This window comes from Leptodactylus fuscus, chromosome 1, assembly GCF_031893055.1.
Source record: "Leptodactylus fuscus isolate aLepFus1 chromosome 1, aLepFus1.hap2, whole genome shotgun sequence".
Classification (NCBI taxonomy): domain Eukaryota; kingdom Metazoa; phylum Chordata; class Amphibia; order Anura; family Leptodactylidae; genus Leptodactylus; species Leptodactylus fuscus.
This window is the reverse complement of record NC_134265.1, coordinates 123,411,729-123,555,907: the sequence shown is the minus strand read 5'-3', so window position 1 is coordinate 123,555,907 and position 144,179 is coordinate 123,411,729. Positions and strand designations below refer to the sequence as shown.

General features: G+C 42.2%; 5 protein-coding genes across 6 annotated transcripts in view; 3 read left to right on the top strand and 2 right to left on the bottom strand.

Moving 5' to 3' along the window:
- The window catches only part of LHX5 (LIM homeobox 5), a 27,709-nt gene extending 25,756 nt beyond the window's left edge, over positions 1–1,953 (top strand). The window contains exon 5 of the mRNA XM_075262928.1: positions 581–1,953. Coding sequence (XP_075119029.1) covers positions 581–948 — 368 coding nt within the window. The 3' untranslated portion in view covers positions 949–1,953. The remainder of the gene's footprint in view (positions 1–580) is intronic.
- Positions 1,954–42,785: 40,832 nt separating this feature from the next.
- SDSL (serine dehydratase like) lies at positions 42,786–68,244 on the bottom strand. Of its 2 annotated transcripts, none has more exons than XM_075262909.1 (9): positions 68,139–68,244; positions 60,544–60,655; positions 55,101–55,283; positions 54,611–54,650; positions 54,281–54,420; positions 51,057–51,145; positions 49,025–49,255; positions 47,700–47,824; positions 42,786–43,692 (listed from the first exon to the last, which is right to left on the bottom strand). In XM_075262909.1, exons 3-9 carry the CDS (start codon positions 55,260–55,262, stop codon positions 43,499–43,501), a joined length of 981 nt encoding a protein of 326 aa, XP_075119010.1. In that variant the 5' UTR covers positions 55,263–55,283; positions 60,544–60,655; positions 68,139–68,244; the 3' UTR covers positions 42,786–43,498. The 2 variants fall into 2 exon arrangements, with proteins under 2 accessions (XP_075119010.1, XP_075119018.1); XM_075262917.1 differs by having other exon boundaries at positions 55,101–55,277.
- A 25,472-nt stretch (positions 68,245–93,716) lies between these two features.
- Positions 93,717–100,957, top strand: SDS (serine dehydratase). Its single transcript, XM_075276618.1, has 8 exons — positions 93,717–93,799; positions 96,337–96,495; positions 96,686–96,725; positions 97,117–97,256; positions 97,950–98,041; positions 98,223–98,450; positions 99,291–99,415; positions 100,262–100,957. Exons 2-8 carry the CDS (start codon positions 96,343–96,345, stop codon positions 100,468–100,470), a joined length of 987 nt encoding a protein of 328 aa, XP_075132719.1. The 5' UTR covers positions 93,717–93,799; positions 96,337–96,342; the 3' UTR covers positions 100,471–100,957.
- Positions 100,958–101,048: 91 nt separating this feature from the next.
- On the bottom strand, positions 101,049–116,856 carry PLBD2 (phospholipase B domain containing 2). Its single transcript, XM_075276601.1, has 12 exons — positions 116,642–116,856; positions 116,178–116,271; positions 112,898–113,056; positions 108,321–108,421; positions 107,681–107,895; positions 106,510–106,604; positions 104,504–104,664; positions 103,976–104,071; positions 103,483–103,554; positions 103,204–103,356; positions 102,922–103,084; positions 101,049–102,817 (listed from the first exon to the last, which is right to left on the bottom strand). Exons 1-12 carry the CDS (start codon positions 116,842–116,844, stop codon positions 102,650–102,652), a joined length of 1,680 nt encoding a protein of 559 aa, XP_075132702.1. The 5' UTR covers positions 116,845–116,856; the 3' UTR covers positions 101,049–102,649.
- Positions 116,857–117,141: 285 nt separating this feature from the next.
- On the top strand, positions 117,142–137,339 carry SLC8B1 (solute carrier family 8 member B1). Its single transcript, XM_075276626.1, has 17 exons — positions 117,142–117,214; positions 118,593–118,631; positions 122,734–122,860; positions 126,060–126,212; positions 126,964–127,016; positions 128,439–128,495; positions 128,914–129,020; positions 129,122–129,289; positions 129,476–129,583; positions 131,148–131,204; positions 131,745–131,875; positions 133,908–134,049; positions 134,166–134,287; positions 134,381–134,534; positions 134,753–134,833; positions 136,490–136,554; positions 137,030–137,339. The coding sequence occupies exons 3-17, from the start codon at positions 122,735–122,737 to the stop codon at positions 137,231–137,233; spliced, it is 1,728 nt and encodes a 575-aa protein (XP_075132727.1). The 5' UTR covers positions 117,142–117,214; positions 118,593–118,631; position 122,734; the 3' UTR covers positions 137,234–137,339.
- The last annotated feature ends 6,840 nt before the right edge of the window (positions 137,340–144,179 follow it).

Sequence of the window (144,179 nt, the reverse complement as noted above, 5' to 3'; positions counted from 1 at the left end):
TTCCACCTAAGTTAAAACTTGTGAGAAAAAAAATGAATTTCTCACCTTTCCTGTCTTGGTCTTAATTAATGCAAAGCAAGTTCTACTTTCACAGTGGCTTCTCTCTCCTTTCATTCTTTTTGTCTTTTCTTCCACTTGTAGTTTTCATATGCTTGTCATCTGCTTTTTAATCCTATGGCGGGTTTTATCTGCAGCACTCTCCTGCATTGACAGAATAAATTATATATTCACAAGAAAACACACAAAAGAGCTGCTTTCTGGTGCTATCTCGTGTACCACAGCCACCAAGACGAGCTTTCCATTCTTCATGTTAGGCTCTTGTGCTGTACTAACATGCATAAAAGGCCAAATGTAGACCTACTAGAAACAAAATAGGTTATAAAGCCAGGCCTACACATCTTGGACGAGTCTATGACATTCTACTCAGATGTTGTCTTTTTTTTTTTTTTTTTACTAACATTACCATAGACATTTAGAAATGAGGGTTAACAATAGATCATTATTAGAAATGACTGCACTGTCTTTAGAAATGTAAGCTTCTTTTCTTATATTCTCACTCAATTTTACTCTATTTTTTCAGATTACCAAGGAGATTATTACGGAAGTGGAAACTATGATTTTTTCCCTCATGGTCCTCCATCCTCCCAGACACAATCCCCAGCAGATTCCAGCTACTTACAGAATTCAGGGCCTGGTTCTACCCCTCTTGGTTCTCTAGAACCACCACTAGCTGGCCACCACCCTTCAGAAAACCAAAGATATGCGGACATGATATCTCACCCTGATACACCCAGTCCAGAGCCTGGTATGACAGGCTCACTTCATCCAATATCTGGGGAAGTCTTCGGCAGTGGTCCAAGTCCACCATTTTCTATGTCTAGCAATAGCGGCTTTAATGGTCCTATACCCCATCAAAACCCTGACATTAATGAGGCCACAGTGTGGTAATAAATGGAAGCTTGGGGGGATAAACTTACTCTTGTCATTGACCACTCATCAAGCATTTGTTTTTTAGTTCATCCTTTCAAAGTGATAGGACAAAGACTTGATCCTGCATAAAGTAGAGAATAAGATGTCCTGGAGTACCTCCTACTCTACAATACAATGCCCCATGCTGAGCTCGAAATGAACACTCCTCTGACAAAAGGGACAACATAAAAACCAAAATGAATGAGTACAGACACAACCAAAAGCCAACTTCCTGACAGTAGACCTCCAGCCTGTCTCCTTGTATCTCATCCTGAAATACCGGACCATTATATCAGGATAAGATTCTTCATTGGGACCAAGATGGCACTGAAACCAAAATTCACCTCCATGGCTGTTGAATAGACTGCCTCCTCCCTCTTATTGGAAAGCCAGTGAAGCTACTAGTTTACCACATGGATTGGGACCAATTTTCCTACTATAACTTTCTATTACTAGTGTCAATTCCAAAAGATGATGAAAAGAGGAAATCATTTAGCTTTCAGATCGTCGGCAAAAGCTTATATTCCAAATAGTTTATTTCATTTGTGTTTTGCAATCCTTTATAGAATTTTCTATTGACAACAATACAACGACCGAATTGGGCACCAAACCTCACTGTCACTAATGGGTCATTTGTAATAAAAAAGTTCCTTTTATTTCTTATGCATCAGCTGTCACGCTGGGCAGTACTTGCAGCAATAAGAAATGTTAGCAGACCTGAACATGCTAATGTGATGGATTGGATTTAGATATTGCTCCCACTCTAAGTTTTTACATTGATTAAATTCTTAGCTGGAATTAACCCAGTGTGCTTAAGAAATGGTTGTCAAATATATAACCCTTATGTTCTTACAATCGGATGAAAAAATGCATTGAAGAAAGAAAAAAACCTTTAAAGATAGTTCTAGAGGCTTAAATTGATCTGTTTGATGTATACCAACAATGTGGTGTTAGGATGTCCTCTAGTGGCAAGTTTGTAGGATTTGTCTTTCACTGATATTAGGCAAAAAGTCACCTTTACCTATTACTCATGGACCTCCAAGAAATTGTGCACAAATGTTTTTTTTTTTAAATAACCTCCCAGCCCCCCAAAAAAATAATTTATGGGAGACGAGAGGAGGGGGCAGTAAGGAAGCCCCTTTTGCTGTACTATAATTTGAGAAGCTTCTGAGCTTACTTATTTTGTATAAAGAAATGAAAAAATAAAGTACGTTTTGTGTTTCCTTATTTATTGTACAATGTTCACAAGCCTTTTCCTTTCTGACATCTTTGTAGTTAAGAAATCTGTATCTGCCACACACATTGGGACACATTTATTAAGATTGCGGCTTCATACTCCAGTCTTAATAAAGGCGCAAGGAATGAGTGATTTATGAATCTCTGCACCAGAATAGAGATCTATGGCAGTTAGCAACTGGCATAGATTTCCATTATAACGTATGCCAGAGAATTGGTGTAAGTTATAATGAATATGTCGAGCCAAGGCGTCCCCGTCCCTGCTCACATTTGCGCACAATGTGGTGAGCTAGGTGAAAAATGGGGTTGTGGCTCAAGTTTGGTGCAAGAAAGGGTCTTGAACCAAATGACCACCACAATAACATCCTTCTACTCCAGAAAACTGCTGGAGACAGATGGATAAATCTCCCCTATTGTGTGTCCATCTTTTTTGTCTCTTATGCGTAATAAAGAATTTTCATGGCAGGAATTCTTTGCCTTTTGCCAAACAGATCAATCTATGTCTTTTGAATATTGTTCCCATCATACAAAAAAATGTCCGTCCTTCCAATCCTAATTTGTACTCTACAGTAGTTTCCAATTATTTATTGATATCAAATCTTGTTAAAATCCAATGTAATTAAAGAAAAATGAAATTTGTTCTAAAAAGAGCTGCCTTCCAAAGCTTACTCCTGAGCTGCTTACAAAGCTATACTTTCTTGGGATCCAAAGTAAGGATCCGTTCACATGGAGAAAAATGGCGCTGAATTTGGTGCTGAATTTCAGCGCTGAAAAAAAAGCCTCCCATTGAATTCAATGGGTTTCTTTTTCTGCTAGCAGAATTTTCTGCTAGCAGAAAAAGGAGCCCATTGAAATCAGTGGGAGGCTATTATTTCAGCGCTGAAATTCAGCACCATTTTCCTTTGTGTGAATGGACCCTAAAGAAGATCAGAGAAAATAAATAACATAAAGCCACTGTTTGTCCAAAAGCTTGTGGATACCTGACCCTCACACCTACAGTATATTGGCTGGTTGGACATCCCATACCAAAACCAGCATTGATATGGCCCCCTGTTACTGCCATATCAGTCTCTATTCTTCTTGGAAGGCTTTCTACCAGACTATAAGAATTTAGTTTCATTTAGCCAAATGGGCTTTTCTGAGGTCAGGCATTGATTGTGGCTGACAAATAGCATACCAGTTCATTCCAATGGGGTTGAATTCTGGGGGTTGGGTAGGACACTTGTGTTCATCTACCAAGAAACCAAACCATGGAAGGAATTTATCATGGACTTTGCATAAGTGTTCTGGTATATAAAAAAGACTTTTGCACAAAAATGTGCAATTTTTTTTTATCCTGTATGGTTGCTTGACACTTTTTTAAAAGTATTGAGAAAAGTAGGTGGGTTTACAGGGATGAATGTGGCCTCCCATGGCCCAACAGGTTTACTATAATATATAGAGATGAGCAAATTGAAGCTAATGAAGTGGAATTCATTCCGTATTTCAAGAAATATTCGATTTGCGTCGGATACAGATTTCTTCACGCTTTTCCTAAAATGGCTGCTGCACGTTAGGACTTGGGGCAAGGCACTCTGGAAACGCAGAAGCACCCAAAATGCCATGCATGCAGCCAATCAGCAGATAGCCAGCCCTGTGATGACAGCCCTATAAATACCTTCCGCCATCTTGGATTCAAGTACAGGCCTAAATGTTTCTGGCTCAGGCACAAGTCACAGAAGAGTAAGAGGGTGTGGCATCAGGGGTCATTTCCAGAAGCCTGAGCTCCTAGTGTCAGCTAGCAGTTGTGTCTTGACCAGCAACCAAGCAACCAAGCGGTTCTAGAATGGTTGACTTGGTCTTCTACTTCATCTCAAGTCACACCAGACACCCCCTCCAGCCAAGAGTCGGTGGGTTCGTCAAACACAACCCTTAGTCATGTCCCAGGAGCAGGCCTTGTGCCCTCACCTGTCCTCGACCTGTCTCTGTCTTTTTCTGTTCCCTCAGCTAGAGAAGTACTCTATTCTGTGGGCTCAGCTCCACTATACAGCAAGGACAAGCTACTAGAGGACAGTTAGCAACTATTGCCTAGCCAAGATCTGGAGGAGACATCTGCCACTTCCTCCGGTAGGTGGGCAAGTATTAATGAGGAGAGTGGCATGGGAGCTGGTGTTGTGAGCTGTCAGGCTCCTTGTTCAGGGACCGTTGATGAGGACATCAGTGACGTGTAGACAGTACTCAATGATGATGTAGCCAATCGCAATTGTGAGCTGGATGACGAAGGTGCTTTATCATCATTGGGAGAAGAGGCATGAGGCAGCAGCAAAGCCAGCAATTCGGTAGCGTGGCAAGAAGTCAGCAGGGTGGTAGCAGTGGAAGGTCGGGAGCCAAACGTGCCCGTAGTGGCGGTAGAAGTCAGTCAGTGTGGAGTTTTGGGGGTAAAATCACCTCCTCGGCGATGTGACAGTTTTTTGTTAAGCTTCTGGGGGAGTTGAACATGGCCATATGTCGAATCTGTGAGCAGAAGATGAAGCATAGCCAGGGTGCCAATGTTGATACCACAGCCCTGCGTCAACATATGCAGCGTCACCATTAAGTGGCAAGGGAGAACCATGGCTCCAATGTGGTGGTCCAGCCTGCCACAGCAAGCGCTGCATCACCCAGTGGCACGCAAACAATTTCGGGCAGTCAAGGCTCCACCAACTCAGCCGAAGGAAGCTGTGTGTCCTTCCCATCATCTGCTGGTCCTGATGCACCTGCTCCTCCTCCTCCCAGTCAGTCACTGTGTCAGCAATCGATCACCAAAACGATTTTGAAGAGACAACAGTATGTGTGTCCTCATCCAACAGTGATGAAACTGAATATCATACCTCCCAACTTTCGAGGAGACAAAAGAGGGACAAAATATGTGGCGCATGCGCGTCGCAGCAAACTTAGCTCCACCCACTTTTATGTTGACTCCGCCCATTCTCATTCATTTTTCATGTGCTCCCTCACAGTATAATCCTGCTACAGTCACCTGTAAATTATATTCCCCCCTCCATCTCTCCCCCAGTTTCATGTCCCCCATCTCTGCCCATAGTTTCATGTCCCCCCTCCATCTCTGCCCCCAGTTTCATGTCCCCCTATCTCTGACCACAGTTTAATGCTGTCCCCCCCCTCATGAGCCCCAGTGTCATGCCGTTCCCCCTTCATCTGCCCCAGTGTCATGCTGTTCTCCCCCCTTCATCTGCCGCAATGTCATGCAGTTCCCCCCCCCGCCCTTCATCTGCCCCCTGTTTCATAGGCCTCCTACATTATGTTCCCCTCAATGTTTAACACAAACAAATACTTATACTCACCTTCCAATGCTCCCCCACCACTCTCTCAATCCACTAACATAGTTGTAGGCCCGATGTGACGTCATCACATCGCGCCTACACATGCAGGAGCCGGAGCACAGCATTAAAGCAGGAGCTGAGCTGTGACAGCTCCTGCTTTAATTGCCTATGTATTCAACTCATCGGCTTCCTTTGGACGACGATGAGTTGAAATCGGGACATAACTCCCGCCGACCAGGACCGCAGGACAGGACACCGAATCCGTGAATATCCCACGGAAATCAGGGCGGTTGGGACATGCCCCTGTCCAAGTAGCTGGTGCACAGTGAAAAATTAGCTAATCTCTAATAATATACACCAGCTATGAGTATATATTATAGCATAACCTATGCCAGCTCATAGATTCTTAATAAATTTGGTGACTCTCTCCTGTACTCTTCAGAGTATGAAACAACTATCTTAACATACTCCCTCATGTCTTTGTGGACCTTGTTTCGTGCACTGGTAGTAGACACTACACATTCCGTCCAACCCAGATTCATCCATGATAAAGCCAGATATTGCAACATAATTCATCATTCCAAAGAACACACTGCTCCAGAGTACAGTGGTGGCATGTTTAGCATTGAATATGGTGAGATTTAGTGTATTTCAAGCTACTCAACCATAACAACTCATTTCATGAAGCCATGAATACATAGTTCTGTTGGTGATGTTACTTCTATCCCAAAATATTATTAACGATAATACCTTATAACGTGCCCAATTGTGAAAAACAAAAATTAAGCATAGGTAGGTAACTATCTAGGGACGTTTAAACATAGCCTTTATTGATATTCTTAAAAAGCATATAAAATTAAAAAGACCTAAATCTTGTAATCAGCCAAAAAAGTATTTCTTGGGGAATATCAAAAATATATATATACTAAAGGAACAAATATTGTCAAAGTATCCCTTATAATCCACAGCTAAATAGCCAAAATATTTCCCCTACTTATAACTTCAGAAACAAGACCCACCCCCAAGATAGAGGATCGAGGTACAAACACTGCCTTAAATTAGCTTAGTGTAGTGCGGCTGTTCGAATCGGATTTCGAACTTCGGACATCTTAGTGTTCGCTCATTTCTAACTATGATTACTACTCTCTTGTTGTAATGAAGGTCAGTTTCACCATGGGATGAATAGACATGATGAGACAGAGGATGGAGACTGGCTACATGGCACTATGACTAGTATTGCAGGTGGAGAAAACTCACTTTGCTGTATCCTTAGGTCAGGTCTTAATGTTTGCTCTCACTCATATGTCTGAGGACCATGTTTAATCTCTACAATACTTCTCGCACTATTATTCTCCATTTCTGGTGACAGCAGCTGCATTTCTTCTGTTGCGCCCAGGCTAGGAAGTACTTGCTATACAGATTATTTCTGCCTAACAGAAGGCCGGTGTTCACCCATTTACTGTGACACAAAAACTCTCAATTACTCCAGCAGTATTAGCTATGCGCCACCTAACACTGTGAGGCAGTGACCTTATGACACTGGATCCAGGTGTCACTTTCTTAACACAGTGACTCAGTGGCTATCAGTCAGGTAACTGCTGTGACATAAGTGCGTTTCAGTCAGCAAAGCTATTGCAATATCACAAATGTGTTTTTATTGGGTATATTCAGTGACATCACAAAGAGGTTTGAGGGCGGGTTCACATCTGCGCCCGTGTGTGCTTTAATCAATCCAGCTGGGTTTCAGTCTTCTGCCCCGATTAACTGGACAGGGGACGGAAAACCTACAGTCAGTTTTCAAACCCATTCAAGTGAATGGTTTTGAAAAGTGAGCGCTCGTGAGCATTTTGTACCTTTCTGTGGTGACTGCATGTCCGACTTTATGTCCAGTTAAAAAAAACTGGTTTGCCATGGACAGGTACAAAACGCTCACAGGCGCTCACTTTTCAAACCCATTCACTTGAAGTTCACAAGTGTGTATAAGTCAGGAAAATCACTGTGAAATATAAATCATAGTTTATTCAGGACAATTATTGTGACATCACAAGTGTGTTTGAGCCACAAAAGCTACTGTGACGTTGCTAATATATTTTCATCAAAATAGTTACTGTGACATTACAAGTGTGTATCAGCAATAACGCTACATTCACACAATTGCAGAAAAAATAGCTGTGAAAAACAACTGAATGGTCTATTTTTTTAATGGCTGCTTTGCATCTGTGAGGCATCTGTTTTCACAGATCCCTCATGGACTTGAGTCTATTGAGGGATCAATGGCAATGGACAAAAATAGGACCATTAAAACAGACTGATACAAAAAAAGGCTGTGCGACTAAACTCATTAATATCAATGTGTTCAAAAAATCAATGGCAATTTTTGACATTCGTGTGAATAAAACTTTACTGTGAAATTACAAGTGTGTTTCAGTCAGGGCAAGATCATAAGTGATCTCTTATCAGCTAACTTCTGTGACATCACAAGTGATACCTTATCAGCTAACTACTGTGACATCACAAATGTTTTTAAGACATGAAAACTGCTGTAACATTGCAAGTGGGATTCTGTAAGGGAATTGCCAGTTGAGTAATTCCCTAGTGCTGCTGAAACCTGGAAAAAGGAAAGACAGAGACAGTGAGTCCTGAACTTGACCCAGCCCTTGTTCCTGCCTACTTACCACAGCTGTCCTAATGACAGGGACAACTGGGTGACAGTCTCTTCTCTAAATAAGTGTAAACACTAAATGTGGACAAGACAACACAACACAGAGGAGTCAGCAAGCCAAAGGTCAAAGCCAGAGAGACAAAGCGATACCAAATCATAATTCAAAAGAGTAGTAGAAAGAAAAGTCAAAGGGCAGAAGTCATAAAATACAATAAAATAGCAAAGAGAACCGCTAGCAAGGCCAGAGTCACAATAACCAGCAAACCTGTGTGGGCTAATGACCTGTTTATAGGAAGAACCCGCCTCAGACTTGATTGGCAGATAGGTTGTCAATCACACAGGTAAGGCCAAGATTAACTATTATAGGAGCAGAGGGAAACCAACATGGGTGTGGTGTAAAATCAATTACAGAGGTGAGGGAATTGGACGGTGTTCAGACAATACAAGAAGAACCTAAAGCAAAGAATAATATCTGAACACACCTCCTGAGCTGCAGCGCACAAGCGGAAGGCGGCACAGAGGACTGAGCAGATAGAGACATTACCATAACCCCCTTTTATGACCCTGAATCCTTTAGAAGGATTCAGTATTTTCTCTCCGATACTTTTGGGTTTTAAGACTAGAGGGGTATTCCCAACCTTTAGTAGCTGAGACCATCTCTTCACTGGCACAATATAAGGTGTGCAAAGCATTACAGTGGGATGAGCACTGATCTCCATATTTTACCAAACAACCTTTTACCTCATTCAAAAATAGGGTTATGGAGGTTCAACCAGGGGAGCCCCAAAATAATATCAGAACACAGATGCTCCTTATAGAAAAAACTTATGACCTCAGAATGTGCTGAGCCAACTTGCAAAGTGATTAAGGGGGTCTTGAATCAGAACTTACCCCTGGCCAGTGGGGCATAATCCGCCCCAGTAACCAACAGAGTAGTATCGAGTGGCAAAAGTTCAATGCCTAATGATGCGACAAACAAAAATTTAACAAAGTTTGACGCAGCCTCAGGGTCAACTAGGGCCTGGAAAGAAACAGATCTATCCCCTGAGAACAGCATCTTATTGCTATTTACGGAAAATACCTGGTTGCCTGAGTGGTTCTTCCAACTACCACTCAGGCACTTAAGTTTTTCCACTGGTGTGCGGGGTCTGACTGAGCAGTCTCGGATGATATGAACTGAAATAACACAGTACAGGCACAGGTTATTCCGGAGACAATGCTCTCATCAAATCTTGGCATCCACAGCTCCCAGTTGCGGGTTCCTCACCAGGAGTGATGGGAGAAAAAGTAGGTTTTTCAGGAGAGAAGGAAAAAGAGACAGAAAACTTGCAGGAAACAGGCCCTACTCGCTTTATAAAATGTTCCCGAATTCTATAGTCAATACAGATGGCTAAAGTCATGGCCTGCTCAAGAGTAGGTGGATCTGGGTGCGCAAACCAGACCTCCTTAACACGATCACACAGGCCTTGTTTAAAGTGAGCTTTTAGAGCTGACTCACACCAACCTGCAATTATACTGCACTTGTGGAACTCAGCAATACCACTCAGCAGAGCGTTTGCCCTGCCACATGGTGAGGAGTTGAGATGCCGCAAGCGCAATGTGGTCTAGCTCAACATAAATAGATCCCAGGGATCCTACAGACTTTGTGGATCCCCCTGTAGGAAAGATATAGACTACTCCCACCATTTGAGCTTGGGATGCATGTGGATTAATATGGAAATACAGATGGAAAGTCTCAAATTTTTCTCGGTCCCCTCGGTCCGGGAGTAACACCTTAACCCTGGGAAGGGAAAAAACAGCAGGGGATGATACAGCAGCCTCAGCTTGGTTCTTTATACGGTATGAACCTGTTTAGCTAGCTCAACTACCTGGCTTGCCAGACTGTCCAGACTGCAAGATCTGGAATAGGATCCACGCTGATCCGGAAGGGAAACAATGCAGAAGGTTATTTGGGCTGGCAGAGACAGTGAGTCTTTAACTTGACCCAGCCCCTGTCCCTACCTACTTGCCACAAATTTCCTAATAACAGGGACAACTGGGTGACAGTCCCTTCTCTAAATAACACAGAATGCGAACAAGACTACACAGAAGAGGAGTCAGAAAGCCAAGGGTCAAAGCCAATCCAAAAGAATAGTCACAAGAAAAGCCAAAGGTCATAAGTCATAAAATACAATAACAAAGAGAACAGCTAGCAAAGACAGAGTCACAATAGCCAGCAAACCTGTGTGGGCTAAAGACCTGTGCATAGGAAGTCCAGAACCCTACCCAGACTTTATTAGCAGAAAGGTTGTCAATCACACAGGTAAGGCAAAGATTAACTATTATAGGTGCAGAGGGAAACCAAGGAGAGGTAGATGGGTGTGGTGGAAAATCAATCACAGAGGTGAGGGAATAAGACAATGTTCAGACAATACAAGAAGAACCTAAAGCAAGGAATAACTGAACACGCCTCCTGCAGAGACATTACAGTTTCAGTAAGTTAAGATGTTAAGTGACAATACCTGTAGTTAGGGCCTACATTAATTACAATGCACATCTCAGTTGCTTGTGAATTCATCCCACCACGAGGAATTATCTACACAGCTGTATACAGTATATAAGACAAGGCAATGGAGAGTTCAGACGGTTTCACCAATTATATTATTCAACGCATGACATACACAGTAGTATGACTTGTTCAATCACAAGTTGTGCAACATTTATCCAAGTTGTCCAAGGTACCATTTTATGCATATCCCAAAGTCCAAACATAGTCCATTTTAGGGTTTGTCCAAAATTATAATATTAATTACCAATACTTGAGATAGATTATCAATATCAGATCAGTGTGGGTTGGACGCCAGCTAATTGACTAGGCCGCTGGGACAAGTGCTGCTTCCTCTTCTCAAGATGTAATACCATGTTCATGAGTCACATGGTCTGTTTCAATTAAATGGGAAGTAAAATATCAGGCATGTAGGCAAAACCCCTTTAACACATAGGAATACATCTACTACATCAATTGTTTTCATGGCATTTGAAGTGGTTATACCGTGAAAACTCTTTACTCCCAACTATATCTATTTATAGGATAAGGGATAAATTGCCGATCGTTGAGGGTGTAACTGCTTAACTGCTGAGACTCCAATCAAACCGGAGAAAAGGTTTTTTTTAGCCACCATTGTGAATGTAGCAGTGGATGAAGGTGCCTATATTTTGTCTATTTCTGGCACTCCAATTGAAGTGAATGGAGCAGAGGCAGACAAATAGCCCTGTTAAGCATATCAATAAATTTATTTGTGTAATCCATAAAATACTGTTTTATTGGGACTTCATATCCCTTTATTGGATGTTTGATTGTGTCACCGTTAATTATTGATGTTCAATTTTGTCTCTGTTTGGCTACATTCACATTTGTACTGAATGTACCATTAGGAGTCTTCATTGTAGATTTTGTTTATTATTGTGGTTGAAAAAGTCCTGTGCTTAATATCATTAAAGGGATCCTATCTTTCAAACACTTTTTTTTTCTGAGTAACACGTCGGAATAGCCTTAAGAAAGGCTATTCTTCTTCTACCTTTTGTTGTCTTCTCCGCACCGCTGCAGACTGCGCATGCCCACAGGCCACGGGAAAATGGCCGCTTACAATACTGTGTGAGTGGCCATTTTCTCGTGGACTTTGGGCATGCGCAGTCTGCTCTGAAGTATGAAACCTGCACCAGAAGAAGAGGGTGAAGAGGATGCTGCTGACGAAGATGGAGGTGGCGCTGGAGAGAGTTCTCTCGCAGCATTGGGGACGCCCCCAGTGCTGTTTGAGCGCTGGGGCCTGCCCCCAGTGCTACGACAGAACTCATTTGCATACCGACAAAAAACGGGATTCCTAAGGAACAGGGGCACGGAGAACACAACGAAAGGTAGAAGAACAATAGCCTTTCTTAAGGCTATTCCGATGTATTACTTAACTTCAAAGGAGAATTACAAGAAGTTATGCTAGCTATTAAAAACTGTTCTAGGTCTTCTCTGCTAACTTGCCATAAAAGAATAATATCCACCACATACCAAAGCTAGAGATTGATGTTACTGGCATACTGGCTTCCAATAATAAATGTCACTCATCTACACTAAAAATTGGCAATGGTGGGATAATGAATTTTCCCCATTACACCTTCCTCAAAATGCCATGTGTTCACTATGATCCTAATGCACAAGTACTTAGGGTTTTAATAGATCCCACTAGTAAGCAAAATCCCACTCATTTTCAGGTCCAGCAAAGCCCGAAAGGGCAGTTCTGGAGTATTCAGCCACTGACCCTAAATACATTTCATTTAAGATACCGTATATACTCGAGTATAAGCCGACCTGAATATAAGCCCTTAATTTTACTACAAAAAAATGGGAAAACGTATTGACTCGAGTATAAGTCGAGGGGGGGAGTGCAGCAGCTACTGGAAAATTTCAAAAATTAAAATGGTCGGAGTTTTTGGGTGCAGTAGATGCTGGGTGCTGGGGAAGGGGAGGGGGTGTTTTGGTTGTCTGTCTGCCCCTTCCCTGAGCTTGAGGACTGAGGTTTTTTTTCCCCCACTTGGAATTCAGCCTGGCTGAATATAGGGTATCTGCAGTGCTCCTATTAACCCCTGCAGATCCCCTATATTCAGTAGACCGGGCACTTTCAGACACAGAGATACCTAATGTCTATGTGTTTCACAGTAATTTTCTACTTTTATATGTATTCTAGAGAAAGGAGTGATTTAGAACTTTTATTTATTTTACTTTTTTATTATATTTTTTTTTAAGGTTTTTTTTTTCACTATTTTATGGGAGATTCTATACACTATTATTGTGGCTGGTCATAGACACCCCCAACCCCCCCAATTTTTTTTTTTTTTTTTTTTTTGCTTGACTCGAGTATAAGCCGAGGAGGGCTTTTTCAGCACAAAAACTGTTCTGAAAAGCTCGGCTTATACTCGAGTATATACGGTACATACCCAATTCCCATATGATAATGTTATTTAATTTACATATAAGTTCCTGTTTCATAGATGGGGCAAATTGTATCCAGCTACCTGCAGGAGACTTGATATAACACACATCTCCCACATTGCAGTTTAAAAGTTCTAGCAGACAGATCTTATGTTCAGGAAACAGATTTACCCAAAATACCTTTTTTATTTAAGAGTAATAACAGTTTCCAAAAGTCTTCTGGGACAGTGCATTCCTATATTGTATGTAGCAATACATAGGGTGCCTACACACGGCGGGTTCAATGGGTTCCAATATACGCGCGCTACCCATTGAAATCAATAGGTAAAAAAGCCTCCGATTAATTTCAATGGGTAGCGAGCGTATATCAACACCCATTGAAATCAATGGGCTCTGTTTTGAAGCGCCGCGCTCAGACACGTGTATAAGTGTCTAAAAGAGCGGCGCACTACGCCGTGTGAAGGCACCCTTAGACATCCAGAGTCATGCCTGACTCCAATCCTGGGGAGATATCTGGGTGTCATTAGTATCTTTTAGGCAATAAGACAATCATCTTATGACCTTTTGTGAAGAGCAACCACATAAATAACTAAACGATGTTCAGAATTACAGAATTAGTAAGGTGATCCCTTCTTTGGAGAAATGCACCTCCTGAGATGTTTGTATTACTCAACATGGCTGCTTTATTTTCTTAGTAAATGAAAGCTTATGGTTGGCCTTGGCACATGAAGTGCCACCATTATTTTCTCTGTACATTGCTTTACATGAGATCTAAGACAAATAGATCTATGCGTACAGCAATACTTCACCTGGGGCACCGTTTAGATCACTGTTCTTGTACTGTATCTAAACAGCCTGGCAAATCCAATGTTTGTTGACATCACCCCTCTCTCTAGTAACTAGGTCTCTCTCTAGGGCTCTCTAGTTGCAATCCTGGTTTGGTCGTGTACATGATTGATCTGGATGGTTGCACCTTATGTTTTCTTTCAAGTCACTACGTAACTATAACTAATAGATGTTCTGATATCTATGCAGCATTTTTTGTTGTTGTTTTTTCAATGAAAAGGTGTCCAAAAACATTTCTAGTTCTAAAAACAGTAAATGTATATGAGATCCAGAACATAACACAAATCATTCTACTGGTTATTTGTAGCAGTCAAACATCAGGCGATGTACAATCCCGATCTAGCCTGCTTCTGGTGGCTTTACTAGATAACACCAAAAATGTGAGATGCACACATAATTCTATCTTCACAATCAGTTAGCCAATGACAATCATAATGTAAATTCTTGTCACCGGTGTGCTTTGGAGTATCTGTTGTAAGCAGATAGTCCGCTCTGCCAAGTCCAAAACAGCTGCATAATAAGACGAGTGTTAAGTAATGTCAACCAAGGATCCCCTTGATACAAGCAGCATCCACTTTATCTGATTTTCCTCCTGCCTCCTCAGTGAAGTATCATGTAATGTGACTTATTTTTGTCCATAGATTTTCTTCATTTTTCTAATGGCAAAGTTTGTCAAAATATCACGTGTAATTTTTTCCTTGGGATTGTCGAGCAACACGTTCTCATTTACGTTTTTGAAACCTCAATAAGAAAGACATTATAAAGTTCTCATAAATTCTAATTAGATTCAATGGGGCAGATTTATTAGGATTCACATATTGTATAAAGGCCACGACTGGCACAGGCAATGTTTAGAAGAGTAATAAATGTATAGAAAACTGGCATATAGGGATTGATGGATTCCTCTAAATATGCTGTCAATTTCAGATTAAAAACAATCAGGATTATGCAGTGAAATTCCTAGACAGTCAAGAAATATGATCATTCAGCCTTGTTTCCAGCACAGAACTAGAAGATAGGAGGGTTATTTGGGTTCTTCGTCCATGACCATCCCAGGAACAAGACTATTTAGTAATCTAACACCTATTCCCTTACATCCTACCAGCAGCACAATACTGGTAGGACAGATGGAACTTTTAATGAACAATAATACATTAATTAAATCATAAGTTAGTCCCCTTTAAGGCTAATGTCAGGATGTTGATCTCGGGAAAGTCTATGCTACCATCCCTAGGAGGCCTAGCACCTTCAAAGTAGACAAAGCCTTAATTAAAGCTATGATAACTAAATTGAATTCCCTAGAAAAGGGCATAGCTCTCATTAGGAGGTTCAAAAACCTCTCCCCAATCCAAGAAGAGCAGTTGGAGAAACAGGGTCCCCTGCCTAAGGTGGATATGGCAGTAGCCATATTATCACATTGTACAGTACTCCCAGCTGAAAATACATTGAATCTCCAATACCCAATGGATAGAAAAGCAGTTTACTCACTTAAGACAAATTATTCTGCTTCTGTAACGTCTCTACATGCAACCCTCCACTTGCACACTGCAGCGCAGGAGGTGTGTTAAGTTATGATTCCTTGCTTTTGGTTCTTGTTGCTCTGTCTGAACACTGCCCTATTCCTAATTTCTGTAATTGATTTTCTACCACAACCATCTCCTTCTCCTTGGTTTCAATCTGCTCCTCTAATAGTTAATCTTACCTGTGTGATTGACAGCCTGCCAGTTAAGTCTGAGGCGGGTTCTGGATTTCCTATAAACAAGTTATCAGCCCACACAGGTTTGCTGCCTATTGTGACTTTGCCCTTGCTAAGCTTACTACTTGCTTTTACTGTATTGTATTTACTGACTTCTGACCTCTGGCTTTTCTTGTGACAACTCTTTTGGATTGTGATTTGGTACTGCTTTGTCTCTCTGGCTTTGACCCTTGGCTTGCTGGCTCCTCTGTGTTGTGTTGCCTTGCCTTGTCAGAGAAGAGACTGTCGCCTAGTTGTTCCTGTCATTAGGACAGATGTGGCAAGTAGGTAGGCATAGGAGTTGGGTCGAGTTTAGGACTCACTGTCTCTGTCTTTCCATTACTCCCTGGTTTCAGTAGCAGCACTGAGGAATTGCTCAACTAGCAATTCCCTTCTTCTCCTTCAGTCTGATATTGAGGCTTGTGTACCTAGATAAGATCTTTCTTCATTCAAGCACACCGACCTCGCAGTGGATTTCTTGTGAGATGACTCCAACCAACAAGTTAAGTTGGCAGCTAAAATGATCATAGGATGTGGAGCTATTAGAGGTTCTTAACCCTCTACATCAGGAGCTGAAAGGCATTCTGGATTTCTTAGAAACAGCGATACCTCCTAATCCAGAAAACCAAACTTTTGATGCCACATTTTCTCAGCTGATTCCTTCAGTCTAACAGATTCCAGTAGCTTTCTTTCAAGTAGGTTGGTTGACAAACATATCAGACCCTTGGGTGTACAATATAATTTGCTAGGGTTATTCAATACAGTTCCTAAGAATCCCTGTGGACAAGTTTGTTCATATGAGACATCTCCCACACTTGAAGTAGGAAATACTAGAGGCCTCCATGTCAGAACTTCTGGAAAAGAGTTTTCAAGCAGAGGTTACTTTTTTCGAAAGGGGTCTCTGAAGTTATTTCCCGGTTTTCAGGGATTGCATGGCAACCTTAGATCTGAAGGACGTGTACCTTCACTTCTCAATTCATTGTTCTTTCTGTAAGAACTTGAGAATAGCAGTGACTCTCAAAAGGTATGTTCACCACTTACAGTTCACCGCACTCCTGTTCGAAATTTCCTCTGCCCCCATATACCTTTATAAAGGTAGTCTTCTGAACATGCACCTTGTTTGATCCAATGTTTACCTTTTGTTTTAATTGTTGCTAAAATTTAATAAATACCTTTGAAGCTATAAAGGTACTCTCAGCAGTTCCTGCAAAACGCAGACCCAGAGGAACTGCCAAAGTGCCATACCTAGATGACTGGCTCATAAAGATCCCTTCCAGAGACGCCCTTCTCCTACATTATCAGCATATGCTATGGTTTCTCCAGAAGTTAAGCTGGATAATAAACTGGAAGAAATACATTGTGATACCAGGGACTTGGAAGAAGTTCCTAGAGTTATCATATACTCCAAGGAGATGTTCCTCTATCTTCCTCCAGCCAGGAAGGAGAAGTCATAGTCTGCTGTGTGCTTCCTCTCTGTCCCTCACCAAGTGTCAGTTCAGACCCTAATGAAAACCCAGAGTCTTATGACTTCGGCAGTTTAGGCTGTTCCTTGAGTGTTTTAGCACCTTGGTCCCCTTCAAGCAGAGATCTTGAAGGTTTGGACAAGAAGTGTAGTATCCATATAGTAATCACATAGCACGGCTTGTAGTATGCATATAGTAAGAGTAAGAGCACAAAGGGATGTGGGCCTGTTAGTGATGCTTTTTTTGCTTTATTTTATTTTAATTAATTGGTTATATTGTTATTTATATTTTTACTCCGTGTGCTTATAAATTCATAACCTTTGGGGGCATTTTCATATTACATGGGCCCCAGTTACAAGAAGGATGCAGCCTGTTATACACCACAGAGCTGATCTGGGCTTAGGACTCAACAGCTGCTGGTCCCTGGCAGACCACATGGCCACCAAGCTGGGAGAAAGCCACATCCTTCTCTCTGGGATGTCTTGCTCCTGCAGCCTCACAATTCTATGCATCTGCTTATGTTAGATTCACACTAGCATCACCCCTCCATTGTTCAGGTCCATCAGGGAACCCAAACACTGGAGAGGTAGACCACAAAAACAGCTCGGTGGAAACCTTTGTATATAATGCAGACTGTCGGGTGTCCATTGCTTTTAAACTGAAAGTGTTAGGAGGAAAACTCCCTTATGCAGGTCCAACGAAGACTCTGGCAGAGATGTGAACGTAGCCTAAGCTCTGCATAATGTACAGGTACATCCTTACAAACTTCATTCCTGTCAGCCTGGATATACATAGTCAACGGTTGATCAGCAATCAATTGTTAATTTGCCAAAGAGTTTATTATTTACATGATTTACTTTAATTTGTCAAATTATTATTTTTTATTTATAATAATTTATAATTTTATATAGCTTTAATTTCAATTGAAATATTAATCCTCTATAGCTTAATAACCACTACAAACACTCTACACATATATAAAAGAACAGAGGTTGAGTCTGGTCCATTTGGTTTGTGAATAACCTTATCTCTGATTTTGTATTATTTTTTTAGAGAACTTCACAAATAAGTCATCAGAATGCAATCTTTGAAAAAAGTGGACTTCTTTTAATCTGTTATGAAGAGAAGTCTATGAGAGTAGAAGCAAACAAATAAATAGAAATACAAGCAATGCATCTTCAGATTTCCAAGGCTAAGATTTATTCTACAAGTGTAGGCAAGGTGTAATCATATTTATCTCTTCTACCATTGAGGTGCTCCCTCAGTGAAGTAGACACCAATGATGAAAATCTTAGAAAATAAAAAAATTACCTGAGCTAATGCAGAAAATTGAGGTACAAAAAAGAAACAAGGCCGCTCTCCAAAAGTGATGTAGCGAGAGGAGAAGAACTTTCCATATAAATCAGTGAAAAGGAGAAAAGCTGGAGACAAAGACAAAGTCAATGAAAAAGAGAGTAAAACAAACCCTAAAATATTCTTCCATTATATAAATAGTAAAAAGATAAGAACTAAAAGTATTTTCCCCTGAAAATGCAAAGTTACTAAAAACAAATCTTTTGTATTGACAGAGGAAAATAAAGTATCAGGTAAAATGTAAAGGCTAGATTAAATGTCACTACTTTACACAGGTAGACGTGTAGAAACACCTTAGAGGGATTAAAATCGACAAGCAACCAGGTTCAATGGTATACACTAGTGGTTTTTGACCTGCAGTACACATACCCAAGAGGTACACTCTGCAGGTTCACGTTCAGGGGGTATGTGCTGCACCTATAAGGAAACACTGACACTGATGCTCCCTGTTACCATCACCTGACCTCATTGTGTATCCACTGTAATGTGCATGCGCCTCAAGCTTTCTGTCATCTATCCAGCGTGGAGTTACAGGGCAGGGGAAAACAACACATATGCATTGGGTACAGAAAGGCACTGAGCGCTGATGAAGCAGCCATCACAGTCATAATTAATTGCCTTTCTCCTCATGTTGCTCTGCCCTCTGCACTGATGTCTTGGTCCTGTTATGGTACCTGACATCTGTCTCACCCATTAAGAGTGCTGCATTTGCCTCCTGCACCATCATAACCTCCAGCACTGCCTGTGCAAGCTATGTTTGTGTTTCAATCTATCTAAGATCAGGAGGTGGTTGGGGCACTGACAGCCAGACAGGTATGGTGGTCACCACGTTGTAATGTGGTGGTGTGATGATGCTGGTGACCTCCAAGGAAATCACAGAGGAACGGCAGGTTGCAGGGTCAGATAGCACTTTATTCCATGCTTTTCTCCATTGCACTGTCTGTAGCATCTGTCTCAACTTAGCCTGCTCTCCCAATCCACTGCAGAAGTTCAGTTAATGGGATCCAATCATTGGAATCAAATTTTTTCTCCATAACATGTAGGAACAGCCTTAAGAAAGGCTATTCTTCTCCTACCTTTAGATGTCTTCTTCTTGCTACCGTTCGGTAGAAATGCTGGTTTTCTTCTGTATGCAAATGAGTTCTCTCGCAGCACTGAGGGTGAGCACCAGCACTCACACAGCACTGGGGGTGTCCCCACTGCTGCGAGAGAACTCTCCAGCGACGCCTCTATTTTTACCTGGAACACCTCTCTTCATGTCTTCTTCCATCCTGGGTTTCAAACTTCTAGGCATGCGCAGTTATCTCTTTCATCAGGCCTCGGGCAGAGACAACTGCGCATGCCCACGGCCACTGCATTGGCACGCGGAGACTAGCCACGAGGCTAGCCACGCGGAGAAATCATATGGCGGAAAAAGTTTCCGCCGTGTGAACTAGCCGTATATCTGGCAGTAGCTTTCCTGTCAACAATTCATGTGAGCTGAGCAAGTGTGTGTGTGGGGGGGGGGAGTTGGGAGAGACAGTTGTCACCAAGTGTTCAGCCCATAGCTATCTTATGTATTTTTAGCTTTACAGTCTCTATTGAAACCAATTTTTCCAATGACTATGCAATGGTTTTTGATGTCTTCTGTGCTAAGATATCACACTGCAGCAGTTTAGTCAATTGCGGAAGTTCATGATAACTCTACTACATTTGTATATTTTAGATTTGATGTTTGTTTGCTTTAGAATTTATTTTAACCCATATCTGTTATACAGCTATGGTGAAATGTTACAAATATGCAGCATCCATACCACCTATGGGAATACTTCTCACAACACTGCCCTTAAAATGCTGACCTGATCATTCTATGTATTACTCTTCTGCTTTGGGGGACACAGGGTTAAAAATCTGCTAGACCAGTTGTCTTTGTGCTCTCAGGTAGAGCTCTGCACTCAGATGCTTTGTGATCGGTGGTAATCAGTTGAATGCAGGATACTGCAGAAGTTATTTTCTCCCAGACAACATTACAAAAAATGAGTCTCCAAGAAATTGCTTCTTAAATATACACCAGCTAGGAAAAATAAGGTGTTGAAACGAAGTCAAGAAGATGCAGCAAGGCATACCCAGAAACGGCAGAGAGATAATAGAGGCAGAAAGTGAAAGGACAGGACATTGTGAGATAGAGGGTCAGGGAATGAAGCAAAAATTCAGAAAAGATATTTAGGGATGGATAATCGCAGAATAAACCTATTAGATGGAAAATATATGATGTCCAATGAAAATGTAGTAGGGTCACAGGAACGCATTTGTGTAAAAGGATGAAATGCGCAAGTGACACTCTTGAACTTTTAGATCAAACATGCTAAAAGTCCACAGGATATACCTGGCGATGTCAACACGGTAGTGAGAGAGGCTACAGTTTCTTCTCATCCTCCTCATACTCTCGTATTGATTTTTTTCCCACTGATAAATTATGTCTGATGCAGGCGGAATCGACTAATATCGGGTTGATCACCTGGACCGATCACGCTCCTGTGTCCCTATCCTTACACGAAAGGTTTTCTACTGCTTTGCCCTCTCAATAGCGCCTAAATGAATATATACTGGACCACCCTTCCTATAGTGACCGCCTCCGTGCGGCTCTGGTAGAGTATTTTTCCCTTAATGCCCCCACTATGTCGGACCCTCATGTTCTTTGGAACGCTCATAAAGCTTATATGCGAGGGATTCTCATCCAGACCTGTGCAAGAGCGAAAAAAGAGCGGTCTAGGGATATTGATGCAGTGCTTAACTCCTTGTCTTCTCTCTCAATAAACTTAATCCCACCCCTTCTGTCTCTGCAGAGATTAGACAGTGTCAACTCCGCTTGCAGGGACTTTTGGCCTGTTGGCAGGATTTGGCTTTCAGGCGCTTTCAGTGTCAGGCTTATGGCCACAACAGTAGGGCTAGCACCTTTTTAGCCAGGAAACTTAAGCAATCCCAACCTAAATCTCGAATTGCCTACCTTGTAGACGATCAGGGTAATAAGATTGTTGACCCCTGCCTCATCGCGAATCAGTTCCGTTTGTACTATAAGTCTTTATACAACCTTAAGGAGGATTGTCAAACATACCAGCCCACTAAAGATTAAATTGATTGGTTTTTAGACTCGATGTCCCTTCCCCGTCTCTCTCCCGATCAGTCTAAATCTTTAGCCACTCCTATTAGTTTATTAGGGGTTAAGGAGGCCATAGCCTCGTTGAAGCCGTTAAAATCCCCCGGCCCTGATGGTTTCTCAGGGATTTACTGGATTTACTATAAAAAGTTCGTAGACGTTCTGTCCCCTCATCTTCCTGGGGTTTTCAGGAGGGCAGCGGAGGAACAATGCTTTCCAGATGAGATGTTGTCCACTACCATAGTAACTCTCCCGAAACCGGGTAAGCCTCTCACCGTTCCGGCTAATTTTAGGCCTATCTCGCTTTTGAATATTGATGTTAAGTTATACGCTAAAATCCTCGCTGAACGCCTCCTTCCCCAGCTGATCAAGCCTGACCAGGTAGGATTTGTGTTTGGCAGGCAGGCCTCGCATGACACACGGAGGTTTATAGACCTCATCCAGAAAGCCAAAAAAGACGGTGTACCTTCCTTGCTCTTGGCCCTGGATGCTGAAAAGGCTTATGACAGGGTCCACTGGAGCTACCTTGATAGCCTCTTGGATAAATTTGGAGTGGGCCCTGTCTTTAAGTCTGCTATATTAACTCTTTATTCCCATCCTTTGGCCCGTGTGCTTTCCTCCGGCTTCTTGTCGCTGCCTTCTGGATTTCGAATGGGACCCGTCAGGGCTGTCCTTTGTCTCTCATTATATTTGCTTTGGTAATGGAACCCCTGGTGGAGTCCAATCGAACAGACCGGAATATTGGAGGAATTACCGTGGGCCGTCAACAACACAAAATTGGTCTATATGCTGACGACGTTATATTGGCTTTGACCTCTCCTAGCTCTTCCTTAAGTGCGGCTACTGCTGCTCTTGATAATTTTTGCAGGATCTCCTATTATAAAGTTAACCCTTCCAAGTCCCAAATCTTACCTTTTGTAATCCCGCCTTCTATAAAACAAGATCGCAGTATCAAATTCCCCTATCAATGGAATGACTCTCGTATTACTTACCTTGGCATCTATCTGACGGCTCCGAGCTCTGACTTATTTACTGCTCATTATGTTCCTCTCCTGACTAGAGTTTCCTCTCTCCTCTCCACCTTCTCCCAACCACTGATGTCCTGGGCAAGTAGAATTGCCATTGTCAAAATGATGGCGTTACCCCTAATTTTATACATGTTCCGTACTGTAGTTATTCCCGTCCCTGACTCATACTTTCCAAAACTTCAAAATATACTTTCTAACTTCATATGGAAAGGCAAGATATCTAGAGTCCGACTTAAAGTGATGACCAGACCTTGGACCAGTGGGGGGGCAGGTGTACCTGACGTTAGGAAGTACTACATGACGTCTATCCTTGAGAAACTTAAGGTTGGATGGGATGAGACCTCTAAGTGGCGCTGGGCGGAGATTGAGGAGAGTTTGTTGGACGCCCCACTTTTGAGTATTCTACGCCCTAAAGATCTGGGCCCCACTACTGTATATCATCATTTGCTGAGTATTAAGGCCTCCACAGTTGCATGGCGATATGTCTTGTCCACTACTTCTTTGGAAGATTTATCTCCTTTGTCCAAACTGCCGTTGCTGTATGTGACCCCATTCCTTCCTCAGTTGAGACTTCGTAGCTGGGTGTCTAGGGGCCTCTATAAGATTGCCCAATTGTTTTCTGAAGAGGGACTTAAATCATTCTCTATGCTACAAGATGAATTTAATCTCCCTAAAACTGATTTTTTTCAAATTCCTACAATTTCGTCACCTTTTTCAGGCCCATGAACCCAGAGATTAGTCTTTCCCAGACTTGCTCTAAAACTGTGGAACTGAACCTCGCCTGTTAATGGTGGGACTTCTGTGTTTTAAAGCTTTCTTTCTGTTCCCTCTGAGCGGGTCAAGCCCTTTCATCTGCTTTGATGGGAATCAGATCTTCCCAGACCCATTCCTCTGACAGACTGGTATGAGGCTAGTGGGTTTGTCAAATATGTCTCTGCATTGCACTGCATTGCAGTGGGAGATGGCCTTGAGAATAATGTTGCGCTGGTACAGGACCCCTAGCTAGCTGGCACACATAGACCCCTCTTTTTCGAAACTCTGCTGGAGGGGATGTGGTCACGTAGGGTCTTTTATACATCTATGGTGGGAGTGCCCTCCGGTCTTAGCCTTTTGGGTGGCTGAATTTCACTTTAAGACTATAGCTGGTCGTACTATATGCCCCTCTCCTGGTCTAGCTCTCTGTTTCTTGGACGCTGGTCTTTTCCCCTCAGGCACACAGGTTGTGTTGGATCAGATAGTTCTGGCGGCTCGATCCATGATCGCTCGTCAGTGGAAATCCGCGCTTTGTCTGACCATTAGCTAACTAATTCACCATGTCGACCTAGCCTTCACTTCGGAGAGGATGCTGGCTAACGGGAACCATACCTTCCCCAGCTTCCGCTCCAAATGGTCTCTCTGGTCCTCCTATATGGAATCTAGGAAGACATCCTCCCCTCCCCAGCTCCAGCTCCAGCCTGATCCCACATTGATTCCCTAATTGGTGTATGGTACCGGGTGGCTACGTTTGCTTTCTATAATGAGACCTGGTGGCTGATGTGCATCTACCCTACGACTCTTTTACATCATACTTCGTATGCCTTTTATAGCGCTAGAATTTTGTCCAGGTGTGCTGTTCTGTGTATTTTGTTTTCTCTTCTTGTCTTTGTTTGGTTTCTTTACTCCCTTCCCTTCCTTGTTTCTCCCTTCCTCCCTTGGATTTCCCCCTTCCCCTACCTGTTCCTGTTCCTACCTGAACTCTCTAACATGGCCTAGATAGATGATGCCTGGGAAGCTCATGTGGGCCCTGCTCCTGGTTTTCCTGTACAATTTCTCTCTCCTTACATTGGCGAACTTCACATCCTGATTATTGTATGGAGCAATGTTCCTATGTTTGCATTGGTTTATGCACAGTTTCTCCATGTTTTTTTCCTGTTTCTTATATATTGTAAAATCTTTCTTTTTTCTTCTCAATGAAAATCAAATTTAAAATAAAATAAAAGTCCACAAGATGCCTTTCTGTGACACCTGTAGCTAGGTTAAAATTGCTTTGTCTGTCCTACATCATTTTCTACCAAGTAGATTGGCACTCATGGCGTTCCTGCAAAGGAGACAAATTATGTCGCTGAAACCTAGAAAACTAGCATGAGTTATAACTCACTGACTCACATTTCAATTGTGGTACACAGAACCCCTTAATAATTGTGTATCTCTCTTCGATGTACTCTGTATTAAGACAAGTGGATGGTGTTCTGGTCTTAATAATTCCTCATATATATTTTAGATACAGATTAGTCTTAAACTGTGCAAGATTTATGAAAACATCTTATCATGTTTGATAAATCTGGTGTATGTTTAGACTGTTTCATTGTCGAACTGTAGAATCCATACATTACAGGAGATTTATTAAGTAAAATATGCCAGAATTCCTGGATAATTTGTCTTAAAAAAACTTTCATGACTTATGAGAAAGTGTGCCACCACGTGCTTAAAGGGGTCAAACAATAATAAATATATTGGTCTGGTTAGACGTATGTCTTAAGAGTACCACTAAGGTACCCATAGTCTACTCCTTCAAAGAGGATAATACTTCAGGAAAATAGAAGCTGTTTAAAATACATTTACCAAATCTGTTCAAGGGGGTGTCAGAACTCTGTACTCCTCAACAGTACATCAAGAAAAAATTTCTTGCACCAGTGCATTAATTAGAACAGCCCCCTCCTCGCTTTCCCCAACCAAGGGCCGAGGCTTAGCTGAGCCAGAACGATAAACAATGACATTTTTTTTTAACTCAAAATTATTATTTTCTGTAAGAAAACTAGGCCCTCTTCCACTCCAGCAAGGTACATTGACCAGGCTTTTGTTTGCATCGCCAGGTTTTATCCATCAACTGTGCCTTATCTGGTCCCATCTAAACCAACACAGGCTTTCTTATCTCATGACTTTGGACTAGGAGTAATTGCTGGAAAATTGCTTGCATACAACTCCAACAAGGATCAATGACTAGACACTAGACGCTATGCCTGCCTGTGTGAAGGTTATAATCATGTAATTTATGGAAAACATTGTTATCCTTAAAAGCTGAATGCAAGATATAGTTGCTTATGCTTGAAACTTGTATAATGTTATATGATAAGATGGCACCTGCATCCAGGATGGGTGCAAGAAAACAAATGCTTGGCTTGCTGCCAGAAGACAGCGCCCCAAGGTTACCACGCAGGATCGGGAGTAGCTGGCTATATACAGTCCTATGAAAAAGTTTGGGCACCCCTATTAATCTTAATCATTTTTAGTTCTAAATATTTTGGTGTTTGCTACAGCCATTTCAGTTTGATATATCTAATAACTGATGGACACAGTAATATTTCAGGATTGAAATGAGGTTTATCATACTAACAGAAAATGTGCAATATGCATTAAACCAAAATTTGCGGCCGCAAAATCATGGCCGCAAAATAACGCAGTGTTTACAATCCACGCTCCCATTGAAATCAATGGGAGCGTACACGGCCCGCAAAATCTCACACGCCGTATACGTGCCAGGTCACGCAGCACGTTACTCCGTGTGAATGTGCTATGTCGGATCTGCTATATGTACTGAGTCCTACCATCCAGGACTCAGGAAATGTGGTTATTACCGCAACCTTTTTTGTTTTCTTATCTCTAACTCTCCTGATGAGCCTTGCGAAAAGCGTAGAGAGTGTTTGAATAGGGCTTATAATGCCATTAGCTCAGTCTACTCCAGTTTACTTGTGTGCTAACAATTAGCTTGTAATAGTGTAAGCGCAGCCTGTTATATCCGACCTATTAGAGGCAGTCTGCTATATCTGCACTTATTTAGATAAGAGGGTTACTATTGTTTTATCAAGTGACTATATCTGTTTAGACACCACTTTAACAAATAGTGACAGGAGCAATGACATTAGCCCTTGGAGATATAGGGGGGAATTGGTCATACGGGTGGGTGTATACCACACCGCGCTGCTAACTATTTTGGACCATTGCTGGTGGGGTGGGTTTCCCCGACTCTGGCCACCCCCCTTGCCCTATCCACAAAAGGATACAAGTGTGCAATACTTGTTGTTAACACTGTAACACAATAGCAGTGACGAGATACACAGAAATTTCGTTTTTAATCATATTTATTAAAAGCTACGTTTTATTTTCACTTGAGTATACCCCTGTGCTGAAAAACTCCGTGTGAATGTGCCCTTATTTCCCAAATTGATAAAATGAAAGGTGAGCTCTGGGTGCTCTAGGCAACAAAGATAGTATTAGTTTTATGCCAACCCATACAATGACATACATAACCCATGGATAAGAATAACAGTTCATAATAAAATAATGTAGTCCTCTTTTTTCAAATTCTGAACAACTCCCCAATAGATTGGAAATATTTTGTAAACTTGTAAAGCATGAAATCTGGCAATCTATAGAATGCCTAAAACTAGCCGGCAATGTATGAAATGATTCGTCATTTCACACATTGCCTAGGCATTCTATATGATCTCTGTCTGTCTCTCACTCTCTTGCGCGCGCATTGCGATACCCAACGGTCTTCTCTGCTCTGCTCTGCCGTTGCCTCAGGTGTTTTAGTTCGGTTGGGTGTTATTCGTGAAGGAAAATGTGGGAAGGGGGAGTATTATCTGCATTAACAAACTGTATAATGACCACTCAGTGCATTTTGGAGCTGAGCTGTCATGTGATTAGTATTACCTGTTAGGGCTAGTTCACATGGAGTTAACGCGCGCGCATTCTGGCACGTATACACATCTCAGAATGTGAGCACTCAAAACAGATCCCATTCATTTCAATGTCTTTACGGGTGTATAATGCGTGTAATTTTGTGGCTGAAAAATTACGCGCGCAACATTACGCGCGTTATACGCCCGTAACGATACATTGAAATGAATGGGATCTGTTTTGAGTGCTCACATTCTAACACGTGTATACGTGCCAGAATGCGCGTGCAACTCTGTGTGAACTAGCCCTACTTGGACTTAGCAATTTGGGGGTTAGGGATAAGATGTTTAATTCTTTCAATCAGTTCTGATCTCACATGTTATACATTGCATGGTTGGGTTTACTGCTGAGTCAGAGGCACCTAATCCTACCACACTGTGGATACCATAACTTAAAGGGGCTCTATCAGCAAAATCATGCTGATAGAGCCCCACATATGCGTGAATAGCCTTTAAAAAGGCTATTCAGGCACGGTAAATTTTATATTAAGCTACCCCCCAGTTTTAAAATAATACCCTAAAAAAGAATGTGATCTACTTACGCATCATGCACGGTGGGCGGGCATTCAGGGTACGATGTCTTCTTCATCCACGCCTCCTCTTCCTCCGATGTCCTCGGGTCCCGTCTTCTTCCGGCACTCGCGAACTGACATTGATAAAAAAAATGGCCTTGGCGCATGCGCTGTAGCCGTAGTAGAAGCCGCATGCTACTGCGCATGCGCCCAGGCCATTTTTTTTATCAATGTCAGTTCGTGAGCGCCGGAGGAGGACGGTACCCGAGGACATCAGAGGAAGAGGAGGTGTAGATGAAGAAGACGTCGCAACCTGAATGCCCACCCATCGTGCACGATGCGTAAGTAGATCACATTCTTTTTTAGAGTATTATTTTAAAACTGGGGGATAGTTTAATATAACATTTACGGTGCCTGAATAGCCTTTTTAAAGGCTATTCACGCATATGTGGGGCTCTATCAGCATGATTTTGCTGATAGAGCCCCTTTAAATCTTTTGGACCCGAATTGTACAGTAGTCAATAAGATCTATTGGGTACCTATAAATTTGGAGACCTATAAAGCAACAGAAAGACAGAAATTATTGTGCAGGTGTGAAAGTAGACTAGGGAAAAGATAAGGTGGAACCCAGGGACTATCGGTTACTGAATTGCTACTAGGTGATGATGATTGTAGGAAACAAAAGTCAACTCATTTCTCCTGTTAAAGAAGGCGTCAGTAACTACTAGCCAGTATGTCGTCACGGACTCCCAGTTATTCTTTCACGCCACTTCACGGAGCTCGTTTGGGGGGCTATTTCATACTTTGCCTAGGCAAAGTACGTAACGATTCTCTCATTTTATACATTGCCTAAAAAGGCCAGGCATTCTATAGAATGCCTGCATTTCATACATTGCCTGTAACATATAGATAGATAGATAGATAGATAGATAGATAGATAGATAGATAGATATATAAAACTCCAAGAAACTCACCGTGTACCAATCCCTACAAAGGGACTACACCATGGCCACCTACCTGGAGAGAATACGCCACCCCAAGCACAGACAGACCCTGAGCCGGTACAGACTGAGCGCCCACAACCTAGAGATAGAGACGCCCCGATACAGGCAGACGTACAAGCCACAGGAGAACAGACTGTGCCAGCACTGTGACCAGGGGGCCCTAGAAGACGAGAACCACTTCCTGCTACACTGCACCAAATACTCAGCTGTGAGGACCGTCTACTACCAAAGACACTCTGCCCACATCCCAGACTTCATATCTGCAGACGAGAAGAGGAAACTCTACATCCTACTGGGAGAAGAAGAGGCCACTGTGGAGATCGCTGCCCAATACGTGTCCAGCTGTCACCAAGCAAGAGGAAGATGAGACTCCACGGATTGTTATATTTATCCCAATACACCCGCCCCACCCCACCCCCATCTCCCCATATAGCAGTCACCAACGAAGAGTAAGATGAGACTCCACGGACTGTTATAACCCAAACCAACCGCCCCGCCCCCACCATACCCACCACTCACCCACCCGAGTCCAACTCCCCCCCGCCCCCCCCACTGTACTAGCTTTGGCAATGCCAAATATCTATTCAGACGTGCCAATAAAGCTTTTTTGATTTGATTTGATTATATATATATATATATATATATATATATATATATATATATATATATATATACTAGAGGGAGGACCCGGCTTCACACGGGTATATTACATTTTATGTCTGTGTAGTGGCCCTATAAGAATTGTCCAATTTTGCATTGGTGTATTGTGTATGTGGTTTGTGTGTATGTCCATAAGCGTCATGGGATTATGTGTATCTCATTTTGAATGTCAGTGCAAAACCTGTGATCAGTTATTATGAATACCTGGAGTAAAGCTGTATCTAATCCTTCCCCGTGTAGTACTGTGTTTAGATGCAAGTATCTAATCCTACGGCATGTGGTACTGTGTGCAGACGTGTGTATTTAATCCTATGGTGTGTACAACTGTGTGAAGACACGTGTATCTAATCCTCCCCTGTGTGGTATTGTATGAAGAGGCGCGTAGCTAATCCTACGGCGTGTGGAACTGTGTGTAGACGCGCGTATCCAATCACCCGGCATGTGGTACTGTGTGCAGATGCGCGTATCTAATCCTATGGCATGTGGTACTGTGTGTAGATGCGCATATCTAATCCTCCCCCCGTGTGGTACTGTGTGCAGACGCGGGTATCTAATCCTCCCCCGTGTGGTACTGTGTGCAGACGTGCGTATCTAATCCTCCCCCGTGTGGTACTGTGTGCAGACGCACGTATCTAATCCTCCCCCGTGTGGTACTGTGTGCGGAGACGTGTATCTAATTCTCTCACTTGTGGTAGTGTTTGCAGAGGCATGTATCTAATCCTCCAAAGTGTGGTACTGTGTGCACACACACTTATCTAATCCTCCCCTGTGTGGTATTGTGTGAAGAGCCGCGTATCTAATCCTTCGGCGTGTGGAACTATGTGTAGATGCGCGTATCTAATCCTTCGGCATGTGGAACGTGTGCAGACGCACATATCAAATCCTTCAGTGTGTGGAACTGTGTGCAGAAGTGCGTATTTAATCCTCTGGTGTGTGGGACTGTGTGCAGACCCGTGTATCTAATTCTACGGCATGTGGTACTGTGTGTAGACGCGCGTATCTAATCCTATGGCGTGTACAACTGTGTGAAGACACGTGTATCTAATCCTCCCCTTTATGGCATTGTGTGAAAAGGCACGTATCTAATCCTACGGCATGTGGTACTGTGTGCAGACGCGTGTATCTAATCCTATGGCGTGTACAACTGTGTGAAGACACATGTATCTAATCCTCCCCTGTGTGGTATTGTGTGAAGAGGCGCCTATCTAATCCTACGGCGTGTGAAACTGTGTGGTGACGCGTGTATCCAATCCCCCGGCATGTGGTACTGTGTGCAGACGCGCGTATCTAATCCTACGGCGTGTGGAACTGTGTGTAGACGCGCGTATCCAATCCCCCGGCATGTGGTACTGTGTGCAGATGCGCGTATCTAATCCTATGGCATGTGGTACTGTGTGCAGAGGCATGTATCTAATCCTCTAAAGTGTGGTACTGTGTGCACACACACGTATCTAATCCTCCCCTGTGTGGTATTGTGTGAAGAGGCGCGTATCTAATCCTACGGCGTGTGGAACTGTGTGTAGACGCGCGTATTCAATCCCCGGCATGTGGTACTGTGTGCAGACGCGCGTATCTAATCCTATGGCATGTGGTACTGTGTGCAGAGGCATGTATCTAATCCTCCAAAGTGTGGTACTGTGTGCACACACACGTATCTAATCCTCCCCTGTGTGGTATTGTGTGAAGAGGCGCGTATCTAATCCTACGGCATGTGGAACTGTGTGTAGACGCGCATATCTAATCCTACTGCATGTGGTACTATGTGCAGACGCGTGTATCTAATCCTATGGCGTGTACAACTGTGTGCAGACACGCGTATCTAATCCTCCTCTGTGTGGTATCGTGTGAAGAGGTGCGTATCTAATCCTACGGCATATGGTACTGTGTGCAGACGCGTGTATCTAATCCTAAGGCCTGTGGTACTGTGTGCAGATGTGTGTATCTAATCCTATGGCGTGTACAACTGTGTGCAGACGCGCGTATCTAATCCTATGGTGTGTACAACTGTGTGCAGACGCTCGTATCTAATCCTCTGGAGTGTGGAACTGTTTGTAGATGCGTGTATCTAATGCTATGGCGTGTACAACTGTGTGCAGACACGCGTATCTAATCCTCTGGAGTGTGGAACTGTGTGTAGACGCCTGTATCTAATCCTTCGGCATGTGGAACCGTGTGCAGACGCACGTATCTAATCCTATGGCGTGTACAACTGTGTGAAGACACGTGAATCTAATCCTCCTCTGTGTGGTATCGTGTGAAGAGGTGCTTATCTAATCCTACAGCATATGGTACTGTGTGCAGACGCGTGTATCTAATCCTATGGCGTGTACAACTGTGTGAAGACACGTGTATCTAATCCTCCCCTGTGTGGTATTGTGTGAAGAGGTGCGTATCTAATCCTACGGCATATGGTACTGTGTGCAGACGCGTGTATCTAATCCTATGGCATGTACAACTGTGTGAAGACACGTGTATCTAATCCTCCCCTGTGTGGTATTGTGTGAAGAGGTGCGTATCTAATCCTATGGCATGTGGTACTGTGTGCAGACGCGTGTATCTAATCCTATGGCGTGTACAACTGTGTGAAGACACGTGTATCTAATCCTCCCCTGTGTGGTATTGTGTGTAGACGCGTGTATCCAATCCCCCGGCATGTGATACTGTGTGCAGACGCGCGTATGTAATCCTATGGCATGTGGTACTGTGTGTAGACGCGCGTATCTAATCCTCTGGAGTGTGGAACTGTGTGTAGACATGTGTAGCTAATCCTACGGCATGTGGTACTCTGTGCAGATGCACGTATCTAATCCTCTGGAGTGTGGAACTGTGTGTAGACGCCTGTATCTAATCCTTCGGCATGTGGTACTGTGTGCAGACGCACGTATCAAATCCTTCAGTGCGTGGAACTGTGTGCAGAAGTGCGTATTTAATCCTCTGGTGTGTGGGACTGTGTGCAGACCCGTGTATCTAATCCTCTGGCGTGTGATACTGTGTGCTGATCTGTGTATCTAATCCTCTGATGCGTGTATCTCAGTTTGGATATCAGTGTTGTATTGTGCATGTGGAGTGACCGTGTGTATTGCAGTTGGAATATGAGTGAAAGTCTTGCAGGTTTGTATTGGCTAAGGGGGGGCACTGTGTTTGGAATGCTGTATCTCAGCAACGGTACGTCCGAGCGAGTTGGAGTCTCGTCTTAAACCTTCCCGGATACCTGAAGTGTCTCTGTACCAAATTTGGTGAACATCGGTCCAGTCGTTTGGTTCGCATTAGAGAACAGACAGACAGACAGAAATTCATTTTTTACTAGAGGGATGACCCGGCTTCGCACGGGTATATTACATGTTATGTTTGTGTAGTGGCCTCATAAGAATTGTCCAATTTTGTACTGATGTATTTTGTATGTGGTTTGTGTGTATGTCCATAAGCGTCATGTGATTATGTGTATCTCGTTTTGGATATCAGTGAAAAACCTGTGATCAGTTGTTATGGATACCTGGAGTAAAGCTGTATCTAATCCTTCCCCATGCAGTACTGTGTTTAGACGCAAGTATCTAATCCTTGTTGGTGTGGTACTGTGTACAGATGTGTGTATCTAATCCTCCCCCGTGTGGCATTGTGTGAAGAGGCACGTATCTAATCCTCCGGTAAATGAAACTGTGTGCAGACGTGCATATCTAATCTTACAGCATGTGGTACTATGTGCAGACGCGTGTATCTAATCATCTGGCGTGTGGTACTGTGTGCAGACAGGTGTATCTAATCCCTGGCGTGAGGTACTGTGTGCAGATGCGCGTATCTAATCCTCCCCCGTGTGGTACTGTGTGCTGAGATGCGTATCTAATTATCTGGCATGTGGTACTGTGTGCAGATGCATGTATCTAATCCTCCAAAGTGTGGTACTGTATTCAGACGCATGTATCTAATCCTCCCCTGTGTGGTATTGTGTGAAGAGGCGCGTATCTAATCCTTTGGCGTGTGGAACTGTGTGTAGACGCGCGTATCTAATCCTACAGCATGTGGTACTGTGTGCAGATGTGTGTATCTAATCTTATGGCGTGTATAACTGTGTGCAGACGTGCGTATCTAATCCTCTGGAGTGTGGAACTGTATGTAGATGCGTGTATCTAATCCTACGGCATGTGGTACTCTGTGCAGACGTGTGTATCTAATCCTATGGCGTGTACAACTGTGTGAAGACACGTGTATCTAATCCTCCCCTGTGTGGTATTGTGTGAAGAGGTGCGTATCTAATCCTATGGCGTGTGGAACAGTGTGTAGACGCGCGTATCCAATCCCCCGGCATGTGGTACTGTGTGCAGACGCGCGTATCTAATCCTATGGCATGTGGTACTGTGTGAAGACGCGCGTATCCAATCCCCCGGCATGTGGTACTGTGTGTAGACGCGCGTATCTAATCCTCCCCCGTGTGATACTGTGTGTGGAAACGCGTATCTAATTCTCTGGCTTGTGGTACTGTGTCCAGAGGCATGTATCTAATCTTCCAAAGTGTGGTACTGTGTGCACACACACGTATCTAATCCTCCCTTGTGTCGTATTGTGTGAAGAGGCGCATATCTAATCCTTCGGTGTGTGGAACTATGTGTAGACGCGTGTATCTAATCCTATGGCATGTGGTACTGTGTGTAGACGCGCGTATCTAATCCTCCCTCGTGTGATACTGTGTGCTGAGATGCGTATCTAATTCTCTGGCTTGTGGTACTGTGTGCAGAGGCATGTATCTAATCCTCCAAAGTGTGGTACTGTGTGCACACACACGTATCTAATCCTCCCTTGTGTGGTATTGTGTGAAGAGGCGCGTATCTAATCCTTCGGCGTGTGGAACTATGTGTAGACGCGCGTATGTAATCCTACTGCATGTGGTACTGTGTGCAGACACATGTATCTAATCCTATGGTGTGTACAACTGTGTGCAGACGCGCGTATCTAATCCTCTGGAGTGTGGAACTGTATGTAGACGCATGTATCTAATCCTACGGCATGTGGTACTCTGTGCAGACGTGTGTATCTAATCCTATGGCGTGTACAAATGTGTGCAGATGCGCGTATCTAATCCTCTGGAGTGTGGAACTGTGTGTAGATGCGCGTATCTAATCCTACGGCAAGTGGTACTGTGTGCAGACACGCGTATCTAATGCTACGACATGTGGTACTGTGTGTAGACGCGCGTATCTAATCCTACGGCATGTGTTACTGTGTGCAGATGCTTGTATCTAATCCTATGGTGTGTACAACTGTGTGAAGACACGTGTATCTAATCCTCCTCTGTGTGGTATTGTGTGCAGACGTGTGTATCTAATCCTCTGGAGTGTGACACCGTGTGCTGATCTGTGTATCTAATCCTCTGATGCATGTATCTCAGTTTGGATAGCTGTGTTGTATTGTGCATGTGGAGTGACCGTGTGTATTGCAGTTGGAATATGAGTGAAAGTCTTGCAGGTTTGTATTGGCTAAGGGGGGGGGGCACTGTGTTTGGAATGCTGTATCTCAGCAACGGTGCGTCCGAGCGAGTTGGAGTTTCGTCTTAAACCTTCCCGGATACCTGAAGTATCTCTGTACCAAATTTGGTGAAGATCGGTCCAGTCGTTTGGTTCGCATTAGAGCACAGACAGACAGACAGACAGACAGACAGAAATTCATTTTTATAATATAGGGAGATAATATAGGGAGATATCTCCCTATATTATAAAAATGAATTTCTGTCTGTCTGTCCGTCTGTCTGTCTGTCTGTGCTCTAATGCGAACCAAACGACTGGACCGATCTTCACCAGATTTGGTACAGAGATACTTCAGATATCCGGGAAGGTTTAAGACGAGACTCCAACTCGCTCGGACGTACCGTTGCTGAGATACAGCATTTCAAACACAGTGCCCCCCCCTTAGCCAATACAAACCTGTAAGACTTTCACTCATATTCCAACTGCAATGCACACGGTCACTCCACATGCACAATACAACACTGATATCCAAACTGAGATACACACATCAGAGGATTAGATACACAGATCAGCACACAGTATCACACACCAGAGGATTAGATACACAGGTCTGCACACAGTTCCACACACTGAAGGATTTGATACGTGCATCTGCACACGGTTCCACATACCGAAGGATTAGATACAGGTGTCTACAAACAGTTCCACACGCCAGAGGATTAGATACACGCGGCTGCACACAGTTGAACACGCCATAGGATTAGATACACACGTCTGCACAGAGTACCACATGCCGTAGGATTAGTTACACGCGTCTACATACAGTTCCACACTCCAGAGGATTAGATACGCGCGTCTGCACACAGTTGTACACGCCATAGGATTAGATACACGCGTCTGCACACAGTAACACATGCTGTAGGATTAGATACGCGCGTCTACACACAGTTCCACACGCCTTAGGATTAGATACACACCTCTTCACACAATACCACACAGGGGAGGATTAGATACATGCGTCTGCACACAGTACCACATGCTGTAGGATTAGATATGCGCTTCTACACACAGTTCCACACGCCTTAGGATTAGATATGCGCCTCTTCACACAATACCACACAGGGGAGGATTGGATACACGCGTCTGCACACAGTACCACATGCTGTAAGATTAGATACGCGCATCTACACATAGTTCCACACGCCGAATGATTAGATACGCGCCTCTTCACACAATACCACACAAGGGAGGATTAGATACGTGTGTGTGCACACAGTACCACACTTTGGAGGATTAGATACATGCCTCTGCACACTGTACCACAAGCCATAAAATTAGATACGCGTTTCCACACACAGTATCACACGGGGGAGGATTAGATACGCGCGTCTGCACACAATACCACACGGGGAGGATTAGATACGTGCGTCTACACACAGTACCACATGCCATAGGATTAGATACGCGCGTCTGCACACAGTGCCACATGCCGGGGGATTGGATACGTGCGTCTACACACAGTTCCACACGCCATAGGATTAGATACGCGCCTCTTCACACAATACCACACAGGGGAGGATTAGATACACGTGTCTTCACACAGTTGTACACGCCATAGGATTAGATACACACGTCTGCACAGAATACCACATGCCATAGGATTAAATACACACATCTACATACAGTTCTACACTGCAGAGGATTAGATACGCGCGTCTGCACACAGTTGTACACGCCATAGAATTAGATACACGCGTCTGCACACAGTACCACATGGTGTAGGATTAGATACGCGCGTCTACACACAGTTCCACACGCCGAAGGATTAGATCCGCGCCTCTTCACACAATACCACACAGGGGAGGATTAGATACATGTGTCTGAACACAGTACCACACTTTGGAGGATTAGATACATGCATCTGCACACAGTACCACATGCCAGATAATTAGATACGCGTCTCAGCACACAGTACCACACGGGGGAGGATTAGATACGTGCATCTGCACACAGTACCTCACACCAGGGATTAGATACACCTGTCTGCACACAGTACCACACGCCAGAGGATTAGATACACGCGTCTGCACATAGTCACATAGTACCACATGCCTTAAGATTAGATATGCATGTCTGCACACAGTTTCATTTACCGGAGGATTAGATACGTGCCTCTTCACACAATGCCACACGGGGGAGGATTAGATACACACATCTGTACACAGTACCACACCAACAAGGATTAGATACTTGCGTCTAAACACAGTACTGCATGGGGAAGGATTAGATACAGCTTTACTCCAGGTATCCATAACAACTGATCACAGGTTTTTCACTGATATCCAAAATGAGATACACATAATCACATGACCCTTATGGACATACACACAAACCACATACAAAATACACCAGTGCAAAACTGGACAATTCTTATGGGGCCACTACACAAACATAACATGTAATATACCCGTGCGAAGCCGGGTCCTCCCTCTAGTATGCGCATATTTATGCGCGCACATATATGCGCCCTACCCTGTACATGCGTGCACATATTTATGCGCGCACATATATGTGCCCAACCCTGTATATGCGCGCACATATTTATGCGCGCACATATTTATGCGCGCACATATTTATGCGCGCACATATTTATGCTCCCTACCCTGTATATGCGCGCACATATTTATGCGCGCACATATTTATGCGCCCTACGCTGTATATGCGTGCACATATTTTTGCGCGCACATATTTATGCGCCCTACCCTGTATATGCGCGCACATATTTATGCGCGCACATATTTATGTGCCCTACCCTGTATATGCACGCACATATTTTTGCGCGCACATATTTATGCGCCCTACCCTGTATATGCACGCACATATTTTTGCGCGCACATATTTATGCGCACTACCCTGTATATGCACACATATTTATGTGCCCTATGCTGTATATGCGCGCACATATTTTTGTGCGCACATATTTATGCGCCCTACCCTGTATATGCGCGCACCTATTTATGCGCCCTACCCTGTATATGCGCGTACATATTTATGCGCGCACATATTTATGCGCTCTACCCTGTATATGCGCGCACATATTTATGCGCCCTACCCTGTATATGCGCGCACATATTTATGCGCCCACACATTTATGTGCCCTACCCTGTATATGCACGCACATATTTTTGCGTGCACACATTTATGCGCACTACCCTGTATATGCGCACATATTTATGTGCCCTATGCTGTATATGCGCGCACATATTTATGTGCACACATATTTATGCGCGCACATATATATGCGCCCTACCCTGTATACGCGCACACATATTTATGCGCGCACATATATATATGCGCCCTACCCTGTATGCGCGCACATTTATATTTATGCGCGCACATATTTATGCGCCCTACTCTGTGTATGTGCGCACATTTTTATGCGCGCACATATATATGCGCCCTACCCTGAATATGCGCCCTACCCTGTACATGCGTGCACATATTTATGCGCGCACATATTTTTGTGCCCTACCCTGTATATGAGCGCACATATTTATGCACGCACATATTTATGCGTCCTACCCTGTATATGCGTGCACATATTTATCCGCGCACATATTTATCTGCGCACATATATGCGCCCTACCCTGTATATGCGTGCATATTTATGCATGCACATATTTATGCGCCCTACCCTGTATATGTGTGTGCATATTTATGCGCGCACAAATTTATGCGCACTACCCTGTATATGCGCGCACATATTTATGTGCGCACATATTTATGCGCCTTACCCTGTATATGCGCTTTACCCTGTATATGCGCGTACATATTTACGCGCGCACATATTTATGCGTACACATATTTATGCTCGCACATATTTATGCGCGCATATATGCGCCCTACCCTGAATACGCGCACACATATTTATGTGCGCACATATATATGCGCCCTAACCTGTATGCGCGCACATATATATTTATGCGTGCACATATTTATGCATGCACATATTTATGCGCCCTACCCTGTATATGCGCGCACATATTTATGCGCCCTACCCTGTATATGCACGCACATATTTATGCTCGCACATATTTATGCACCCTACTCTGTATATGTGCGCACATTTTTATGCGCGCACATATTTATGCGCGCACATATTTATGCGCCCTACCCTGTATATGCGCGTGCGTATTTATGCGCGCACATATTTATGCGCGCACATATTTTTGCGCCCTACCCTGTATATGCGCGTACATATTTATGTGCGCACATATTTATGCTCGCACATATTTATGCGCGCACATATATATGGGCCCTAACCTGTATGTGCGCACATATATATTTATGCGTGCACATATTTATGCATGCACATATTTATGCGCCCTACCCTGTATATGCGCGTGCGTATTTATGCGCGCACATATTTATGCGCGCACCTATTTATGCGCGCACATATTTTTGCGCCCTACCCTGTATATGCGCGTACATATTTATGTGCGCACATATTTATGCTCGCACATATTTATGCGCGCACATATATATGGGCCCTAACCTGTATGTGCGCACATATATATTTATGCGTGCACATATTTATGAATGCACATATTTATGCGCCCTACCCTGTATATGCGCGCACATATTTATGCGCGCACATATTTATGCGCCCTACCCTGTATATGCGCGCACATATTGATGCACGCACATATTTATGCGCCCTACCCTGTATATGCGCGCACATATTTATGGATTAGATACGAGTGTGTGAACACAGTACCACACTTTGGAGGATTAGATGCATGCCTCTTCACACAGTACCACAAGCCAGAGAATTAGATACGCGTCTCAGCACACAGTATCACACAGGGGAGGATCAGATACGCGCTTCTACACACAGTACCACATGCCATAGGATTAGATACGCCCATCTACACACAGTTCCACACGCCGAAGGATTAGATCCGCGCCTCTTCACACAATACCACACAGGGGAGGATTAGATACATGTGTCTGAACACAGTACCACACTTTGGAGGATTAGATACATGCATCTGCACACAGTACCACATGCCAGGGATTAGATACACCTGTCTGCACACAGTACCACACGCTAGAGGATTAGATACACACGTCTGCACATAGTACCACATGCCTTAAGATTAGATATGCACGTCTGCACACAGTTTCATTTACCGGAGGATTAGATACGTGCCTCTTCACACAATGCCACACGGAGGAGGATTAGATACACACATCTGCACACAGTACCACACCAACAAGGATTAGATACTTGCGCCTAACACAGTACTGCATGGGGAAGGATTAGATACAGCTTTACTCCAGGTATCCATAACAACTGATCACAGGTTTTTCACTGATATCCAAAATGAGATCGACATAATCACATGACGCTTATGGACATACACACAAACCACATACAAAATACACCAGTGCAAAACTGGACAATTCTTATGGGGCCACTACACAAACATAACATGTAATATACCCGTGCGAAGCCGGGTCCTCCCTCTAGTATATATATATATATATATATATATATATATATATATATATATATATATATATCTCTTCTCTCTATCTTATAAAAATGAATTCTTGTCTGTCTGTCTGTCTGTCTGTCCGTCTGTCTGTCTGTTCTCTAATGTGAACCAAACTACTGGACCGATCTTCACCAATTTTGGTACAGAGATACTTCAGGTATCCGGGAAGGTTTAATACGAGACACCAACTCGCTCGGACGTACCGTTGCTGAGATACAGCATTCCAAACACAGTGCCCCCCCCCCTTAGCCAATACAAACCTGTAAGACTTTCACTCATATTCCAACTGCAATACACACGGTCACTCCACATGCACAACCCAACACTGATATCCAAACTGAGATACATGCATCAGAGGATTAGATACACAGATCAGCACACAGTATCACACGCCAGAGGATTAGATACACACGTCTGCACACAGTCCCACAAACCAGAGGATTAAATACGCACTTCTACACACAGTTCCACACACTGAAGGATTTGATACGTGCATCTGCACACGGTTCGACATGCCGAAAGATTAGATACAGGCGTCTACACACAGTTCCACACTCCAGAGGATTAGATACGTGCATCTGCACACATTTGTACATGCCATAGGATTAGATACACGCGTCTGCACAGAGTACCACATGCCGTAGGATTAGATACACACGTCTACACATAGTTGCACATGCCGGGGGATTGGATACGCGCGTCTACACACAGTTCCACATGCCATAGGATTAGATACACGCCTCTTCACACAATACCACACAGGGGAGGATTAGATACACGTATCTTCACATAGTTGTACTCGCCATAGGATTAGATACACGCATCTGCACACAGTACCACATGCTGTAGGATTAGATACGCGCATCTACACACAGTACCACATGCTGTAGGATTAGATACGCGTGTCTGCACACAGTACCACTTGCCGTAGGATTAGATACGCGCATCTACACACAGTTCCACACTCCAGAGGATTAGATACACGCATCTGCACACATTTGTACATGCCATAGGATTAGATACACACGTCTGCACAGAGTACCATATGCCGTAGGATTAGATACACGCGTCTACATCCAGTTCCACACTCCAGAGGATTAGATACGCGCGTCTACACACAGTTCCACACAGAGTAGGATTAGATACGCGCCTCTTCACACAATACCACACAGGGGAGGATTAGATACACGTGTCTTCACACAGTTGTACACGTCATAGGATTAGATACACACGTCTGCACAGAGTACCACAAGCCGTAGGATTAGATACACGCGTCTACATACAGTTCCACACTCCAGAGGATTAGATATGCGCATCTGCACACAGTTGTACACGCCATAGGATTAGATACACGCGTCTGCACACAGTACCACATGCTGTAGGATTAGATACGCGCGTCTACACACAGTTCCACACGCCGAAGGATTAGATACGCGCCTCTTCACACAATACCACACTTTGGAGGATTAGATACATGCATCTGCACACAGTACCACATGCCAGATAATTAGATACGCGTCTCAGCACACAGTACCACACGGGGGAGGATTAGATACGTGCATCTGCACACAGTACCTCACGCCAGGGATTAGATACACCTGTCTGCACACAGTACCACACGCCAGAAGATTAGATACACGCGTCTGCACATAGTACCACATGCCGTAAGATTAGATATGCACGTCTGCACACAGTTTCATTTACCGGAGGATTAGATACGTGCCTCTTCACACAATGCCACATGGGGGAGGATTAGATACACACATCTGCACATAGTACCACACCAACAAGGATTAGATACTTGCGTCTAAACACAGTACTGCACGGGGAAGGATTAGATACAGCTTTACTACAGGTATCCATAACAACTGATCACAGGTTTTGCACTGATATTCAAAGTGAGATACACATAATCACAAGACGCTTATGGACATACACACAAACCACATACACAATACACCAGGGCAAAACTGGACAATTCTTATGGGGCCACTACACAAACATAGCATGTAATATACCCGTGCGAAGCCGGGTCCTCCCTCTAGTATATATATATATACTGCTCCTATTTTTTTTTTTTTTTAAATCCTAGACAGCCCCTTTAAGGTTAATTACCCCTGTTTTGTGACCAATACAGTCAGTAAATAATTTAATTATTCCATTTTTCTTATTATTATGCAGTTTACTGTAAAAGCTGATTTTACCCAACAAGACGTTAGCCCCAAGTGATATGTACACAGACAGTAATATAAACACAGATAGATAGATAGATAGATAGATGATAGATAGATAGATAGATAGATAGATAGATAGATAGATAGATAGATAGATACTGCATATTGGTGACTTAAATATTGATTTCTTCAAAACATTTTCTGCATCCCCTCCAGCCATTTCAGTGGGAAGGCCACTGCCTGGGCTAAAGGGGCTGTAGATAACATATTACAGCTGGAGGCAAAGCTGACTTGCAATAATTAATGGTGCTTCTGGTAATAGGATTTCCCAGCCCCGAGGTACCTTTTTACATAAGATATTGGCTGGAGAGTTATGATTTATAGAGGTCTGATCCCAAAGAGAATCTGTAAGAGGACTCATGCTATAAGGAAATTCATCAGTAGAGGCGAGAGTAGACAGAAGCAGAGAGCTAGGAAACCGGCAAGTCAGGAAGGAGAAAAATGAAAAGACCAGGAGGTATAGAGAAAATGCTAGAGTGTTGTATTGATCAATAGCTAGAACTGAGGTCAAAGGTTAATAGAAATCTTGCAAACATTCTGTTCTCATCAATGTAGAAGGTAATAGTCGGTCTCCAGACTCCCTCCAGTGGAAAGACCATGTATTCTCAGTTAGCTGAATCACTGCCAGTCTCATATACTGTAGTCATATGCTTTTATTCAGGTAGATTACAGCATTCCAAGCTGGGATTTGAACTTTTGAAGTTCAGATAAACTTATTGCACTTCCTCCACAAACTATCATTATCAATGGCCCCAGTAACGGTTCCAGCTTGCCTTCCTTTTGCAAGCGCTGGATGTGTCCCGAATATACTGCAGCAAGGGCAGCTCCACATGAAGCTTCTACTAGCATCAGTTCATCCTCTGTAAGAAATATAAAAGAGAGAGTGAGAAGAAAATGCAACGTGGGCTCCCCGATAAAGGATGTTCCACAATGTTACACAATGAATGAAAACATAAAAGGTAGAGTATAATGAAAGACTACTGCTACTCAAGCACCAACATATTATAGCTGGCCCTGACTACATGAGCTTGATATCAAATTGCAAAGAGAGCAATAGACAGACGAGACTGGTGGTTTGGGACTTGTCTAATTGTAATGAGGGGTTGGGATTGAAATGAAGATGGATTGGCAATTTTGAAGAGGTGGGATCTCAGAGATTGTGTAAAGAGTGGAAAGGCAGGGGCGAGTCTATCAGAATGAATAATAGCATACCAGAGGACAGGAGCAGCAGGAAAGAAGGGAAGGGGATCATTTATTTTACTATTATAGAATTATTTACATTTATATAAATGTAATTTCACAAAAATAAATGTGCAAGAACAGAATAGAATTGTCTCAAGAAGATAACCACTGTCAACATGCCCTATGAAAGGGATTTACCAGGACTTTAAAGGGGCTCTATCAGCAAAATTTTGCTGTATGAGCCCCACATATGCGTGAATAGCCTTTAAAAATCCAGTGCGTGCATTCAAATCCCATGCATGTGCAGTAGCGCTACCTCCGGAGCGCTACTGTGCACATGCTGGCGCCATTTTTGTTGTAGTTCTAAGTATCCATTAGAACTACGCGAGTATGCGCAGTACGCTTGCGAACGTCTTCACTCCAGAAGAACAGAAGACGAAGGTGGAGAAGAGCCAGGACAGGAGGACGTCGCTAGAAGAAGAAAGAAGAGGAAGGCAGGACCGAAGATGACGTCGGATTGTGCACGACCGCCCCCTGTGCATGAAAAGGTATGATTTACATATATGTTTTTATAGTTTTATTTTAAAACGGGAGCAGGGTTTAAAATAAGATTAGTGGTGCCTGAATAGGCTTTTTAAAGGCTATTCACGCATATGTGGGGCTCATACTGGGGCTCATACAGCAAAATTTTGCTGATAGAGCCCCTTTAAAATTAATGATGTATCCTTAGCATACCTGTAGGTCATCAACTGAACATTCATTTGAGCCATCTGGGACCCCCATGGATCAACTATTTGAAGTGGCAGTGGTGGTGCATGAGTTCTGCTTCACATGCAATCAAATCCATTGGTCACATGGCCTGATCACAGGGCAGTCCCATTCAAGTGAACGAATGGAGTTGTGACACCAAGCTTAACCACTAAACAATTCTGCACCCACACAAACACGGCTGCCTCTTCAAACATCTGATCAGCCTGGGTGTCAGACCCCTACCAATCTTTAATAGAAGACCTTTAATTAATACACTCAGGAAAATCCCTTTAGACTAAAGCATTTTCATTGCATTTTCGCAAAGAATTTCTCTGCTGACTTTATGCCTTTAATATATCTATAGGGAGAACGCCATAGTTTCTGCAGATATAATTGACATGCTGCGATTTTCAAAAACGCGGGCGGCTAGTCATTTTTGGGACCGTATTCTGAGGCTGCCGCCGCCTCAAAGTCCGATTCAAAAAACCTGTGTGAATCCGGCCTTAGGGAACCCACCAGCATTTCTGTGGGTATAATTTGACATGCTGCGATTTCCAAAAACATGACATTTGGTATTTTTCTTCAATATGTGGGTGGGATTCGCTAGTCCACCAAACTGGCGTTTACACCATGTGGGATCCCGACCTAAAACTGTTTTTCTATTACCTATTAAAAAATATTAAGGCTTCGTTTATCATGATTTCTTTCCCAGTCAGCAAAAACAATGCAATAAGAAGTTGTAACAAAATACTGAAGTACATTAAATGGTTTTCTTGGGCTAGATTACAGATGGCTTGCCCATAATATATAGTGTCAAATTCAGATCAATGGGAGTCTGACACCAGGGAGACCCGCTGATGAGAATTGTGATCAATTATGTGTATCAATAACTTCACATTCATCAGTCATATAATACAGCATCAGCTCAGTCCCATTCAAATGAATGAAGCTGAACAGCCGGTATGCAATGTACTGAGCTGTGCTTGTTATTCAGTGATAATCTATAATCTCCAATATCTATAAGCAGCTGACCATAAGGATAGGACATCGATAATTAAAGGGAGTATGTCAGCAGTAAAATCTGTATCAAACTAATGATAGCACCTTGCAGTCTTCCTTCTACACTTTGCAAAAGATGCCTTTATTACTCTGCATTACAACTCCATTTACATGAAAATGAGCTTTTTATCTTAATGCAACTTTGCTGAAAAGGGCTCTAGGGGCAGGGCCGGCGTCAGCGCACGGCATAGTCGGGCAAGTGCCGGGGCCCACAGAGCCTCTGGGGGCCCCCCGGCACTTGCCTGTCACGATTTCAGCTCATCGGCGTCCATCCGCCGATGAGCTGGAATACATACGCGATTAAAGCAGGAGCTGTGAGCTCAGCTCCTACTTTAAAGCTCCGGCCCGGCTTGCGTGTGTAGGCGCGATGACGTCATCACGCCTACACACGCAAGCCGGGCCGCAGCTAAGCAGGAGCTGAACTCACAGCTCCTGCTTTAATCGCGTATGTGACTGGAGAGAGGAGCGTCGGGGGATCGATGGAAGGTGAGTGTAAGTGTTTGTTTTGTATTAAATATAAAGGTGGAACATAATGAAGGGGGCCCAATGAAACTGGGGGGCAAATGAAGGGGAGGGGGGAACGCATGACACTGGGGAAGATGAAGGGGGTGGGGAGAGAACAGCATGACACTGGGGCAGATGAAGGGGGTGGGGAGAGAAGAGCATGACACTGGGGCAGAGACGGGGGACATGAAACTGTGGGCAGATGAAGGGGGAGAACGTGATGAAACTGGGGACAGAGATGGAGGGGGGACATGAAACTGGGGGCAAAGGAAGGGTGTATATGAAACTGGGGGAGAGATGGAGGGGGGGCATATAATTTACGGTGACTGTAGGAGGATTGTACTGTGTGGGAGCACATGATAAATGAATGAGAATGGGCGGAGTCAACAAAAGTGGGTGGAGCCAAATTTGCCGCGGCGTGCAGAGCGCGCCGCACATTTTGCTCCTCTTTCTTCTCTTTAAAAATTGGGAGGTATGGCGTTGGTGACGCCACACTCCTGCATGACGTCACTCGCTTCATCTGCGACGCACAGTGTCTTGACTCCCCCGCCTCCTTTACAAGGGGGCCCACTGAGGCTCTGTCGCCCAAGGGCCCATAAAAACCTGGAGCCGGCCCTGTCTAGGGGCATGTCTTCTTCTACCGTGGCACTCTCCATACCAAATAACCGATCCTAACTGCAAACAAAGTGTGAGATGTCACACAAGCAATGGGGGGAAGAGTTGGGTAGCAGTAGGGCCATTATCCAGAGAAGTGAGTGAACCCCAGAGAAGAAACTCCCCTAATACCCTTTCAGCTAGTTTGCATAAGAATACACACTGATTTCCATGAAAATGAAGCTGCAGTGCAGAATAAGAAAGACATCTTTGGAAAATGTAGAAGTAGTCCTACAAGGTACTATCATTGGTTTGATACCCATTTGCCTCCTGACAGACTCCTTTAAACTCTCGGAAAAGTACACACAGGAGGAAACAGCACTCCAAGTAATCAAAAATCCAAGAAATATTTTTATTCACCCAGTGTACAACAATGTTTCGATACCTCTAGACAACTATTACAAGCACTTGAAAATAATTCCATAGAGGAAACTTTGCTGTATACTGGATGAATACAAATCTGGCCGTGAATTTGCTTTACATTGGAGTGCTGCTTCCTGCTTTGTGCACCTGGTACTGTATAGAGGACTGGTCTAACCTCAGAAGCTTGCACCCATATACACGTGACATCTTGGTTGTGCTTCTATATCCCTAAGAATGTCCCTAAGAATGTAGTTACAGTTCAGATAAATAAATATATTAGACATGGAGAAGTGAACAAAATATTGTAAGCTTAATAATAGACAGCCATAAAATAGACAGCAATGCTTCTACCTACCTAAGAACCTCTCCACTGCTTGCACTGCATCTCTGTCATCCACAGTCACAGAGATGACTTTGTATTTTCTTGCATACTCCAGTGCTCTGTCACATACTGTTTTTGCACCCAAACACTTTGCAATGCTGTAAGGGACAGACAGGTTAAACACTATTATAAGGGGAATAATAGAGACCACTACACAAACCTATGGACAGGAGAGCGCAGCTGACTGCCTCTGACCTACTCATGTGTGAGTGTCGGGGATAAAGGGACAGTTCTCACTTCAGAAGTGTCAGATTGTCACAGTTAATTGGACGGTCCCATGTGATTGTGAGCGGGAGCTGTCAGGCACAGGCTGGGTCTTAATAACCCTAGTAAATTGCAGCTTGAAGAGCGACTGTAATTACAGGTACTTTTCTTCTCAGTGAAAGACAGGTGAGCTTGCTATTCATTGCTTAGTGTCCATTTGGTCAGTCGAATGGGAATTAAAGTAAAATTCTACAAACCACCATTATTTGCTTGTATCTTCAGAATATACTCGTCAACAGGAATCTATTTCCGGTACACACCCCACTGACCGTTATTATCATTTTGCTTTAAAATTACATAGGTTTCTCTCTCAATGCTCTCGTAGTCTCTATATCCAAAGGTCAAACGTTATTTTTTGCCATTGCCCCTAAGAGATTTTAGCATGGAAGAGCCCTGGTCACTGTATTTTCTGATCTTGAAAGGAGTTGACTAGGCAAAAATTAACAACTCATTTAATGTTTAAAGCAAAAAATAAAACGAAAAAAAAAAAAACATACTCACTTTTCCACAGTGCTCCGGTGCCTCCCAGCGCGGTCCAGTATTCTCGGTTAAGTGATGACGTGTGTCCCAGCCACACATGACTGCTGAGACTAATCATAAGCTTCAGCGGAACTCAGGAAGAGACCCATGAGAAGACGCCGGAGCAGAAGAACCAGACCACGCCTGGGAGGACACCGGAGCACTGGGAACAGCTGAGAATGATTTTTTTATTATTTTTTTCACCTTCCCAGCAAATTTTTTTTTAAAAATGCTTGGATCAGCTGGATCATATAGGACATTATAGAGATGCTGTGACTTGTATTAATGTAAATAAAGGTCTTACAGTGAGATACCAAGTATACTGATAATTTCAGCAGTCTCTGCCTTGCTCCTCTAACCAGGCTCCTATTCACTTCCCTCACCATAGACTTCTTTTTTAAGCTGTAATATGATATGTTTGTGACCTTCTATTCAACTTCCTCTTGCAATGAAGAATTCAGCAAATATGAATTCTCAGTGGAGAATTTGTATCAGAATGAATGCAAGACTCTTACCTAGTAATGTCAGGTAATGTTACTGATTTTCCCGCTTGGATGGCTGCATTCAGGCAATGGGCACCCACTGTTTCCATGGCAATAATAGGTACATCAGACCAGCCCACTTTAATAAGTCCTTCAACCAAACCAGCCAGAAGGCCTCCTCCACCAACTGCAACCACAAGAGCTCCTGGTTTTTGATTCCCCAGAGAAGCTTTTAGTTCAAATATAAGACTGGAGTGCCCTTCCCTAGAAAAAAGGAGAAAATGCAACAAAACGATAAAATAACTTATTTCGGGGCCTATTTTTTTCCTTATCTTTATTAAAGTGTTTTGGAAATGTAAAAGCAAAATATTGAGTTTAATATAACAAATAAATATTGAAAATCTATATCAGAAAGACACAATAATGTATTATCCATCTGCTGAGAGTACAGTACAGACCAAAAGTTTGGACACACCTTCTCATTCAAAGAGTTTTCTGTATTTTCATGACTATGAAAATTGTAGATTCACACTGAAGGCATCAAAACTATGCTATGAACAACAACTGAAAATATGTCTTATATTCTAGGTTCTTCAAAGTAGCCACCTTTTGCTTTGACTACTGCTTTGCACACTCTTGGCTTTCTCTTGATGATATTCAAGAAGTAGTCACCTGAAATGGTCATCCAACAGTCTTGAAGGAGTTCCCAGAGATGCTTAGCACTTGTTGGCCTTTTTGCCTTCACTCTGCGGTCAAGCTCACCCCAAACCATCTCGATTGGGTTCAGGTTTGGTGACTGTGGAGGCCAGGTCATCTGGGTATAGCACCCCATCACTCTCCTTCTTGGTCAAATAGCCCTTACACAGCCTGGAGGTGTGTTTGGGGTCATTGTCCTGTTGAAAAATAAATGTTGATCCAACTAAACGCAAACCGGATGGAATAGCATGCCACTGCAAGATGCTGTGGTAGTCATACTGGTTCAGTATGCCTTCAATTTTGTATACATCCCCAACAGTGTCACCAGCAAAGTACCCCCACACCATCACACCTCTTCCTCCATGCTTCACAGTGGGAACCAGGCATGTGGAGTCCATCCATACACCTTTTCTGCGTCGCACAAAGACACGGTGGTTGGAACCAAAGATCTTAAATTCGGACTCATCAGACCAAAGCACAGATTTCCACTGGTCTAATGTCCATTCCTTGTGTTCTTTAGCCCAAACAAGTCTCTTCTGCTTGTTGCCTGTCCTTAGCAGTGGTTTTCTAGCAGCTATTTTACCATGAAGGCCTGCTGCACAAAGTCTCCTCTTAACAGTTGTTGTAGAGATGTGTCTGCTGCTAGAACTCTGTGTGGCATTGACCTGGTCTCTAATCTGAGCTGCTGTTAACCTGCGATTTCTGAGGCTGGTGACTCGGATGAACATATCCTCCGCAGCAGAGAAGACTCCTGGTCTTCCTTTCCTGGGGCGATCCTCATGTGAGCCAGTTTCTCTGTAGTGCTTGATGGTTTTTGCAACTGCACTTGGGGACACTTTCAAAGCTTTCCCAATTTTTCAGACTGACTGACCTTCATTTCTTAATGTAATGATGGCCACTCGTTTTTCTTTACTTAGTTGCTTTTCTTGCCATAATACAAATTCTAACAGTCTGTTCAGTAGGACTATCAACTGTGTATCCACCTGACTTCTACACAACACAACTGATGATCCCAACCCCATTTATAAGGCAAGAAATCCCACTTATTAAACCTGTGAAATGAAAACCATTTCAGGTGACTACCTCTTGAAGCTCATCAAGAGAATGCCAAGAGTGTGCAAAGCAGGAATAAAAGGAAAAGGTGGCTACTTTGAAGAACCTAGAATATAAGATATATTATGTTATTTCACACTTTTTTGTTAAGTATATAATTCCACATGTGATAATTCATAGTTTTGATGCCTTCAGTGTGAATCTACAATTTTCATAGTCATGAAAATACAGAAAACTCTTTGAATGAGAAGGTGTGTCCAAACTTTTGGTCTGTACTATATATCAGAGCACACTTGTTTTTTTTAACTATACTCACCAAACGAGTGGATGGTTAAATGGAGAGACATATGCAGAGCCAGGTTCTTCAGTCAAGCGATGAGCATACGCATCAGCATCATCCCAAACCTATTGAAGAGCCATTTTATTATACAAACTATAGCGGTTGTGTATATATTTAGGTGAATATACACTCACCGGCCACTTTATTAGGTACACCATGCTAGTAACGGGTTGGACCCCCTTTTGCCTTCAGAACTGCCTCAATTCTTCGTGGCATAGATTCAACAAGGTGCTGGAAGCATTCCTCAGAGATTTTGGTCCATATTGACATGATGGCATCACACAGTTGCCGCAGATTTGTCGGCTGCACATCCATGATGCGAATCTCCAGTTCCACCACATCCCAAAGATGCTCTATTGGATTGAGATCTGGTGACTGTGGAGGCCATTGGAGTACGGTGAACTCATTGTCATGTTCAAGAAACCAGTCTGAGATTATTCCAGCTTTATGACATGGCGCATTATCCTGCTGAAAGTAGCCATCAGATGTTGGGTACATTGTGGTCATAAAGGGATGGACATGGTCAGCAACAATACTCAGGTAGGCTTTGGCGTTGCAACGATGCTCAATTGGTACCAAGGGGCCCAAAGAGTGCCAAGAAAATATTCCCCACACCATGACACCACCACCACCAGCCTGAACCGTTGATACAAGGCAGGATGGATCCATGCTTTCATGTTGTTGACGCCAAATTCTGACCCTACCATCCGAATGTCGCAGCAGAAATCGAGACTCATCAGACCAGGCAACGTTTTTCCCATCTTCAATTGTCCAATTTCGATGAGCTTGTGCAAATTGTAGCCTCAGTTTCCTGTTCTTAGCTGAAAGGAGTGGCACCCGGTGTGGTCTTCTGCTGCTGTAGCCCATCTGCCTCAAAGTTCGACGTACTGTGCGTTCAGAGATGCTCTTCTGGCTACCTTGGTTGTAACGGGTGGCTATTTGAGTCACTGTTGCCTTTCTATCAGCTCGAACCAGTCTGGCCATTCTCCTCTGACCTCTGGCATCAACAACGCATTTCCGCCCACAGAACTGCTGCTCACTGGATGTTTTTTCTTTTTCGGACCATTCTCTGTAAACCCTAGAGATGGTTGTGCGTGAAAATCCCAGTAGATCAGCAGTTTCTGAAATACTCAGACCAGCCCTTCTGGCACCAACAACCATGCCACGTTCAAAGGCACTCAAATCACCTTTCTTCCCCATACTGATGCTCGGTTTGAACTGCAGGAGATTGTCTTGAACATGTCTACATGCCTAAATGCACTGAGTTGCCGCCATGTGATTGGCTGATTAGAAATTAAGTGTTAACGAGCAGTTGGACAGGTGTACCTAATAAAGTGGCCAGTGAGTGTATACCATCTGTATAGCATGTACAATATTATCAATGTGGATGAAAGTTATACATTTCACATGCTGCTCAAAATACAGCAGTGCAATTTGACCTGTGGTGAGGTTTTAAAGCCACAACACATCAATTTAGGGAATTCTGCCACAATACCATGTGTGAATGCTAACCAGGTGATGCCACAATAGCTCAGTAATTTATCACTTTTATCACATTGCACATTCCCATACCTAATTCCCTTCTCCTCTTAGGGGAGCGTTCACACTACCGTCGGTGTCCGACAGGTAGTGTCTGCTCCTAGTGTCCGCTCAAAATCTGTCACGGACATTAGGAGCGGACACTAGCTGTGTCCGTGACACCTGTCATTCATTTCAATGGGCATCGGGTGCGTTCTTTTGCACTCCGTGCCCGTCCTTCCCTGTCCGCAAGTGAAGATGTCCGACTTCTCAAGCGGACAGAAAAACCCTGCATGCCAGGGATTAGTACCCCATATATCTCACACATCAGTAACCCTTATGGTGAGGCACACAGGGGTTAATGTGAGGGACATTATGGGGTTAGTTGCTATTAATATGAGGCACGTGGAGTTACCAAAACTAAATGAATAACTCCAAATGCCTGACATTAATAGGCAGAGTAACCCCCTCCCCCCTCCAGCCTGTACCTGCGTGTTCTGTCTTTACTTTCACTTTGCTGAACTTCTCCCTCTCATGTGTAAGATGCAGGATGGCAGGGTCCATCTTCTGTAGAGCGATAAGCTCCGCCTCCTCGGCTCTCCTCACCCTCTCATTGGTTGACAGAGGGCAGCCAGAGAAGGGGGGTGAGGAGGGAGCGTCCTCTATCCATAGCTGCAGCTCCCTGGCTGGCTGCTGTCTATCAGCCGATGCTGCAGGTACACAGTGTGCTTCCTAATAGGGAAAGTATATGTGTGAAGCACACTGTGTGCAGGAGCTGCAGCTACTGATAGAGGACCGACAGGGGGCCCCTGCAAGTGCTGGGGCCCTCGGCAATTGCCCTGCCGACCGACCTGAGTTTTTGTTACGTACGGGCCCTGCTCGCCCGGCCCTGGATCCGCCCCTGCATACTGCTAAGAATCATACTTGTAGTAGCTGCCTTTCAGAATACTACAGCATTATCACATTTACTTGTATGGGACAAAGCCAAGGATAGTCCATTCTTTTAAATGGCTGCATAGTTCCTTTAAATTACCATATACTGGTATAGAGTCTGGAGTCATATGATAGGAATGTAGCTATTTCCATTAAATTTTTGGTATATTATACAGTACCATCTTATATTATCCAAGACTGGACTGTAACCCATAGCAGAAACCTACTACAAAAACAGTGCTGCTTTGGTGGGTTGATGTGTACACGCATGAAATAGTGGGCATGAACTTACTATATACATTTTCACATGCAACCTCCCCTGGTTTTCATCTAGTCAATAGAATTTGAAGTCAGACCTGTGAGAACTGACAAATCAGCTTCATCTTTAAAAGGATTGGTAAAGTCACATCAAATCCTTTACATTTTAGAGCTACAATACTTGTTTATATGATAGTCAGATTTGCAACATTTTTAACTCCACAATATTTAATACAACTGCTATTCTTCGGTGCTTTCTGAAAACGGAGAATGTTGAGGGCATGCTGTGGAAAGGGCTATCAGCTCCACCAGATTCATCCTCACTTGTTCCAGTTTTCTGTTGTAAATGATGCCTGAAATATACACAAGCTCTGATCTAGCTTAGATTTGAATGTAGTTTCATGGCTCCACGAAGAATGCGTCTGACTTGAGATGAAGACTCTGATTCATCATTTCTCCCTTTACTAGATACCTTTCTATTTTTTGCTCACCTTTCCAGTTATCACTACTTCTGCTCCTAACTCTTGCAGTTTATGAATGATTGGTTTAGTGGTACTCTCTGGAACAACAATAATGGCTGGAACCCCTAGTTTACTACATGCATAGGATGCTGCTAATCCAGCATTTCCACCTAGGAAAAGGGAGAAATAAAAGAAAACATTGGCAGTATACAAATATTTGCAAAACATGTAAGACTTTGTACATTAAATAGTTAACCATATTGGATATAATAGGTGTTATCTTACATAGAATATTGCAAATGTATCAGTTACATTATAGATTACTTAATATATGCATGTAGAAATATTTTTATTCGGTACCTGAAGAGCAGACAAATTTATTGAATCCCTCCTTGGCCAACTGTAGAAGAAAAAGATTTTCAAGTTTTATTTCCAGTTGAATATATATATATATATATATATATATATATATATATATACTGTATATATATATATATATATATATATATATATATATATATATATATATATCCCTGCTCTGTATACATAAATGCCTCTGGTTTGGCTGGTATGACTGTCGCATGTACAGCTCCATTCATTTTAATAGGAGTTCCGTAGATATTCAAAGTACAACTTTTGGCTATTTCTGGCACCCCTATTGAAATGAATGGAGCAGTGCATGTGCTGACCCAATCACTGCTCTATAGACCACGTCTAAAGTTAGGAGACGAATAGCCTTTCTTAAGGCTATTCCGACGTGTTCATTAGAAAAAAAGGTAGTTTAATAGTAGAATCCCTTTAATACAACAGCACACCGGAACAAGCATGTGACATTTATCTATCATCTCACCTTCTGACACAAGTGTCCGATTCCACGTATCTTGAAAGACCCCACTGGTTGAATGTTTTCCAGTTTCATTAGGACCTGGATACCAGCCAGCTTAGAAAGAGCTAAGCTTTCTTTCAGTGGACTGACAATGTGAAGAGGGATTCCATCTTGGGGATCCATCATAAACGTAAATAATATCTGTTGCTATAAAAGATACAGAGCAATTTGTAACATTTACCTGAATCTGTTTAATACATCTACTACAACTGGAAATACCATAGCAAATCGGGTATTTGTTTCCTCCTTGCCCCACTAAGCTGGGACCAAACAGGTAGTATTGGAAGCTGGTTAGCTGCCTCAAACTCACCAGCAACTAACTCACTGTAATATGCAATAGCAGCATAATGGATAGGAATTAAAGGTAGACTACTACCTCCCCAAAACATATTCAACTGCATTCCAGGGCACATTACAGTAATAATCAACATACATTAGTTATGTCTGTCACTTTTTAAGATTTAGAGAAAAACAAGTTTTAAGTCTTATGAAAATAATGCAGTTGTTGCACTGGGGGCAGACCCTCAGCATCCTGGGACACTTCTATGTAGCCTGTAATAGACTTCTATGGATTTTACAATACATTGCAATGCATTAGCATTGCAGTGTATTGTATTAGTGATCAGACCCCTAGACAGTCTAAAAATAAAACTTTAAATAAAGAAAAAAGAGGAAAAAATATAACATTTAAAAATAATTAATAAAAGTTTAAATCACTCCCTTTCCCTAGTTCAGATATATAAAGTAAACACACAAACACATTAGTATCATTGCATCTGAAACTGCCCAATATACAAACTTCTAAAAATATTTTCCCATATGGTGAATTGGGGGAAAAAAAAGCTGAACAGCTGTTTTTTTCACTGTTTTACCTCCCATAAAAATTTGAATAAAAAGGGATCAAAATATCAGGCATTCCCCATAATGGTGTAAATAAAAAGTAAATCTGGCCAGCAAAAAAAGAGTCCTTATTCAAGGGTGTCAGAATATAACAAAATTTTGGTAAAGATAAAAAAGCTATTGGTTTAAAACTTTTAAAATGGCTGCAATGAGTTAAACTGCAGTATGTCAATATTGCAAATATTTCTCATTACTGACTGTGAAGTTATGCTGCTAACAATGCCCATAATGCGAAAGCCTGGAATTGGAAAGAATCTGTGACCCCAGAACTGAATGCAGGCATAACTACATCCAGAGACATCCCATAGTAATGATAAATAGTCTGGAATTATTCTGTGTGTCACTTACTTATAAGGGAAAGCACCTGTGACCCCATAACTGACTGCAGCTATAACCAGGGCCACCACTAAAGGAGACCAATTGCCCTGGACCCCAGGATCCAGAGCAGATGACTCCAATCCGGGAGCTCCACAGCTATATCAGCGTGCTGTGCTATGCACACCAATGCTGTTTAATCCTGTGACAGAGCAGAAAGGTCCCTGCTCCGCCATAGACTAAAATGTAATGCACAGGGAAAAGGGACCTGATAAGGAGGGGCTGTTATAATGGGTTAACTATTATTTATAAGGGGGAGAAACTGTTATAAGGAGGGGAAACTATTATATACAAGAGGGCTATTATTTTTAGTGGAGGAACTATTAAATATAAGGGGGGCTATTGTATATAATTGTTCCTCCTTATAATAGTCATCGTATATATTATAGTTACTTCCTTATAAATAACAGCACCTTTATAAATAATAGTTCCCCTTACAATAACCCGATCTTAAATAATTGTTCCCCCTTATAAAGGGGTAAACTATTGGGTTATTATATTGGGGAACTATTATATATAAGGCAGGAACTGTTTATAAGCGGTGATATTATAAGGGGAAGTTATTAAATATAAGGGGGCTATTATTTATAATGGAGGAACTATTATATATAAAGGGGCTATTAAAAAGGGGAGTCTGTAATATATAAGGGGTCAATTATTTATAAGGGAGAAGCTATTATACGGGGGAGACTGTTATATATAAGAGGAGCTATTAAAAGGGGGAGATTGTTACGGGGGGATTATTATATAAAGGGGGCAATTATAAGGGAAAGAATGTTATATATAAGGGGGATATTGTTATAAATAAGAGGGCTATATAAGGGGAAATTATTATATGTAAAGAGGGTTATTATAAGGGGGAAACTTATTTAGAAGGTGGGCTATTATTTATGAAGGAGGATAAGAGGCCTATTATAAGGGGGAAATTATATATAAGGGAGCAGGAAACTTTATAAAGGGGATATTGTTAAAGAGGCTATTATTTATACAGGAGGCTGTTACAGATAACGGGGACTATTATTTATAAGGGGAACTATTATTTATGAAAAGGACATTATTAATAAGGGGGAACTATTTATAAAGGAGCACAAAAAATCTATTAGGCAGCACAAAGGTGGTCAGGGGGCATTATTAAAGGGGCTGCCACTGGAAGTGTCGCAACTGCCTTCTGAATTCGCTGAATATGATAGCATTGTTGGTATATCAGCATTTGGGGCCCATGGACACAGTTTGGCTATAAACGGCCCTTGCTATAATTTGGTATGTAGTGTGTCACCCCTCTTAGAGTGCGGCTCTTACTCAGAATTAATTACTCAGGGGAGTAATGATTGTGGCCATAGTGGGTGCAACTGCAATTGAGCCTAAAGAAATAGGGAGCTTGTAGCCAGATGGAGATGGCTGCGACCCTGCAGCATCATGACAGCAATTGGGGAAAGCCTAATAACCTGTATCTCTTGTAAGGAAAACACATAACCAGCAGCAGAGACCAGCACTCATCTCCGGTGCTTATGTACTGTAGAGGTCACTGTACTGACCTTTCTACACAGATTAGTGCCGATCTTGGCTTTTCTTCTTTTGTGATAGCAAATAGATTTCCAGTTGATCTGATCTTATGTATGAATATTAACCTACATTATGTTGAAATATGAAAGTTAACAAAGTATCAGCTATCTCCTGGACAACTGATACCAATTCTCCCTATTATAACATATAAAAGTCACAGAGAGAGGTTCCTCTGTATTAGCCAGTGCAGGAGACACTCTATTCAGGAGAAGATCAGATCTGTCAGAATGTTGTCCAGCCAATGTAGCCTGACAGCCATACAGAGGGTATGGTAAAGGGGCACATCATTGCATGGTCTCTGTATTGTGTCTCCAGAGATATAAAATGTGTATTAGGCCTAAAATTGAGATGAGATAATCAATTAGAAATCTCAGGATATTAACTATTAATACTCCATTCTGGGCCATCATTCATAATCCTCTTATAAACAGTATATAGTTTTATATACTTTTTTAATTGCTGTGCATTAATCCAAAATATTTCGTAATCCAGGTTCGCAAACTGCCAGATTATAAGAATTAGACTACACTATTAATACAAGAATCATATGATTCAAGATCATCTCACAAGTATTGATATTTTCAGACCTGTATCTCTTATATATATAAAAATGAGCTTCTTTTTGTCTGTCTGCTTTTGTTTTTTGTGCACGACGAAACGACTGGACCGATCTTCACCAAATTTGGCACACAGATCCATCAGGTGTCTGGGAACGTTTTATACCGGGCCTCTACCACTGATATCCAACCATCGATGGATTATATACACAGCTTATCACACAGTTTCACACATCAGAGTATTAGCTACACAGCTCAGCACACAGTATCACACATCGGAGGATTAGATATAAAGGTCAGCACATAGTATCACGTGTTGGAGGATTAGATACATAGGTCAGCACACATAGAGGATTAGATACACAGCTCAGCACACATTATCACACATTAGAGGATTAGATGCACAGCTCAGCACACAGTACCACACGTCGGAGGATTAGATACACAGCTCAGCACATAGTATCACGTGTCGGAGGATTAGATATATAGATTAGCACACATAGAGGATTAGATACACAGCTCAGCACACATTATCACACATCAGAGGATTAGAAACAGAGCTCAGCACAGGTATCACATGTCGGAGGATTAGATACACAGCTCAGCACACAGTATCACACATCAGAGGATTAGATACACAGCTCAGAACACAGTATCACACATCAGAGAATTAGATACACAGCTCAGCACACATGAGAGGATTAGATACACAGCTCAGCACACATAATGCCATGAATAAGGAGCCAATGCTTTGAAACGCATAGGCTTTGGTCTACCAACCCCACCGCCACTAATGTAATTTTAACCAGCTGTATGCTAAAAAATAATAAAAGCTAAGTTTTATTAAGAACAACTTCGGAGTCTGTACTCCTGCTGGGAGACACCATTTGCAGTTTTCCATTGAGGACAAGTTATCTAAGGGGATAACATCCCTTGCATCAGCGACTCCTGGGTGACGCTCACCGTTTCAAGACTACGGGGCATGTAAGTGTTTTTTGTCTCATTTTGGATTGCAAGCACTGCATTCATATTTTTGGGCTGTTTGTCCTTGTTTTGTATTGTGGATATCAGCACACATGATCACACATTTTACTCCAGGTATCCATAACAACCGATCGCAGGTTTTTTACTGATATCCAAACTGAGATACACATGATCACATGATGCTTATGGACACACCCAAAAACAACATACAAAATAGACCAGTGGAAAACTGTGCAACTCTTAAGGGGCCACTACACAAACAAAAAATGAAATATACCCATGCAAAGCTGGGTCCTCCTGCTAGTATCCTATAAACAGAATAAGCTACAGATCTCACAAGCGTGGCATCATCATTATTTTGTGCATTTGATAAAGTGTGAGATTAAATGCATGTTAACCTAAAGTACTATGAAGTTGTTCCAAACTACAGACTCAGTTTTACTACATCTATGACAAGAAATGTAGTTTTATTATACTTTTTTTACTGGCTGATTAGATTGAGATTACAATCTAAGTTTAGAGTAGATACAGACACAAGACCCTCTTCCTTGGGTATTGTGAACATATTATGAAGAGTAGTCCTAAAATGTCACAAAGATGTGCATCTATAGTCTATTCAGCTAGTCAATAAAAAAAGGTATTATACAACTACAATCCCTTTCTTTTAGGATACATCTGTATATCACATTGTATTATATACTATTTAACCACTAGTCATTATCCCTCTCTCCAGGATAGTATGTCTTTGAGTTAAATCAAATATTTCTCATGCATTATCTATGTGAAAACTAAACCCAACACCCTATGATCAGTACATACTGTAATTCGCAGTATATTGTTGAATGTCAATGTCGAGTATGAACATTAAGGTATTTTAACTTCACTAACGACATGACAGAATGTTTAGTTGGATAAAAAAACAATTTTCTCACCTTTGTGAATTATGGCTTTGAATGATTGAGTTAGTATGAATTAAGTATGAAGAACCTATAACCAGACACTTAAACCCAAGTTCACATTAACCATACCTTAGTTATTCACTGCTATCTGTACGACAAGCTTCTTACTTCTTACTCTGGTCAAGGTCCTGAGGGTGTGTTAACACGAGGAAGGAGGGCGCCTCTAGATCACCAAAGTCTCCTTGTCACAAACAGAGGATTTGTTTTAGATTACTCCTGATAACATGTATCATAGCTACAAGATACATACATATGTCCATATAAGTCTTACAATGGGGCTCTCCATTTCATCATTTGTAACCACAGCTAAGTATTACCTCTTTTTATTTATTAAACACCTATTATTTTATTACATCATGGTATGCTTATAGTTATTCTTTGGCCATCATTGAGTCAACCTGTTATAAAAGCTTGTTTGCCCGCACCATATGGAATAAATATTTTTTTATGTATGTAGTCCAGGCCATTATAGACACTGGGATACCTGATGTTTTTGTTTATTTATATTTGAGATTTAGGGAACCGGGGGTAATTTGAAATTTTCTACCTTTGTATACATTTTTTTTTTAAAAAACTTTTTCTTTATTATCTTTACTTTCATTTTTGGACTCAGGGGATTTCAGCCCTAGGGTCCTGATCACCAATACAACGTACTGAAATAAATTGCCTACAACAGTCTGTAATAGAGTGGATTCAAAGACAGGCTTGGGAGCCTTCAATATACTCCCGGCTATCATGGCTACAGGTTACCACCCATGGATCTCATTGCAAGGGATGTCCTGTTAAAGGGGTATTCCCACGTCGCATACTCACCACTCTTCGCTGCTGTAAAATCTTCTTTCTTCCTGCTTTGTTGCGTCATTGGTGGGCGGGGTTACATATGCAAAGTCAGAGGCGAGATAACGTCACTTCTATGCCGCTGGCCCTGCATACGAGCTCCCGATGCAGCTAGGCATCGGACGTACAGCGAATAGTGAGACCAGTCAGTTCCCCAGCCTTCACAATGCCAATACAGACCCGGCATCTGCTGTAATAGAGAGGCGGATGCCGGGGAGCGTTAGACGCCAGCACAGGTGCCAGGGCCTGTGACATCACTACGCTCCTGCCCTGCATGAAGCCAGCAGTGGCAGGAGCAATGCTGCTATTCCGCTCCTCCCCCCCCCCATCCGGAATAGCATCATCGCTCCTACCTCTGCTGGCTTCATGCAGGGCAGGAGCGTAGCGATGTCACAGGCCCCAGCACCTGTGCTGGCGTTTCACCCTCCCCGGCATCTGCCTCTCTATTACAGCGGATGCCGGGTCTGTATTGGCGGCCCCTTCCCCTCAAAGTGTAAACTACCCCCCCCCCCCCCCTCCAGGCTCACTCCCATGAACTTAGCCCCTCCCACCTGAGAGCAGGCAGATACATCACTTGACTTTTGAGCAGATAAGTCAAGAAATGTGTAAACAATGAAGTGAATAAAGTAAGATAGTGGACAAACAAAGCAGTTTTGCTGAAGCAATGTATTTAGGAAAAGTCTTACATCCACATTAACAAGCAGTATAGATAGGATCCTTGTGATGGGACAACCCCTTTAAATATAGCATCTTCCACATGTCGCTAGAAATCTGATTCCCAATTGTTACGGCATCCTGAGCAGATGCAGTCTTTAAAGCAGGGGTCCTCAAACTGCGGCCCGAGGGCCACATGCAGCCCGCCAAGCACTTCTGTCTGGCCCGCCGGCACCACCAGCAGGCGTGCATTTATAATGAAGCTCCTGGGGAGCTCGGGCCAGGCCATGGAGCGCACTTCACTTTACCTATTGGAGGGCACCGCTCCCGATGTCTGTGCGACCTGCTCTGTCTCCGGCCCACTGTTTAAAAAGTTTGAGGACCCCTGCTTTAAAGTGATGATATCTGTAGTAATAATACAGTGGATGTCAGCAAGGGGTTAAAATGCATCACATATATCACAGTATGTAATGCTGGATGATAAATCTGCCACATTATTAGACAGTCTAGTGTAACTTTACACCTCCTATTCGTTGGATTAGTTTATGCCATACATAAGTATAATTAACATGCTGCGATTTACAAAAACGCATTTTTCTGCAATACGTGGATGGAATTAGCCAGAATCCCACCCACTTTGCAGGTACTGTAAAATGCTGCTGCCAAATCGCGTTGTTTTCTCAATGTGCGGCCTACCACGGTCTTTATGTGTAGACAGAGAGTCAGTCTCTCTATTCAATTCTATGAGACTTACATAGAGGGTCGCAAGGAATGAATAGAGAAACTGACATACAGGAGTGTTATGGCTGGTCATGGTTATGGAAGATAAGAACAAAGTGGATAAGGCTGCATTTACATGGTGCTTTATTCTGGAAAAAAATTAAACAAAAAGCATGCATGCTTTTTTATATAAGTGTGAGTGCTCCATTAATACTTTATACAATTATAACAAATCCGATTCCTTGATGGCTAAAAAGAAATGACTCACTACAACATAACACATTGAGCAATTCTTGTGGACAACTTCGCTTTCGCAGGTCAAGCAGGTTGTTGATGTTATTGGGTTCTATGAGCTCCCTACGATCTCCTAAAAGAGCTGTATTGGCATTCTGTCCTACCATAGCTGTTGATGCAGCAAGTATGACATTATTGCTGTGTCATTCAGCCTGCATGGACTTGTGTGCTCATTTTCTCTGAAAGCTGAGTACTTATCTCGATTCTGCAGTCAGTCACAATTAGCAGAATATACTGGAATATACTCTCAGTATAAAATACATGTTACAGAGTAATGCTAAGTTCACACTAGCATTCGCGTCCCTGTCCTTCGGGTCCACATGAGATACCTGAAAGACAGAGGCTCTGTCTGTTTAAAAAGTGGTTATGAGCAGAAACCCGCAGACCCCATAGACCAGGGGTAGGTAATAGAGATGAGCGAACAGTGTTCTATCGAACACATGTTCGATCGGATATCAGGGTGTTCGCCATGTTCGAATCGAATCGAACACCACGTGGTAAAGTGCGCCAAAATTCGATTCCCCTCCCACCTTCCCTGGCGCCTTTTTTGCACCAATAACAGCGCAGGGGAGGTGGGACAGGAACTACGACACTGGGGGCATTGAAAAAAATTGGAAAAAGTCATTGGCTGCCGAAATCAGGTGACCTCCATTTTAGACGAATAGTGGATTTCAAATCCGGGTCATATGAGAATGTGAACTTTGTGACTATGAGACAGGGATAGCTGTACAGGCAGGGATAGCTAGGGATAACCTTTATTTAGGGGGGAATGTTATTAAAAATAACTTTTTGGGGCTCTATCGGGTGTGTAATTGTGATTTTTGTGAGATAAACTTTTTCCCATAGGGATGCATTGGCCAGCGCTGATTGGCCGAATTCCGTACTCTGGCCAATCAGTGCTGGCCAATGCATTCTATTAGCTTGATGAAGCAGAGTGTGCACAAGGGTTCAAGCGCACCCTCGGCTCTGATGTAGCAGAGCCGAGGCTGCACAAGGGTTCAAGCGCACCCTCGGCTCTGATGTAGGAGAGCCGAGGGTGCACTTGAACCCTTGTGCACCCTCAGCTCTGCTACATCAGAGCCGAGGGTGCGCTTGAACCCTTGTGCACACTCTGCTTCATCAAGCTAATAGAATGCATTGGCCAGCGCTGATTGGCCAATGTATTCTATTAGCCTGATGAAGTAGAGCTGAATGTGTGTGCTAAGCACACACATTCAGCTCTACTTCATCGGGCTAATAGAATGCATTGGCCAGCGCTGATTGGCCAGAGTACGGAACTCGACCAATCAGCGCTGGCTCTGCTGGAGGAGGCGGAGTCTAAGATCGCTCCACACCAGTCTCCATTCAGGTCCGACCTTAGACTCCGCCTCCTCCGGCAGAGCCAGCGCTGATTGGCCGAAGGCTGGCCAATGCATTCCTATGCGAATGCAGAGACTTAGCAGTGCTGAGTCAGTTTTGCTCAACTACACATCTGATGCACACTCGGCACTGCTACATCAGATGTAGCAATCTGATGTAGCAGAGCCGAGGGTGCACTAGAACCCCTGTGCAAACTCAGTTCACGCTAATAGAATGCATTGGCCAGCGCTGATTGGCCAATGCATTCTATTAGCCCGATGAAGTAGAGCTGAATGTGTGTGCTAAGCACACACATTCAGCACTGCTTCATCACGCCAATACAATGCATTAGCCAGTGCTGATTGGCCAGAGTACGGAATTCGGCCAATCAGCGCTGGCTCTGCTGGAGGAGGCGGAGTCTAAGGTCGGACCTGAATGGAGACTGGTGTGGAGCGATCTTAGACTCCGCCTCCTCCAGCAGAGCCAGCGCTGATTGGTCGAGTTCCGTACTCTGGCCAATCAGCGCTGGCCAATGCATTCTATTAGCCCGATGAAGTAGAGCTGAATGTGTGTGCTTAGCACACACATTCAGCTCTACTTCATCAGGCTAATAGAATACATTGGCCAATCAGCGCTGGCCAATGCATTCTATTAGCTTGATGAAGCAGAGTGTGCACAAGGGTTCAAGCGCACCCTCGGCTCTGATGTAGCAGAGCCGAGGCTGCACAAGGGTTCAAGTGCACCCTCGGCTCTCCTACATCAGAGCCGAGGGTGCGCTTGAACCCTTGTGCAGCCTCGGCTCTGCTACATCAGAGCCGAGGGTGCGCTTGAACCCTTGTGCACACTCTGCTTCATCAAGCTAATAGAATGCATTGGCCAGCACTGATTGGCCAGAGTACGGAATTCGGCCAATCAGCGCTGGCCAATGCATTCTATTAGCCCGATGAAGTAGAGCTGAATGTGTGTGCTAAGCACACACATTCAGCACTGCTTCATCACGCCAATACAATGCATTAGCCAGTGCTGATTGGCCAGAGTACGGAATTCGGCCAATCAGCGCTGGCTCTGCTGGAGGAGGCGGAGTCTAAGATCGCTCCACACCAGTCTCCATTCAGGTCCGACCTTAGACTCCGCCTCCTCCAGCAGAGCCAGCGCTGATTGGCCGAATTCCGTACTCTGGCCAATCAGCACTGGCTAATGCATTGTATTGGCTTGATGAAGCAGTGCTGAATGTGTGTGCTTAGCACACACATTCAGCTCTACTTCATCGGGCTAATAGAATGCATTGGCCAGCGCTGATTGGCCGAATTCCGTACTCTGGCCAATCAGCACTGGCTAATGCATTGTATTGGCTTGATGAAGCAGTGCTGAATGTGTGTGCTTAGCACACACATTCAGCTCTACTTCATCGGGCTAATAGAATGCATTGGCCAATCAGCGCTGGCCAATGCATTCTATTAGCGTGAACTGAGTTTGCACAGGGGTTCTAGTGCACCCTCGGCTCTGCTACATCAGATTGCTACATCTGATGTAGCAGTGCCGAGTGTGCATCAGATGTGTAGTTGAGCAAAACTGACTCAGCACTGCTAAGTCTGCATTCGCATAGGAATGCATTGGCCAGCCTTCGGCCAATCAGCGCTGGCTCTGCCGGAGGAGGCGGAGTCTAAGGTCGGACCTGAATGGAGACTGGTGTGGAGCGATCTTAGACTCCGCCTCCTCCAGCAGAGCCAGCGCTGATTGGCCGAATTCCGTACTCTGGCCAATCAGCACTGGCTAATGCATTGTATTGGCTTGATGAAGCAGTGCTGAATGTGTGTGCTTAGCACACACATTCAGCTCTACTTCATCGGGCTAATAGAATGCATTGGCCAGCGCTGATTGGCCGAATTCCGTACTCTGGCCAATCAGCACTGGCTAATGCATTGTATTGGCTTGATGAAGCAGTGCTGAATGTGTGTGCTTAGCACACACATTCAGCTCTACTTCATCGGGCTAATAGAATGCATTGGCCAATCAGCGCTGGCCAATGCATTCTATTAGCGTGAACTGAGTTTGCACAGGGGTTCTAGTGCACCCTCGGCTCTGCTACATCAGATTGCTACATCTGATGTAGCAGTGCCGAGTGTGCATCAGATGTGTAGTTGAGCAAAACTGACTCAGCACTGCTAAGTCTGCATTCGCATAGGAATGCATTGGCCAGCCTTCGGCCAATCAGCGCTGGCTCTGCCGGAGGAGGCGGAGTCTAAGGTCGGACCTGAATGGAGACTGGTGTGGAGCGACCTTAGACTCCGCCTCCTCCAGCAGAGCCAGCGCTGATTGGCCGAATTCCGTACTCTGGCCAATCAGCACTGGCTAATGCATTGTATTGGCTTGATGAAGCAGTGCTGAATGTGTGTGCTTAGCACACACATTCAGCTCTACTTCATCGGGCTAATAGAATGCATTGGCCAGCGCTGATTGGCCGAATTCCGTACTCTGGCCAATCAGCACTGGCTAATGCATTGTATTGGCTTGATGAAGCAGTGCTGAATGTGTGTGCTTAGCACACACATTCAGCTCTACTTCATCGGGCTAATAGAATGCATTGGCCAATCAGCGCTGGCCAATGCATTCTATTAGCGTGAACTGAGTTTGCACAGGGGTTCTAGTGCACCCTCGGCTCTGCTACATCAGATTGCTACATCTGATGTAGCAGTGCCGAGTGTGCATCAGATGTGTAGTTGAGCAAAACTGACTCAGCACTGCTAAGTCTGCATTCGCATAGGAATGCATTGGCCAGCCTTCGGCCAATCAGCGCTGGCTCTGCCGGAGGAGGCGGAGTCTAAGGTCGGACCTGAATGGAGACTGGTGTGGAGCTATCTTAGACTCCGCCTCCTCCAGCAGAGCCAGCGCTGATTGGTCGAGTTCCGTACTCTGGCCAATCAGCACTGGCCAATGCATTTCTATGGGGAAAAGTTAGCTTGCGAAAATCGCAAACTGACAGAGATTTCCATGAAATAAAGTGACTTTTATGCCCCCAGACATGCTTCCCCTGCTGTCCCAGTGTCATTCCAGGGTGTTGGTATCATTTCCTGGGGTGTCATAGTGGACTTGGTGACCCTCCAGACACGAATTTGGGTTTCCCCCTTAACGAGTTTATGTTTCCCATAGACTATAATGGGGTTCGAAACCCATTCGAACACTCGAACAGTGAGCGGCTGTTCGAATCGAATTTCGAACCTCGAACATTTTAGTGTTCGCTCATCTCTAGTAGGTAACCTTCAGCACTTCAGCTATTGTAAAACTACAACTCCCAGCACGCATACTTGCTCTACTGTTCTTGGAACTCCTATGAAAGTGAATGTTGCATGAGAGTTGTAGTTTCATAGCAGCTGGAGTACTGAAGGTTGCTGATCCCTGCCATAGACTATAATAGGGTCCACCATGTTTCCGTCCAGTTTCAGTACCAAGACTCAAATGCAGTAGTGATTCCAACCTTACAGTTGACTTTACCTAGTTTTCAGGTATACAGAATATTATTTGTATGATCCATCCACTTAAGCAACACTGTACAATTAAGTACATTAAATTTCTGTTCCCATCTGGGGATTAAACAGCTATCTGTCAGATGTAGATTGACTGCACAACCATATTGTAAGGTAATGTAACCACAAGCTAGGTTATATCTGTGCACCAGTTAGCCATGTTTGTAATAAGCCTGTGAACTGCTGCACAGTTTCTCAGCTTTGTCAAATGTGTCTTGAAGGACTGAGTTAGTATGAAGAAAATATACAGATCCTATACTAGGAAGGTTAATAGAGCCCAGTTCACATTAACCATACCTTAGCTATTCACCGCTGTCTGTAAGATTAGTTCCTTGCCTTTACTCCGGTCAAGGTCCTGAAGCATGTGTCAGCATGATGACGGAGGGAGCCTTTAGATCACCAGAGAGTCCTTGTGACTATGGAAAATACAGGAATTGTTTTTAACTTACACTTGATAATATGTATCATAGCTAATGGATATATTACATATGTGCATATAAAACAGCTTCCAGATTTAATAACTGTCCTTGGCCCATAACATGTGAATAATAGTGAAGGCAAATCTTCTTACCAGCACTTGTACTTGTGCGTTATCCAGGTCCTTCTGGTCCTTTGCTGTGTCACGTGACCAGCAATTAAACTCTCAACCTGACACAATGGGGCAGAATAATTAATTCTGCCAGACGGTACAAAGTTAGACTAGACAATCTTAAAGTGCAGTTGGTACCAGGAATAATTTTTCATGGGTGCCAACTTTCAAGAGGGACCTACAAGACTTTAAGGTTCGACTATAAGACTCTGTATCCACTTTCTTTGTATGCTTGGATTATATTGAGACATGTGATGCATTCTATACAGTGGCAATTGTAACCCATAGGGTCCCATTATACTCACAGTGTACTTTTTTTTTTGCAGTGGCGTTCTGTATAGAAAAGTCAGTCTGCTGTGCTTTACTATACAGCTGAAAAGAAATGGTATGCCGGGACGCAAGGGCCAGGAGGCCAAAGGGACACCATTTTGGGTTCCAGTGAATAGGAGACTATAGAATTGTCAACATATAGTCTGGTAGCTTTTCTATGTATTCACAGATGCAAAGTCCATTTAGTCTAAAAGACACTGTTTGGGTCAAGTTCATAGCATGACATACATAAGCTGAAAGTGAGCAGAGGGAAAGCCTGAAGTTAGCACAGAGAAGCAAGATGTCTGAGAGATGCCTGTGAATAATTGCAATGCTCATGGTGACTAAAGACTTGACTAATTCCTCTAGCTCTCCTCCAGGGCTGCTGCAATTCGGGGGGGGGGGGGGGGGGGGGGCTGCAGGGTACCTGATGGTGGTGTCAGCGTTTCACCTTGATCAAGTACTAGAGGTTGTCAGCCTTCCTAAGACTGATGGGGATTTTTGCTGTCTGCTTCCTGTCTCCTTTCCATCACATTTCAGAGCTTGTATCTCCAGAAGCCGCAACGATCACATGATCACGTGAGATGAACCAGTGGCCTCAGCAGTTGCTGGTAAAAGAAACGGTGATGTGCACCGGCAGCTTTCCCGTAGATATAATGTTAAGAGAAAGTCCGCAGAGGAAAACTCTGTGAACGTTCTCTTAAAAGTGCTGCGGAAAGAACCACAATGCGTTCACGCCGTGGTTCTTTCCGCAGCGCTTTAGCACTGCGATTACGGCCCGTGGGGCCTTAGCCTTAAAGGGTTTTCCGGACCATTTTTTTTTTTTTTAATATCTATTAGTGCTATTAATGGGGTAATAGATCCACCCAAATATCTTTAGCAGTGTTTTGAGTGATTTCTGGGTTTCTCTGGGAGCTCCTACATTTGTTTACCTGCTTCTGCTTTCTGCTATGTAACTTCCTCACTAACCCTTCTCACATTACTCCCCCCTTCCTTCCTCACTCCCCCTCCTTCCTCTCTCCCTCCCATACACCCCCTTTCTGTATCTCTAGCTATCCCGCTCTTCCCTACCTACTCAGCCCAACCCCCGACCCATATTATATACTTACTTTCCACGCTTCTTCCTGTCAAACAACCCCTCTTCCTGTACTGATTTTGTCTGTCTGCGGTCTTCTCCTCCAGCGATGATCCACCTCTACTTCACATGCATGGCTGCACAGTAGAGGTGAATTATTGCAGCAGTGCAAGAGAAGAGCGAGCATCCTGCAGAATCAGTACAGAAGGAGTCTCACCGGAAGAAGCATGGAGGGTAAGTATAACTGGGGGGAGTAGTAGTGATGATCAGTTTCCGGAAATGGGGAAACGGATCGTCATCGAATAATCAGAGAATGTGAGAATATGGATAAATATACATTTTTGATTAATTATGTTATTTAGAAAGTAGGAGGGTGTTTAGATTAGTGTAGGGATTGCCAGTTATCCCGGACAACCCCTTTAAGACCAGTTGATCGCAGGCCAGCTGGAAAACCTGATCCATATATGGCTAAACACTGTAGTCCTTCAGTGAGGCAGTGACTCACAGCATCATCAGTATACTTGATGCCTATATCATGAAGCCAGTGGTGTAACTGTAAGGCTAAGGTCCTACGGGCTGGAAACGCGTGTTAAAGCGTTGCGGTAACGCATCGCAGTTCTTCCTGCAGCGCTTTGAACAGAAAGTTCACAGAGTTTTCCTTCACGGACTTTCTGTTACCATTATCTCTACAGGAAAGCCGCCGGCGTTTCCATAGATATAATTGACATGTTTGCACTGCGGATTTTAACGCAAAGTGAGCGTTACTGTATAATGCCTAAGGGTTGCTGAGGTAGCAATAGTTACTGCGACCAGAAGTTTCAGGGGGCTCAAAGGCCTCTTTATAGCATAAAAATTCAGCAGATTGCCAATAGCTATTGCTGCAGCAAGTATTATTCATCATTGCTGTGTTAGTCTCTTTGCTTGGACTTTTGTCCTCATTTCCTCCAGGAGCTGAGTACTTATCTCTGTTCTACAGAGTCACGATTTTATGATTAACAGAAGATTATAAAACATACCGACCTAAAAAAAATATATGAATATATGTTATAGAGTTATATTCTACTAATCTCATGTTCCAGATATGCAGAAAAAAAAAAAGAAGAATCCATCTACTCACAATATCACATAAAGTGTGATACATTTCATTTCTTGATCCTTAAACACATACTGTATATGTCATTGAATATGTCCTGCATAACAAACTGATTTTTTTTTTTTTATAAAGGGTTAAATCTTAAGCCATGAACTTAACCAAGAGTCAATTAGTTAAAAAGATTCCACCTGACAAAGCATTTTGTTGCACTACTAGGGCTATGCCTGCACGATAACTCACAGATATCAGTCTGCAATACATCCAGGCAGCAAAACCTGAAAACATGTGCCTTGTATCGATCCAGTAAGTACCATGTATCACTGCACACAGACACATTACAACTGTGTACAACTCCAAGTCATAGGACTATGGCTGTTATACAGAACTTATAGAAATGTAAGGGCCCATAGTTTATCTTCTGATTTCATGCAGAGTGCAGAGGCATAAAAAGTGTATTTTTAATGTGTCATATAAATACTCTGTGTATATATATATATATATATATATATATATATATATATATATATATATATATATATAGTGTTATACCAGAAAAGCCATATTGGATGTCAAATTCATATTCCAAAGTTGTTCTCTGATTGAAGCTTTGCAGCTCGGAGACATTGTCTCCATAATGGGTACACTTATTGTACCTGCTATTTTTAACACTGTATTAGTATTTATGTGTTAATGAAATCATGTCAACTTTTTTAACACGTGTATACATCTAGACGTCCACTAGGGTGTGCTGTAACATACGAGAGTTCTATAAAATTGCAGTTATATCTTTTTCTTTTTCATTTCCTTCTTTATCTTCCAGCCTTCCAGGAGCCTTACATATTTAATTTTTTCCATCAACACATGAGAGCATACTTTAAAGGTTCTTAATAATGAATTGCGCAAAATGTAAACAATTATTTGTGGAGTCGAAAAACGCCCCACAATTTTGAGGTTTTTTTTACAGTGTTCCCTGTGCAGTACAAGTTCCATATTAACTCGATTCTGCAGGTCAGTACAATTACAAAAACACATTTATATAGATTGCTTAAATATTTCTAATATTTCTAATCTTTAATATTACTTTTAACAAAAAATACCTTTTTTTTTTTAATAACTTTTTTTGTCACCCCATTCTGACACCACTAACTTTTTTTTAGTTTTCTGTTGATGGAGTTATTTGGAGATTGTTTTGTTTGTAGTTTGTTTTAATACAACTTTTTGATCTCTTTTTATTGTATTTTTATGGCAGGGCAAACAGACCAATAAAAAAGTGCAGGATAAATGACATGATAGTTTAATAGATGAGACTTTTTACGGATGCAGCAATTCCTAATACTTGAGTATTGTAGTGTATAATACTGAATAAGTGATCATCAGATCCCATAGTGGGAATAAAGGGAACAAGTAAAACAAAGTTTATAAAAGAAATAAATACACCAAAGAAATACACTATATAGAAATACTTTACTATATGAAAACAATACATATTTGGTATCACCCCATCCGTAACAACCTGTAGAATAAAATAAAAACACTATTTAACCCACAGTTATAAGGACAATGTCAGGTGTGCAGGAAGAAATCATTTCCTTTCCATTGGTGCCCTTTTGTAATATTTTTGCTGCAGTAAAGTGAAGTTATAAATGTTTGAAAACATACAAAGTCGTATGTAGTTTACCCTAAGCAGCCATGGTGGGGGAGGGGGGGCAGCATCTGTCTAGTCATGCTGTCCCCTTCCTAATTACGCCTCCTGGACGTGATTGTCATCTCCCCCAGAATCCCCTCACTCCTTGATGCCACAAGGAAGATGTGGGTCACGCCTAGAAGGCGCAATTAATAAGAGGATAGAGTGACTACAAAGAAGCTGCCCCCACCCCTGACCACCATGACTATTCTGGTTAATTTGTATATTACTTTTTATCTTTCAAACATTTATAACTTCACTTTTCTACAGCAGAAAGATTTGAGAGGGGCAACAATGGAAAGGGAATTACTTGATCCTGCAAATGATGCTAACAGAGAAATGCTGGAAAAAAAACACCATAAAAACACACACCACATACATAAAAACCCTCCATAAATGCTGAGTTTTGGTCATCTCATAAAATGATGGATTTAGTTTTTTCAGTGACTTTGGCTCTTGCTTTTCTGTGATAAGATATCACTCTGTGACAATGTATTCTGCTACAGAAATTCGGACAATAAAGATCACTACAAAAAAATGAACACAAATCCTGGCCTTTTGACCGCTAACTACACATAACATACAGCATGATTTAATATCTGGGTGTAGGTCTGTTGGGGAGGAAACTATGGCAGGAGCATTTAGCTGGGACATACCACATTATATCAGCTTCCCCATGGACAGTGTAGCCAGGTCCATGCTATTCTCTGCTTGTAGGAATAAAGCCAAAGAAAGCCCTCTCCGGGTATGTACACATCTTGAGGATTCCGTTCCCCATTCCACTTTAAGCATTTTTCGGACATAAATCGTGTTCTGCAGGTTTCCACGGATAACTCCTTATAAGTGGACCCGAGGAACGGAGAGCCAAGCGCAGGCGTGAACCTACCGCAACACTTCTGCAGTTTTGTTTATCACATGGTGGTTACTAACAGCAGTTAAACACTGAACCTTTTCAGCCTGATATCAGGGGTCCCAGGGCAACATACAGAGATTGTCCAGCACTCACAGGGGTTTATGCTCAGATCTAACTATACACTGTATGGAGCTGAAAGCAGATGTCTCAGTGAACTGAAATAATGGTCGGCTGCTGGTACTGTAGCTCAGCATCCATTGACTTTAAAGAGAGCTTAGATGCAGTAATGGCACTAATCTGCCTCTCACCCCCCTCCCCGACCATATATTTTTGGCTTATCCTTACACTAGGTCTTAAATAAAACTTCATAATTGCCACCTGAAATGTTTTGAGGACTTGACGTCATCAGGGGTCATGGTGCAAAATCATAAATGCCTGGAGTTGTTGAACTCTTTAGGGCTCGTTCACACGTGAACAAAGGGGTGGATTTTGACAGCGGATTTCGCTTCAAAATCTGCCCCTTTACAATGGTGGTCTATGCAGACCGCCGGGCTTCTTTTTTCCACTAGCGGCGGGCTGCTGCTAGCGGAGAAAAGAAGCGACATGTCCTTTCTTCAGGCGGAAGCCGCGGCGCGTTGGACCGCGGCTTCCGCCTAGCAGCAGCACCCTCCTGTGTCGGCTCATTCATTTGAGCCGACATAGGAGCGGAGGACGCGACCGCGATGGTCATGGCAGGCAGGTTCTGACCAGAGAGAGATGCGGCTCGCCGCGGCTCTCTCTGTGTCAAAACCCGCGCGGGCGCCCCACATGTGAACTAGCCCTAATATCTAGGGCCTAAATGTTGGCGAGAATATATTCCAACCAATGTGCTGTATTTGGACAAACCTCCAGAGGTCTCTTGTTTCAAACATCATAAGCCAGTAGTGAAGCGCAATGTCCCCCAGGAAAGAAACCAAATCCTCTAGTTACCGAGCAACTATGCCTAAGACTGACCAATAGTGCATTGTGCTAGACGCACGTCCAGTCAGATATCATCAGATTTAGGCTAGGTTCACAATTGCTTTGGAGTCTCTCCAATGCAGATTCCCTTAAAATCGGCAGAGAGAAAACCCCACAGTCTATAATGTCCGACTGTAAGCGGACCCTAATGATGGAGACCTGCACAATAGTGTGAACCTAGCACCAGTCTCTGAACCAGATGAAATATTTATTTATTTTGTCCTACATGGATATTAGATTGGTATTGAGAATTTGGAAAATATGTATTGGGTTTGGGCCCTCTTCATTTTCCACCACCGGAATCAACCGCAGAATCCACGGCAAGATCGAGCAGGCTGCTTCTTTTTTCCGCGTCCTGCTGTGATTTCTGCCTCCCATGAAAAACAGTGGGAGGCGGATTCCGGAAGGAATCTGCTCCGGATTCGAGGCAAAATCCGCCCCCAAATCCGAGGCAAATTCCTTCATGTGAACAGACCCTTATAAGTCTAGCAATGCCTTATTTATTTCCTACACTATAAAGTGACTCTATATTGGAGCTTTACATGAAGAATGCTGAGTAATTGAAGTGTGGACAGGTATGGGAGATTCCCTCATGTTTACACAGGTAATAGCAAGCTATGGGCATGCAGACAATTACCTAAACCTGCCTGTATAGAGTCAAGTATTTATATAGCTTGGCTAGTAGGAGCAGATTAGTATACTCACCAGCCACAAACGCAATTCATAAAGAATCCAAAAACCGTTCTTACCCTGACAAATATAGTGGATATATAACTATTCGGGATAAAAATAAGCAAAGTATTCACTACAGAAAACAGTCATCATACTGTATATAGTAAAGCTGCACTGTAAAGCACAAACAGCAGCCATTTCTCACTTATTCTTGTTTTGCACATTGAATTGCCTTCATTTCATGACATGCCAATTTTTTTTCTACTTCAGATGCAAAGAAAGAAGATGAAAGACCTGAGGCATCTTTGGTTACAGAATATCCAAGACTCTTGGCAATGGCAAAACCACTTAAGGGTGCGTTCACACGATGTAATGTGCCACGTGATCTGGCACGTATACGGCGTGTGAGAGTTTGCGCGCCGTAAACGCTCCCATTGATTTCAATGGGAGTTAGGATCGTATACGCCGCGTTATTTTGCGGCTGCAAAATAACGCGGCGTATACGATCCTAACTCCCATTGAAATCAATGGGAGTGTTTATGGCGTGTAAACTCTCACACACCGTATGCGTGCCAGATCACGCGGCACATTACATCGTGTGAACGCACCCTTTGGGGTCATTCACACAGAGTAACGCCGGGTGTGTGTCACAGCCGTACACGCCGGCGTTACGGCAGACTGCCGAACACTTCCCATTCACTTCAATGGGAGCGCTCGTAAACGCCGCTATTACGAGCGCTCCCATTGAAGTGAATGGGAAGTGTTCGGCAGTCTGCCGTAACGCCGGCGTGTATGGCTGTGACACACACCCGGCGTTACTCTGTGTGAATGCCCCTTAAGGGGGCATTCACACTACGTATACTGAAGCTTATTCTGAACGTAAAACACGTTCAGAATAAGCGGCGTATAAAGCAGCCCATTCATTTCTATGGGGAGCGCTCGTATGCCGGCTCCCATAGAAATGAATGGAGCTGCTTTATACGCCGCTTATTCTGAACGTGTTTTACGTTCAGAATGAGCTGCCGTAAACGTAGTGTGAATGCACCCTAAAGTGTGGAGATGGGCAGAACATTTCATAATTCTTAGTCAATGCTATGTTCTAGCTGAGACTTATTGCCTTCTTTGCCAGCTTCCTCACTAATAGCTTCCAGCGGGCAGAAATCCATTTACATCCTTTATCTGAGATACATTATTTCTTTATACATCACACAGATGTGATTACTATGGATGTCACCATAACCTTAAACTACAATTTCCCCACATGGGAAGTGACAGTCAAAACCACAACCCGAGTCTGCTCACCCGCAGTACTAAGCATCCTCAGAACTATACAGGTCATTTAGACAGTCATTTTACCACTATGTTCAATGTGAGGAAATGTTGGTCTAAACTGCCATGAAAACATACATCATGTCAGCTCGATTTGTACAAGAATAGTGGCACAACTGAATAAAACTATTTAGCCTTTGAGATGTATTTGTTCTTGAGCTTTGTTCTCTATTTTTAATGCAGGTAAAAGATGACATTTAGATGGAGATTTTGGGTGTACCATGCAGGCATATGCATCAGTACAAATCTGTGTATACACGTATATTATTTCATTAATAAAGGGCGAATAGGAAATGCCCTTTTAAAAAAAGACTTTCTGCAGCAGCTGAGGTTAATGTATCCCTCACTAAAAGTTAAGAATTTTTTATGACTTTTGTACAGGAATGGACATGCCGGCAACAATTAAAATCTTTCCATCGGCTCAGACTTGTAGCACAATGCATTTTCTTTAAGCAGTTAATCATGGCTGGTCTTGCTGACAGTCCTGGGGCATTGAAAAGGTCAGAGGTGAACTTAAAAAGGACCCATCTGTGCTCCTAACACACCTACTTTAGTAAATAATTGCATTCTCTGTAAATTAACAATTCTGGAGCATCTTTTCTTAGAATTCTGTACTGCGTCATTCCTCTGAGAACCATAGGAATTGCTTGTCAGCTGGGCGTTCCCAGGTGGGGGGTGTTCTTGCACACGTTCACACTGTCCAATAGGTGCAGAAAGTGTTAGAGTATGATGGAGCACACTCCCACATCCAATATCTCACTCAATTGCCCCAAAATACCGAAAGATATCAGGCGACGCGTATCCTGCTGCAGCTTACCCCTGTGTAAACCTGGCAAGGCTTGCTAAACCAAGAAAGATTTTGTATAATTTCTCACCCGCCGAAGTTTAAAACCAAATGCAAGGCCCAACATAAAACGCTTGACCCTAGTCCCAGACCAGTCCTCACCAGAGGCTTTATTTAAAAAATGGAGATGCGCACCGACTATATCCTCATCGCTTGACCCACAAACCGACTTTGCTCTCCCATCTTTGCCATGTACACAAAACAGACACATACATTGTACGTGTGGTATGGGCCAGAGGAGCATCCAGGAGATAAGCCGCTGAAATCAAACCAAGTCCCATATTTCCACCAGGCGCTCCAACCCCCGACACTGCCCTTGGAGCCAGCTGCTGGAAATAGTCCAACTGAAAACAAGAAAGAGGCAGAGGAAGCAGACATGTTATTAATTGACTCTGATCGCGAGCATTAACTCTGGGTCTCCTTGTACATTACAGCAAAGACCTAGTAGCTATGGCTACCACTCTGCAGCAGAGCCGCTGCCATTATCTATATGCTGGGATGTGTTCGCACTGCCAAGACACTTGTTTATACAAGCCCCGGGCCCGCAGCATCGCCCCACTCCTGCCACTGCTGGAAGCCCTGGAGTAGGGTGATGCATTTGGATTATAACACCCCCCCAGTTTCCTCTCAAATTTGGAGGAAACAAAGTGCGTCTTATACTCTGTAAAATATGGTAGATTTTTTTTTCCCACTAGTGTGTTCATTTTATGATGCTTGGATGCCTAATATGTTTGTGTTTATTTGTATTCTAAAGAAAGTGAGTGATCTGCAATTTTTCTAAACATTTTTCTCAAATACTTTAACACTTTTTATTTCCCTAGGAGGGCTGAACGGCTCCCATGATCTCTCCATGCAGAACTGTTCCGAGCGCCAGTGTGACAGTGAAAGTGATCACATTTGACCATGAGCTCAAGGACCAGAGCAGCTTGTGCTTTGCTATTGGCATGGTTATCCATACCACTAACTCTATAGATAAGTTGCATCTATTAATCTATTAAATTTGCTCTATAGACAAGGTTCAACAGAAGCCCCCACACAGTACAATGTGCTGCAAAGTGATCCCACACAGTATAATCTGTTCCACAAATGGACGCCCGCAAAGAGAGCTTTGAGTGCCACCTCTGACATGTGTGCCATAGATTTGCCACCACAGCCATAGACTATAATGGGGTCCGCTGGGTTTCCACCCGAAAAATTAGGAAAGTTCTTGCAGGACATTTCTCTTCGCATTTTTAAAGCAGAATGGGAAATGGAATCCTCATGCAGAAATCAGGAGAATCTAGCCTTACAATGCTAGGGTGTTACAGATCACCTATCCATAAAGTTGAAGCTGTTATTAGCTGACCAACAATGTTACATGTGGTTTCAGTGACATTTATGGCCATCAATAGAAATTGAAAAATTTAGCAGTTGTAAAAAAAAAAAGAAAAACAAACTCCTAAACATTATATAAATATACAGCATGTACATCCTTTTTCCACAGTTTTTTTTTAATGATCTCTTCAGTATGTACAGTCATAGTTCTACGCCATTGTGTGGTGTCCTGATTCATGTGTAGCTGATCCTTTGCTTCTTTGTCTCTGTGCATACAGTTCTATATTATATACGTGTAAACACTTACCATCATTATCTCTGGTAGAACAGATAATGATTAGTCTATGGAATGGATGAACGTAGATCCTGACAATTAGAAAGAAATGAAGAGTCCACAGAATAATCCCGGATTGGCAACGATTTCTAAAAGTATAAACTTGTTTTCTGGGTTAATCTATAACTTCCTGACACAAGGGGAGGCAAGGTCTATGTGACAAATGCAATGCTTACTCAACTAGTAGACAAATAGGTACTATTTTACTTTAGAGAAGTGCTACAGCAGCAGTTTCCAAATCTACAGTATATCTGTTAATGGAAGCACTTGATTTATAAGCAGAGACTATACAAAGCAGGAAAGTCAAATTCCCCACCATTGCTGTAGCTTTACTCCCTATGAAGCTATGGAAACAGTCTACCATAAAATATCCTCTATCAGGTAATAAGTTACAGGTTGTCCTCTATTATTGGATTTTTTCTTCTCATAAAAGATTCTATTACAGCAACAACCATATATTTGGGAATTGCTGCACACAAGGTAAAGCTGTTCTTTCAAGGGAAAAATCACAAGGCTGACCAATTATATTGGATAAACAATTGATGTTTGGGACAAAATTAAATTGAAGAGACAGGGCTAAGGGGATCTCACCTTACTTCAACTTCAATATATATATATATATATATATACAGTCCTATGAAAAAGTTTGGGCACCCCTATTAATCTTAATCATTTTTAGTTCTAAATATTTTGCAACATCCATTTCAGTTTGATATATCTAATAACTGATGGACACAGTAATGTTTCAGGGTTGAAATAAGGTTTATTGTACTAACAGAAAATGTGCAATATGCATTAAACCAAAATTTGACTGGTGCAAAAGTATGGGCACCTCAACAGAAAAGTGACATTAATATTTAGTAGATCCTCCTTTTGCCTCTAGTTGCTCCCTGTAGCTTTTAATCAGTTCATGGATCCTGGATGAAGGTATTTTGGACCATTCCTCTTTACAAAACAATTCAAGTTCAGTTAAGTTTGATGGTCGCCGAGCATGGACAGCCCGCTCTCAAATGATCTGATAACAACATAGTTGTTCAGGGGAAGGATACAAAAAGTTGTCTCTAGATTTAACCTGTCAGTTTCCACTGTGAGGAACATAGTAAGGAAATGGAAGACCACAGGTACAGTTCTTGTTAAGCCCAGAAGTGGCAGGCCAAGAAAAATATCAGAAAGGCAGAGAAGAAGAATGGTGAGAACAGTCAAGGACAATCCACAGACCACCTCCAAAGAGCTGCAGCATCATCTTGCTGCAGATGGTGTCACTGTGCATCGGTCAACAATACAGCGCACTTTTCACAAGGTGAAGCTGTATGGGAGAGTGATGAAAAAGAAGCCGTTTCTGAAAGCACGCCACAAACAGATTTGCCTGAGGTATGCAAAAGCACATGTGGACAAGCCAGCTTCATTTTGGAAGAAGGTCATGTGGACTGATGAAACAAAGATTGAGTTGTTTGGTCATACAAAAAGGCGTTATGCATGGCGTCCAAAAAAAAACAGCATTCTAAGAAAAACACTTGCTACCCACTGTAAAATTTGGTGGAGGTTCCATCATGCTTTGGGGCTGTGTGGCCAATGCCGACACCGGGAATCTTGTTATAGTTGAGGGTTGCATGGATTCCACTCAGTATCAGCAGATTCTTGAGAATAATGTTCAAGAATCAGTAACGAAGTTGAAGTTACATTGGGGATGGATATTTCAGCAAACAATGATCCAAAACACCGCTCCAAATCGACTCAGGCATTCATGCAGAGGAACAATTACAATGTTCTGGAATGGCCATCCCAGTCCCCAGACCTGAATATCATTGAACATCTGTGGGATGATTTGAGAGCGGGCTGTCCATGCTCAGCGACCATCAAACTTAACTGAACTTGAATTGTTTTGTAAAGAGGAATGGTCCAAAATACCTTCATCCAGGATCCATGAACTGATTAAAAGCTACAGGGAGCAACTAGAGGCAAAAGGAGGATCTACTAAATATTAATGTCACTTTTCTGTTGAGGTGCCCATACTTTTGCACCAGTCAAATTTTGGTTTAATGCATATTGCACATTTTCTGTTAGTACAATAAACCTCATTTCAATCCTGAAATATTACTGTGTCCATCAGTTATTAGATATATCAAACTGAAATGGCTGCTGCAAACACCAAAATATTTAGAAATAAAAATGATTAAAATTAATAGGGGTGCCCAAACTTTTTCATAGGACTGTATATAGTATATAGTTATAGTAGTAATGGATTTTCAACTTTATATATGCATTGGTACTGTGTGCAGAGAGCTACTGTATATTTTATATTTGTATTTGTATATTGATATATAATATATGTAGGGTTCTGCCTACACCGATGTAACTGATGCAAGTATAGGGGTCACAGTAGTTGCAGCCGCAACTGACCTCCCAGAAGTCAAGAGGGTCCACAGATCACCCTCAATACACTCATAAATGTCTTTGATCTCCTTTCTGATTTTCTTTTATGGCAGTCAGTCCAGTGCATCGTAAATTCATTAACCCTGATCTGGAGCACTGGAGAGAGAAGATTTATGATAAAAGGACATATTAACCCTTTGATTATAAAAAAAAATAAAAATAACACTTGGTCAGCAGCAAATAGTCAACTCTGGGGGAAGCACCTCATCAGCAAATTTTTAATATATGAGTATGAGTATATGAGTATGAAGTATATAAGTTTAGACTTCAAGCTAAAGAGTTCTAGAATTCTGGGGCAATACATTGTATAAAAAACTAGTTTGAAAACTTTCAGGCAAATTCATAGATTTCTTTAAACCATACCTTCAATTAATAAAAAAAAACAAAAAAAAAAACAACTACATGGAAATCTATGGAGAGAAGGCTACTAGAAAAGTCACACAAATAGTTGCAGCTGCTAAATTCTGCTGTACTGTATTATCAAGATAGGACTCTACCCCTGCACGGAATGAAGAAAATAAATACATAAATAAATAAATAAATAAATAAATAAATAAATATATAAATGGACTCCTCCTCTTTCTCACTCCTCCATAGACATCTTTGTCAGGATGAGTATAGAAATGGATTAAATATAAATAAAGAAATAAAAAGTTAAGATGAGGAGGAGAGCAGCCTAATAAGTGGACATGCGCAGGGGTTCTGTGTCTTCCAGGGTTGGCTACTATTGTAAATTTCTTTGGATGAATTTTGGTTATTATCTACAGTTAGGGCCAGAAATATTTGGACAGTGACACAAGTTTTGTTATTTTAGCTGTTTACTAAAACATGTTCAGAAATACAATTATATATATATAATATGGGCTGAAGGTACACACTCCCAGCTGCAATATGAGAGTTTCCACATCCAAATCGGAGAAAGGGTTTAGGAATCATAGCTCTGTAATGCATAGCCTCCTCTTTTTCAAGGGACCAAAAGTAATTGGACAATGGACTCTAAGGGCTGCAATTAACTCTGAAGGCGTCTCCCTCGTAAACCTGTAATCAATGAAGTAGTTAAAAGGTCTGGGGTTGATTCCAGGTGTGTGGTTTTGCATTTGGAAGCTGTTGCTGTGACCAGACAACATGCGGTCAAAGGAACTCTCAATTGAGGTGAAGCAGAACATCCTGAGGCTGAAAAAAAAGAAAAAATCCATCAGAGAGATAGCAGACATGCTTGGAGTAGCAAAATCAACAGTCGGGTACATTCTAAGAAAAGAGGAATTGACTGGTGAGCTTGGGAACTCAAAAAGGCCTGGGCGTCCACGGATGACAACAGTGGTGGATGATCGTTGCATACTTTCTTTGGTCAAGAAGAACCCGTTCACAACATCAACTGAAGTCCAGAACACACTCAGTGAAGTAGGTGTATCTGTCTCTAAGTCAACAGTAAAGAGAAGACTCCATGAAAGTAAATACAAAGGGTTCACATCTAGATGCAAACCATTCATCAATTCCAAAAATAGACAGGCCAGAGTTAAATTTGCTGAAAAACACCTCAAGAAGCCAGCTCAGTTCTGGAAAAGTATTCTATGGACAGATGAGACAAAGATCAACCTGTACCAGAATGATGGGAAGAAAAAAGTTTGGAGAAGAAAGGGAATGGCACATGATCCAAGGCACACCACATCCTCTGCAAAACATGGTGGAGGCAACGTGATGGCATGGGCATGCATGGCTTTCAATGGCACTGGGTCACTTGTGTTTATTGATGACATAACAGCAGACAAGAGTAGCCGGATGAATTCTGAAGTGTACCGGGATATACTTTCAGCCCAGATTCAGCCAAATGCTGCCAAGTTGATCGGACGGCGCTTCATAGTACAGATGGACAATGACCCCGAGCATACAGCTAAAGCTACCCAGGAGTTCATGAGTGCAAAAAGTGGAACATTCTGCAATGGCCAAGTCAATCACCAGATCTTAACCCAATTGAGCATGCATTTCACTTGCTCAAATCCAGACTTAAGGCGGAAAGATCCACAAACAAGCAAGACCTGAAGGCTGCGGCTGTAAAGGCCTGGCAAAGCATTAAGAAGGAGGAAACCCAGCGTTTGGTGATGTCCATGGGTTCCAGACTTAAGGCAGTGATTGCCTCCAAAGGATTCGCAACAAAATATTGAAAATAAAAATATTTTGTTTGGGTTATGTTTATTTGTCCAATTACTTTTGAGCTCCTAAAATGTGGAGTGTTTGTAAAGAAATGTGTACAATTCCTACATTTTCTATCAGATATTTTTGTTCAACCCTTCAAATTAAACGTTACAATCTGCACTTGAATTCTGTTGTAGAGGTTTCATTTCAAAACCAATGTGGTGGCATGCAGAGCCCAACTCGCGAAAATTGTGTCACTGTCCAAATATTTCTGGCCCTAACTGTATGTATGTACTATTCTGTCCTGCCTATGCATAACTTGTAGCACTTTGTCTCTGATGTCATTTGCACATATTGACAGGTTATACTAGATTTTTATTACCCTTTATGTCCTTTATGTATTTATCAGCCTATGACTCTATCCCTTTATTTCCTTCCTGGTCTAATTGTCTCGGTTATGTAGATGCCCAACAACCATGGTACTGAATGGTGCTTGCACTATTAGGGAAACTGGGCAGCTGCCCCTAGCGCTACGACGGCTGACTAGGCCCTGCCTGAGGGTGTTGGTCAGCAGTTCCCGAGCTAAGCTCTGCCCCAACAGCTACGTATCTCTAAACGCGAAGACCGTAGGTAGGATGAGAGCTGAAAGAGGCTAGGGACTGGGAAACTAGAGGCGGTCACCCCCTAGCAAAAGGATAAGTGCAGCAGCAAACAGTACAAGCTAGGATGGAACGTTCTGGAGAACTAACAGGTGCAACAAGACCACTAAATACACAATAATTGAGGAGAGGAGAAGTGGAGTAGTAAGGAAAGGGTATCACAGCACAGGGGCAAAACAAACCTGGAACCCAAAACAAAAACTCACAAATACCAAACAGTGACAGGCAGCCATTAATGCAGGACAGGGGTTGAGTACAGTGGCGTAACTACTGGGGTAGCATGGGTAGCAGCTGCCACAGGGCCCGGGACATTAGGGGCCCAGTGACAGCAACTACCCCTGCAGTTTTTTTTTTTTCTTAATAGGCCATTACCAGCTGGAGTTACTCCAGCCAGTAACGGGCCCTATTCACTTACCAATCCTGGCAGGATCGGTAAGTGGGGCCCGTGACAATTACACACACCTGAAGTTCACATCCACTGAGACACAAAGCAAGCTCAAGTATACACTGAGGCCGAGACCCAACCATTATCCCAACAGCTCAGTGGCAAAGAGAATCGACCAAAGAACCACAGGACACCGGCTCAAATCCCCAGATCAACACCACTCAAAAGCACAACAAAAGTCACAACCAGAGGCGTAACTACCGCGGAGGCAGCTGCCACAGGGCCCGGGCCATTAGGGGGCCTGGTGACAGCTGCTACCGATGCGTTTTTTTTTTGTTTTTTTTTATAGGCCGTTACGGGCCCTATTTGTGCTGTTTCATCTAGATATAGTCATACCGTTCACACATAGATTGTATTCTTTGTATTCCATGCTGCCACCTGCTGTCCTTTTTCTGTATGACAGCCTGTAGTTAATTCTGTACATGCCTTCACTTCCTGGTTCAAGGGTAACTGTTTCCTGTTTTCACTTATCATTAGTCTCCATTTTCTCTGGGAGAGAGACACACTTGGACTGAGCAGCAGAAGGCATCAGTTTTCGACCACACATACTCACACTCATCACAAACTTCACTTATGAGTAGTTGCTCAAACTTGCTGTACCATCCTGCTTGTTACACCTGTATTCCTGGAGAAGTGCTGCATTACCATCACATGCTGTATGTCCAGTCTTCCAAATAAACAAGCCTGAACTTCACCATTCCTGATGTGCATCATCTCTCCGGACGCTGAGCAACATGGTCCTGTCTGCCCTGCATTGAGGAAACGAAGGTAGGACCTCTCCCAGCCCCTATCCACCTGCCACATCTTCATTCGCCTCATGTGGGGACAGAACACTATTCACTTGCCGATCCTGGCTGGGCCAGGATCGGTAAGTGACACCGTGGGCCCCACAAATGCTATCATTATACTCGGGGGTCTTTGCAGACTTACCTCTCTACGATCCTACCAGGCCTCCTCCCTGACGTCTCTGACGTCACATGAACCCAGCCTGCGTCCCGGGTCATGTGACGTCTGACGTCATTTCAGAAGGACGGAACCGGAGAAGACAGCGTAGGAGCCGGGGGACAGGTAAGAAACAGTTATTTTTTTATGTTTTTATTCTGATTATTCTGAATAGACCCCAGAGTATAATAATTGTTTATGGGTGTCCACTATGGGCTATAATACTGTGTGCAGGGGACACTATTGGGGATGATACTGGGTGCAGGGGCCACTAAGGGACATAATATTGTGTGCAGGGGCCACTATGGGGCATAATACTGTGTGCAGGGGCCACTATGGAGCATAATAGAGTGAGGAGGAGGGGGCCGGTCGAGGTCTTTGGGGGGGGCGTGTCAAAAGTTCGCCACGGGGCCCCACCATTCCTAGTTACACCACTGGTCACAACCATTTTTATATATATCTCAGATCCTGACACTAATATCCCTAGTGGTATTTCCTGTAGTCGTATGTCTCCTACTGTGACTATGCTGTATGTTTATTTGTTATTTATTTAATAAACATTAATTGATTTTATTTATTCGTAGACATAAGTTTTTGGTTTGCCTTTTCCACTGGTCAAATACATCTACTCTTCTCTAACCTCCTAAAGGTATCCCCCATTCCCCAAATAAAACACAAAGACTTATTTTAGATTTAACTGGCCCCAGCAGCCAATTTATTGACAACAACAAACATGAAAATAAATATTTTATTGTAAATTGGTATCTATAACCAACATAAATAACCACATATATAAGTAACAAATGCGGGTGAGGGCCCTTGGAAATAAGCAATCACATAACCTTACCACCAGATATCATCACCACTTTGTGGCACCATAAAAACACTGTACATGACCATCTGTTTAAAGGGGTTTTCCCATCTCAGTGTCTCAGTACTCTGCCTGTCTTCTGCTCACTTACTGTATTTCTTTCCCCACTCCTCCCTCTTGCTGAACGGAACACACAATTCTTATGCAGGTCAGATAAGTTGCAGATGCTTGCACAGAATGTACTCAGTGTTATCTGTTTGTTCACATAGTGAGATAACAGACTCAGCTTTATCAGCAAACTGCAATTAGCTGAACGATTGTGCTGCCAGCAAGAGCAGTGAGTAAGTGATATCACTTGTCCTATAGGCCCATGGTTATAGCAAAACTGTTTAAAGAAAGGGAGAAATAAGTTCACATAACAGGCAAACAAAGCAGCATTTCTAGAGCAATATATTTAGAATATATTTAGTAAAAGTCTTAAATTTACATAAGCTACCACTGTAGATAGAATCCTTGAGATGGGACAACCCCTTTAATTTAGCATCTCACAAGGACACCACTATGTAAGCGTTCCAATGACGGACTGAATCAACATCCTCTAAACCCACATTTATCCATTAAGACAAGGGAGGAAGGAGGGAGGGACTGCTGTTGTTGTACACTTTCTTCTCATGACTTTTTTTGCTAGTCTATATGCCTCAGTCATGTCCCCTCCGCCTATGGCTTTTTTACTGTGCTCCGTTCCTTACTGCTGCATCCCCATCCCCATATTAATTTTTTGTTGATGCTATGTGAAGGGTTATCATGGAGGATTACCTGGAGAAGTTAAAAACTGTCACAGGGAAATATTACAATAATTGAATAGGTCATCTCCAAGAAACTATCAATGAAAAGAGGCATGGGAAATTGAGAAAAGATGTCTTTCTCCTTCAAGATAATGCTCCCATCCACACCTCCAAAATTACCATGTCTGTTATTTCCTGTTTTCAGCACTTCATTAGCACTGAACATTCTTCATCTGTTAATTTTCCAAGTGTCTGGGGTTGTTGCATGGCTATTGGAACGATCATGCTTGTTCATGTGTCTGGACCAACCAGAGTTCATTTCAGATGAGTGATAGTTGTCTAAAATCTAATGCCTATGGCCAACTTTACACTTCACTAAGTCTTATCCCAAGTGACTTTCATTTATTTAATTTATTTCCAAAAAACAGAGTGGGCTCCGTGGGCAATCTAAGACAAACCTGAAAGATATGTCCAACTCTTAAGATAAATAATAGATGTTAGCATCTGTAGCATGAGCTAAAATCTGCACAGATTCTTTCCACAACATGTGAATGAGGTTCTGTGAAACTTTGCACATGTGTGAAAATCTGCAATGACGTAGATTACATGTATCCAAATGAACAACCCGCAGTACTGCAAGGAGTTTCCAACTGTTTACACTTGCATAACTTATAGCTTTATAGCTGTTCCTTAAACACCAGTAGGCTAAATTTATAGTACAGGGGATAAGATTACAGAGTGCCCAGGTTTCCTTCATGTACAAGAAGTTGGGGCAGTGGTACTAGCACAGTATCTACTTACAGTACACTACGGAGCAATTCAAAGAATTTGTTCTGTATGTGAACCATATGCATTAGCATAGTGACAGCCATTTAATAGATCTCCATGTGCACAGTAGATCTATGCCAGGGAGCTGCAGCCCCTGCTCTGCATAATCACTACTTAGAAGATGATGAAGAACCATCACAGCAACAAGCCAATCACAGAGCAGTAGTGACATCATCACAGGTCCTGTGCCACTATCAGGGAAGGGACAGTTAGAGGTTGTGAATCAAAAGAAGGAGGAGGGACTTACATACAAGAACCAAGAGAGGAGGGCGTGAACAGAGGGGTGCATGGGAACACCCATAGTGCACGGAGATTAGAAGGACTTGAATAGCCTTTCTGCTACTTTTCTTTTTGTGTTTTATATTATTATTCAAAGCCGTCCTTGAAAGCCATTACTGGATGATAAGGACATGTATGAACATAGCCACAAAGAAACAAAAGTATTAGTTGGTAAAGGTATTTGGATAATTTCATGCCATTACAACACATCTGAATATATGTCAAAATCTCCGAGTCAGAATGCATACCTCCCAACTTTTGAAGAACCGAAAGAGGGACAAAATGTGCGGCGCGCATAGCGCGCCGCGGCAAATTTAGCCCCGCCCACTTTTGTGTTGACCCCGCCCACTCGTTAATTTTTCATGTGCCCGCACACAGTATAATCCTCCTACAGTCACCCGTAAATTATATGTCCCCCCTCTATCTCTCCCCCAGTTTCATATACACCCTTCATCTGCCCCAGTTTCATGTCCCTCTTCCATCTCTGCCCCCAGATTCATGTCCCTCTTCCATCTCTGCCCCCAGATTCATGTCCCTCTTCCATCTCTGCCCCCAGATTCATGTCCTCTCCATCTCTGCCCCCAGATTCATGTCCCACATCTCTGCCCCTAGATTCATGTCCCTCCATCTCTGCCCCCAGATTCATGTCCCTCCATCTCTGCCCCCAGATTCATGTCCTCTCCATCTCTGCCCTCAGATTCATGTCCTCTCCATCTCTGCCCCCAGATTCATGTCCCCCATCTCTGCCCCTAGATTCATGTCCCACATCTCTGCCCCTAGATTCATGTCCCACATCTCTGCCCCCAGATTCCTGTCCCTCCATCTCTGCCCCCAGATTTATGTCCCCCATCTCTGCCCCTTTGATTCATGTCCTCTCCATCTCTGCCCCCAGTGTCATGCCATCCTCTCCTTCATCTGCCCCCAGATTCACGTTCCACCTCCACATTAAACTTACCTTCTCCTCCGCTCCCTCGCCGCTCTCTGCCCGCCTCTCTCCCTGACACATGCGGCTGAAGCTGCTCGCGTGTTCGCTTCGCCGCTGCGTCTCTCTCTCGCTGACACATGCGGCTGAAGCGAGGGGCTGACCTGTGTCAGCTCCTCGCTTTGCTGCTGCCGCCGGCTCCTGGCTTGTACATCGCGTCTACAAGCCAGGAGCGGGCGGCAGCCGCGAAGCGAGGAGCTGACACAGGTCAGCTCCTCGCTTCAGCCGCATGTGTCAGCGAGAGAGAGACGCAGCGGCGAAGTGAGCACGCGAGCAGCTTCAGCCGCATGTGTCAGGGAGAGAGGCGAGGAGCTGACCTGTGTCAGCTCCTTGCTTCAGCCGCATATGTGTTCAACTCAGATCTGCGTCCTCTGGACGCAGATCTGAGTTGAAATCGGGACATACCTCCCTCCAACCGGGACCGCGGGACATGTCACCCAAATCGTGACTGTCCCGCGGAAATCGGGACGGTTGGGAGGTATGAGAATGTATCGTGTATGAAGCTGAAAATCTTACACATTGGGGGAAATTTATAATTCCATGGCATAAAGGGATGATATTGAGGTGCACGATTGAAGGAAAGGACCTTGTGACTCAAGCCCAGATCCGTTTTTCCGCTGCAGTTTTGTTTCTGAAATGTGTGGATGAGATTAGCCAGAATCCCATCCACCTTGCAAGAACTGTAAAATGCATTTTTTTTTTTTGCTGCAGCCAAAACGTTACATTTTTAAAATGTGGGGCCCCGGCCTTAATCTGCTTCAAATGACTATTGATATAACCTCTAAATAGACTTTTATTAAGAAAGGTACTCAAATGTTGAGCTAGTATCACAGAAAATTGATTTAAAGAAAAATACATAAAACATAACTTTTAATGAAAATTACTCAAATAAAATAGATAAACACAAGAGTGCATGAATAACCTCGCCGAATCAGAAACAAAGTTGCAATTTGGAGTCTAACAACCCAAAATCAGACCTATACCATAAACAGTACCTTACATTACAACATACTCCCCTGTCCAACACAATTCAGATAGAGCGGCTCAGGAAGTGCCTTTAATATACCCTGCTGAAAAAAATTAAGGGAACACTCAAATAACACATCCTAGATCTGAATTAATGAAATATTCTCGTTGAATACTTTGTTCTATACAAAGTTGAATGTGATGACAACAAAATCACTCAAAAATCTTCAATGGAATTCAAATTTATTAACCAATAGAGGCCTGGATTTGGAGTCACCTCCAAAATTAAAGTGGAAAAACACACTAAAGCTGATCCAACTTTGATGTAATGTCCTTAAAACATGTCACAATGAGGCTCAGTAGTGTGTGTGGCCTCCACGTGCCTGTGTGACCTCCCTACAACACCTGGGCATGTTCCTGATGAGGTTGCAGATGGTCTCCTGAGGATCTCCCCCTAGACCTGGACTAAAGCATCTGCCAACTCCAATGTGATGTTGGTGGATGGAGCAAGACATGATGTCTCAAATCTGCTCAATGGAATTCAGGTCTGGGGAACAGGCAGGCCAGTCCATAGTGTCAATGTCTTCATCTTGCAGGAACTGCTGACACACTCCAGCCACATGAGGTTTGGCATTGTTCTACATTAGGAGGAACCCAGGGCGAACCGCACCAGCATATGGTCTCATAAGAGGTCTGAGGATCTCATCTCGATACCTAATGGCAGTCAGGCTACCTCTGGCAAACAGGTAGAGGGCTGTGCGGCCCTCCAAAGAAATACCACCATACACCATTACTGACCCACTGCCAAACCAAACATGCTGAAGGATGTTGCAGGCAGCAGATTGCTCTCCGTGGCGTCTACAAACTGTCATGTGCTCAGTGTGAACCTGCTTTCATCTGTGAAGAGCACAGGGCGCCAGTGGCAAAGTTGCCAGCCTGTTGTTCTGTGGCAAATGCCAAGCCTCCTGCACGGTGTTGGGCTGTGAGCACAACCCCCATCTGTGGACGTTGGGCCTTCATACCATCCTCATGGAGTCAGTTTCTAGCCATTTGTGCAGACACATGCACATTTGTGGCCTGCTGGAGGTGATTTTGCAGGGCTCTGGCAGAGCTCCTCCTGTTCCTCCTTGCACAAATGCGGAGGTAGCGGCCCCCTCCATGTCTCCTGGTGTACTAGCCTGTCTCCTGGTAGCGCCTCCAGCCTCTGGACATTACGCTGACAGACACAGCAAACCTTATTGCCACAGCTCGTATTGATGTGCCATCCTGGATGAGCTGCACTACCTGAGCCACTTGTGTGGGTTGTAGAGTCCGTCCTCTGCTACCACAAGTGTGAAAACACAACCAACATTCAAAAGTGACCAAAACATCAGCTAGAAAGCATTGGTACTGAGATGTGGTCTGTGGTCCCCACCTGTAGGACCCCTCCTTTATTCAGTGTCTCGAGAATTGCCAATAATTTCCATCTGTTGTCTATTCCATTTGCACAACAGCATTGTGTTGCTTAAATGTTCCCTTTATTTTTTTGAGCAGTGTATTATGTTTGACCTGTTAGCAACATTAGCCAATACAACCTGAAGCTACTGGCCTTGTGCCACACCAACAGGTTCAGGAGCTAAAAAGGCTGGTACAAGCGCCTCAATGATCACTCCATACTGACTAGACTATAATACAACAAAGCTACTTGTTTCATTTTTTTCAATTCATCAGGGGTTAAAATGATTATTGCAGTAAAAAATGGTGGTAGTATAGCGTGACCACGCTGATGCTGGCAAGAGAGCAGTCACCACCAGTATATAGCGTGGTGAGTAATAAACAAAAATGCAAAAAGGTAAGAGGTGGCAGAGTTAATATTTGCATTGCCCTAACTGGATAAAGAAACAGTTCAGCATTTAAGAGCATTGGTTAGAACAAACCAGTGCATATTTATCAATCCATTATTAATATAATAAGGCATTGAACAGAAACATTTATGAAGCCTCCATGCCAGGTTTTATGGTGCACTCATTGAAAGTTTTAAATAAAATGGAACAACTGTCAAAATAATACTCATTTAACCAATTTTTTTGAAAAACAATGTGAGATCCAACCTACAGATGTTTCTCCTGTAGGCTAGATTCACCAACAGTCTTATCTGATTTTCCTGAATTGTTGTCTGCCCCTAGGCCCTAATTATTGATTGACTTGGCTAAATGATAAGGTTAGGGCTAGAAGGCAGTGACTCCGGTGGTGGGACCAAAGATTGCCATTTTGCCCTGCATTTTCTTCACTAATGTGAATGAAGTCGTATTGTGACTCTAAAGGTGCTGCAATTGCAACTCCTAGTCGCAAAAAAAATCCAGCACTGATTGAACTCTTTTGTAACTATTAGTCGCAGTCACAGAACCATCAGAGTCACAATGAGACTGCATTCACTTACATTGGTGAAGAAGTCAAAGGGCAACCTGGAGATATTTTTCGGTCAAGTGACAGGAGTCGTAAAGTCACCTTTTTAGCCCTAGCCTGAGATCTTACCATATCTGTGACAACCAATAAGTTGCAATATAGCATGTAGAGGTCATTTGTACATCTAAAAATGTGAATGTCAAAAAATCCACACAAACATAATAATATATGGTGCTGAGTTCACACTTGTTGCATCAAGATTATTTCAAGTCTATGTAAAACTGATGCATCAATCCATCTATAATGATTGAAAAATGCTAACAAAAGAAAAACAAAAAACATCATGACAGATGCTATAAAAAATAAAAATCGGTATGGAACTGATATACATATCATATGTATATGATATACATAACTGATATATGCACTATGGAGTCCATCAGCAGATCTTCATATAAAATGTATCCCCCAGTCTAATGATTTCTCTAGGAACAGAACATACATTGGCTTGCCACGCAGTGTTTTAATAACAGCAATGTATAGTAAGTACATAAACACATCGATGCAGCGTCAGCTCATGTTTAGGACTTGTTTTGAGAACATTTATTTCTATGTATCTTTATAAGCGCAACATTCCTGGGTGTTTATCTGCTGTATCCATTCTACAGAGAACATACCTGAATGTTTTTTGAAACTTTAACACCGTCCTTAAACCTTTCACACAGTAACCAGTTCTCTGCCCCCAGCCCCAGGAACTTACTAAAGTCTTTTATCTTCCATTTGACTCAGAGGCTGCTTCTCCCCCTCTTCATGTTTACTGTGTTCTCTAATAACCAGTCTGACCAGCTGGAGCCAGTCTCTGATGAAACAGCAATGCAACCAAGGAGGGGGTCTTTGACCTCCTTTTGGTCAATGAGCCTTAAAATAGCCAGCATTTCCTTTAGCTGCCTGTTACCTCCCACCACTGGACCCTTTTGGTATTGTCTAAAACTAACAACTCCTTTAGCTGTAAAATCTGACAGCTGTGCATGCAGATAGGAGGGTGGGTGGGGGTGGGGGTGGGTGTGCTGGGGGTGTGTTTCTAGCAGGGCTCTGATTGGTGCCTGGGAATGGTCCTGGTCCTATAAGTTTATCAGTGTGAAGCATCCTTCACTAACATTGAGCAGAGGGCAAATCATATTCAAGCTCCAGGACCCATCATCATTATCATCAGAGGTGAGTGCTCATACACCTTCAGCATCATGGCAGTCATTCTAGACTTCCTTTCCACTGCACACTTTTCTCTCAGGAATTGGTTGATATATACATTATACACATACACACACACACATATATATATATATATATATATATATATATACACACTTCTCTCTCAGGAATTGGTTAATATATACATTATACACACACACACATATATATATATATATATATATATATATATATATATATATATATATACACACACACACATACACACTATAATATATATATATATATATATATATATATATTATATATATATATATATATATATATATTGCAACATTATTTTCATATTTTACCAATATTCTAGCAAGTTTTGCCTTTCAGTATTTTTGTAAAGCTGGGTGATAAAAACATAAACCATGTGGGAGCTATGATACTTTTGAATTTTGGTTGTCACCAATATTTTTCTAGAAAAATGAGAGTTTTGGGGGGTTGCATGCATTTTTTTCTTTTATTTCAGTTGGGGGCAGAGCTGCAGTAACAGCGTGCAGCCACTGTACAGGGCACAGAACCATCTGCTTCTACCTCCATGCACTGTATAGTACAGGGGTTGGATGCACTTCTGAACAGCTGATCCATGCAGGGTTTAGCTATTGGCACCCTACCGATCAGATATCTATGGCCTATGTTTAAGTAGCTAGCTTTTGCACAATATAGGTGATAAACGTATCATTAATGGGGGGATCCCCCACCAATCACTAGAATGGAACTGCAATAAGGAGGAGTTGGAATGAAGTGGTGATTGAGCACATGACGTTCCATTCAAAGCCTAGGGGACTGATGGAGATCATGAAGTACAGTGCTATCTCTGTCACATGTATTTTAAAGGGGCTGTGCTATTAAAGACACTTATCCCCTATGCACAGGATAAGAAATAATTGTCAGATTGTTGGGGTCGAACAGTTGACTGGCACTCTATTCATATCTGTGCAACTACTGGAAATTACAGGATTAGAGTCCCGGCAACCACATAGAAGTGAAGGGAGTGCCTGTTGTGAAAGCACACTGGATCTTCATTCACAGGGAAACTTGTGTTCTCCTATCCTCCTGATCACTGGTGGTCCCAGCGATCTGACAGTGAAGATAGGGGATAAGTGTCTTTAATGGCACAACTGATCACATTCAAAATTGTCCTTGATGCAAAACCACAGTAAGGAGGATTGTAAATAAGTGGTCAAGCTCCAGCCCCCTGCTCACAGGTAAAGGTCCCCCAGCAACAAAACACCATCACCTACATTACCTTAATGTAGTTTTTGTCCACAATTGAGCATAATAATTATCATGAAAATACTGTGTGATTCCAATTATTATTACACTGTCCATTGGGTGGATCATTTTCTACATGAGTGAAGCATATTTGTAATAGTGGTTTTAACTCATAGAGGTGAAATATACACGCCTGACTTAGAAAGATGCCCTTTTCTTTTTTTGTAGTCTTTCATTGTTACAGCTTTGTGGGGTTATTTTGGCCTTACAATTCCCTTTTGGAGTCTTGCCTCTTGTTTTTAGCGTTTATTTTTTTCAAAATCCAACATATTCAATTTACTCTAAGCTAGGACCTGCATGCATGTAAACAAATCATCCGTGTGCTAAAATAACAAGTCTAGAGCATCTTTTCTCATAACTCTTTGGTGCACCATTCCTCTCTTATTTGCCCTGTACATATTTAATAAATTGACAATTGGAATGGACATTGAATCACGAATCCCATGTTGGTATTTTACAGGCCTAAACCTGTGTAACCTCTTATCTGATGAGCATAGTCGCAGAGATATTGACCTTAGATTGCAGACATTATATAGCTATCGGACACAATAAGCAACAACATTCTGGGACTTGTTAAATCCAGCCAAATTATTCTCATTTCCAATAGAATATACATTAAGAATGTATAATACAGTATCTCAAAGCTATTTTATATTGTAAAAAACAAACTGATAATTCATTGCACTCACTTGATGGGTTGTGTGAAGTCTTGAGCCTGAGGCTCTCTGAATACTGATGATTCCTATTGCCGTAAACACATGCTCAAGTGCATCATGGGAACTTTTTTCTAACAAGATTACTGATTCCTAGGAAACTTGAAATACAAAGAACAGGGAGTAGCTAGAATTTTCTGGTTCTGTGTCTAAAATGTTTTCACTGGGATTTATCGCATGGGTGGTATCAGTATCACACGTCAGTATACAATAATGAGATCATAGACCCCTTCTGGATTTCACTCTCAGTAAGCAATAGCTATGCACAGTGCTATAGAACATATGACATGGTAAACTCAGGATTATTTGTATTAGAATATAAAACCACAATGTATGCAAATATTGTTTCCATTTTCTATATCCCACCTACGTAACTCAACTTGAAGTTAACATCAAGATTCTCGTCAGAGTATTTTTTGCAACAAGACAATCCATAGAGCTATTTAAAAAATAAATAAATATGCAACTATAATAAACATGACTCATTATTTTCATATCGCTTTATAGATCAACATGCCAGAAATAAGCAGTCTTCATCTGGACACTCCACTAAGAGACAGTGTACCAATGTCCAAGCTAGCTGGTACCAAAGTTTATCTAAAACTTGACAATGCACAACCAACTGGCTCCTTCAAAATCCGTGGGATTGGACATCTTTGTAAAACCGTAAGTATAAAAAAAAAAAAAAAAAAAAAAAATGTACATCAAATAAGACCATATAGGAATTACTCCACCGAGTAGATCACCACAAAAGAGGTTTGATTTCTGTATGTTTTATCTATAGGGAAGTTATACATTGACATGGTTGCTATCAATACATTTTACAGAAATAATGTAATGTGTTTCTATGTTACAGTGGGCAGAACGTGGCTGTAAACATTTTGTGTGTTCTTCAGGTAGGTTTCTATGTGAATTCATCTTGTTACTACAATTTCTCTGTGGGCATTTCCACTGTAACATAAATCAGATTACCGTTTAGAATCATGCTCTATATTTTATATATAGCCATAGAAGGAAATGGTATTGTATTCTCCAACCAGTAAAGAGGACCTTTCATTATATGTACTGTCAGGGGCTGGGGGTGTACTTCACCGCCCCACAACGATGCTGAGCTTTAAAGCCAAACCCTCTGACTGTGCTGAAAATAACTTCAACAGGGGCAGATACCAGTTCTAAAACATGCAGCCAACATAGCATAGTGAACAATAAATGTTCAACTAGAAGTCATTGATGTAGAAATTATCAGCATACATGGTTAATCATGTGGTTTCGTGTATTCTTTTATAGGAGGTAACGCAGGGCTGGCAGCAGCTTATAGTGCCCGCATGCTATCCATCCCTGCCACTATTCTTGTGCCAGTAACAACTCCAAGCTTTACAATTCAGCGAGTGAAAGATGAAGGTGCTACAGTCTGTGTAGTAGGAGAGGTAGGTTTATTCTTCCTCAGAGATATTGAAAATTAAAAAAAAAATTCCTTCCTCATAGTGGAACAACAAGCTTTCAAAGAAAAATATTTTTAAAAATATGAAAGAACAGAAAAATTCTCAGCAGATTCATGCTGCCTAAACCATGGGCATCATAAAATGCAGACAGGTGTTCTATTCTGAAACACTGCTCCACTGTTTATCATGAAGGAATCTTTTTGGATTTTATGATGCTTATGGTTCATGCAAGTTGTCGATTCCTTTATACATCTCTGACCCAATATCCCAATACTTCCCTGTACTGAGTAACTTGCAACCTCAAACATCAGGCTGGGTTCACATCTGCGCCGGAGACTCTTTCACAGAAACCGCCAAAAATCAGAGGAGAGAGAGGTCCTCTATAGAGGACTTTTCTCCACTAATTTCAGTCTTGAAATGGCAGACATCCTGGCAGACCTGAACGAAGGAGACCATGGCACAAGTGTGAACCTAGCATCAGATCGACCCCCCACCTTTAAATGCACCATGAGATCCTACCTCTTCAGGCCTACATCCTGCAATAACCCAGCTGCTATTGCACCATTACATGAACAACTTCTATCCTCCAACTTTCTCCTTATTTTTGTAAGTTCTCACAAACCTTTTCTAGCACACGACTTTCCTTATAATTCTCCCAAAACCTGTTTGTCCTTGCAGATGCTTGATGATACTATTGAGCGTGCTAAAGAGCTAGTGAAGAATAACCCAGGATGGGTGTACATCCCTCCATTTGATGACCCCTTAATATGGTAAGATAGATTTGGAAAAATGTTAGATTTTAATAGTCATAATTCAGATGAATACTATTTGCCTACGTTTGAACAATCTCATACTAACTTGCCGGAATAGTCGCATTTATTGCAAATTGTTTTGTTCAAGTTTATTATCCCACAATTTAATACTTGCAATACCTTTATTTTTTTTTTATAGGGAAGGCCATACCTCATTGGTAAAAGAAATGAAGGAAAGTCTTCCTTCTAAACCAGGAGCAATAGTCCTCTCGGTTGGTGGTGGTGGTATGCTCTGTGGAGTAGTCCAAGGCCTCCAGGAAGTGGGATGGAGTGATGTTCCTATCATTGCAATGGAAACAAAAGGAGCTCATAGTCTTAATGCTGCACTAGAGGAAGGAAGACTAGTAACTCTTCCAGAAATAACCAGGTAAATAAATATGAGAAGACTTCGTAACATACTAGGAGTGCATGAAGTCAGATTATAAAAGAAAGTTGACTACCAACCAAAAGGAATATCTACTTTTTAACATATAGTTTATGTCCAGTATTCTAATTTTATGAATTTTTATACAGGATTAGAAAACATGGCTACTTTCTAGATTGTTATTCCACCCAGCTTTTCCTGCTCTATAAGTATGCTCACACCATTTCCAGCCCCCTATCCCAAATCTGTCATTAAGGGAGAGCTATGCTATTTTTGTAAAACCTGACAGACTTGATTTCGCATCAGTATCATGACTTCTATTTTATTTTAATGTAGAATTGTTTTCAATCTACCTACAAACTGATCAGGACCGAAACACTGCTATTGCCTCCCTGCAATTATATATACAGTATATATGTAGTCATATAGAGTCCTGGTGATGTCAGTCTTTAGAGGGGTCATTTTTTCATTTTGATATACTGTTGCCAGCAGACCAATAAACAAAACCAAGTAGTCGCCTGTTCCAGAGCCTCTATCCCCCAGCAGCAATAGGCCTGTTTGTATACAGGTCCTGTACCACTGCAGTCAGCTCTTCACATACATCACCTCTGAGCAAATATAGAAGTAATTTATACGCAGTCATTCTGAATTTCTTAGACTCACAGGCAGTAGTAGGGGAGGGATCTGACTTCCCTAAAAGTAACATGCCAGCAGGCTTTATATGTATATAAGTGGATTCAGTAAAAGTGTTGAAAGTGAGACATTTCCTTTAAAAGCATTTCATGTTACACTATTACTAACTGTATGTCTAAAATAACATGCACTTCTTTTTTTATATCTTAGTGTGGCTAAGACACTGGGAGCCAAGACCGTAGGAGCACAAACACTGAAAGTGGCTAAAGAACATCCTGTATTCTCAGAGGTCATCTTGGACCAAGATGCTGTAATGGCCATTGAGAGATTCCTAGGTAAACATTTACAAAAAGCTAAAGCATGCTGAATTAGGCATAACAGATTGCATTATTCTAAAACTATATACATGAGCAATATACTTAAATGACCTGACACCATCTTATGCACGTTGTGCAGCCTAACTATATTGTACTACAAAAAAAAAAGAAAAAAAAAACAGAAAACTTTTGCATAATACCTTTTCATATCAGCTGGACTCACATCTGTGTCAGAAACTCCAGTGCAGTGGAAGTCTAAAATCGCCAGACGTATTTCTTAACCACAGACCCACACCGATCCGTTACATATTTCCTAATTTGATGATAGATCACCAGTATGAAAATGCCCCCCAACCCCTTAAAATGGGTTCCATGTTTTGTTTTGCCTATTTTGATACCTAGTATGTGTAGTCTCAGGTGAACTGGGTGGCTTATTTTGCCATCCATATGAGCTCCAGTTACCGATTACACTAGACCCCTATAGTGACAACATTTACTGGCAGAGCTATACTGCATTTACCAAGATCCAGAGGCATAGGTAAGCTGGGGGACACCAGACAATCACATTGAACACTATGTAGGGTGGGAATTAAAAACAGAAATTGTTATAAACAGCTTCTGTCCGCCGTCACAGCTAGATTGACGGAGCTTTAAACCCGTGCTGTGGATTCACAGTAACTCAAGTGTCATGTCCAGGATCAAGCAGTGCACATTTACAGTGCTTTGTACTTCTGTTAGATTAAAGTGTTAATGTATCATGATGCGGATCTATCGATTGGCATGATTTTAGTACACAAACAAAAGCTACTCTTCAGTATTTAGTACATTGTGAATGCATTAAGTTCATGTTGTCCATCTTTCTAGATGATGAGAAAATGCTTGTTGAACCCGCTTGTGGTGCAGCTCTCGCCGCCGTCTACAGTGATGTGATTGGGAAGCTGCAGAAAGAGGGCAAGCTGACTCAAGATCTCTCATCTGTGGTCATTATCGTGTGTGGCGGGAACAACATTACGCTCTCACAACTCTTCAGACTTAAGGAGCAGCTAGGAATAGAGTCTGTCAGTGCTGCATAGAAAGACCTTGCCTTCTAGACATTCAGACTCACCGTACCAGTTTCCTACCAGGCGTAGGAGGAACAGAATAACAGTAAAGCAAAACTCAGGTTAAATGTTCATATGCCCAATGTATAAGTACAGCATAATCTGCAAGTTAGTTCACATTCCTACATGAGCTGTCCTTAAATGATTGTTTTGGTGATGGATATTTCTACTGAATGCCAGTAACATGCACAAGACATGTCAGTACAGATCATCTGACCTTATCCTCTGGCATCCAGAGACACACATGGCTTTGTTAATATCTTTGCATAAAGCTCTGTTAGAGTATAGCATGGATTGGAGTGAATTGAATAGTATATTTATGAAATTAGTATACGCAGTCTAGTCATTATGTCTATGTAACCACTACCTCTATGTTCTGTGGAAGATCACTGAATACATTGCTTGTTAGTGGCTTTACTGGATTGCTGCACATAAGTCTAATAATGGATTTTTTTTTCCAAATGTTGCCTAAGATAAATGTTTAACTACTACATGTCATTAAACAAGTTGATTTTTAATAAAATCTAATGAGAACATCTTTGGTGAATTTCTAGAGTGATAGTGTCAGGGATTCAGAGAGTACATGTTTAATAGCACGGACAGGTCACTAGTGTTGGCGCAGCATATAAAGCAAAAGAGGAATCAATTACAAGACAAAATAAAATTACAACTTTAATTAAGCAAATTCATGAAATACACAAAAAACATTATTTATACAAAAAGGGCACAAAAGCCTAGTGGACTAAGTGTTCATTTGCTGCAGCTTCATAGAATTGCATAGGGTGAAAGGTGACATCAGATGTCAACCTACTGTATCCATTTGGCATATTATCTCATATCGTCACACTGTGGCCTAGCATGTAGAGAAGTATTAACATTTTCAATTAAAATACTCACATACAGTATGCTAGATTGTATATCAACCCTAGTCCGGTGCCAAGAGCTGTATAAGGCTACGGAGCAGATCCTACAGACATTATTAAGAATCAAAATCTAAAAGCTACAACAGGGCTAGTTTCTAATCTAAGAAGAGTTTACTAGACATCTGAAGGAAAGTAAAAGGCAGCAGAAGCAATTTCATATTGCTTTAACATGATTTACAACATTTTGCAGCAATACTTAACGTGTACGTCTCATCTACACATAGTGGTCTTGGCAGTTAAGTTAGGCACAATTACAATTCATGAAAATACTGAGTAGTAAAAGGGGTTGTGCATTTTCAGCAAACAAAAGTTATTGTTTGTGTAACGAAAAATTGTACAATTTTCTGTATCCATTCATTATGAGTTTCTAGATCTCTGCTTGCTGTCATTCATGGTTTAGTTGACATGGATAAAATTCATGCCGTGGTCATGAGATAAAGGTGCACAGCAGGTTACAGTCAGATCACATTAAACAGAGCCCTGTTTTGTACCAAGCTGAGCACATGTGTGTCCATCACATGACATGGACTGAAGAAAGCAGAACGAAGGACTGCAAACAGAGATCTAGAAAACCATGAGGAATTGATACAGAATATATTTGGAAAATATTATTATTGTTTGTATAATAAAAAGCTATATAATTTATTTTGTGAAACCAGATAACCCCTTTAATTCATAAAGAAGTTATGCTGCAGGGTCGGCTACACTCACAAAATGTTTGACTCTTTATACTGAACTGAGAGTCGGTAATAAAATATGTATCACGTTTATTTGCTTTGGTATGATATAAGGTAATAATACAAATTCCTGCTCTAACAAACTTTGGACGATGAAGATATTTGTAGCAGTCAGTTTAAGATTGTAATGATGAGCTAAAGGTCTAATTTGCTATTTAACTCAAACTTTTAGGCCATTTTTAAAATGTTTATTGATATTTCATTTGTAAACTCAATACTCCAACTCTAGAGAGACGGATTATTCACACATTATCCCTTTAGCAAATGTAGGCAAAAAAAGAAAAATCACCACACACAGCACATGTTTAACCTGCCATAAACTACACTAATGATATCCCTTATCATAGGAGACTATTAATCCTTGATTCTCTTATTCATACAGTAGCCTTACCAATAATAGCAGTGCCATCCCAGTTGCATTTCCAGGCACAAGAGTTGTATGTGCTGATCTAAAGTGCATTGATTATAGAAGGCTTAGGGAAAGAAAATGCCTCAATCCCAGTTGATGACAATGGGAGAAAAATTCCAGAGGTCAGGATGACCCATGTGCATAAGGTTGCTGAATGGAGAAGTGCTCCACTGGAAAGCAGGTACCTGGTCCCATGTGGGGCCATTAACAGCCACCAATTGATGATGCTTGGCAAATCCATAGCTTGTGACCTGTCAAAGCAGAAGAAATAAAGTTCACCAACATTCACTTACTGACAAAAGTCCTGAGGACTCAGGACTTCATGGTAGCAATACACTGTTTGCATGTCCCTCACCTTCATATCAGTGCCACCGTGTTGTCGCTGTTTCATGGCTCCAAATGGGTATGTTCCATTCTCAGGGTTAAGATCAGATCGAGCAGAGATTGCATTCTCTCCATTTTGCTTTGGCTCACAACCTTCACAACGCGAGAGAGGATCATGAAGATAATCATTGTACCTAAAAAAAAAAAATTAAGAGTAGACCATGTTCTTACACTGCAATACGTATAGTTCAGTATGAAGGTGACCAATAAGGTACTAGAGCACCATATATAATGAGTGATATCATGTTCTCACCTCATAAGATTGACCATAGATTTTAGGTCTTGCACAAGTGTATGATTCCTACGAAATATTTGCGCACGAGGAGTTTTTGAATAACTGAACCAGTCGCCATATTTTTTCAGTAGGTCCACTTGCCCACTTGCATTAAAAATCTCTTCAAAGTACCTTTAAGAAGGTAGGATATATAAATAAGCATGCCCTGACACAGCAGACTCACATTAGGTTTTCATTCCCACAGTAATCGATCTACAGAGGTACTTGCACTGTGCCAAATATCAAACATGTACTTACGGGACATTGTAGCTTGCCCAGTATCCAGTTTGGTAAAGAAGATCAGATTTATCTGCTGAAACCACCATACCTCTAGAAGGGCCCATGAACATAAATTAAAAAAAAAAACCTGATCAATATAATTTCTATTTTTTCTGCATTTCCTGGACATTTTTTTTTCTGTTACTATGCTTTTTTTTAGACTAGACTATACAAAACACAACAAGAACAATACCACTAATAGGTATAAAACAATGGCACAAAACACAACAGCAATATTTGTAAGCGCTTTATATAAAACTTGATAGAGACACTTTTAAAGCTAAACTTTAAATCAAAACAAATTTTATCATCTATTATTTTCCTAAATCTACTACTAAGACCAGGCTTCATGGATAGGCCCAACCTTGCCTGTAGTGAAGAAGATATTTCATAGTTCTTTTTAATACATATAAAGACTTGATTATTAGTCAATAAGATGCCAGGATAAAAGCAGAGAAAATGCAAAACTCACGGAAGCTGTTCTAGGATGGTGAGAAGTCCACTGGGTACCTCAGTGCCCCCAACATCAAATTTATTGTAATCCACAACCATCCATTGATTATTGTACCTAAAGAGGGGAGAAACATGAAATAACAGTTTTATACAAAAATGTACCTGCAAGACCACTGCCCAAGAGTTAAAGAGAACCTGAGCATCAAGGAACACCACCCCTCCCCCATACTAGTCTATGGACAAGTACTGTCAGGAGGAGGATGGCTCACCACTCAGCGTCATGGCTGGGCAATAAGGAAAGCCCCCTCTCACAGTACAGCGCTATGGACTCTACTGTCAGGTGGAGCGTTCCTCACAGACTGTCAAATGCCCTTCTGACACTGAAGTGCTACGTTAGCGGCACTGTTAAAGGTCCTCTTTAACATGGGGTATAGGGAAATACATTGCCCTTTACTCTGGTTCCTAACAGAAACTTCAGCTCCATAGCCTCCATCATTATCCTTCAAACTTAATTCTTCGTGACATACTATACATCAGCTCTACTTACGTTCCACTATTAAACTTCGAAAAGAGATCAGCCCATTCTTTGCCCCCTGTGGCGAGTCTGTTTGCCACAATATTCCTTAGCCACTCTAGGACAGAATTTTGCGGCTGGATATATTTCCAGAGATCTGGATTGCTGTTTCCAATGGTTGTCTCTAAAGAAACCTGCAAAAGGTGAACATAATATCCATATTCTCAGAACCATAATCCTATTAATATTATAAATGTGAAAGTTTGTGAGTTTGGATGTTTGTGGGTTTGTGTGTTCGGATGTTTGTTAGTCAATCACGCAAAACCTGCTCGACCGATTTGGCTGAAATTTTCCACAAACATAGATAATACACCCCATTGCGCAATAGGCTACTTTTCGTCACAATAGCGCACATACGTTTGTGCCAGGACCCCCACAAACCCCAAACTCACATCACCATCTCTGCAATCTCACACACTTTGGACCATAGCAAGCCCCAAAATTCATATTGCACTCTACAGCCTCGCCCCTAACCCCACACAATCACATATACATATACTTTACCACTTTGCCCCTCACCTTAACGATACTCCAGGAGGCGCTCTTTAACGCTCCGGAGCAGCCATGTTTGCCAACCCCCACCGCTCTGACAATCCGCGACACCGCCCACCCATGTCAATACCCCTAGGCGGTCTAATAAATGCAAAAAAAAAAGTTTAAAAAAAGGAAAAAAAATATTTTTTTTTTTTAAAAAAAAGGATTAAAAATTCAAATCACCCCCCTTTCCCTAGAACACATATAAAAGTAGTTAAAAACTGTGAAACACATACATGTTAGGTATCCCCGCGTCCAAAATCAAAAAAAGCTATACAAATATTTTTCCTGTTCGGTAAACGCCGTAGCGGGAAAAATGGTCAAAAGTGCCATTTTTTCACTGTTTTGATTCTGATAAAAATTTGAATAAAAAGTGATCAAAGCAATAACATTTCCTGAAGATGGTAGAACTACAAAGTACACCCGGTCCCTCAAAAAAAGACGCCCTATATATCCCCGTACACGCACGTATAAAAAAGTTACGGCTGTCGGAATATGGCGACTTTTCAAAAAATAATTTTTTTAACAGTTTTGGATTTGTTTTTAAGGGGTCAAAATGTAACTAAAACCATATAAATTTGGTATCCCCGGAATCGTAACGAAACACAGAATATAGGGGACATGTCATTTTGGTTGCACAGTGAACGCCGTAAAACCAAAGCCCGTAAGAAAGTCGCAGAAATGCATTTTTTTCTCGAAATCCACCCCATTCTGAATTTTTTCCCTGCTTCCCAGTACATTATATAGAATAATTAATGGTGGCATCATGAGGAAAAATTTGTCCCGTAAAAATTAAGACCTCATATGGCTCTGGGAGCGGAGAAATAAAAAAGTTATGGGGTTTAGAAGGAGGGGAGTCAGAAACGAAAATCAAAAAATGCCATCGGCGGGAAAGGGTTAACTTCAAATACTTCTGTCCCAAAGTCACTATGTAAAGTTTCTCACAACACCGTATATATAGCAGCTCACATACAAATTAACTTCAACACAAAAGTCTCACGTATTCTCTGAATTACAGTAAAAACAAGATACAAAGTTACATTTCATATCCCATACCTTATACACACTACGAAAACCTTAACCACGCCTGTATATACCCACTGCTGCAATCACCGCAGACGAAGTCGCGGGTACCAGCTAGTATTCTCAATATGTTCTCAATACTACTATATATTACAAGTTTATTTTTCCCCAAAGCCAATGCTATGATGACAAAATATGTGGATGTTTGTGCAGGCTACAAAAGTTATCATTTTTCCCCAAGATAAAAGTGTTATTTGTTTTAGTGATTTATAATTTTTGTGTACTGTTTCATGAGAAAGAACACAAGTAATTGTAGGAAGTGCTATAGCGGAAAGGAAACCTGAAGTCTCTATCAAGGCTCAGAACAGCACGATCACTTTCCATTGCACATACATTTCTACAAACAGACATTGTGTACTGACCAGTCCACTGCTCAGAATATAGAAGTCATCACCAGAGAAGATTGTGCCTGGATAAGAAGAAAATGTCTGAACAAAGCCTGGTACCACAGAACCTCCTGCAGAGAGAGAGAAGGAAATAATGTAAAATGACTTAATTCTAGGACAAACATGGAACGTATTATACCAAATAATTGGAGTGTCTAATTGTAATCGGTAGATCTAAACTAGCTTGGTAAGTAGCAGCCTCCCCCGCCTCGAGTCTATCTGCATTCACTCCCATGTAAAATGCACAATGTCTCATGTTGTTTTAAGACATTGTGACCCCCCCTCATTATGTCATTACAGACTATTTGGGGAATTTTATCATCTTTTCTTTCTGATTTACCCTGTAACTGGGGCTCTTAGCATAGACTGCATAGCACATCTGGGTCCTCTAGGGTCAAGCAGATATTGGGATAACATGGCCACTGACCCAAAAGGGAAGTAGCATCATTACAGCTCCCATAGCAGTGAATACAGCGATCAGGAAGGTATTTAACCATCCCTGTCTTATCCACAATGTTCAGCTGTTGCAACTCAATCTCATACAACTGCTTAGCGCTGTTAGGCATATAGGTACAGCCTTTAAGAGTTAGGAGCAAATAACCTGGACATATGAAGTCTTGGGGCAGTCCAGAAGCAGTTAAAGGTTTTCCAGACAAAAATTAGGTTTCCATACTGATAACCTATCCATCAGTATGTAATCTGAGGGGGTCCGACACCCAAACTTCACACAGATCAGCTGTTGCAACCGCCTCTGTGTACTGGAAGCTGCTAGCAAACATGCAGTGCTGCTCCTATTCAACTAATAGGAGAAGCAGCAGTCTCTTCCAGTGCATAGCAGTTCTTCCTATGTATTGAATATATGTGTTGCTGCAGGTCTACTAGCAGTTTCCGGAGGCTGCTATGATAGCGGATCTGTGTGTAGTCCGGCTATTGAACCCCTACAGATCACATACTGTGAATAGTTTATGAGTAAGAAAACTTGGTTTGGGGCTAGAAAACCCCTTTAAGCCAACAGATTTAACTAAGATACTAACAACAAGCAAGAGATATTCCTCAAAACAGTAAAATTCTACTTTTAGCTCCCCTTTCCCTGACTAGTATTTTTTTATTATTTGCCTAAAACTGGCTGCAAATCATCCTCACTCACCACTGGGGGTGGAGCGAAAGGGAAGTGTGTACTTTTTGATGATGCGTAGCATGGATTGGTAAGTGTTCCAGGTCACATGAGAGACCAGTAGATCTTTATTGCCAGGAAGAAGCTTGATGAGAGCAGAGCATGACCCTGAGCCCAGCTCTTTACTAGCGTCTGACTTATTCAGTGCAGCTTCTAGGTCTTCTAAGTCACCACCAAGTTGAAAGAGCCTGGGATATGAAAATGACATGGACATAAACAGAGATGCTTAAGTCAACTCCACACAGATGTCAACAATATTTTGTACTCAAATATACATTGTGATGTGTGTATAGGCGCAGAGGTAGGCAAGGGAGGTCATAAAACCCAACCCCCACAGTAATTATGGACACCTCATCAGTATGAAAAATTAGATGTATTATCACGGTTCTGTGTAGGTGGCATGAGCCTGAGGGCAAAACTCAGGACAGGTCCCATTCTTATCGATTTTGAGGCCCGTTCTCATTAATAAAATGAATGGGTCCATGAAGGGCTCAGACAATGTCATCCAGGTGCTGTTTTCTTATGGACGTGTAAATGCACTTGTTTGTGTAAATGTAGCTCAAAACAAACTCAAGTACAGATCCATTACATAATCTTAAAATTGAAAACTTACAGGAACCCAAAGGGACTAAGAGTGAAACTTTTCTGGGGAAAGGAGAGTCGGCCATTATAGCTGTCTTCCAGTCCTTTCAGCTGCAGAAGCGCAAGTCGAACCTGCCAATGTATAAATTCACTTATTAAACCAAAAAACAATGTACTAAACAACAAAGATATAGGCTCTGTTCACACATGCCCCAAGAATTTAATCAAATAACTGGGGTTTTGTCAAAAATTTCGATTTTGACCGCAAGAATAGCTCTGAATACTGCACTATTCTTGCATCAAGAAGTGACAGAAAATGTCATCATAGCAGCTAGAATCCTATTCACAGCATGCTTTTCAAGGTATTCATTTTATTGACCGCACCGATTGGTTTTACTGCTGCTTTTCCTCACTCACTTTAAGGTCAGGGATGCACTACTACTTTTTGGAGCGCTGATTTCAACTACTTAGTGAGTTGAAACTTACAAGATTTCATACAACTTAATACATTCATTTGGACTGCAGCTGTAGCTCAATAGTTAAAAACAATTATCAGCCACACAATAACTGACAGTGTAGTCCTGGCCCAATAACAACTTCTATTAATGAGACATAAGATTTCAACTTTGCACTACTACATCACACTTCCAGATAGTGAATTAGGTCATAGTGCAGCCCACAAGGTGCCTTAACAGTTGGCAAAAATCAAACCTTCTGTATTATTCCCTTGCACCATGAGACAGTGACTATGGCTTCCAAACACAGACTTCAAGTCCTCTAAACATTGTTTAAAAGGGTTCTCCCAAGAAAACAATGTATTCACTATAAATTACTGTACGTCAGCCATCTCCAGAATGTGGAGGCACCCACCATCCAGCAGTAACAAAACAGTTTGTCAACTAAGCAGATTTCAAGAACTCTGTAGTTGGGATCAAAGCTCCAGGCAAAAATTCCTATTTCTGAATTCTGGTCTTGTACTTCCTCCACTACCCAGAACACTCTCTTCCCCCACACCCTGCACTTGAACTGTTAGTCTTTCAAATAAGGCTACATTCACACTACAGTTGTTAATGTCTGTTGCTGTCATCTATCATAGCAGACAACAACAGGCATATACTGTAACGGAGTCTCCATGCAGATCACTTTTTTTTTTTTTAAACTTCCATTTAGCACATGCATTCAATTGATATAAAAGTGGACACGAGCTGATGGCCAGCCGTTTTCACAAACAAAAACGTAATATACCGTACTAGTGTCCATTTTTTGTGATTAAGGAAAAATAGTGCTGATACCGAACTATCAACTGTGAGCACGAGATCTCACTACCTACCAAAGGAACTGCCACATGTTATCATGATAGCTGCATATGTCCCCCACCTCTGCAAAAAACGTTTTTTGCCTGTTATATCTACATGCTGCGCCCCCCCTTCTCGTGTCCTACAACCACGTTCGGGCTGTATTATTAACATCACTCCGCACAGAGAACTAAATGATCCTGCAGTGTGTCTGTGTTTCTTTCTTTTTAGTTGCTATGATTCCTAGGATTTCTCTATCTGCCATGAACTTGTATGTGTTTCTCTCTTGTTATATACTACTGTACCATCTATGAAACTGTATCACTGAAATTTCCCCATTGTGGGACTATTAACCACTTCAGTACCGGGCCAATTTGTGGTCCAGGACCAGACACATTTTAGGTTTATTTTGTATGTGCGGTTTTGAGGGCTGTAACATTTTTCCCATATGTTTCAGTCAACTAATTTTTGCGTCTTTTTTCGGGGGACACATAGGGCTTTATTTTTAGGTTTTTATTTTATATATTTTATATATGTGTTTTAATTTTTTTTATATCCGGGAAAATTTAAACATAATAGGAGGGAAATTGTGTCTGGTTTTCAATTTATTATTTTTTTATTTATTTATTTAATAACACAAAGTGTCAGTGAAAAACTTTATAAAACAGTTCTTCCTCTCAGTTACGGTAATTTTTATTTTGTATGGTGTCGTCGGGGGTGGGGCTCTAACCTTTAATAACGGCGTTTTATTAGCGTATTATTTTTTAATTATTACTTTATTTACATTTTTTAAGGTGTAATCAACTTTTATTAAAATTTTTGTCAAAAACAAAACAAGAATATCACACAAAGAAAAAGGGCCAAGCGCCCAAGGTCCCGCTTGGCGGCCACACAGGGCCAGAAATAGGGAAAGTACCAGGGGGAAGGCCCCCTCACTACAAAAACAGATACTGGGAACCAAAATAACAGTTTAACAGAAGCAGGGTAACAACCCCTGGCGAACCGGAGGGGGGGACAGACAACATAAAGACCAGACATAAGAAACAGGGAGGAAAGGACACAACTGACAGGAGACAAGGGGGTATTTACATTTTTTAAAAACTTTATTATTAGAGATGAGCGAACAGTAAAATGTTCGAGATTCGATATTCGTTTCGAGTAGCCCCTCAATATTCGACTACTCGAATCGAATATCGAACCCTATTATACTCTATGGGGGAAGAATGCTCGTTTCAGGGGTAGGCAACATTCGATCAAATTATACTTACCAAGTCCACGAGTGACGGTTGGGCTGGATCCTCCGAGAAGTCTTCTCTGTGCAGCGTCCCCACGGCATCTTCCGGCTCTGAATTCACTCTGCCAGGCATCGGGCCTGGGCAGAGCCGACTGCGCATGCCCGCACTACAAGCGGACATGCGCAGTCAGCTCTGCCCAGGCCCGATGCCTGGCAGAGTGAATTCAGAGCTGGAAGACGCCACGGGGAAGATGCACGGAGAAGACTTCTAAAGGTAGGAGAAGAACCAGCGTTGATTGGCCGACTGTATAGCATTCGGCTAATCAATGCTGGTTCTGCATCGAACTTTTCAATTCGAATAGCGAGTGGTACTCAATCGAGTACGAGTATTTTGAATACCGTAGTATTCGATCGAATACCTACTCGATCAAATACTACTCGCTCATCTCTATGTATTATTTTTTTTTATTTTTTTTCAGATTGTGTCCCCATAAGGTGATAAGAGACCTTTGGGGACATCTGATCACTTTTTTTTGTATTGGAGGCTGATTTTCCCTGCAACTGAGGCTGGTACATTTAGTCTCAGTTGCAGGAGGAATACAGCCTCCTGCACACTGTACATACAGTATACAGAGCTGATCTGGGTCCTGTAGGACTGAGCAGCTCTTGCAAGACGCTGCTCCCAGAGGATCACATGACCGCCGAGTGAGAGGTCGGCCGCATCATGGCGGCGCCCATAGCCGTGTATACAGCGCTCATTGATCGCTGTATACACAGCAATCGAGATGGCAGGGAAGGGAATAAACCTTCCCTGCCATCTCTCTGGGAGCTCCGGCTGAAGTTACAGCCGGCTCCCAGCTTCAGAAGCTGCACGATCTCCGTGTAGCTGCTGTGTTCTGACTGGACGTACCAATATGGGCGGTCCGGAAGTGGTTAAAGGATTATCTTATCTTAAACCTGTGATGGACGAGAGAAACAAACATTAAATAACAGTAGTGTGAACCTAGATAAGATAGAGCAAATTTACTATTGCCTGCTGTGATGTACTGAACTGCTTCATTGTTTTATGACATTTCACTGCTTAAGCTGCTTTCTTGTGCTCGTTTTGGAAACCATTTGTATAACCATGTGGTATTTCTTCTACTTATTTATATGCAAAATGTTTTAAAAAAAAAAAAAAAAATATAAAATTTTGTGGATTCCATCTGACTACATTCACTTGCAGAACAACATTTACAATATAAGGCCCGGTCATGAAGTCATGAAAATCATAACACATCTTAAAAGCAAAACAGTTATTAGCCACTATGTAGCCTTAGCCTAAAATACAGGGCGTAATATGTGACCAATCTGACAACTGGCGTAGAAGTAGCACACCTTTGGCGCACAGCCCTGTTTGTACCAAAGGGGAGCCACTTTGTCCCTTTCCGGTTTCCTAGCCACTTTCTAAGACAATGGATGAGGCAGGAAATTAAGGTGGGCAGTTCAGGGATACCACGGCGAATAAGATTTACTAGGGCTTCATTTCCATGACTGTGCATGTTGTCAGCGTGCTAGCCCACTGACCCATTCATTTCTATGGCCTGATACACATGACTGTATATTTTCATAGTCATATACACATGACTAATCAAATCAAATCGGCTTTATTGGCACGTCCGAATAGATATATGGCATTGCCAAAGCTAGTAAAGTGGGGGGGGGGGGGGAGTTGGAGTCGAGGGGGAGAGTATGTATTTTCAGTCAAACACATGACTGTGTATTTTCATAGAATGTATGGGACTTTGGGCAAAACTCAGGACAGGTCTTATTTCTGTAAGTTGGCGGTGCATTCTTACTGGCAGCACACTGGTAACGTCCGTGCCATTTAATTACAGCAAATAGCTGATTTATGGCACACGGGACCTACAGACATGTACCAAAATTATTAAGAGGTCAGAGCCCTTATTAATTCTGGTGTACCTTGCATCAGACAGAATTATCACCTAGTCTGGTTATACAGGGTAGCTTTGGGGATATAAAGGTTTTGCAGGTTTTCTGCAACTTAAATAAATGTAAGACGTGTAACCTTTTGCTTACCTGGTGCCAGTAATCCTGATCTTGCTCTTTCTCTATCTGTTCCTGCATCCAGGCTAAATTGGCTTCTAGATAGTTCCTCAGCCTTTCACAGTACGGAGTTTGGTACTTATATGGACCACAATAACCAACCATTGTGTTCATCCAATGCATATAGATAAGCTGCAAACACAGAAGTCAATGCAAGTCAATTGCAGCCCTCTTAGTAAGTTTTATTTATAAAATGTGGAAACTAAAGAGCAATATCTTCTTTCTTCAACAATTAATACACTTACTTTTGGTATATGACAGCATTCATGCTTTTAGGTGAGACTACCTCTATCATACGACATCTACATTACTTTGCTATGGAACTAATAGAAGTTCTGATGTATACCATATTATTAAAGGAGTTTTCCACCCCAATCTCAATTTTTATATTTACGGCCTACCCACAGGAAAGGGCCAGAAGCATCTCCACTCTATTCAAGTAACAGGGCCAGAGCTGTAAGCAGAAAACCCCTTTAAGGTATTTGTATTACTCGGTAGTGCAGTTGAAGATAAACTTTGACATTTTTCTTTAATAAAGTATATTACAGTTTCTTTCATTCCTTTCTTTTTTCCCTCTACTCATCACTCAGAGCATTGAGTAATCCTGTCCATACACACAGAAGCCTGTATACAGATGGATCATTTGACAACGGAATGTATGGAGAGTAAAGTATGATAGAAAGTACAGAGAGACGGAGGACAGAGACAGACATGTGAGCATCCACTGGGACATTCCTCTCATATAACAGAACTAATAATCCAGCTCTGTTCTAGGATAAAACAGTCACTTTGTACAGAGAGGTCTCTTGTCACTTTGCCATCTCTCTGCCTTTAGGAACTCTCCTCATCTTCTCCTTCTATTGCCCAATACTTCTAGCTGAACAGATTTAATCCACTATCATTCTGCTAACTCTATTCTTGACCCCTTACAATCTGGCTTCAGGACTCTACTGAAACGGCCCTCACAAAAGTCTCCAATGATCTCCTGACAGTTAAATCTAATGGTGACTTCTCTCTTCTTATTCTTCTGGACCTCTCTGCAGCTTTTGACACTGTTGACCATAAACTCCTCCTCACTATGCTCCGCTCAGTCGGACTCAATGACACTGCGCTCTCCTGGTTCTCCTCTTATCTCTCAGACCGCACTTTCAGTGTATCATTTGCGGGCTCTGTTTCCTCCCCACTTTCCCTTGCTGTTGGGGCTCCTCAGGGCTCGGTCCTAGGCCCCCTGCTCTTTTCTCTCTACACAGCCCCCATTGGACAAACCATCACCAGATTTGGCTTCTGGTACCATCTTTATGCTGATGACACCCAATTATACACATCTTCCCGTGACATCACCCCTGCACCAATACAGAACACCAGCGACTGTCTCTCTGCTGTCTCTAATATCATGTCTTCACTCTATCTGAAACGGAATCTCTCTAAGACTGAACTACTACTGTTTCCACCATCTAATAGATCTGTCCCTGATATATCCATTGCTGTCTCAGGCCTTACTATAACTCCTAGGCAGCCTGCCCACTGCCTTGGGGTTGTGTTTGATTCAAACCTTTCTTTCACCCCTCCCATATCCAATCACTCGCACGCTCATGTCACCTCCACCATAAACATCTACAGAGTACGCCCTTTCCTTACCAGAGATACATTAAAGACATTTATTGTCTCTCTGATTCATTCTCGCCTTGACTACTGTAACTCCTTACTAATCTGTCTTCCCCTCACTAAACTCTCCCCTCTACAATCTATTCTGAATGCAGTGGTCAGGCTCATCTATCAGTCTAGACGCTACAGCGATGCCTCCGGTCTGTGCCAGTCACTACAGAATACAATATAAACTTATCACTCTCATCCACAAGGCTCTCCATAATGCTGCACCTCCCTACATTTCCTCCCTCATCTCTGTCTACCGCCCAACCCGTGCTCCCCGCTCACTCAATGACCTAACACTTACATCCTCTATTATCAGAACCTCCCACACTCATATACAAGACTTCTCCTGAGTTACACCACTTCTCTGGAATGCTCTATCCCAGACAATCAGATTAACTCCCAATTTCTACAGCTTCAAGCGCAAACTAAAGACACATCTACAGACAGGCCTATCACAATTCCTAATGTAAACCCTTCAATACCGTAATTAGAATCCCTAACACAAACCCTCCTCTGTTCCCGCTCCCACATTACCTCACACGATATGATGCCGTTTGAGACTAACTTTATATGTCCAGGCACCATCTGCATGTTAAAGGACACGACTGGTGACAGCTCATACAGTTTTAAGTTTGTGTAATGACAGTAACCTCTATTACAAAATTGTCTGACCATTATATAAGCATTGCTACCTCCAATGACGCCCCTGCTACCTCTTGTGTCACCCCCTCTACCTCATAGATTGTAAGCTCTTGTGAGCAGGGCCCTCAGTCCCATTGAGTGAAGTGACTTTCTTTGTAATGTAGCTTTTTTTTTTTTTTTGTCTGCGTTTGAACCCTACAAATTGTACAGTGCTGGGGAATATGTTGATGCTATATAAATAAAATGTATTATTATTATTATTAGAAGGTTAAAGAGGACCTTTCACCACTTTTGGGCACAGGCAGTGTTATATACTGCTGGAAAGCTGACAGTGCGCTGAATTCAGCGCACTGTCGGCTTTCCCGATCCGTGCCCGGTGTAAAGAGCTTACGGTGCCGGTACCGTAGTGCTTTATGGTCAGAAGGGACCATTAGCCAGGAACGTCCTTCTGCCTCGCGGCGCCTATCGCGCTGTGCTGTGGAGCGGGGAGGAACGCCCCCTCCCTCTGCTCACACAGCTCGTCCATAGACGAGTATTATCAGGAGCGGGAGGGGGCGTTCCTCCCTGCTCCACAGCACAGCGCGATAGGTGCCGCGAGGCAGAAGGACGTTCCTGGCTAATGGTCAGAAACGCCCTTCTGACCATAGAGCACTACGGTACCGGCACCGTAAGCTCTTTACACCGGGCACGGATCGGGAAAGCCGACAGTGCGCTGAATTCAGCGCACTGTCAGCTTTCCAGCAGTATATAACACTGTCTGTGCCCAAAAGTGGTGAAAGGTCCTCTTTAAGGAAGAATATGATACTGCATGGAGGGACCAAGTGTCACACTATTCCAAGCAACATCAATGTGTGAACTGTTGATCCAATTTAGAGCTCTAGAACATAGAAATGCTGTTATTACGGAGTGCTGAAATACAACATTGCCATCCTTTAGGATGGTGCCCACTTATCCGTACCCGCTGGGTAACTGCAGCTTCAGCCACCCCTGCTGCATAAGCCTGCAGGCTGTCATTATACTTCTCATTACTCTGCAGCTCAAGAACTGCCCACCTGCAGAGAGGAAAAAAAACAAAAGTAAGTTACTGCTATATAATACGGAAGAAGAGAACTGATGTAGCAGAGCCGATTACATGGCCTGCACAGTGATAACACTGAAGATTACATAACAGGGTCCTATGGAAAGTCACTGAAGAGCAGGGTGCTTCCCTTTAAGAGATACTCTCACTTCCTAAAAATCCACGTGCTTTAGCCAAATGCCATCTACTTCTGCTGTGGCACCGTCAGGGAAGCTTAGCCTGCAGTGCCCACTTATCTGCCTGGAAACAACCCCCTGCCTGGGCTTAGCTCTCTATGAAGTGCCCACTACTTACCAGGCTGGCAGGGTCAGGTGACTAGCTGCCCTAATACCTCCGCCACTCACCCGTTCTCCACGATGGAGTCTTTGAGCACAGCCCAGGCCACCGCTCCAGGCCTCCTCTCGGGCACAGTGCTGAGCTTCCCGGTGGCCTCATCCAGAATCACCGACACCTCGGAGCTCTGTGCCCGCCCGACGGAGGGAGCCAAGACCGCGAACACCAGCAAAACCCAAGCGGCCATCTCTACGTTCACGTGATGACAGGTCATGTGAAGTAGTCACTTGTAGTCAGCTGACACCTGCGAGGGGAGGAGCCTCAAGTTAACCTCTTGCTGCCCGCAACTATTTTGGGTGCAGTAGATAACACATATATACACAGTACTGTAGCTATAATTCCATGGATCTGTCCTTCTGCCTTATGATAAGCTCCTGTACTCATTATTCGGACAGTGTCCAGTTATGTGCTGGGGTGCTGCTCTACCTGTCACTTTAATTAAACCCCGCCCCTCATCACCGCCGCACGTGTTATGGGCGGGGCGTGCTCAGCACAAATCTCCGCTCGGTCAGCTGATCAGACTGCGCTGGCTGTTCTGGGGTAACTCACCGTAGCTGCAGCAGTCCTGAAGTCACACTGAGCCGGTATGTGCCTTCTGAAACCTTGGGGTGGGGGAGATGCCTCATGTTCTATCTATACAAGGCAAGCACTCAGGTGCTAGAGATGCTTTCTGCTGTCTGATTGCTGAGCACTATTATTGCAGATGTAAAAGTTTCTCAAGTATGTGCTTAGTGATCCCCCCCGTACAGATCATTGTGGGTCACCAGCCGCAAGGGCATAAGCCCAGGTGAGCAGGATTAAACCATTATTACAGGGGTCAGGCTTGTCTTGGTGTCATGCATTTCGAGCACACTGGGTGGTGCACATAGAGCTGTGACATGTAGACTGGACTTGAGCTCTTAGAGGGAGTCTGTCACCAGGATGAAGCATCCTAAACCAGCAATGCAGACCGCTCAGACTGAGTATAATGCCTTTATCCCCATGAAAAGTCATGCCTCCATTGCTGACATTCATTTTATCCATCTGTAGCGCTGAGGGTGGTTCCATGGCTCCACGCTGCTCTCATATGTCCTCTCCTGTCCGCAACAGGGAGTTATTCTGAAGTCTTCCCTTGTCCTGTCCCTCAAGGAAAGGGGGCCTGGGGAAGAGGGCATATTACAGCAGTGTGGGGTGTAGTAGTTTGGAGACGCCATCTCTGCCCCCGACTGATGACTTGAATATTGTGAAACAAATGAATATCTCAGCAGCAAAGGCACAAATTTTCATGGAGGAAAAAGGTATTAAATTCAGGTGACCCTTACCCATCTGTTACAAGTATATTCTGCTTCACAGACAACCTTTAGGTCACCTGACCAATCCCCACTTTGTACAAGCCACATAGCATGCCTAGAAAACCACCTGAATGAGGCCGTTCTATGGGTACAGAACTTCCACAGGAGAAACTTGGAATTTTAAAAAAAACCCCACTTCTGGTATCTGTCCCTACCATTGTTCTACTTTGATAGCAGCAAACAAGCTGAATAGTTTTTTTTAGCAACTGTTTTTACTTGCAATTTTTTTTTTTTTTTTTTTTTTCCTCCTCCTTCCTTGTTGACCAAGCATTCCATGATCCTGCACTATGGCTTCCAGCTCTACCAGCATCAGAATCTGTTCACGGCACCACTTCTTCCTGGTTTTGGTTGTTAAAAATACAACCGCATGGCAGAACCTGGAAGAATAGCTGCACTCATTTACCAATCCCAATTTCTACTTATGGCCTCTTCTGCTTCCCCTTTATCTTTCAGGGTGCCCTGTATGCCACACATCGCATTCTGATGCAATGATGTAATGTGTAGTGCATGGGCCCCCTAGAGGCTGAAGAAGCCATGGGGATCAGGAAGTTAATAGCAGTTGGGAGATTAACTGATGCCCCGGTGGGCCAGTCCAAGACTTCTATTACTATGACTTTTCTTTTTCTTTCAGTTTCCGCCATTCACCAGAAGCGCCAAGCATCTGCTAGTCGTAAGTCTATGTCTTTGTATAATGTTGAGGAACCAGTAATGCTTTGCATCCCCCTGGTCCATGCATACCCCCAGTATATTTTGAACCAGTTGGATAGGTCAGGGCTCCACAGTAATGCATATAAAAATATTGCATGTAATGTGTTCCTATGGGAGATCGTGATGTCACATGTATACAATAAACTTAATATCAAATGTCAGCAGTATCTGGATTGCAAATGAAGTGACGGGATTTGTTAGACCTCCTCAGCTTGTTTTGCAAATTCCTAATTAAATGAAATTTATCACCAAAACCCAGCAAATCAATATTGTTTTGTCAATATGCAAATGAGTTCTTTGCACCAATGAGAGCTCTTGTTATTCCAAAGAGGTAACAATTCCCTCTTATGGCCTATAGAGTTCTTTTGTATATTGACAAAAACTGCAATCTCTAGCAATGGAGATGTCAGTTCAAAGGTAAAAACTCTTAGATTGGTTATGGCCACTGGAAACTGCAGGGTTCTGGTGACTCTCCCAATAATAGAAACAATACAACCAACTCCTGTATGTCCTAATTGCAATAAATGCCAGGTAACTATTCTCTTTTAAATCAAAGTTAACTTGTGCATCATGGAGCAGAGTTCTTGCTTACCTGAACACCGTGGCTGAAAATACATATTAAACACATCCAGTTCTGTTCTCATAAGGGGTCCTTAGAAATCCTGGCAGACATCTCACTGTGCACTGGTCCTCTCGGTTATGCACACTTTCTGTAAAAGAACAAATGAGTGGCAAAGTGTTTGGCGGTTCCAGAACTGAGCAGGTAATGAATTGAGTTACTGTACGAAGCCTACGCTCATCCATTCCGCTATGCCTGGAATGTCCATTACATGCTCTCTTGGCCTTGAGTGCCTCCTACTATTCAAGAAGCAGTCATTCATAGGAATACTTAATACTGTTTGATTTAGAATCTTGTTGAGTAACAAAGTCTTTGTTGGCAACACTAACCTGATTATTCAGGGTGGTAAAGGAGTTATATGCCATCAAAGCTAAAACCAGTTACACACTACTAACGTTCTAGACAATGGATAACTGGCACAAAAGTTCTATGGGAACAAAATGGCCCAAAAATTTTGTTTAACATGAATAAGATGCAGGAGAAACTGTATGACAGTGATGTGTATAGTGAACATAGCAGCAGAGTCTACAACACTCTGTTACCATATAATGTTTGTCCAGAAGATATGCCTCCCCCCCCCCCCCAAAAAAAAAAAAAAAAGCTGATTATCCTTGTTGAGGGAAGATGGGGGTTCTTCAGCAAATTATCACTTGTAGTAATATTACTCAATTTTCCGTCAACACATAGACTTTTTTTTTTTTTATTCCTCTTATAGCACTTGTTATAATTTGAGGTACATCAGGTAAATGATGTCCACTTATAGTCCTAACACTGTGGGAGCCCTTGTAACTGATCTATGGTAAAACTGCACATGTATGATGGGTGTGCCAGCCCCACACCTCCACGGATCCATTCTTTTATCTAGTGAGCTTGGGCTAGAAAATGGAGAGGTAAAGGGCCTGTCTTCAGTATTGCCTTTTGCTGCATAGACAGTCTCTCTGGATATGTATATTGATTTTACTTGCTAAGAGAAGATCATACTTTCCTATAGTAGCTCAACCTCACCACCTTTAGCTATACAGCCATTTGCTTACCCTAAAACATTCTGTATTTAGTATTTTGCTTACATAAGTGACTGGCTGTAGTTTATCAGGAATAATGGATAACCGCACACGCTGAATATGTCCACTGAATATCTGCAGGAACGAGGAGGTCTATTTGTATTGTTTACCTGTAGCCAAGAGTTAATCTTCCTGTCCACTTATACAAGCAGTACATCTCTGTGGTGCACTAGCAGTTAACTATCATAATCAGCATGGGGAATCTGATAGAAGGGACTACTCTCCTTCAACCAGACATATATGTTGATTCTTTTCAGCTACATATAGCAGGGGTTTAGCTATAGGGAATGGAGACCCTACAAAGTGTAAAATATACCACTACACTAAATGGCACAAGGTAAGTAGAGTCCCTATTACAGACTTTGCATTGCATCCCAGCAGCTTCAAGCTGTGCCTATGTTTTCAAGTCACTGAATGAACATACAGTATGTTTTTGCATTATGTGCACATTTTTAGTTCCTATCATGCAAGTAACCAAGCACTGCAACAAATCCTGAGAATAGGCTTTCATTTACTGCAATTCTTTTCATGCTGGCTATCTTGGCACTTCCCCTTGTTTTAGTGTTGAATCACAAGCTGGTAGAGTATGAGATTTATTTTCAGAAATGATTTTGATATGGTTATTAGTTTTGCACATTCAATGAACTACTTGTTTTATGACTTGATTCCAAATTACCATAGAAAATTGTTGTTAAAATCAGTAAAAAGCATATAATTGTCAGGGTTGTTGTGCATAGACAATTGCCATTTAACTACAGTGACTTGCTATGTAACTGCTCTTTCTGCTTTGTGACTTTATATTATCAAGTGTATGGATATACAAATACACGTCGTATTTTAAGTACGATGCAATACCATGTTAAATGCCCTGAGGAAAAAAAAAATCATAGGGATGTTTCATGCGCAGAATTTTGAAGTCTAATATATTCTTGCTTTTTGCAAACTACATCAGACTGCAATAAGTGGATTGTATAAATAAAGCCCAAGGTACAAAAAGTTCTATGAAACCTAAAGGAAGGCTATAGTGGTGGCACCGGAGAATTGAAGCCTCAACCCCATTCACTTGCATAGAAGCAAGGCTGGAGCCTGCTCCTCTGCCTTGCCTGCAATAGGAAAAAAAAGATTGCCAAACCTCACCCCATCCTATCTAGTCCAAGATGGAATGGATCAGAAGGAACCTAGCCACGGAGTTGTCTACAGAATTTCTGCAATGCTTGTCAGGATCATGATGCAGACTGAAATATTAAAGGCAACTATTTAAGGAAAAACATTTGAGCAAAAATTGAGGCAAAAATTAGAGAGGTGACCACAATAGTGCTGATCTGCTTTGTCCCACACTCCATCTCAGAACCTGCATGTATCAGAAATGTATTACTTGGGTTGTGAATATGCTGCAAGTCAATAACTGTGATGGCTTCTGAATAAGTTTGGTCAAACGGTTGGCTTAAATGCTCACTAACTCTTTAGACAACTTTCTCATTTCATAGAGCATGTCATTCTGTACCAACATGTAATGCACTTTAACTAAAAATGTGGTTGCTTTCTGCCTGAAAAACCTCTTTAAATTTCCTGCTGCTAAGTTCTATCTACTTTACTGTTCATTATTTTGTTACTAAGTTAGTCTGTCCCTAGATGCACTTCATTCCATCTTGCTTATCTCAGTGAGCGAAGGGGCAAATCCTTTTCCCTCTTCACACAGTGAATGTATGGGGTAGGAGATGATGCTCACCGCTCGCACACAGACATGTCTGCAAACTGATAGTATGTTGAAACTTGAAAAGTCTGAGAATTTTGCAAATAAGAGTTTAGTCTAACAAAAGTCTTCTCTGTACTTGTATCTTCTGCTTGTTGCCTAAATAACCCATCTGTAATCGCACAAGCATCCAAAAGATCACCTGACTGTATTTGTAGCTTTAGTTGTGTTTTGTTTTTGTTTTCCTGAAAACTCAGGTGCCCCTTAAGGCCCACTAGTGTGGAGATGGTTAGAACAATCAATGGATTATTTAAGGTTATTTAATTGCCCAGTGCAAAAAAAAGGACTTTACTAAGGGGCAGCTTCCCAATATCCTACAACTAGAAGTTACGTCTGTAAGGACACTGACTTCTCCATCTTGTGGTTTATTTTATTCAGCGGCAGGGTTTGCTCATGACACAATGTGTGAATGATACGCAATTTTTCTAATGTGACATTTACTTCCTCTTGTTTCACATGACTCCGCTTCAGGAAAGAGATGTATGCTTTCTGCAGTGTCTATACAGGAAGAAAGTCATATAGAAGTTACAGTGGGCAGCCGGGGCGGTGGAGGACTGAAATGTGCAGTGAAAATGCAGAGATTTCTTAGGATATAAAATTACTCTATTTATATCTTGTTTTAAATGCTTAGGATGCCCCTGACTTATTTGCGATGGCTTATGACTACCTCATCTTTAAGTCAAGAAGCCATCAACTTCCCTCTACATATACTCCGCCCACCTTCAAAGAAATATGGGAACTATACCCTAGAGGAAGATGTAAGTATGAATAATTTTTATTAAAATCTTGTATGTTTAACACTTGATGCTCCTCTAGTCATATTTATATTGCATTCTAAGAGGACTTGTGATGACCTCAAATGAAGTGAATCCTAAAATGTTTGTTTATAGAGACTTTAACAGCCTTTGTTGCAAAATGGGATATTATAGCAAACTACCAGAGATTTATGCAGATTGTACAGATGTTTAAAGTAGAACACTGCCTACTGTTATATCCACTTCTCAGAGCAAGGCTAGCTATATACAGCATCTCAATGTAAGCAGTCTTTTCATTCACTGATGGTAAACCGTCCAGGAGCTAAAAACAAAGTACATGTCTTGCGTCCATCAGGAACCATTGTGGTTCTGATGGTGCTCAGTAGAATATCCACAGAAGCAAAGGCAAGATGTGGCACTTACCTGAATGGATCATTAGTGGAGTTCATGAATATTGTGTTTCTTGACATTCAATTTATAAGGTTTGCACACTTTGATGTCTCTGCCAACATTAATCTCATAACAATCATCTTTGTCTCCAGCCTATTCCACTTCCCTGGCATTCTGTCTATAATATAATATTCCATTAAACAGGGGTTGGTTTCAATGATTTATACAACAAATATTGTTGCTGTGAAGTCTGACATATTTATTACAATGTTGTGCGCAACTTCAAAAATATGTTGTAAACCTGTCCAGCAGGTCTTGCCTGCCTTTATGGTAAGGACAAAGGTGAGAGTAGGAAGGTTGTGTATATTTACGAACTCCTCTACTGAGTCTGCGTAGCCACGTCAATGCCTGCCTTTAGGTACCAGTTATATAACACCTTTACCTATAGACTGGCAGATCAACGCCCAACTAGAAAGCAGGCAAAAGATACTCAAATACCACAGAGGTCTGTGAGCGACGATTAATAAATTCATAGAAAACTCACTAGACAAATGATAAAATGCCGGTTTATTGAATAAGCGATACAATTTGTAATGTCACATAAAGGGAGGAAAACATTAGAAAATAACCACATGTAAGCAATGAGGCATACAAGCGGGAAGGGGAGTTGTAAACCTAGATCTATGAGCTACCAGACAAGCATGCAATGAGATGAATCCCAGTGCAGACCTTAGACCAGGGATAGGGAACCTTTGGCTCTCCAGCTGCTGTGAAACTACAACTCCCATCATGCTCCATTCACTTCCATGGGAGTTCTAAGAACAGCAGAGCAAGTGTGCATGCTGGGAGTTGTAGTTTTGCAACAGCTGGAGAGCCGTATGTTCCCTACCTTAGACCTTCCACAATGTTGCTTGTTTTGTTTTCCTCTTCATGTAACTTTACAAATTACATAGCTTATTTAATACACATGCATTTTATTTCTCTAATGAGTTTTCTATGTGCATTTATTTTGGCAGATCAAGCTACATTTGGTAAAATCCGCCTGGATTTTTTGTGATGGGCATGCACACAAGATTAACAGCATATTCTTCTAAACATAAGTTGAGGGCATCTGTCAATCTGCAGATAAATATCATGCATGGCCAGTTTCAAAGTCCTCTTATAGATTCCTTAAAGTTGCGTGCAAGGCTGCAGCAGCCTTAATGGATATTGGTGTGCTTTTCATTAGTTTGCATTTGCTGCTGCTTCTTTGGGGCTTGTAAGTGTTGCCACCTCTGAATTTTTATTTTTTTTTTTTTCAGAAAATGAAGTGTTTATCCCAGAAAATTATTGCAATTAAAAATGTTTATTTCCTTCTGTGTATATTGGAACAACACAAAAAATAGAGGGGGGAAAAAAAGCGAAAAAATTATAATTTCACACACCCCAAAAATGAGCTGGACAAAATTACTGGCGCCCTCAACTTAATATTTGGTTGCACACACTTTGTAAAAAAATAACTGAAATCAATCACTTCCTATAACCATCAACAAATTTTACACCTCTCTACTGGAATTTTGGACCACTCTTCTTTGGCAAACTGCTCCAGGTCCCTAATATTTGAAGGGTGTCTTCTCCCAACAGCTATTTTAAGATCACTCTACAGGTGTTCAATGGGATTTAGATCTGGACTCATTGCTGGCCACTTCAGGACTCTTTCTGGAGATTTTTGATGCTTGGGGTCATTGTCCTTCTGGAAGACCGATGACCTAGGATGCAAACCCAGCTTTGACACTGGGCCCTACATTGTAACCCAAAATCCTCTGGTAATCCTCAGGTTTCATGATGCCTTGCTCACAGTTAAGGCACCCAGTTCCAGAGGCGGCAAAACAGCCCCAAAACATCTTTGAACCTCCACCATATTGAACTGATAGTGTGTTCTTTTCTTTGTAGGCCTCATTCCATTTTCAGTAAATGGTAGAATATGCTTGTCTTGGTCTCATCTGTTCACAAGATGTTTTCCCAGGAGGAGTTGTCTTGTTTGCATACATTTTGGCACACTGCAGTCTAGCTCTTTTCTGTCAGCAGTGGGGTCCTTTCATAGTTTCATTTTATTCAAATGATAGTTCGTGCTGACATTGCTGCGCCCTGATTCTGCAGGACAGCTTGGATTTCTTTGTAACCTTATTGAGGCTGCTTATCCACCATCCGGATTATCCTGCATTGTAACCTTTCATCAATTTTTGTCTTCCATCCACGTCCAGGGAGATTAGCTACAGTGACATGGGCTGTAATCTTCTTGATTATGTGGACAAGGGAACATCGTGATCTCTGGAGATTGTTGATGTTTCTCCATAATTTTGGTTCTCAAGTTCTCAGTGTTCTATTCTTTGTTCTCCACCTTAGTATGGCACACACAATGCAAAGGCTGAGCCAACTTCTCTCATCTGGTTTCAGGTATAATATGTATATTGCCCACACCTGTTACTTGCCACAGATGAGTTTGAACGAGCATTACATACTTGAAACAAAGATATTTACCCATCATTTTGAAAAAGCAGGACAAATTTTTTGGCACCCACTTTTTGGAGTTTTGTGTGACATTATATCCCAATTTTTTTATTTATTTTTCTTCCAATTCATAAACCTGCAGTCCCAAACAATTACACACCTTTAGAATCTTGTTGCAGTAAACTATGCATGACTGTCTAGGTTGGCATTGTATGAAGTGTGATTTGCTAAAATATTGCAATCTTTGTATTTGAAAAGTTCCAGTAAGAAATATCAACAATGTTAATTATTAACTTTTATACTACATATTTATTTTATGCAGTGCCGAGAAGTGGGGAAGTTAAATGCTTCCCTCCGTTGTGAGTTTATCAGGACAACTGCTGACTGCAATGACACTGATGGATACATAAGATACTTGGATGGGGCGTTTTGCAGTTTCCCTCCTCAGCTGTTTCCATTGGCTGTCTTTCTATATGTAAGTGTGTGTATGGAGGGGATTCCACCCCCACCCCACCTCAAACCCTGTTGTCCTGCATTCTTGTTTGTAGTCTGTGGTTGGAATATTAGATGGAGTATTTGCCAAGAACAAAGTCTGTAACCTATCATTTCAATAATGGTATTCAGGACTTAAAGGGGTTCTCCAGGGAGTTTGTGGACATTTACTACTTTTATGGGGGGGGGGGGGTTAGACTCCCTTCTCTCCTGTAGCTACCTGTACTATGTGAGCTGGCAGACTAGATGATTGTAGTAATAAAGCTAGTTTCCATACTGGTGAACACTGCGGAGGAGTAATGTAGCATAACATGGGGACTGGATGCTGGTTCTGATCACGTGACCAAAGGCTGCAACACACACACACACACACACACACACACACACACACACACACACACACACACACACACACACACACACACACACCAGAACATGCAATTTAGTAGGGTCACAGTACCACCTGGACAGGAGTTTATACTGTTTCTTGGAGGCAACTAGAAAGACATGTACGATATGGAACAGTCTTGACATCTGTTAATCAGAGAAGAGCCAAAGTCCCATGGAAGAATGGAGGGGGGGGGATTGGTTTAGAGTGCCTCAAATTTACTGATGGCCCAAATGAAGATAGGAGGTGGTAAAGACATTGGGTTTCTAGAAAGATAACCGTTTTCTAAGTGTGTGTGTAATGTGTGTTTTTTTTTTTTTTTTTTTTTTTTTTTTTTTTTTCCCAGGCCCTATGGCTTCTCTACCTCTTCATAATTCTTGCAGTGACAGCAGAGAAATTGTAAGTTATCCTATTTTTATTTCATGCTCCTCTAATCTTTAACAGGTATATCTATCATACCCCATAGCAATTTATCTGGTGAAGCAAGTCTACCATGCTGGTACAGTACAACATGGCATGTAGCTTAACTAGGACTTTTTTTTTTTTTTTTTTTTTTTTCTCTCCTCTCTAAATGATGCCAGAAACAGGTTTTAAAACACTTTACAATTTATTCCCAGGATGCTTTAGAAGCCTCAATATGATGGGTAACCATAGTATAAACTGTACAGTCTGCGGCTCACGATTGAGGACCAGATACTCTGTAACCATCTCAACATATTTGTCATTATCTCTTAACTGAACATGACAGTTGTTCTAATCTACAGGAGTCTTGGTTTCATTATCATGGCTAATATAGTGATAGGAGGACAATTCAAATTATCTTTAGATTGTTTGATGCAATCTTGTTAAGAGGACAAGTTTTGACAGTTGAGACTACGGAGATTGGATTAGAAGTAGTGTTGTGTTTGAGATGGCCCAAAATGAAATTTGAGGGTCTAGATCAGGGTTTGACAGCTCCAGACAGGGCTAGGACTAGGACAGACTAGGACAGGGCTCTCTGCTGTTTTTGAACACAGACCAGTGCTGCTCTTTCTTATGTACCATGGAAACAAATGGAGGGTAGGATGTGCTTTGGGGAGAAAAGCTGTGATTCCATGGGCAATTACTAATATAAATTGGAATACACAAATATAAACATAGGGCATACAAAATAGAGGTAGACACTAAAAGTGAATACATTTGCCGGAAAAAAAACAAGGCAAAACTATCCAAACACAATTTATAAAAAAATATAACTAAGTTTATTAATAATAAATGCATAAAAACACAAATATATAAAAAAAAACAAAAAAAAAAAACACATCAATAAACCAGCATACAGGTAGGTGTGGTAAATGATATGAACAATCACTGAAAAAATAGGGGGGGGGGGGGGGGGGAGAACGACTGAAGACATAGTGCCAGTAGTATATACAATCACCAATATTTTATGCACAATACATAATAGTGGACCAATGGCTAAAACCATGGTAACCTGATTGAATGTAAGGCTACATAGAACACCCCTTATAAGAATAGGAAATACAAATAGAAAGTTAATACCAGAACCTTACCAAGTGATGCATGGAGTAACTTCTCAAGATACACGTGTTAGATCTAAGTCTAAAACTAAAAAAGACTAAGTCTTAAACTAGGTCAACGCAGACTCTAAAACTGAAAAAAGTCTCACTTTGATCAATTCACCTAGTGAGTCCTGGTTTTGATTCCAAAATTGTATTGTGTGATTCTTGTAATCAGGACTCTTATGTCTCTGAGAAGTCCTATAAATGTACTCTGTACTCAACAGTAGGTAAAACTTTCAACTCAAACTTTTTCTTCCAGTTTTTGTCCGAACTTGTCTGCAATCTCTCGAATACTCAGGCTATCCCATAATGTAGCTGTATCCTTTTTGACGTGTTATATACTGATTGGATATAATATAGAATTGTAGTTTAGCAAAACACATCCACTTATCCGATTATGTTCCAGTCAACTTTTACAAACACCAAATGTTTTTTGGTGCTAAACATTAACAGGTTATAAATCACCTACGATTCACCTACCGCACACTTTTCAGTGCCATTCACAAATGGATATTGGGGTATATTCATGAATTATGTGATGTTCCAGATGTGTAGCACTGTCCTGAAGTAAACTGTCTCACAGGTAATTTGTGGATTGGATGTAGCTCTTGAACTGGATAAAATGGCTAATTAGAAACTACTATTTGGGGTAAAAAGACTCCTTAATATACATGTGTGTAATATATAACTCTAGAAAAGAGAGAGAACCACTTCTCCTTAACAACTGTTCTCCATGGTGTCACTTTTTTGGCCTTCGGGAATGGTGCCCCTGATGTGTTTAGTGCTGTAGCTGCTTTCTCTGATTCCAGAACTGCTGGGTTAGCCATAGGTGCACTCTTTGGTACGTATAACTACGTAACTAATTGTTGCTTATATGGTGTGTTAGAGCCAGCCAGTGAATTCTGGCACATATAATAAGCGTTGAGACTTTGTCTATTCCAGGTGCTGGTGTGTTTGTCACCACTGTGGTAGCTGGAGGAATTGCATTGGTGAAACCATTTACAGCTGCTTCTCGTCCCTTTCTACGAGACATTGTATTTTATATGTCTGCCATTTTCCTTACGTTCTTTGTGCTTTACCGCGGTTATATTGGCTTGCCAGAAGTTTTGGGTACGTATAGAAATATTCCATATCTATTTAATTCATAAACTAAACTTTCAAAAAATTCTTTAAAAGTTTGCATTTCTTTTAACTACACTTTTACACTACACAATCCATTGATAAGTTCTTCAGTTTAAACTTTGTTACATTAAAATTCTTCAATGTTAACTATTTTTGTCATCAATGTTTAAACAGTGTACTTGTTGCTCTACTTGGCGTATGTTCTTGTGGTTGTCCTATCCTCTTGGATCTATCAGAGAATGCGTTATCAGTTATTATCTGCCCCCAGCTTGGATGAACCAGGTAAGGCTGCCTTGGGGATTCACAACATGCACTTTGCAACTTAAATTGTCATGTCATCTACTATATAAGGGCATTAATCTTCTTAGGAACTCTGCAAACTGGTCTCTCTGCAGACTTCCTTCCCCCTGCATGATGTATTTGCTTATCTTGGTACAGCCTTTTAACTCAGACAGATGCTCAAATAAATGTACATAAAAACCCACAATGGTCACAGAAATAACTTGAGTCTGACAAAAGTAATAACCAAACCTTTTTCATCTGGAAAAGGCACGCTTCAAACCCAAGACAACTGGAGGAGTTTGCTCATGAGGAGTGGGCCAAAATGCCTGCTGAGAGGTGCAGAAGTCTCATTGACAGTTACAGGAATCGTGTGATTGCAGGGATTGCCTCAAAAGGTTGCAACAAAATATTAAGTTACAGGAACAATCATTTCTGTCCAGGCCTGTTTCATGATTTTTTTTATTTTTTTTTTTGAGAAAATGTATTTACTTTTGTAAGATTCAAGTTATTTCATTGAGTTTTTCTTCTCTTAAATGAGGGGCACCCACAATTTTGTCCACGTCTGCATATCATGAAGGGTGACCTAAGGATGTGCTATGTTGAAGCTTAAGGAAACGCAGGATTTGACACTTTCAAATATATCTTGCCCAATCCTACTTTTAGTATGCTTATATCTGTGGATAGCTTTAAAAAAAAAAAAAAGTAAACTAGAAATGTTGGTTATACAATTAGCTGAAATGAGCCTTTTTGAACCACTTACCAGAGCCGGCATTGATTCAAAGTAAAATTATAGTTTGAGGGGTTTATCATCCCTGAATCAAATCTTCATAAGGGTCACCCATGTACATCAGTCTATGATCTGTCAAGGTTTGACATCCAGATCCCACACTCGGTCTGTCTGTTTTAGCTACTTCTGAGTACTGGAAGCAGCTAGTGGACAGGTGGCACTGCTCCTATTTAAGTAATGCAGTGACACTACCTCATCCACTGCATAGCAGTGGTTCTGATATACTGCATAGCTACTATGACTTGCATAGGGCTAGCACTGCATGTGTTGCCTAAACTCTAGCAGCTTACAATACCCTGAAACTGCTAGAACAGACTATCTCTGCAGGGTCCAGTCGTTGGACCCTAACAGATCACCTATTGATGATCTATCCACAGAATGGGTTATTTAGTATGGCAGCTTTATTTGGGGTCAGAATACCTACTGACCAGTTCCCTTTTAAGTCTCGATTCACATTAGTGCTTGGTCTCTGAAGGTTTCTGTCCCTCATTCTGCTTGAAAAATGGGAGAAAAGTCTGCAAGCAGGACTTTTCTCTACATTTTTCGAACGGGAACTGGGTGAAACCCTTAGTCTATGGGGTTCATGGATAACCGTTTAAGTGGATTAGGATTCCGTTCTTCTGGCCCCCAAGCGAACCCGAAGAATGCAATGCGCTAGTGTGAACCTAGCATCAGTATGCCTGAAGAGTTTTTCAACATGGCTACATTTAGTGTGTGGTATTACCTTCATCACTTATAAACATAGTACTAAAACTGGTTCTTCCTCCTTTTGCTCAGATCTTCTATCGGACACGGAAGAAAACACAATCTCCACTCCTCATGGCTCGGAGTATGGTATGATGATGATTATAATTTATTTTAAATCTCTGTTATGTCTTAAGACTAAGTTCAGAATTTGGCAGTAGTTCATCCTTGGTCTTTGAGTTTGTAACGATCACCACCGCATCTTTTTAATCCATTAAGTAGTCTCTTTAATTTTTAATCAGTTTTTGGATTTAAAATACAAAAAGGAAAACCAGTTCCAAATCCCCCTTGGCCTAAAAGGTTTTTCTGTTCCTGGGTTGTGTTATATGTTGACCTATCCTTAAACTGTTATCATCTGGCACCTAGAGCTTGCACTAATCCACTGTTCCAGGTAGCCTCCGTGCAACTTGGACTATACAGTATACAGAGCTGAAAACCAACTCTGTACACTGCAGTGGCCACACCAGTGTGCTACAGCTCTACTTGTAGTTGTGAAAGCCATAAAGTTAATTTCCTTTGCACATCTCAAATTGTAAATAGTATAAAGTATTGCCCAAGTCTTATATTTAGGTGACCTGTAAAGAGTCATTGTCTAATAAGCTGTCCATTTTATATGCATGGATTACCCAGGAGATGAGTATCAACCATTATTGCCACTGCAACACACTACATGGAACATAATGTGGAATGGCATTAATCCAGTGGACTCTAGGAAGTGGAGACAAAAACGCTGGTACTGGAAAACTTTAAAAGCTTTTAAGGTATGGGATATGTGATGTTAAGGGGCGCTTCTCACAAACATAACCTTATCTCAACTTGTAGAGGGTTACTTAGCAAATATAAATGAGAAATTTTCAGAAACCCAACCATGACGTTCTACTTGGGGGTCAAAAATATTGGGTAGGGACAAGTGTGCACAAGATAACCCGGCTGTGACCACAAAATCATGACTGGGTGTCTGATCATAGAAAGTTCCTGTTTGTCCTTGTATCCATTGGCTACCAAATGCAGGTAAGACAGTCACCACTAAGATGGTTAGAGAACATCTTTTAAAAAAATTTAATTCATTTATATTTGCAAAAATGTGTTGTGTGGTTTTTTGTTTTTTTTTGTTTTGTTTTGTTTTTTTTTTTTTATTATAATGCCAGCTGGAAGTATGCTGCAGAATAGCTGGTCGTAGTATCTTCAAGAAAAGGACAGGGACCATTAAAATAAACCAAAACTTCACTTAATTACAAGTGCTTATACAGTGCTACTAGGTTTCAGGAAATGCATCCCCAATTGTCTCTCTTCTGTAACTGGAGGTTAGCTTCTTGTCTCAGAATTACGTTTTACAGTAGCCACTTGGACCATAGAATCCTGACAAAAATAGGTGGGGGGGGTGCAAAGAGGCACTCGATTCCTAAATACTCAAAATTAATTCTGGTATACAATCACTAGGGAACTGAACAACTCCCAAGTGGCAACAATGTGTTAAAAAAAAAAAAGTGATGGAACTTCTGTAAAGTGTTTATCCACAATTCATTGTAAGGCTTAACGTTTCGGGAACTTGTTCTGTCAACAGGCATTGGTCCAGATACTGGTAGGCTAATCAGGTGATGTCATATGGTAGTGTGGAAAGAACTAAATGTGGGTGGTGAGAAGTGTATGCGCGGCATGCCATGCCACACCATGGTTCTTTCCATACCACCATATGAACTCACCTCATTAGCCTACCAATGTCTGATGGGACAAGTTCCTGAAACATTGTACCTTACAATGAATTGTGAATATACTTTTTGCAGGAGAAAGGTGTGCCGTCACTCCCAGCCCCCTTCCCCTGTGACTGTATACTGTGAGCTTTGCAGGGGTCATTGTGCAGCTGGGGAGAAAATGAGCTGTGACCATCTATTGTGAATGGGGATCCCCATGTTATCATTCAGTAGATGGCACATTTCATTGCAGCAGTCACATCATTACAATTGCATCTCTTACAGAAAAAGAACTGTCTGCCTATTAGGTGTAGTCATCACAGTGGAAATTGAAGAATTTTGTTTAAAAACAAAATTTTTGTTGGGTACACTAACGATCATGATGTTATAGAGATACTTCCCTATTGGCAATTGACTGCTTCCACTCTACAACTCCAAGACTCTGGCATGTATCTGAGCATTTGGTCATACAGTCTAAAGATTGTGAGTTTAGATGTACATTTTGTAAAACGTTCACTTATTACCATAAAAATAATACTCCAATAAAAGTCAGTCGGTAGGTGTGTGCTTTGTGTTGTGTGCAATATTCAGATATATTCAGCCACTTCTCACTGTACATAAGCAACTTCTCTTTTAGGGAGCGTTCACACTACAGTCGGTGTCCGACATGTAGTGTCCGCTCCTAGTGTCCGCTCAAAATCTGTCACGGACACTAGGAGCGGACACTAGATGTGTCCGTGACACCTGTCATTCACTTGAATGGGCATCGGATGCGTTCTTTTGCACTCTGTGCCCGTCCTTCCCTGTCCGCAAGAGAAGATGTCCGACTTCTCAAGCGGACAGAGGAACCCTGCATGCAGGGTTTTTCTGTCCGCTTGAGAAGTCGGACATCTTCTCTTGCGGACAGGGAAGGACGGGCACGGAGTGCAAAAGAACGCACCCGATGCTCATTCAAGTGAATGACAGGTGTCACGGACACATCTAGTGTCCGCTCCTAGTGTCTGTGACAGATTTTGAGCGGACACTACATGTTGGACACCGACTGTAGTGTGAACGCCCCCTTAATTACAACAATCATATGTTGCGCACTGTTGCCCCCTAGGTTCCCATAGAGGTTTTGCTGCTACTTTGTGTGCCGGTTGTGGACCCAGATAAAGAAGACCGCAACTGGCAGAGACCTCTCAACTGCCTACATGTAATCACCAGTCCACTTCTCTGCCTGTTTTGTCTGCATTCAGGGGCTTGTGAGTACCAGCCTGTTATTCTTACTGCTATTCATCATAACTGCTGCAAAGCAATTTGTTCACTGTATGATCTTACAGAATTATGCTCCATTTAATGGGAGATTTTCTGCCCTTAGATGCATGCTACTTTATTCAGGAAGTTCTTCCATTGTGGGCCCTTTTGCTGCTGATTGGAATTCCTTTGTCATTTGTCATTTTCTTTACCACCAAGAATGGAGAAGCCCCCAAATATCACTGTGTAAGTTATTTGCCACCCTACTTTACTTCGTTCTATAGGATTTTTCATTTTGGGGGGCTTGTATATTTATTTTTTTTTTTATTTGTCTCTTAGATCTTTTCTTTTATGGGTTTTATTACAAGTGCACTCTGGATAAGTGCTACTGCAACTGAAGTTGTTAACCTTTTGCGTACCTTCGGTGTCATCTTCCGCCTGAGTAATACAGTTTTAGGTCTGACTTTGCTTGCCTGGGGAAATAGTATTGGAGGTGAGTGTAGAAAATTATTCATTTATACTAAAAGTTGAATAAATAACTACAAAAGGAACAATGTATGTCTAAAACTCATATACTCCACCAAAAGTTCCTTTTAAATGCTGATAACTGGATATGGAAGTGATCCACACTTGCCACATGTTAGTATTTTACCATTCTGTAGTCTGCCATGTGTAATATATATTATAGAATTTTATTTTATTTTTTTACAGACTTTGTATCTGACCTCACGTTGGCTCGTCAAGGTTATCCACGCATGGCGTTCTCTGCCTGCTTTGGAGGGATTATCTTCAGTATCTTTTACATGGTTTTCTACACAACACTCAATAGCTTTCATGAAGTTTAGTGACCAAAAAAACTTTGGGAGTGTTTCTGTAAGGTTGTGCATCTGTCAGGTCTCGTATGCTATTTCTATGGTGAGCATAGGATAGACTCAGGTGATCAACTCGGGCTGTTTGGCACAGTCTGATCTAAAATTGTAGGAAACTGAAAGTCCAACTTGTCCTCGAACTTAAATTGGACAATTACACAAAAGAGGGGAGGAAAGACTGATTCCTTGGATCATGTGATCACAGCTAGCCTCCTCTCTCCTGTTAAAAACTAGCTACCTGTATTGTGGGGGATGGCTTTACTATAGTAAGCCGGTCCACATAGCACATATCACTTCCTCTTCTGTTTTCACAGTTAGGTAAGCTACCTGGGACATGCGGACTGGTTCCAAAGTCCAGCTTCATAAAAGTGCCAGAAGAGGCAAGGTGAATTGTGCACTCCATACAACCCCTTTTAACACCCTATTGCCTTAAGAACCACATCCACAAAAATTTGTATTCTCTACCCGAGAGGTCCCCCCAAAAAAACAGGCCAATGATCACTTGGTACCAGGCTGGCTCGGTCATCGGGGACCTCTGTCTGGCTACTAGATGTTGGCTGAAGCCCCTATGCTGTGTGCAATAGCATAGGAACGTTGGAGGCACCTGGTGCAGGACTTGTGTGGTGGTGGGTTTTTTTTTTTTTTTTTTTTTTTTTTTAAAGTGGTATGCTGGTGTAGCCTACACCAGCAGATCTCTTTCCACTTAGTTGTTGTTGCAGTTGTGGGATCTGTTCTGACACACAAGGCGTGTGAAGTTTCCTGGGAGCAGCGTAGAATATACAGTTTAGTGCCGCTGGGGCCAGGGAATAGAATAGAAGATGCACACATCCTGTGTACAAGAACAGATCCCTGGAGAGCTGCATTAGTGACCAGGTAACTAAATGTAATTCTAGTTACTGTATGTGGGGGGGACTATTAGTGTTAACTGTGTGGGGGGAGTCTGCAGTATAACTGTAATGGAATAGCTGTGGTGCCCTATTAGTTAGTGCACCCCCTCCCACAGGTAATGTCATGAACTGGGGGTACTATATAACTGTAATGGTGCCCTAGTGAAGTCCCCCTTCCACAAACAGAGGTAACATTACCTGTGGAGGAGGGGGGGGGGGGGGACACTACTAGGGCACTATTACAGTAATAGTACCCACCGGGTTAATGACATTGCCTGTTGGGGAGGGGGGGAGGGGAGTCTCTTGTCTGTGAGGTAGAGGACACTAGTAAAGCACTATTACAGTGATTGTGCCCTCTCCTACAGCTAATAACATAACAAGTAATGTTAACTGGTGGGCATTATTACAGTAATAGTACCCACCGGGTTAATGACATTGCCTGTTGGGGGGGGGGGGGGGGGGGAGGGGAGTCTCTTGTCTGTGAGATGGGGGACACTAGTAAAGCACTATTACAGTGATTGTGCCCTCTCCTACAGCTAATAACATAACAAGTAATGTTAACTGGTGGGCACTATTACAGTAATGGTGCTTCCCAACCCCATGTTCTGTATACTCTTGCATGCTTCTACTTCAAATCAGATGTGTACATGGACTAATCTGGCAATGGTCTCCTTTTCCTGAACTGGTGTTAGATGTGCTCATTGGTGTTGGTCTGGGTTGTCTCCTACAGATGAGTCCATCCAAGACAGAGTTACAGGTTAGTTTCTTGAAGACCCTGATATGGTCACACCAGCCAGACCACTTTCAGGCTAAAACCCCATGTTGTGGAAATGCAACTTTTTTTTGTGTGTTGAGCCAAGGATTGCTACAAAAGTCATGGAAATGTATTGGACGTACTTAACTTGTCCCTTCTGCTTGATCCACTCCTGGCTTTGGCTCAAAAGAAAAAAAAATGCAGCAAAATATGCAACAAAAAAACTGCATTTTCACAATCTGAATAGTTTGCCCTTCCTGTGACCCTCTTCTAACCTGGTTGTGGATTCCTTTGCACTCCATAACTTTTGAGGGCCACTTGCTTGGTTGCAATATAGAGTAAATCTAAATATGCATTGGCTCCATGACAGAAGGAAGAACTCTGGCTAATGTTTTGGATTGCTGGTATTAATGTGAGCAGAAGAGAAGTTGGCCAAGCTCTTACCTAAACCTTGATATCTTGTTAATTTCTTCTTCAGCTTGAAGCTCAAGGACTTCTGGTGTGGATCCTGGCGGGAGGTCTAGGAATCAGTCTGGTTTTCTCGCTAATAGCGGTACCTCTACAGTGTTTTCACTTACGAAAAGGATATGGGATTGCCCTTGTCTGCCTCTACGTTCTCTTTCTAGTTGTTGCACTTTTAACTGAATTTGGAGTCTTCACACTAGAAAGCTTTTCTCCTTAAGGAAGAAGTCTTGGAATTACTTACAAACTAAATATGAAGGGACTCCTTTCTATCACCTCTACTCCAGATGTACCTAACCCTTAATGGCTGCATTATTGTCTCAGGACTTTTTTTTTTTATTATTATTATTATTTGGGAAGGGGGGGGTGTTTTGGGGGTTTTTAAACTCATGTTTTTACTATGCAATGTTTCCTCTTTTTTTTTTAAAAAAAAAAAACAAAAGTGGCATTTTTTAAATTTTTTTTTTTTAAACTTGGGGTGATCTTGATATGAAGTGTGGTTTTATCCATTTTTTTTTTTTTAATTTTGTGGGTTTTTTCTTTTTAAATGTTGTGATGGCATTAAACTGCTGCCCCTACCCAGGGTATCTGATAGTGGTGTCTAACTACTTTGTAAGGCACTTTTTTTTTTTTTTTTTTTTTTTTTTTTTATTTGTATTTTAAATAAAGCTGTTCCATGTTTCCCATTCTGTCCCTATCTTTAATCTCTCCATAGGAAAAAACAACCAAGTATCACAGCGCAAACTGTCTTCCGCTGCCTTTTGTTATATATTGTGACAGGGTGGCACTTCAAGGATATAAGCAATATTTCAGGCTCTGGAAAGGCTAGCAACATAAGAATCTCATCTTTAAGCACTTCCAGACCACCCATTGGGTATATACCTCCAGATAGTGGTTGCCTTGTTATGCAAGGACATACCGGTATGGCCTTGCAATTTTAAGCAGCTATACAAAATCTTGCAGAAGCAGGGAGCCGACTGGCAGGGATGGTTTATTACCGTTCCTGAGTGCTGTGTACACAATTATGGGAGTTGCCATGATGCAGCTCCCCTATGACCCTGCAATCATGGGATCCACCAGGGTTCAGAGACTTGGGGTAAGTTTAGACAGGGTTTTTTGGTCCGCAACTTGAGGCGGAGGCCGCCTTATTGATTTCAATGGGAGCTGTCATTTCAGTCAGGATTTTGAGGCAAATACAGCCTCAAAATCCTGACCAAAAAACTGTGTTAATGGACCCTGAGGGTAAGTTCACACAGAGGAAAATGGTGAGGAAAGCCTCCCTTGAAGTCAATGGGAGGCTTTTTTTTTTTTTTTCTTTTTTTATAAATGTGCTGTACGTTTCTGTTCAGGTGTCCCCAAGCAGACTCTCCTTCCTCCAAATGGAAACCAGAGCACAGATGTGAACCTAGCCTAAGAAGTGCATGCTGTGATTTTTCACTGACTTGAATGAGCAGATGCTGTTTAATGTACTTTGACAGAACATGAACGTGAATGAGCCCTTTATACATTAGTAATTTTGTATAGTTTTCACTAGTCTGAATTTACATACTCCATATACAAGCATTTGCAAATACACAACATAAAAAAATAAAAATATGGTTTCTTATTTAGGCAAAAACAAAACTTTTTTTTATTTTTTTTTCCCCCCAAATGTATTCTGTCTTCTGCAAAAAAAAATAAAAAAATTGTCAGATACCTAGTTTAATACAATATGTGCCCTTATACCTTGAGCATCTGCTCCTGGCACAGATCCCAAGAAACAATCTGCAGGGGCAGTGGAGCGCCAGTACATTTACATGGAATCATAAGTTAAATACTGAAAGCTAAAGGGTCCATTGAGTTCCTTTGTACCTGGGTCAGTAGACAATGGCTCCAAATTCACAGGGGGAGATGGACAATTATTAAATGAAGTTATGCAGCCGTAGCAAACTCTAGACAATAACTTCTTCAATTTGTCTTAAGCAGTAGGTATGTTAGTCACTGACAATTAACCGCCATCTCCCATGTGCTTAGTAGGGCAGCTGATTGTACATACTCCTCATATGCAGTTGAACCCAGCCATTATTTGCTGGTATTTCTCATACTTGCCAGTATGTCCAGAACCTGCCTGCCATGATTCACTCTTGCAGCTAATTTGTAGTTTAAGACTGGGGTGTTATGTGGCGTAAACGCCGTGACTTGCCTGTGGCTTTTTTTTTTTTTTTTTGCTGCTGGATGCTATGTGGAGTCTTAGGCTTGGTTCACACATCAGTATGCCATCCGTCCGTTTTGAATACAGTTTGAGACTAAAAATGGACTGATGCACATACTGATTGTATACTGACACATTTTTATGCTCAAGGCAAACGCTGCCTGTCACCTAGAGGACAGATAAGGGGATTAAAAGTAGAAAATTGTAAACAGAGTAGAGATAAGGAGATATAATAAATGAAGCGTCGGACCTGCTCTCGTTTTTGCACTTGAGAAAGGGCCAGTGTTAGGCCTGAAACGCGTCGTGCTGTATTCTATATGTAACGGCAGCTCATACTCACCCGAACGCCCCGCTACCCAGGGGTGTGGCCAAAGGGGGCATTACATATAACATTTAATCGTTTTTATCTGGATCCTGGTTCACCTTATCAGGTGATCCTGGTTCACCTGTGCAACACACCAGTGAGTGCAGTTCTTCCCCAGCAGACCTCTGGTCTTTTACCCCTCTCTAGTATCTCCCTGTTTTTACTGGTGACGGATTGAACCGCTGCCACTCTCACTTTATCATGTTCTTCAAGTGTTGTGGTGGTCCACAACCTTATAAGGTGAGAGGCCATCTGGTCTATGTTAATACTTACCCAGTTTTCAAATCCATCTTTTTACTCTTAATACTACACTTAGTGCGCTCGGTGTCCTTGTTTTGTTTTCAATTACCTGACGAGAGCTGGGTTGTTGAAGATGGGTCATGGCTGGGTCTTCTAGCATGACAATGACCCAAAACACACAGCCAGGGAAACTAAGGAGTGGCTCTGTAAGAAGCATTTCAAGGTCCTGCAGTGGTGTAGCCAGTCTCTAGACCTGAACGCAATTGAAAATCTTTGGATGGAGCTGAAACTCAATGTAGCCCAGCGACAGCCCAAAACCTGAAAGATGTGGAGACTGTACTGTTAGGAGGGCGGTGTTGAGCTCAGATTCAGAGCTCTAAACAGAGGTGGATAGTGTCAGAGCTCAGAATCACAGCCCTGGCCTCCTCATGTCTCACACTGCCCATCTGAGAATACAGAGGCTAAATTGCATACACATTGCATTGTATAAGACACAAACACTAAGTGCAGGTAATGTTCTGGAATGGTGAGAGCTAGAGAAAAAAAAAAAATTCCAATTGTGAAAGAATCAGTGGAGTAGTGTATATTAGGGACCAAATTGACTAGGCATTGATTGCTTGAGAACGGTGTAGGCTAGAGAAAAAAAAAAAATTAAGCTCTGCTGAAATCAGTGGAGCAGCAACCTTTCAGAGATGCTAAGAACTGAAATTGGTGGAGGTGGTGAAAGGTCCTACTTAAGGAATCCATATAAATTAAATTAATATTGACCAAACCTTCTGGATTTGGTAAAATCTTCCAACCATCTAATGTGTATGGGAGGTTCCTGACTTTCCGTAATAGACACCTCCTGCAGAGGGCTTTAACAGTAACTTACCTTATTCACCGTGGGTCATCATTAGAAAAGGACTAAAGAACACTTTTAAAGGGAGTCTATTGGCAGTTAATCCATTATAAACCTAATCCCAGGACCATTTCTAAATAAACCTCTGTTGTTCAGCTTTAGAGTCCCATTTTCATGTAACTCACTATGGATGAGTACTGTGAGCAAAAGGAGGAGGTGTTCCTCCCCACTCACACTGTACTATAGGCGCTGCTGAGAAGGACGTTCCTGACAGACTGTCAGGAACGCCCTTCTGACTGTGAAGAGCTACGGTACCGGCACTGATAGCGCTTCACCCGGGGCACAGATCGTGAAAGCCGACAGCGCGCTGTCGGCTTTCCGGCGGTATATAAAACTGCCTTTGCCCATACCAATGAAAGGTCCTCTTTAACACTGGATCCCGGAGAGGTGAGTAACAGTGTTTATTCTGTTCCCTCATCTCCCCTGGGGCTCCGATTATTATACTCGGGGGTCTGAAAAGATCCCTGGGGGCGGGGCATCTTGATCTTCCGCCTCAGGCAGCAGAGAGGCTAAGTTCACCACTGGGGACAAACTATCATAGATATATGTACAACCTACCAACCAACAGCAGACAGTTCAAAATTTGCCAATTAACCCATTCCCAAAATCTTCTGATGCCAGATGTATTCTGCTGCAAAGACCCAGCACTAGTGCCTGCGATTAGGGTTCATTGCAGGGCAGGACCCCCAAAATTAAAAAAAAAACTGTACAACGCCGCAATTTTTTCCCCCGCCGCATCTCCATTGCAGGCAACTCGCGGCTTTTCCGGTCCGTGGGGCCCCAGCCTAACGGGGGGGGGGGGGGGGGGGTAATAAAAGTGCCGAATAGCCTTTTTTTTTTTTTTTTTTTCACTGTTTCGCCTTTGATAAAAATTTGAATAAAAAGTGATCAAAACAATAAACATTCCCAAAATGGTATAACTAAAAATTACACCATGCCCTGCAAAAAAAAAAAAAAAAAAAAACACACCCTATGCATACATGTAAACATAAAAATGTTACGGGTGTCAGAGTATGGCGACTTTCAGAAAAAAATTTCTTTTGCAAATATTTTGATTTTTGTTAAGGGGTTATACCGTAAATAAAACCATATAAATTTTTATCCCTGGAATCGTATTGAAACATAGAATACAGGTGACATGTCATTTTGGCGGTACAGTGAACGCTGTAAATATAAAGCCCATAAGACTAATTTTCAAGTTTCCCAGTACATTGTACAGAATAATGAATGGTAACATCATGAAGAACAATTTGTCCCACAAATATTAAGCCCTCATATAGCTCTGAGAACAGAAAAAAAAAAAAAAGTTATGAAAAGTTTGGAAGGTGTGGAGTCAAAATGAAAAATGTCACCGGTGGGAGGGGTTAATCATTCTAAGGGCCAAGTCGCCAAGGGCCAATTCTTAAGGGCCAAGTCGGGAAAATATAGGACGTCAGTTTTTTTTTTTTTTTTTGACAAACTGTGTTGAGGGTCCCATAAACCCTGTTCTGATACTGTACTGCGCTGTGCTGCTGCAGCATCCTAGAGTGAGCTGCTATATGTTTCATGTTTGTCATTTGTACCCGCGGGTTGTCTTGTTTATCCTGTCTTCTATGTTCTATGTAAAAGGTGAAAAAAGTGCCATTTTCTGAGTATTTGCACTTTCTACAGTTTGAATTATGCTGCACTACCTCATGGCCAATCACAGGCCACTGGTCGGGGTTGAAGAGAGGGCTTATAGTCCCCTGTTGGGAGTTGCAGATTTAGTCCAGTCCACTGCAGTTCAGTTGAGAGTAGTGGTTGCAGCCCATTCATACATGTGCCCTGCAGAGCAGAGGGAGAACTCATCTAGAACCATCAGACACCAGTCCAGCCTCGCCTCTAGGAGGGAGTCTTCTTATACCAGGTTCGTCCAGAGACAGCCCCTGAGATAGGGAGAATGTTTGGTGCGTCTTCGAGAGACATCTGCTTTCTGTGCCAGTAGGAGCAACAAAGGTACCTGACAGGAGTACTTCACTTGAGCCTATTTTTTCAGGTACTCAGGTCTCTATCAGGACCCTTTGCCCCATTCATCCCCTATCTACTGATATAGGGAGTGGTACAAGTAGAGGAGTAGGTGAAGTGCATTCTGCAGAGTCTGTCAGCCCTGGCAAAACCTCCTAAGATCAAGGCTTTGGGGAATGAAAACTGTTTCTGTACCCATCTACAAGGTGCTGGTGAATCTGTGTAAGCTGTTCAATAAAAGAGTTCTTTGGTTTACCCTGCAACACTGGACTCCTGAGTCGTGCCTGCATCCAACATCAAGGGCCCTTCTGAACATCATCACAGCGGCTCAGCTAGGAGAGATTCCCTCTCCCAACTAGAAGTGTCCCGGGGGAGACAAGACACTATCTTCGCCATCAGGTAGTGCTGCAGTACCCCCCTTGGCTGTATGCAGCCCTGGAGAGGGATTGGGGTGAGAGTGGAGCGTCTCCGGCATAGCAAGTGGCACAGCCAGTGTCATCTTTACTCTCACTTCCCGGTCTCCTCTACTGGGTTGTACGCTACACTGCTACTGGGAATTTACTGTAGTATTACCACACTTGCTGTAGATTTGACTGTATGTTCCATATTATTTTACTGGCATACAGACTATATCACAGTTTAGAAATTGAAATGTATCATAAAACAAATCAGAAATTTAGAACAGTGGCCAATATAATTGGCATAGTTCCATTTTATACTTTGTTGTAGTGGTAATTATTTTTTTTTTTTTGCTTAGGGTGGGTTCACGCTACCGTTGGATGTCCGTTTTCATAGTGTCATAACAGACAATAATGAACACTAACTGATGTTGATGTGTCCATTTTTTATGTCTGTTACCTATAAACGTCAATGTTAAAAAATAACGGACCCTTGACATTGATCATGAAATAGTTATTTTCCAAGTCCTGCACCCTGGATATTTGTGTCCATGAAAAATAATGGATATGTGAAGGATTTAGGCTATAAGATAAGATATGATAATCCTTTAATAGTCCCACAGTGGGGAAATTTCAGTATGTTACAACAGCATAGTAATACAGATACAGGATAATACACAGCAGGGGCGTAACTACCATAGAGGCAGCGGAGGCGGATGCCATAGGGCCCGGGCCATTAGGGGGCCCGGTGACAGCCGCTACCGCTGCGTTGTTTTTCTTTTTTAAATAGGCCGTTACGGCCCCTATTCACTTGCCGATCCTGGCTGGGCTGGGATCGCTAAGTGACACCGCGGGCACCACAAATACTATCATTATACTCGGGGGTCTTTGCAGACCCCAGAGTATAATGATCGGTGGTTCGGGAGAGGTAAGGGAACATAACAAACAGTGTTACTTACCAATCCACGATCCTGCCAGGCCTCCTTTCTGACGTCTCTTACGTCACATGAACCCGGCCTGCGTCCCGGGTCATGTGACGTCTGAAGTCATTTCATAAGGACGCCAACGGAGAAGACAGCGTAGGAGCCG

What these genes read in the sequence shown, in the direction of transcription:
- SDS (XM_075276618.1), top strand. Translation starts at nt 96,343, where the DNA reads ATGCCAGAAATAAGCAGTCTTCATCTGGACACTCCACTAAGAGACAGT. An exon ending in ACATTTTGTGTGTTCTTCAG is followed by an intron (nt 96,726 to 97,116) that starts GTAGGTTTCTAT and finishes ATTCTTTTATAG; the next exon opens with GAGGTAACGCAGGGCTGGCA. An exon ending in GGCCATTGAGAGATTCCTAG is followed by an intron (nt 99,416 to 100,261) that starts GTAAACATTTAC and finishes CCATCTTTCTAG; the next exon opens with ATGATGAGAAAATGCTTGTT.
- SLC8B1 (XM_075276626.1), top strand. Translation starts at nt 122,735, where the DNA reads ATGCCCCTGACTTATTTGCGATGGCTTATGACTACCTCATCTTTAAGT. An exon ending in AGCCATAGGTGCACTCTTTG is followed by an intron (nt 129,021 to 129,121) that starts GTACGTATAACT and finishes TGTCTATTCCAG; the next exon opens with GTGCTGGTGTGTTTGTCACC. An exon ending in CTGGGGAAATAGTATTGGAG is followed by an intron (nt 134,535 to 134,752) that starts GTGAGTGTAGAA and finishes ATTTTTTTACAG; the next exon opens with ACTTTGTATCTGACCTCACG.
- SDSL (XM_075262909.1), bottom strand. Translation starts at nt 55,262, where the DNA reads ATGATGGATCCCCAAGATGGAATCCCTCTTCACATTGTCAGTCCACTG. An exon ending in TCGGACACTTGTGTCAGAAG is followed by an intron (nt 54,651 to 55,100) that starts GTGAGATGATAG and finishes TTTCTTCTACAG; the next exon opens with TTGGCCAAGGAGGGATTCAA. An exon ending in TAAATTTGTCTGCTCTTCAG is followed by an intron (nt 54,421 to 54,610) that starts GTACCGAATAAA and finishes CCCTTTTCCTAG; the next exon opens with GTGGAAATGCTGGATTAGCA.
- PLBD2 (XM_075276601.1), bottom strand. Translation starts at nt 116,844, where the DNA reads ATGACCTGTCATCACGTGAACGTAGAGATGGCCGCTTGGGTTTTGCTG. An exon ending in CTTAGTCCCTTTGGGTTCCT is followed by an intron (nt 107,896 to 108,320) that starts GTAAGTTTTCAA and finishes TTCATATCCCAG; the next exon opens with GCTCTTTCAACTTGGTGGTG. An exon ending in TGGGCAAGCTACAATGTCCC is followed by an intron (nt 103,357 to 103,482) that starts GTAAGTACATGT and finishes ACCTTCTTAAAG; the next exon opens with GTACTTTGAAGAGATTTTTA.